Source organism: Furipterus horrens, unplaced genomic scaffold (genome assembly GCF_987537825.1).
Source record: "Furipterus horrens unplaced genomic scaffold, mFurHor1.1.pri manual_scaffold_2, whole genome shotgun sequence".
Lineage (NCBI taxonomy): Eukaryota > Metazoa > Chordata > Mammalia > Chiroptera > Furipteridae > Furipterus > Furipterus horrens.
The window spans coordinates 187129864-187274042 of NW_028327172.1; the positions used below are offsets into that span (position 1 = coordinate 187129864).

Sequence of the window (144179 nt, forward strand, 5' to 3'; positions counted from 1 at the left end):
TGTCTGGGAGAATATTTTCCTGGTTTGATCCTCAGCTTTTGGCACACATTATAATTGAAAGAACCATCTACACCACAATGTAAAACACTGTGCACCTGGATTCTGGATTCTCGTTTGTTAGAAATCTTGTTTTTTACCTCCTCTGTTGCTTTCAAGCTTCTAAAAATCTGAAAGTCTGTATCAGCCTTTCCCGGGTTCACTCGTTCTTATGTGACATTTTCAGTTCCTGACCGTCCCTTGCCAAGTACAAACTCTGTCGCTGGCTTGCTTCCTCCACACACATCTTCGGCTGGGTGGCAGCCGTGGAGGTAGTGAAAACGGTCATTTCGCCTGGCACACAGTGAGCACTCAACTATCAGCTCAGTGTTTGCAAATACACAACATATGGAGGCATATTTTTTTAAGTCACTATTTGGTCCAGAAGTGTCTGCACTGTATCTGGAACTGTCCTAGGTGAAAAGACACCGTGACAACTCAGTGCAGCGCTTATGCCTGGATTAAAAATAAAAGTCACTATCAAATTAGCACAAATGGCGATGTTTTAGTCTAGACCATATATTGGGTAACAGTACTGGATCAATGTTAAATTTCTTGAATGTGATCATTGTACTGTAGTTGTAAGAATGCCCTTGTTTGGAAATACTAGGTATGAAGTCTCGTAATTTATGCTCAGGTGCTCAGAAAAAAATATATCTATAGAGAGAAATACACACACACACACTCAAGAGTGGCGTAGACATGTGGCAAAATGTTAAAAACTGGAAAATCTACCGGATAGGGATATGGATGGTTGTTCGTTAGATTATTCTTCTGCTTTGAAATTTTTCAATGTCAAAAGTTGGGAAGTGAATAAAAAACAAAATACTTTAAAACCACCTTAAGTGGTTTTGGAATAAAAAGACAGAGAAGAATAATTCACAAATCAGTTCTGAAACCAAACACAAATACTTTTTATTTATGGGATATCATTTTACATCAATTCCATTAAAATCTAAACCAGTTTGCTGGACTCAAGTTAGGTGGCATAACAGTATTTGAGTTAAGCTGGGAGTCACAGGACTTGCACACGTTTATGAATGTAATGCAAATATTGACACGAAGCATTCACAGTTATAGGTTAGCTGCTGTTCATTTAACAGTAACCCCCCAAGAGAAATTATTTTATGAAAAAAGCAACCCACGTTTTGGTCTCATTTACAGACACCCAACATTTTAGTTGGTCAATGAATTCTATACATTTATTATACAACATAACATATTAAAGAATAAAAGATAAGGCTTACAGAGGTATTTTAGCAGTTGTAAGAATAAAAACCAAGGGCACAAAAAAACTTACAAAGCTTTCCATATAAACTTCAAAAGCACTGTTAAAATGGAGACTGAGAGGCAACAGAAATCTGTTGTTAAAACAGAAGGTTTGTCTAGAGTTATAAAAAAGTTAATTCAGAGTTCATGCTTCAAAAAAGCTGCATGTAACATTACAGTGGGTGTTTATGGCAAATCAAATAATGAAATTTCTGACCTACTGCAGCAGTAAACATCTAAAAGATGTATTCCGTTACGACGGAGTATTGCAATGTGGAGTTCAAACACAGTGGAAAGAGAGAAAGGATGTAGACTTAGGTAATAAAGGAAAACCAGAAGAAGGCACCCTAATTTATTTAACATTAGCCAGTAAGTAATTAAGTGCTTGATGACTGCTCACTTTTATGAAACTTAGGGACATTTTTAAGAAAAGGTATCTGATTATTATCTGACCCCTTTCCCGCCCCTTAAAAATAACTGCATACAATCAAGAAAACCAAGAGCAGGCACTCTGCAGTCAGAGGGTTATTTTTCAAGGGAGTTGAAAGATTATTTGGAGTTTTCTACATATGCAAGATTATCTCTCTAGAATATTTTCATATTGTATCTCATGAAATGTGTTCCCCCATTATCAAATGTTCCTTGTGGGCAAAATGTAACATCTCCCCTGTAACAGTCTTTTATTTCAGGTTTAACTGTGCTTAGTGTTTAAATGTCTCCAGTCTCTAACAATAACTTAAAATAATTTAAGCTATGATTTATATTTATATATTCATTTCTGATTTATAGTTGACCAAATTTAGAAAGTGTTGACTTTACAGTATGATTTTTTTTTTTAAACATCACAAGATATCTCTGAAAATGAGTCACGTTCTCCACAGATCTGAACCCGTGGCCACGCGCCACCGGACGGCACCGTCGGAACAAAGCCCCTTTCAAAACACTGATCTCAAGAGCTATGCCTGCCATCATCACCTCCTATTCTTTTTAGGAATTATGTGTGCAAACTGGTATGAATTTATAAGATAAAAGTAAGTCTACAGTTCCTAAATGAGGAATGATTAAGTATGCTTAATCACCACAGAGTTTTTCAAACTTCTGGTTTATTTCACAGCAAACCAAAGCTTTCTACTTGGTAGAAAAAGGAGGTAATTCTACCAGACCATGACTTCGTATAGGTGCACACACTGAATATGCATACAAAACTTCTGTTCTTGGTGGTTCGGTTACAGAAAAAAATAATTATGAAAATCTGAACACTGCTTGCAAAGAAACTGTGAAATCGTGGTCAAGAGTAGCGTTGTCTGTGTGCTTTTCTCATTTCATGCCATTTAAAGGTTCATGTTTAATCCAAAAGATTTTTCAGCCAGATTTGGAAATAATCCGAACCTCTTCCAACCATTCCATGTTCAATCATAATCTTGCTCACAACAGTAGCATTCACTTTTTCAAATGCCCCCTGAGCTTCTTACTTGGTTGAAATCAACGGACTTTTGTGTTTTCACAGAACTTCAGGGGCTAAATTAGTTATTCAATAGCACCAGATAGTTGAGGGAAAAACATGTTATCTATACGTTTCCTAAAAACAGTAAGGCAAGGGGAGGGGAAAAAAAAAATAGACACAAAATACAAACCTAAAAATCCCGTCCTTTTTCCTCGTTTCCTCATCCACATAAATAATGGCTATCACTCTGTGTACAAATTACTCAGGTAACCACAAGTGCTCTCCAGGAAAGGTCCTACCACGTGACAGAGCTAGCGCAATGCTGGTGGTTTCGTGTCCACTGCCTGCAATGGACCTCCTGCCAGGAAAAGGCCTAGCGTGAAAGAAACAAAAAGGAAAACAAAACGAAACAAAACACAACACCTCTCACTGATAATGAAGTTCCTTTTTCAAAAAACTAGAAAATTAGATACCATGAAAGCCTAACTAAAAATTCAAGCCGCCACTAAAATTGCTCTGCAATTATAAAATGCCAGCAAACCATTGGGTTTCCATGGAGGAGGCAAAACAAATTTTACTTAGAATGGCGTAGAGAGCATCAGCAGGCCAAACACTGACAAGAAGAATAATGCAAAAGAGAAAGAAAAACCACAAAAGAAAGTTTATAAGAGCTTATAACCATTTCATTTTTTTTTTAAGGTGCAATTTTAGTTTGTTCATTTGTACCTATATTCAAATGACCACAGCTTTTTAACATGAAAAAATAAAAACCTATACCTTGCATGGCGGACACGATAGTGACATGGTCCATGTCTATTCTTTCAGACAATTTTAAGGTTCATCATTTAAAATGCTAATATTTGGGTAAACCAAATTATATTTGGCATATGCCTCTGCAAAGTTATAACTCCCACCCTCTTCCAAAAGTTGGCCTCTTGAACAATAAGGTGAATTCTGGCAACATTTACTTATGGTAACAGTTGTTCTGTCTTATTTTCTGAAATGCTACATTTGAGACCAAATAAAGTATAATCGGTTCATTTGAAAAAAGGGACTAGAAATATGCCACAAAAATTATTTTTACAATACATTTTTGCAGAAATAATCTCTAGGTGAAGCTTTGTCTTTTTATACACATATACAAAATTTAAACAGCAATATACACATAATCACAGTGAGGACGTTGGCAAATTCACCAATCTGTAGTGTAAATACAAACTGCAAAGCAGCCTTCCAAGAGAACAATGCTACACAGCAGGCAGAGCTGGCCCATTCAATAGCAAACACCAAAAACGTCCCTGCACAAGGGAGACAGTGCAAGAAAAGCAGCATGCGCTTGGATACAAACAGCAATTTATGGCTAATGGTTGACGTAACTGTGGTAACAGTGACTCTCGCGCTGCTATGCATCAAGTCCTAGGACATCTGTTTGTCTTTATACCACTCCACAAACTCGTCCAACAACACTGGCCCTGGAGAGAGAGACAGAAAACAACACGGCTCGGAGGCTGTTCGCGGTGAGGAGGCTGCGCAAATGTGCCGCGACGGGGAAGAGGGAGAGGGCGCCCAGCACCGGTACTTACATGCGCCATCTTCGTCATAGTTGCTGAGGTCAAGGTTAATTGTTCTGCTAAACTCTAGCACATTGCACCACTGGTCTTTGTTAATAACTTTATATTTTGATTGCTGATGGGAGGGAAACGTAATAGGAATTAATGACACAATTAACAAATGGGACGGTTTGAATCAACTTGCTGGATGAATCAACTTTAATACAGTTCATAAAGGTTAACTCTTTCCATCTGGTATGTCAGGCACTGGTCTAGGAGAACCGCGCAAGAGAGTAGGGGCAGAACTTAAGATGACAATTTTCACTACAAAAATATTATATTACAGGGGCCCAACACAAAATGATAAGCACAGCTAAGAAACACAACTTTATATCCTAGAAGTGAAATTTCTAAAGTACAAGAACCCTTTTGTATGAAGTGGGGATGATGCCTACTTCAGAGACGTTGCAAGGGTTAAAGTCAATTTAGGTAATTTATGTGAAGTACTTCATTCGTGCTGGACACACAGGAAGGCTAAATAAAAGAGCAGCTCCCAAGGACAAGCCCTGACCTGACCAGGACACTCCGTCACACTGTGGCTGGGGGCCCATGCAGCAGTGGGCCACTCGTGAGGACTTCCTAAGCACTACAGGGGGTCTCAGGCTCGGTGCTCTAGCCAATGAAGAAAGGGCTGTTCTAGTAAATCAAAACTTGAATCTGATCATAAAAGTAATCAGAAGAGCCAGGGAGTAGTTTTCTATGCCTCTTAGACCAGAAGTATGCCGTATGAGTATCTTTATATATAGTATTCTTGTATAAAGATTTGGAAATAAAAGCAAGATCCAATCGCTTTAAATCCTAACAACTAATATCAGAAACACTGGAAAACAAAGCAATCACACAAAAAGCAAAGGGAGTTGAGCCCATGGTTCTGAGGATGCAAACACAAGAGAAGCTGAAAATGAAAGGATCACTGTCACCTTTTAGAAGGAAAGTGCAAACTAATAAGAAAGAGAACAGACTACACGTTTAACTTTCTAAGCCCCTAAAAGCCAAACCCAGTCACTGAAACGGGTGGCGGGGCCCCTGGACTTGTGCAAAGTCAAACTGGCGTATGGAAAGGTCCTTCCCACTCAGGCTCAAATTCTGCTCAACATCTGAGAACAAGAACCTGTTTCTACTCATTTTCCAAATAAAGTTAACATTTCAGGGAGTTGTCGGAGAAATCAGAACAGATCATTTGTAGATGTGAACTGCCATGTAAATAAATATTTCTTATATTAAAACTAGTTTTTATACCTTTCTTGAGGAGTTCAAGTTAGTAATGTTATAAGCAATTTTTAATAATAGTCCTTAAAGAATTATTCCATTGGGAGTTTTTCCAGACAATTACATAAAGTAAATTGTAAGAAAGATGATTTCAAGAGTGAAGCTGGGTTCGGGGCAAGGTTCAGGATTTCCTCAAAGACACAGCACCCTCATCCTTTCAAGCAAAGGACATTTTTTAAAGGGGTTTGGGGCTGGAGAGCAAGAAGGATGCTATCTGTGTGTGCGACCCTAGCAGCTCAGACTCGCGCCTCGGGTGCTTCCAGCTCCTGCAGTATTACACTGCACGCAAACCAGCTCCTCACAGTCAGCAGCTCAACGTGTTTGGTTATTCATACTTAAAGGAAACACACAATGATAGGGTGAAGTGCTGGATTATTTCTAATACAAATGTGAAGGAAATTTAAACTGTAGGATATTTTTGTCAGTTTCCCTAACACTTAGATTGATTCAAGGTCCCCAAGTTACTTGGAGATAAGAGTAAAGACAACTACATTACACATTTCTTTTAAAAAGAAGGCTAATGGCTATTTTTAAATTTTTGCTAATTAAGAGTGGAAAGACACTTACAGCCACAAAGCAAAGTAAATCTTGTTTTACAAAAGGAGAGGAAAGGACAGAATTGTAGCTGCTTCTGATGCATTTGTACTGGGAGTGATGCAGCACAGTATTAAATGCACACACAGACACTGCAGAGAGAACAGATAGTTGCTGATTGACAGCAATTATATCACCATAATTTCTACAGGCAGAAAAGTGTAACAAACAGAAAATTACATAAAACAGTTAAATAAAGTATACTTGGTAGTTCTAAGCAAGCAAAAATACATTCGATAAAGTAACAATTTGGTACCTCTAAGAATTGGTGAAAAACTGGAAAAAGGGGCCAGATTTTTCCTAATAACAGTCCCAACATGCACTTGGCAGTGTTTATGTCTAGGCTGCGCTGGTCCTTTTCCTGTTTAACAAACAAAAACAAGGATGAGCCGGATGCCCCCAAATAATGAATTCCAATAATCCAAATTTTTGTCTCATGTCAACAAGACATTAGTGAACAGCGCATTGATCATTTATCATACACCATAAAAGCCCTGCATCATGAGTAAGTTGGGAGAGGGGAGGTAGTCAAACACAAGGAAAGGCTTGATCGTTCTGGTACTATATAAACACACTGTGAGAAAGATTCATGACAACTGAATGGTCACCCTAATGCAAAATCAATTAGTTATGTAGTAACAGTACATACAATTATTTCATGGGACAAGTAAAAATCCATATCTCAATCCCTTGCTGTTTGACATTTATGATAATTATCAAAATCACAATTGCTCACCTCAAAGCCCATAATTTAACTAAATGGAGTTTAACAGTTTTGATTTCCATGCTTAGGAATCAGGTTTCCTTAAATAAATATCATTTTTCCAAGAACTGTATTCATTGGTAAATGTTTTTCTTGTACCTAAAACTGCTGGAATTAAATTCAGCTCACTATAAATGTTGGGGCTCCGGAGATTCTCTCCAGGTAAGAGGGTGTATTCATCCATCCACTCTGGGAGGAAAACTGTCTGTCTACTACAGTCCTTACCTTGGATTTGCAGGAATGTGAAATCTCTTAGCAGAATACTCCTAACTAGTAACCAAATGAAAAGACAACATTTCACAAAGAAACCAGAAAAAAGGAGCACATAAACCTGAAATGGGCATATTAAACTCATTCCACTCGTACTTGCAATTAAGGATCCTAATTTCTCATTCTCTACTTTCTTACGAACTGTTTCGGAATTGTTAAGTGCGGACTTTCTATGTAAGGGGACAGAGGACCAGGGACCATAAGCGGTAACGTTACGTGGATACAAAGCTAGCCTCCATGTGGTATCCTAACTCCAATGCAAATCTGCAAAAGCACTTCCCTACAAAGTGAGGAAGCTCCTGGTTATCCCATTTGTGGTGGAATCTAAATGTTCACCAAATTAAGGGAGGATGCTGTGACCACCACCGTCAACAACATATCCAGCCATACCTCTCTCCTGATAAAAGACATCATTACCTCAGTGAAGTGCTCGTAGTACACAGAGAATTTCTGGCCTTGACACTGAATCTGAAAGTGAAGGACTTAAAACAATACAGCAAATGTAAGGGCCTCACTCAACAACAGTAAACACAAAGATACACAAAGATATGCGATAGATCTGTCTTTTAGTCCCAGGCACACAACATAATGACCATTCATGAACAGACCGGGTCAGATGGCTCCACATCACCTTTCTCTGTTACAGGCCACACAACTTAAGACAGTAAGCTCATCCCAATTCCACAGTTCAATGCAAACAGGCGAGGCCTCTCTTCCATTGCATTCTCTGCCTGTCTGCTGGCCACACACAGCAACCTGCGGAGGGCCATCAGAGTCCTGATGGAGAGGAGGACAAGAGAAAAGGAGTTCTAGGGACTGTGCATCTTTTGCCAGCTGAGCCTCATTGGTCTGTTGCATTTCAAGGGCTTCTACTTCTGCGATGCACTGTGCAAGAAAATGGAAAACTTCCTCTTACCCTCTCACATGGGAGTGGCAGATGGCAAGAGCACACCATGCTATCAAGCCATCCACAAGAAAAATGAGCCAACTGTTGAAAACACATGTGGCACCACAGGGCTGGGCCCAAGTTCACTTGCTGAACAACAGCCAGGGCAGCACAAGGCCAACAACACTGGTGCCTGGGAAAAGCTTTCCCTTGGAGAAGTTTGTAATCACTCACTAAACCTAAAATCCCTGGCCTTGCCATCACACATACTGTGCCTTCTTCCAACATCATCGATGCCTATGTCCCCATCACAATGGACACACACTAAGGTGACAAAAAGCAAAAAAAAAAAAAAAAAAAAAAAAGATACAAAAGACCTGGACAAGACTCTTTGTAACAATATAATCATCTGACAAACTGATGATCATGACGGATTTCGATGCATGTGTTTGGTCGACAGTGATGCCCAAACAGGGAGGAAAGGCATCAGACTCACAGGACCGGAAGCTGAACAGCACTCACTCACTCCTGCTCTGCAAGGGTGCCAGCCAGCAGCTTGCAATCACTAACACCATCTTCTGCCTAGCAAATAAGAGAAAGATATTATGGATGCACTCAAGATCTGAACAGTGGCATCTCGCTGACAACCAATACTGCCTGTTGGTAAATTTGAGGCTATGTGCAAATGACCATAACTGGAAACACTCAAAATTCCTGGGAACAACACAGTCAAGAGATCCCACAACAAATTATTTACTGAACACCGAAATGGAGACACGCCCGGGGATTCTCCAACAGCAATGATACTAATGGCAATCTCTGCCAAGGGGTTCCCAATTACAAGGGAAGTGAATCTCCCAGGATGCTATAAAGCAGGGCATTTAAAAAAATGATATTCACCTTAACTAATTCAAAGAGTACAGCAACGACATCCAGAAGCTCCTCACAAGAAACTAGAATAGTACACTTATGAACACCGACCCTGGGGCCCCTGCTCATGGAGCAGGGGCAGACTCCTGCACCCCTGGTAAAAATCTAAGCAGAAAGAACCTTGAGGAGGGCCATCAAGGTTAAAGAAGAAATGAAACTTTGCTCCCTGCCCACCTCTTGACCCAAGATGTGCTGGTATTTATTTCATAAATTTTAACTTTCTAAGAAAAGTTTAAAATTTTTTACTTTTCAAATAACAATAACTGAACAGGTTCCATACACCAAAGACACACCAACCCCCTTCAATACACAACTAGATTCTGTCTTGTCTTCTTAATCACAGATTAAGAACAGTAGTTACAAATGAGACCAGGCCTCTTAGTGGTGCAGCTATAAAACCAAAGGATCCTACTCTGAGTATTCTAAGAAGTTATGTTTTGTATATGGAATAAATGCACTCCTCCAGCTAAAGACTAGTAAGAGCTAATGTACAGAATAATGTTTTATTAAGGTCTGATTTGGAGTTCTACTGTGAAAAAAATTACTGCCTTTATTTATGTTAAGACTGTTCCAGTATAAGTCTTTCTATGATATGTGAAAATTAAGCATTTTTTCCTTAAATGGCACAAATAACTTAAAAACAATAACTAAAACAAAGATAATTGTATATACACAAATATAAATATTAAAAATGAATATTCAACCATCTATGCATCCTGATATGCTCTTCAGAGGCTCCCAACTATTTCAGATGACCTATTTCCAATTTTCATAACATTTTGATAGCTTAAAACTTGTATGTTAAATGGAAAACCTTTAATTATTAAAATTATAAAGAAAAAACATCAACAGAAAAAAATATTCCTAAGATTTTCAAGAACTAATTGGACTCCAAAAATAACATATAAGCGACCATGATTCACAAACATAAATGGTCACCATCAAAAGGACTAAAATGAAAAACCTACGACATATACCATAGAATTCCACTTGAGACCACAGGAATTACAAAAATTAAGAGAAAATGCATTCCTACCTAACATAGCTACCTACCTAAGTAAACAAAAACAAAGTAAAAATAGAGCTTTAACTTGAATCTTAAATAATATGACAGTTTATAAAACTGAAAATATAGCAAATCAGTTTTTTGAAAGGAAGTTTTCTTTTTGATACACATTTTTTAAAATGTCATAAAACCCAAGAGTGTCCTTCCACCAGGAAAAATGAATCTAAATAATTGCACTCTTTGAACTTACCCAGCATTATTTTATAGATCACAATGTTTGCAAGGTAATTAAGCTTAACTATTAACATTTCCTTAAAAAAAGAAAAACAATCTGTCAATGGGCACAGTCTCTCCCCTTCATTTTACTTGCTACAGACTCTATTACTAAGTGCTAATCTTAGAAAATAAGGAGGTTTATAGACATTTAAGTTATGTCAATGAATCATAATTCAACAACTATTTCTAATTCAAAAACTACTTCTAATTCAACAACCATTTCTAATTCTGAGACAGGAATTATTCTAAGTGCCTTACAGTTAAATTCATTTAATATACAACAACTCTTTTAAGACAGGTTTTATTACTATCCCCAATTTATAAGTAAGAAAACTGAGGTAAAGGGGGTTAAAATGATAGCCATGAAGTGATATAGCTGGGACTTAAACGGGGAAGTCTGATCCAAACCTGAGCTCTTCACTGAGGACTAATCCCACTTCATGACAAGTAATGAAGGGAAATTTATTTATTATTATTTTTTAATTTTTGATTTATTTATTGTTTTTCTACTACAGTTGTCCCACTTTTTATTTTTTATTTTTTAAACATTTTATCTATTTAGTTTTAGAGAGAGGGGAAGGGAGGAAGAGACGGAAACACTGATGTGAGAGAGAAACAATGACTGACTGCCTCTGGTACTTGCTCCAACGGGGGGCCAAGCCTGCAACCCAGGCATGCACCCTGACCAGGAATCAAACTGGCGACCTCCCACTTTACGGTGCAATGCCCAACCGACAGAGCCACACTGGTCAGGGCAGGAAGAGAGAGAAATATAAAATGACCTACAGTCCAATTAGCTTTACAAGTAACTGCTGAGCAAATCTGTGTCTTTAAAAGTCAGAGTAATTTTTTAAATTGAGGTATAATTGACATACAATATTATATTAGTTTCAGGTGTACAACACAGTGCTGCAACATTTACATACATTATGAACAAAAAGTAATCTTAAAGATAAAACTGACAAGGTTTTCAGGATAAGAGACCTGGGATTAGATGACTACATAATCTTCCCATTCTTGTCTTCACCTTGACCTACCTTCTCTTTCCTTTGTAATTTATAATGAAAATATGAGAAAAAAGTAGAGAAGTGTGTGCGTGGTGTGTCAGGGGTGTTGTATAGGGAGGAAAACAAATATATTGACAAATATAGTAAAGAAGTAAGATACTGACTCAAGTCAGAAGAGGACATGAATCAAAACGGTACCAACAGACTGAGGTTTGAGTCGGGCGGTCTTCTCTGATAAATACAAAACCCAGCAAATTAGCCTTATAAAATGTTATGAGTAACATCCATAATCATTTCTAGTTTAAATGGAAACGACTGAACTATTGTTTAACTTAGAGAAGGAAGATCCATTAACTTTAACACGTGTGACCACTTACATCTTCCAGAAACATGTCCTCAGAGCCGGGGAATAGATGTACTGGTACCTAATGCTGGAAAAGTGAGTGGCAGCAGGGACAGACAGGTTCTGCCTCCAGAAAGCCCTCTGTTGAAACTTCATAAAGCTTTATTTCAAGGAGTGGGAAAGCAAAGATGCCCCCAGCCCAGAGCAGTCTCCCATCTCCTCTCACCCACTGCCATCCCTTCTTCCTCACCTGAAAGCCACTCTTTCTCTCCAGCTAGCAGCTTCTCCCAACTTCACTTCCTTCCTGGTTCCATGGAGACCCATCTCAATCACTCCAGGAGGGCTCCTCTTAACTCCCCTCCGCCCTCCACGCCCACACACTCCTCCCTCTCAATCCATCCCATTATCCTCTCCCTTCTGCAACGAGGCTGGACCACACCATTAGAACAAAACACAAGAGCAGCCATCACTATAAACTCATGGTGTCTATTCCTGGCTGGGCCAAGGTGCTGCCATCAGAGCCTCTCACAGCCCAGCATTTATCCTTCTCAAAATTCCAAGTGTCAACCTGTCCGTGACTTTCAGCACAGTACCTTGCCTCTGACACAGAGAAGGTAGAAAACTCAAACTGAAGTGATATTTAATAACTATTCACAGATCAACAAAAAAAATATTTAGCTTTTTTATCTCATTCTCTTTGCCAATCTTTTTCTCTCTAGGGCCTTTTAAAAACGGAAATCAAGAAAAAAAAATGGCTTCTTTATTTAAAGGAATTCATACAACAATATTTGCTTATATCATAAGTAAAACTTCTACTGGATGCAGAAACATACTGAGACCAGACTGACTTGTATGAGAGAACCGGCCATTTCAGCCTTTGAACTATCCCACCCTCTTCCTCTAACAAGATCGCAAAGGATGGTGACAGCTGAGAGTCAGGGAAGGTGAGGTGACTCTGCAGAGGACACTGGCCTATACCTCAGGGGCAGAGCTCAGGTCCTGTTGTCCTCTCCTCTCTGGCTCTGTTTATTCATCTGCATAATGGCAAGACGAGACCAAATTACTTCTTATGGTTTTTTTCAGCTGTACAGTTTCACGAGTCTTTGATATACGTAACACTATAAATAAGTTCGAGTCCAAGAAAAATTAGGAGAAAAATAATATAACTTGATAGCCAAGTGCCATTTTTAATTGGTTACAAAGATTGAAGGTGAAAAAAGAAACAATCACACTTTAGGACTATAATCTGGGGAGATGTTAAAGGGACCATTTTATCATATTCTGGTATTGTACTAGATAGTTTCTTTCCTGGCATATTAAAGCATATATTTAACATATGCCATTGTTATTTGCAATAGAGAATATTTAGGATATTAAAACTCTCAGAAAATTTAATTTCCATTGAAAGTTTGATTTTAAAACCCCCCTGGCTGGTTTGGCTCAGTGGATTGAGCGTCGGCCTGCGAGCTAAGTGTCGCTGGTTCCATCTTCCAGTCAGGGCACATCAGAGAAGGAAAACTCTGACTCCAAAAAACCTCCGCTGCCTTGCGGCATACCTCCTCAGGGGAAAGGCTAAGGGAGTAAACCCCGACAGAAAATCCGGAGCCGGAGTCCCTAAGGCGGTTTGACGTTGTAGTCAACACCGGCAACTCCTGCGGCGCACCTGAAGCCAAGCTGTATTGACTCCGCCTTTCCCTTGGATCCTTCAGCTGCGAAGAGGGGGGGGGGGTCTGCTGCATGGGCAACAGCTGGCCCTCCATAGCACCCTGCCCAGGCTTTGTAGCTTCACTGGAGAGGACACTCCAGCGTCATCGCAAGATGTCGACTTAACACGGGAGGAGACAGATACCGGTTATAAGCTCATCCGATTGGCGAAGGAAACGAGCGCCAGGGGTCTCCTCTGACCGTGGGAGAGGTCATCGCACCTCACTGGACAGCTACCTCCCGCCTCAAACTGGGCAGCCCCCAGCCAATTAGGTGCCGTCTCGCCATGGCTCGCCTGCCCCACTGGGTGCGTGGGGATCAGAGAGGCGTCTCTCGAAAAGTGGGCCACAAAACACTCGCACCAGGCAATTCCAAGCAAACAACAAGAAAGAAGCCTCCAGCTCTTCGCCTCGCTAGCTGGAACATCAGGACCATGTGTCCCGGACTTACTGCAGACCTTCCGTGGATCAATGGTGCCAGGAAAACCGCCGTCATCGACAGGGAACTGGCACGACTAAACATCGACATTGTGGCTCTACAGGAGACCCGGTTGGCCGACAACGGAACTATCAGAGAAACCAACTACACCTTCTACTGGCAAGGGAAGTCTCCGGACCAACCAAGACAGCACGGTGTTGGGTTCGCTGTGAAGAACACACTTGTTAACTCCATAGAGCCACCCACAGGAGGCACAGAGAGATTACTTACCCTCCGATTGTCAACAACTTTCGGCCCAGTCAGCATTCTTAGCGCGTATGCCCCAACCCTCTGCGCCACCACCGAAGAGAAAGAACAGTTCTACCATGCACTGGACGAAGCGTTATCCAAGATCCCCAGAAGTAACGCTCTCTATCTCCTTGGAGACTTCAACGCAAGAGTAGGAGCCGACCACATGGCCTGGCCCACCTGCCTCGGAAACTTTGGGAGAGGAAAGATCAATGAGAATGGTCAGCGACTGCTTGAGCTTTCGTGTCACCACGGCCTGTGCGTGACAAACACATTCTTCAAGTGCAAAGAGATCCACCAGGTGTCATGGAGGCACCCCCGCTCCCACCACTGGCACCAGCTTGACCTCGTCATCACCAGAAGAACGGATATTGGCAGCACCCTCCTCACCCGCAGCTACCACAGTGCAGACTGCGACACGGACCACGCCCTCGTGGTAAGCAAGGTGCGCATAACGCCGAAGAGGTTGCACCACTCCAAGATGAAGGGTCGCCTACGCATCACCACCAGTTGTGCCAGCAACCCAGTTAAGACCCAGCAATTCATCAACAGGATGGAAGATGCACTCGGCGAGGGAGTGGCGGCAGATGACATTATCAAATCTAATTGGTCACGTCTCCGCGACGCCATATACAACTCCGCCATTATTGCTTACGGGAAGAAAGAGCGGAAGAACGCTGACTGGTACGAGGCTCACTGGGAAGAAATGGAACCCGTGATCGAGGCTAAGAGGAAGGCCCTACTGGCTTACAAGGCCACGCCCACTCCCAGTACACTTCAAGCTCTACGGGCTGCCAGGAACAAAGTCCAGAAGACCGCCCGCCACTGTGCCAACACCTATTGGCTAAACCTGTGCAGAAGCATTCAGGAAGCCGCCGATATAGGCAACGCACGAGGAATGTATGAGGGTATCAAGAAGGCAACAGGCCCAATCCCCTCCAAGATCGCCCCCCTTAAGTCCAAGACAGGTGAGGTCATCACTGACCAGGAACAGCAAATGCGGCGGTGGACCGAGCACTACCTCGAGCTGTACGCGACGAGGAACACCGTAACAGACACTGCTCTTAACGCCATCCCAGACCTACCAGTCATGGAGGAGCTAGACACCCCACCTACTGCGGCAGAGCTCGGCAAAGCCATCGACCACCTCGCTTGCGGGAAAGCACCAGGAAGCAACGGAATCCCTCCAGAAATCCTAAAGAGCGGGAAACCAGTCCTGCTACAGCCGCTCCACCATCTACTCTGTCTCTGCTGGAAGGAGGGTTACATCCCCCAGGATATGAGAGACGCCAACATTATCACCATGTACAAGAACAAAGGAGACCGCAGCGACTGCAACAACTACCGGGGCATCTCTCTCCTCAGAGTCGTCGGCAAAGTATTCGCCCGGGTCGCTCTTGCCCGCCTGCAGACCCTTGCTTCCCGCGTCTACCCAGAGTCCCAGTGTGGCTTCAGAGCTGGCCGATCAACAGTGGACATGATCTTCTCCCTACGCCAGCTGCAGGAGAAGTGTCACGAGCAGCATAAACCACTCTACCTCGCCTTTATTGACCTCACGAAGGCGTTTGATCTGGTCAGTCGAAGCGGACTCTTCAGCTTGCTACGGAAGATTGGCTGTCCACCACATCTGTTTGCTGTGGTCATGTCCTTTCACGACAACATGCACAGCACGGTGTCCTACAACGGCGCAACCTCTGAGGCCTTCCCAGTCAGCAGCGGAGTAAAGCAGGGCTGCGTCCTCGCGCCTACGCTGTTCGGAATCTTCTTCTCCATGCTCCTCCAATACGCCTTTAAGGACTGCAGCGAGGGTGTCTTCATTCACACCAGATCCGATGGCAAGCTCTACAACCTGGCCCGTCTACGAGCCAAGACCAAAGTCAAAGAGGTGCTCATCCGTGAGATGCTCTTCGCCGACGACGCAGCCTTGACATCACACTCCGAAGAGGGACTCCAGCAGCTAGTCACTTGCCTTTCCCACGCATGCAAGGAGTTCGGACTAGCCATCAGCCTGACGAAGACGAACGTTATGGCTCAAGGCACGGGGACTCCCCCATGCATCACCATCGACGGATACACCCTGGAGGTTGTCAACGACTTCACTTACCTCGGGTCCACCATCTCGAGCTCTCTGTCAGTCGACTTGGAGGTCAATCGGAGAATCGCCAGGGCAGCCACAGTTATGGCCAAACTGAACCGGCGAGCGTGGAACAATTCCAGCCTCACTGAGAAAACCAGACTGCGCATCTACCAAGCCTGCGTACTCAGCACTCTCCTCTATGGCAGCGAGACGTGGACCACCTACGCAAGGCACGAAAGGAAACTCAACAGCTTCCACATGAGGTGCCTGCGACGCGTCCTGCATGTCGCCTGGCAGGATAAGGTCCCCAACACCGAGGTGCTGAAGCGAGCCAACATGAGCAGTTTGCATGCAGTTCTTAGTGAGAGACGCCTCAGGTGGCTCGGCCATGTCAAAAGAATGGATGCAGGCCGTATCCCCAAAGACCTCCTCTACGGTGAGCTAGCAGAAGGTCAGAGGATGACAGGGCGCCCAAAACTGCGATTTAAAGACATCTGCAAAAAGGACATGACACAACGCTCCATCAATCTCAACACATGGGAAGTTCAAGCAGACGACCGCCTAGCCTGGAGGCTCGCGGTCAGGCAAGGTACGTCACGCGCGGAGGCTGCGCGCAACGAGGAGGCGGTCCAGAAAAGATCGAGGCGGAAGCAGCGTCAGCAGCAGCAACAACAGCCATCTGCCTTCACCTGTACCAAGTGCGGCAGGGATTGTCACTCCCGAGTCGGACTGCACAGCCATTCTCGGCGGTGCAGATAGACTCTCAAGAAGCTACGCCATCGTCTCTCGAGACGGACGGCTGCCGACGACGACGACGACGACGACTATGTTAATTGTTATGTTATTACCTCTTGGAGTCATTTTTCTAGTAGAAAAAAGAAACTGGAGGGATTAAAAGCTGTTTGAGTTCTGCTGCTAACCAAGATGGAGTTAGAGAAACTAGATTTTTCCTTTTCACATCAAAAAGCCAGAAAACTGGACAAACTATATATGAAATGATGGCGTTCACACACTGGACAGCAGGCAGCACAGGTCTGTGACCCCTGAGAAGAAGGACACATGAGGTAAGCCCCACAGTGATACCAGCTTACGATGTGGAGGTGGCTCCCAGGCCACACAGCACAGGAAGGGAGAACTGACAGAGCCCAGCGGCCTTGCTGAGTTGGAAGACAGAGTCTGAGGAGGCAAAGGTAACTATAATCTGTGGATCAAAATTATAGCAAGGTGGAAGCTGCACGAAAAGAAACCTGGACATCTACAGTATCTCCTTAGTCTGTGGCCGAGGGCTTAACTATGCATATGCGGGGGGGATGGGGGAGCACTGCAAAAAAAGGAAACAAATTCCCAGCCTCACACAAGGCTGGGGACAGTTTGTATTCCCACGAGCCAAAGGGGAAAGAAAGATCTCATAATGCTCAGGGCCTTGTGTAGTAGAATCCTCAAAAGGGTACTGCTTTATGAGTGGGGTTCAATCATCCTTACCCTGAAGGGTGCTCAGGTCCAGCCCTTTCAAAGGACCAAACTGATCCCACTAACTTAACTATGTACCAGAAAAAATTTTAAATCCAACACTATGTAAAGGAATATAAAGACTCAGAAACCACTAACATAAGATTTATTATATCCAGCATCCACTAAGAAAAGAAAAAAAAACTGTAAGAAATGCAAAGAAGCTATAAAATATAATTAATGGCCAAGATAAAAAATTAACCAAGAGAAAGAGACATAGAAATAGCATGGATGGTGGAAACTGAAGACAAAATTGTTAATACACTTGTTATAAATATGTCCTGGATGTTCCAGAAGGTGGAAGAAAATATTATCATGATGAAGAGAGAAATGAAGCATATAAAAAAACTCAAATGAAACTTCTAGAGTTGAAAAATAGTAGTATCTGAAATGAAAAATATACTGACTAGGATTAACAGTAGATTAGACACTGCAGAAAAGATTAATATTAGAAGACATGGTAATCAAAGCTTGTAGGACAATATCAAGCATCTAACATAGGCGTAACCATAGTCCCAGGAGAAATAAAGAAAAAAAATTTTTTTTGAAGAAATAACAGCTGAAAAATTTCCCAATTTAATACAAACTATTAGCCCATAGATCAAAAAACTCAACAAGCCCCAAGCAGAATAAACATAAAGAAAATTATCCCAACACATGTAATAATCAACTTAGGGAAAGCAGTGAAGAGAATAAAAGCAGTCAGAAAACAACACATTATGTTCAAAGGAATAATGAACACCAGAGTTATCATCAGAAGCTGCCCAAGACAGAAGACAATAGGGAGATATCATTAAAGCACTGCAAGAATATTCAATCAACCTAGAATCTTTTATGCAGAGAAGTACCTTTCTAAATGGAAGGCAAAATAAAAGCTTAGAGAATTCATCAACAGAAGATCTGTACTATGAGAAACATTAAAGGAAATTTTGGGGACAGAAGGCAAATGATACCAGATAGAAATCTGCATCTAAACAAAAGAAATGGAGAGCATGCAAATGATATGGTATATTTGGGTAAATATAAAAGACGTTTTTACCAAAATGCTAACGCTATATATACTATGGTCTAAATGTGTGTGTCCCTCCAAAATTCATGTTAAAATCCTAACCCCCAAAGTGATGGTATTAGGAGGCGGGGCCTTGGGGAAGTAGTTAGGCTCCACCCTCATGAATGTGGATTGGTGCTCCTATAACAGAGACCCCACAGTGGTCCTTCCTCCTTCCCTACTTTGTGAGGTCACAGCGGGCAGGCTCTCACCAGACATCTCATCTGTCTAACCTGCTAGTGCCTTAATCTGGGACTCCCCAGCCTCCAGAACTGCGGGAAATAAATTTTTATTGTTTATAAACTACTCAGTCTCTTGTAGTTGTTAAAATAGCCTGCATACACTAATATAATATATTGTGAGATTTACAGTATACATATAAGTAAAATATATGACAACAACAGCAAAAAATATGGGCGGGCAAAAAGAAAGTATACTGTTATAAAGGTTCTTGCATTATACATAAAGTGGTATATTACTATTTGAAGAAAACTTGTGAAAATTTAGATATGTACTGTGAAACTTACAGTCACCACAAGGAAAATGAGAGAGAGAGAGAGAGTGAGCTTACAAGGCAATAATGGAAATAAAAATGAAATCTTAAAAAAACTCAGTCCAAAAGAAGTCATGAAAAGAGGGTAAAAGAAACAAAAAACAGATGGGGACATATGCGGGGGGTGGGGCGGGGGGGGCAATAGGAGTTATAAACTTAACCATACCAATAATTACATTAAATGTAAGTAGTTTAGCCTTGACTGGTATGGCTCAGTAGGTTGGATGTCCTCCTACGAACCCAAAGGTCTCCAGTTCAATTCCCTGTCAAGGCACATGCCTGGGTTGCAGGATAGATCCCCGTCAGGGGGTGTGCAAGAGGCAACCAATTGATGTTCCTCTCCCTCTCTTTCTCTAAAAATAAATAAAATCTTTTTTAAAAAATGTAAACGGTTTATGCATCCCAAGACAGATATTTTCAGACCCAACTACATGCTGTCTATAAGAAACCCACTTTAAATATAAAGACATAAACAGTTTAAAAGCAAAAGGATGGAAAGACATATCTTACAGACTTTAATCTAAAGAAAACTGGAATGGTTATAGACTTCAGAACAAGTAATATTACCGCAGATAGAGACATTTCATAATACTAAGGGTCAATTCTTCAAGAAGATGTAACAATACTAAGTGTGTCTCAACCTAATATCTGAGTTTCAAAATACATGGAACAAAATGATAGAAGTGACAGGAGAAATATTACTACTGTTGGAGAGTTCAACGTTCCTCTCTCAATAATTGATAGAACAAGTAGGCAGAAATCAATAAGGATACAGAAGATTGAAAACACTATCCACCAACTTGACCTAACTGACATTTATGAAACACTCAGTAGAACAGCAGCAGAATATTCCTTTACAGGTTCACATAAAATGTTCATCGCAGCTCCACATTCTGAACTATAAATCAAGCCTCCGTACACTTAAGTGGACTTAAATTATACAGGGTATGCTTTCCAACCACAACAGAATTAAATTGGGTATCAATAATAAGATGATTACTTGGAAAATCACACAAACAACACACTTCTAAATAAACAATGAGTCAAAAAAATAAAATCATGAGCAACTGGAAAATATTTTTAACTGAATGCAAATGAAAATACAGTATCTCAAAGCATGTGGGCAGAGCTAAACAAAACAAAACAAAATAAAAAAAAGGATTCAATAACAAATTTATCTTATAGCATAATTTAGCTGAATGGTGGGGTGGCTGTTATTCATTCATAACATAAAACAGCTTAATTCACTGGTATTTACTGATCATCTCCTTTAAAGCCAAGAACTCTGCTGGCAGATAAAATTAAGGCCTTTACCTAAAGGCAAAAGCCAAGCTAGAGGAGATGGGAACACTGTGTAAGTGAAGGCACAGATCCCTCCAGGATAAGGAGGAGCAGGAGAGGCTGTGTGAGGGTGGAAGTGTGTGGCTGGGGCTTCCAAGCCAAACAATGCAGAGAGCTGTGTGAGTACAAACAGGGCCCTGGCCAGAAGTCCAACATGACAAAAGACAGAAAGCAGAAACGCCAAACAGGCAGGTGGCAGATTCAGCGAACAGCTCATTCAACTTCACTACACAGGTGCTGCAGGCATCACAGGAAAGGAAGCGTGAGACTTGGCTGTAAGGGCCTGGAGTGACCTGCAGACTGGACTTGGAGCCAGAACCTGGGTGTGAATCCTGGGTCTGCTGTTGGTTAACAATGGGACCACTTCTCTGAGGCCCCCGTAGCCCCTCTGTGAAGCAGACTGAGTGCATCCCTGTCTGTCACTCAGAGTTGTGGTGGGAAGCATTGCATAACAGAAAGGCAGAGGGAAGGTCCCAAAGGCCTCTGTCAGCTGGAAGGTGGCGAAGTGAGCCTGGGGCTGAGCGCAGATGAATGGCACCCAACTGGTATGAATGCTGGATGAGCAGACTGTGTAAACAAGGCTCTCGTGGCAGCGCAAGCGAGGAGCAACAAGGGCCTCGGCCAGCGAGGCTACGGTAGGAGCACCAAGGACGAGGCAACCGAAGGAGCACCCATGAGATGGAGCCCAGAGCCTGATGGAGATGGGACGGAAAGCCAGGGAGGAGTAAACAGAACGGGTGTCTAATGCAGTGGGCATGCGGGATAATCTGACCCCCAAATGGGGAAGTAAGTTAGAAAATAAGCCCTATTTTCTAGGTGTAATGCTTCTAACCAAATTTTGACCTATATAATCAGAAACAGCTGACTATGAAAGAAAAATAAAATCTCATGTAATAAAATATTTAATCCTAGAAACTATACAGCTATTCGAAAAGCATCTGGCAAACAACTTCTATATATAATTACAGAAATGCCATTCAGTAAAAACATTATAGCTGAATTTTACCATATAATTTCTAACATCTGTGTATTTTCATGCATGCTGTCATTTTATTTGAAGGTTGCAATAATGTAAAAATTCACAAATAAGGTCACCACAAAAAACTACTAATGTATTATTGTAGATGCACCAAAATTCATCACCGAATAAATTTTTGGTTCTGAACTAGCAGAGCCAAAGAGGGTAAAATGTGAAAAAAATCTGCAGTGCTAAGAAAAAAAAATCATTTGTCACTGGGTTCTCTGATTTAATTAAAAATTCATTTAAAAAATGCAATCAAGAAAGCCTAGCCCCTTGAGTTCATTAAACACACAAACATAACAGAAAATACCATTCTTGAATAAAGTATAACTATATGAGCTGTGGATTGTATGTGAATAATCACAATGCCAACTAGTGCCTCAGAATTCTACCTATAGTTATCAGGCTGAAAAATAAGACCTAATTTCACAATAGAACCACTGTCACATACTTGGGTCTGGTTCACTATGTAACAATATGGTTACTTCTCAAAATGATTAGTTAATTTGAATAATGTTCATTGCAGTTAGGTTAGGTTTGAAATTCAAATGATTTCCAAATACAATATAGCACCCAAAGTCAAAGTAGATTACATCTAATTAGCGTATTCCAGTAAACTCAATGGGTGAAGGTTTGTTGTTTCATGCGAAGAGCTTTTCCAAGCTTATCTAAGAAGAGCTATTTAGAACAGTGTCTATTACATGCCCATTTACAAATTAACACAATAGCCAGAACCACTGAAGGTTTGCCACTACAGCTTTTTGTTGAAATACCACATTTTTCCCAGAATCAGTTAGTATAGAAAGTATACATGGAGAAAGAAAGTCTACCTTGTGTCCTTATTTAACTTCTTTGCTGTCATATGCAAAAACAAACCTTGAAGGCCAATAAAAAGGGGAAGGGAAGAGAGGGAAACATCTGGATAGACTCCAGAGAACTCACCCGTGCAAAGTCAAATGCATATCTGTAAATAAGTTTAAAGTTTGTAGAATCATTTAATAATGATCTTAAGTAATCCAAAGTGTTTCTGAGTTTTTCTGTTGTATCACATCTAGAAAAACAGAAGAAAGGAAAATTATAACCTGAATTTTTGTTCTTAATTGGGGTAGTAATACAAAACATAATACCAAAAGACAAAATAAAAACCCTGGAGCTGGAACACATCCATGATGGCCTATGTTTTCCTACCCTTTTTATTTTAAACAATTTGAAATGTACAGAAAAGTTCAAAGAACAGTCAGTAAGCACCCACATACCCATCCCTTAGGCTCAGAATGAAACACTGTCACACTGGTGCGCTGTCTCACATACATGCACCTTATTCTGTACCATTTGGAAGCAGCTGCTAACATGCTGACACCACGAAACACTTAAAGGCCATCATCACGCTCAATACTCTATCAGTGTTACCTTTCTTAGCTAATATACAACCACATTATCAATTTCCCAGCTGTTCCCCAATTTCCTTTACAGCTGCTCCTTTTTTTCAATCCAGGATCCAATCAAGGCTCGCTCACTGCTGTTAGTTGTCATATCTCCTTAGCCTCTGGAAGGGTGTCCTGCCTTTTTTCTGTCTTCCCTGACAATGTCATTTTTGAAGAGATCAGACTAGCTGTTTTGTAGAATCTCAATTTGTCAGGCAATTTCCCCATGATTATACTCAAGTTAAACATTTACAAGAACACTGTATATGACGTCCTTCTCTGTGCACCCATGAGGAGGCGCATGTCGGTCCATCCCCTTACTGGTGATACTGAGTCGATTCATTTCGTTAAGGTAGTGTCCACTGGGTTCCCCACTTAAAGGTACCTTTCTCCGTCTGAAACAGTATATAATCTGTTACGTACTGAATCGCATTTCTCAATAGTCCTCAGTTGGCGGTTTTGCCATCTACTGCTGATACCTCCCCTGAATTGATTTTAGATTTGAAGATGCAAGATGCTGATTTTTTGACCTCTATCATGCTTTAACACTTACTGGCTGGAGCTCTTCTATAAAAAAGAGTTCTAGTTACCACTTTTCTTATTTTTTGGAGTTAAGGGTTTTTGCTTTTTATTCAGTGTTCTAAGCTATTACTGTCTTTATTCTTGTTGAGGTACAAACTGTCTTCATTGGGCAGTGGCCCCTTCAAGCTGGCTCCCATGTCCTCCTGACATGCCCCTGTCAGTCTTTTAGTATGTCCTCACTGTCTGGCACAAGGAAGTCCAGCTCACTTTGTACTTTTCCTACCTGGGACTTGAAATCAGCTATTTTTCTAGGGAGCCCTGGTGATGATAACCTATTTTTATAGGAAAGTGACACACTGTTTATTTTTCCTAAGGAAGGAGACAAATAATTGGTTATTTTTACAAACCAATTTTCCGTTTGCAATATCTAGCCCTTAAAAATGAGAATGAAGAGTCATCATTTTTACCAGAAATATTAAAGCTTTTCAGCACTCAATGTATTTCCTTACATTTCTCTGTAGAGCTTTTACCTACTAAGTACAGCTAATACATATTATAAATATTACCAATGTAAATACTATTAATACTTTATAAACTAAAATATGACTAATAATAGAACACACTAATCTATTTTTAACAAGATTTGTGAACGCTAACTCAAAAAATGTTCCCATGATCTACTGAGATGAAAATATCTAAAAGCCAAAAAAAAAAAAAAAAGAGTAAATGTCTCATTTGTGAGTCTACAACAATTCAGAATGTCCTTTTATTTCTTCCTGATGTTTGAAAACTAAAAAAAAAAGATTAAAAAATCCAACTATTTTAGAAGTCAGAAATGGCTTCTTTAAGGGACTAACATGTAAATTGAGAGCTGAAAGATAAGAAGAAACTAGATGTTTTTGGAGGCAAGTACTTCTCAGATAAAAGGAGCAGCACATGCAAAGCCTAGTAGTAGAGGGGAACATGGGAAGTCCAAAGACGAGGAGAAAACCACTGTGACTAGGTAACTGGTACAAGATGAGGCTGAAAGGGAGGTGGGACCAGGCCATAAAGAGTATCGGTAGTTCGATGGTTTAGTTTTTAATTGAATCCTAGAACCAATGGAAGCCTCCTCCTACCATGGAAGAGACCACAATCAGGCTGTGTCTTGAAAAGCTGATTATGGATCTCTGTGTGGAAGGGTTGGGTAAGGGAACAAAAAGGGACACTGATAGCCTAGTTAGAGATTTAGCGCCAGCACCCGACTGAGGGCCAATGGAGGACAAAATTATACACAAGGATGCAGTTAGGGAGCAGAGCTTAGTTAGCACTGAGCACTCTACTGTGCAGTTTTATTTATTACCATGTATATAAATAAGTAGTATTTTATTAATAGTATGGGGGAGGGTCAAAGAGGGAATGCTAACTCCAAAACAAAAAAGGCCAAGGTCCCTGCTCTTCACTGGAAAGGAAGGTTAAGGACCAAAGCCACAGGAAATTGTCCACATTTTGGCCAGTGATTTAGTTCAGTCCTGCCCAATGAGAAGAGCAGTTGTTTGTTTCAACAGATTCAAGGACAGGAACCACTCACTTAGATAACCACTGCACAACTAAAAGGACATAAAGAAGCTATGAATCTCTGGGTAGAGCTACGAGGCAAAATGTCAGGTTCTGCAGCATGCCTGGCAGTTAGTCCAGCCACCCAGGCTAAAGATGTCCCTGTGTTTGAAAGAACAGAGATCTTGTCTGGAGTCGTCGGCAGCCGTCCGTCTCGAGAGACAATGGTGTAGCTTCTTAAGAGTCTATCTGCACCGCCGAGAATGGCTGTGCAGTCCGACTCGGGAGTGATACGGTATCTGTCTCCTCCCGTGTTGAATCGACATCTTGCGATGACGTTGGAGTGTCCTCTCCAGTGAAGCTGAAGCTACAGAGCCTGAGCAGGGTGATATGGAGGGTCTGCTGTTGCCCATGCAGCAGACCCCCCCTCTCTTCGCAGCTGAAGGGCCCAAGGGGAAGACGGAGTCAATACCAAGCTGTATTGTCTGGAGTATAAGGTATAAAATGACCAAAGTAACATTTCAATTTCATGCAGCTATTAAGGATGGTTACATGAGTTAGAGGTGATACTGGCAATAAAGAATTTAATTGCTTTAAAGGGAATTTTGGCAGAATCTCTGGACCAACACCCACTAGGGAAGCAGGCCACTGAGTAGCCAGGTCTGAACCATAGGTTGCCACCTAGTGGCCACTCAGTTCTTCCACCCGTGTTGCCCTGCTTTTCTGTGTACCACGCACGAGAGTATAAGAAAACTCACAGAAGTTGTAGAGTGACAGTGCCACACGGAGCATCATTTGCCAAAACAACACACACGCAGAAAGTGGGATCATTTCTTGAATTCTGCTGCCACAACACACATTCAGAATCAACAGAAATCAGGACAATAACCTTTGAGGAAAGGTTATGAAATCAAAGGTAGTTCTCCCCCGTTTCCTGGCAAAGGATTTGCCCCTTCAATCACTCAGTCAGCCCAAAGGTATTTTCCCAGCCCATCATCAGTTCTATGCAAAGTTAGCTGCAACTCATAACACATTTCATTTTGTTTTTAGCTTAAACAACCCTATAAAGCTTAATTTATCAGTGGTAACCTGAAAACCACATGTTGGACAAGACAATAAATGCACGGGCAATTAAAACAAGAGCTGTGCCTTCTCTGACTGAGGATGACCTAGGGAGCTTGGGGACAGATGTTCCCTACCAGCTGCTGTCACTTCTTCCTGGCCGTGGAGAGGCCATACACACAGCTCCTCTACACAGTGTCAAGGAGATGGAGTCAAGACCAATTTCTGAGCGCCCAAGTGCATTCAAGCCACACTTCACCCCTTCATCTTCCTGATTTTAGAAAAGCTACCAGACACCCAAGGAAGCTGTCAAACTAACTCAAAACTATTGGGTTCCAAAGCCCATGGGCTATTTCTAGCACACTTACACTGTACAGTAACAATTTTCTAAAAAACACTTTAATCAAATACACTAGTATGTGTGTATACACACACACACACACATATACACATACATACATACATATATATATGACTATATGTATTTTGTCATACACACACTTTAAAAACCAGTTTGAGTTCAAAACTTTCCATCTTTAGAGCATATAACTGACTGGCCTCTGAGTTTCTTATTTACTGGGTGTGCATACCTAACAAATACAGTACTTATTTAATTTACATAAAGAGAATTGGTCTTACTCCTTTTGGATCTTTTGCCTGAATATTACGCTTCTAAGCCCCAACCAAAAATGGACTTTGTCTTGTTCATGGGTTTTGTTCCCCAGGACCTCGAACACTGTGCCTGGCACATCACTACCATTCAAGTATTTGCCAAACAAATGATAAATCTAGGGAGGCTGGAGCGAGGGTGTTTCTTAAAATTGGTTTATTTTTGAACTACAAAGAATCTTAAAGGTCCTTCTGAGTAATTAAATACCTGCACCTCATTGATGAGAATACTAATCTCAGAGTTTCATATCACAAAAAAAGAAAGCAGATTCCTCAGTGCCTTTAGAGCAAATCAGGCTTGTCACTACACCCTGAATTTTATAGGAACCCACCTGCCACCACGTAGAGTCCCCAATGAAGAACCGGAAAAGCGCCCACCCCCAAACACACATGTAGGCATCTTTCAGGAACTGCCTCTCTTCCCAGGCGGTGAGGCCCTCAAAATACATGGGCAAGGCCTGGCATCATGTAATATTCTCTTGCAAAGGCAAATGTAAAAAAGAATCTAGAATTATGCAAAAATGGGTGTCATCCTCTCTTAAAACCAATTAAAATGTGCCTGAAAAATGGTGACGGAGCCTCCCTGAAGCCTTGCAATAACCTCCTGCTGTGGCCACAGTCCCCCTACGTGAGCACTGCCAGCAGCCCCACATCTGCCCCTTGGTAAGCGGCAGAGAAAGGCAGCGAGGAAAACTATGAAAGGGGGAAAGGCTTCACACCATCAGGAGCTGTGTGCCAACATGAACACACAATTTTAGAGATTTCAGAGACTTAACCCTAAAATCCTAGAGTATTCTGAGAGGAAAGTGTATTTGTAAAAAGGTCATTTTGCTTTTACCTAAAACTCATTTGCCATCAGACAACAGTTAGAGGAAGAATGTGACTTCAGAATCAGAAGTCTTGGGTGTTCTTTCCATCTCTGTCATTTACTTTCACAAATCACATACCCCTTCTGAACCTCAGTTTCCTCATTTGTAAAATGAGCAAGGACCAGGCCTGATCTGTCCAGGAAGTTGGGAGGCTCGAATGGAAAACAGTGATAAGGCTTCATAGACACAATGTAAATAAAACATTATTATCAATAACAAATGGACAACAGTACTAAAAGTTGACAAATTCTAAAATCATTTAAATAAAACCATTTCAACTCCAATTTTAATCTTAATAAAAATTGAAGTCCTATTCCCAATTAAAGTGAAAAGAAAATGAGAAGTCATCCCAAGTACTCTAGATCAAAGTTATTGTGTCAAGAATTAGCACTTCACCTTCCAATACCATTTGAAATGTTTAGTTACCCACCTCTACTGTATCCTTCAATGCATAATAAAGAATAACAATTTATGTTTTCTTGAATGAAACTCTTAGCAAGCACATAGATATATACACAAACACACCACATACATAAGCACAAAGTGATCATGTAAAACCAGGGATTCTTTTCTTATTCTGGGCCAGTAACAGAAACAGAATCTTTACTATTACTATTTTTTAATCACTAAAGTAATGAAGTCCCAATTTTGCCCTAAGCTAAAATAGAATATATAAAATAGAAGATATCAAACATCTGCACTGATAAGTTATACCTTACTTGATTTTTTTTTTCTCACAAATTGTCAAACAGATTCTAATAAGCCTTTCAGTTTTAAGCTCTAACCCTGTGTCGTATGATGCAGTGGCCACTAGACACATGCGGCTGCTGAGCACCGGAAATGCAGCTAATGCAAACCGAGATGAACCAGAAGTGTAAAATACACATCAGATTTTGAAGATTTAAATATGAAAAATGAATGTAAAATAGCTCATTGACTTTTAAAATATTAATTACATGCTGGAATGATAATATTTTGGGTTAAATAAAATATATTAAAATTAATTTTACCAGTTTCTTTTTAACACTTTTTTTAAAGCGACTATTGGAAAATTTTAAATTACATATGTGGCTCACGTACATGAGAAAAGACTGGTCTATTTCTATTGGGCAGAGTTGCTCTAGAAGAATACTAAAATAAATAACATATACTTACATAAAAACTTGAATTGCTAAAATTCAACCATAAAGCCCTGGTCATCATATAAAAACACTGCATGGTCTTTAAACCCACAGCCCCAGCTGAAGTCTGCTGAGATACCTGGCCTTCTTCCAGTCACCCACCCCGGACTCCCTGAGGCCCCAAGGAGGAGGCAACCAGCTTGGGAGAGTAGGGACCCCCGCAATACAGTCTCAGGACTTACTGTAGAGAAGTCATTCCTTTTAACCATTCCTGTAGAGTAAAATAACCCATATTTTGTGCATCCAATTTCCAAGCAAGGACAAGCATAACTACCTGTTTAAAAAAAAAAAAGAAAAAATAAAAAAGACCAGTCAAATCAGAACAAGTGAGCTCAGCAATTAAATACATTAACATCTTGCCAAATGCCTTTGTTCACAGTAGTTTAGTCACTTAAATATAAACAGGTTAACTTCAAAAATGAGTTCTAGTTTGGCATAATTCAGTTTGCAAGATAAAGGTTTGGAGAAACACAAACTCTTTCGATGCATGGTGAAAGTGTAAAGAGATTAAACTTTCCAGAGGGCAATTCTGCAGTACCTAGTAAAATGAAAACCAGTTACTGAGTCTGCAGTTCCACCTACGGAAAGTTATATAAATACCAGCACATACACACAAACATGTACAGTATTCTCTCATTTATCACGGTATTACGTTCTAGACTCCCCCGCAAAGTAGGAACCTTACACTTATTATTCTACACTCTTAAACCTACGTAACTTTAACAACATACGTATACAGTACTGCAAAGTCCCGCGATTTAGCAAAAAATCTGCGATAAATAATTAAATATAATATTTTTAAAAGTCCTGCGATACAGTGAGACCGCGATAAGTGAACCATGATAATAGTGAGGGACTACTGGTATGTTCAACAATAATTGCCACAGTATCATTTGCAGAAGCAAAAGATTGAAAACAAACATTTATAAATAAGGTGGTAGTTATTAAATACTTCTTTGCTAAATATTGGGTTGGCCAAAATGTCCATTTATTTTTTTCTGTAAAAAAGACACATTTTTCATTTTCACCAATAACTTTATTAATTTGGATATTGTGACTATGTCAGCTATCACCCTGTGGTAGAATGTTGTTCTCAATTAATGTCTCGATTTGATTGCTATCAACTTCAACTGGTCTACTCGACCGTGGAGCATTGTCCAGCAAGAAATCTCCAGCACAAAACATCACAAACCACTTCTGACATGTTTGATCAGTCACAGCACCTTCTCCATACACTGTACAAATCTTACTTTGAATTTCAGTTGTGTTTTTATTATTCTTGAAATAATAAAGCATAATATGCCAAAAATGTTGTATATTTTCTTCTATCTTCAATATTAAAATGGCTACACAAAAATTCACCAATTTTGATATATTTTTTAAAATAACGCTAATACGACAACTGTCATAATACAATCTAACAAAATTTTGTTTTGAATGAAGTTAAAGACAACTAAGTGCTTCTAGAGCCATTTACAGAAAAAACCAGACTTTATGGCCAACCTAATACATTCCACACAAAGGAATACTATGCCCCCATTAAGACAAATAAGTCAGCAAATAGGAAACAAACTCCAAGATCTATCAAATGAAAAGAGCAAGGTGCAGAACAAAGTATTAAAAAATAAAAAGGTGGGTGGTGAGACATATACAGTGGGGTTGTATCACAAATACATTAATGTTTGTCAATTCAACTATTTACACTGGGGGGGGGGTGTTATTATTTAAATGTAGCCCGATATTCCATGTAAACAGTGCTGTGCCTGTACTGAGCACAGGAGGAGCATTATGGCCCAATCACTTCCCAGAGGGTGCCACACAAAAATATCAAAATAGCTGTACTATGATGGTAGGATTAAGTGTACTCTTTCTGTTTAAAAATTTCTTTCATCAAATATCAATTACATCAGTACATATCAATTTTTAATGTCACTAGGTATTTTAGATTTTAAAACTAGATTACTAGGTAGACTACAAGGACTGATTAGTAAGCCAATGTTTCTATATTATTACGCACATCATCACAAAATGATTGTTAAATAGGTTAAAAAAATGGTAACTTAAGAGACAAATGGACTACTTAGAAGAATTTCCGAAAAGAAGAAGTTATATGTTCTTCAAAATGTTCACACAGTAGGGGATTTTTCTCATCGTCTCTTGAGCTAATCCACATTTCCTAATTCAAACTTGTTATGTTCTCAATATCTATACTCAATCCTCTACTAGAAAGATTAAAAATTCCACATAAACACTTAAGTAAAAAAAAAAAAAAAAAAAAAAAAAAAAAAAAATGGCGAAGGCACAAGCGCACAGTGCACATGAATGTCTAAACTGCCAAAGCGGATATTCCCAACAGCTATTTACAGAAAATAGATCTTATCTTACGATAGCTAATAAGGAAGCTTATACTTAAATAAAGGATCTTGCTGGTACCTTAGTAAATGAAAGTAGACTTGAATTTGACAACCTGCTTAAATTTCATAAGCTATAAATATCACGCAAGCTGAGAGTTTTAAATACTTTCAAGTGCTTACTCATTGATATAGATAGCCTTTTAAAAACTATTTGCTGCTTGTTTTTCAAATGTTAACATTCCTGATATTGGGATGCATCCCCAATTAACAGCTTATCAGAGTCTATTTAGCAAAATTTTTTTCTTTCTTAATGATGATATAATTTATATAACTTGCTATTAGCGGCATCTTGGAATTGAAGCACAGTAAAAAATAGTTTAAAATAATACTCTAAATTTGGTCTTTTAGACTTCAATGTGCGTGATTCAACATTTCAACACTTTCTACAGAAAGAAAGAGCTAAAGGACTCATAACTGCCCCAAAAGAAGTAATAATAGCAGCTCTCTCTTACTGAGTACTGGTATTTGGGGGTAAGGAACTCTGAAGAGCTGGGGACCCCTCTTTCTCAGTTAGAATCCACATCAGTGCTCCCTCGCACCCCGACAGACCTTTCCACCTCTGGGAGCAAACGCTCACGCCCCACTCACGCCTGCTAACCTCCTCAGCACTGGCCCTGTTGCCCATCTCTCCGATCTGACATGGACTGCGGGCCTCTGGGCAGAATCTCTAGAGCCTCTCTCGAGCCCAGTTCACTGTTCAGAGAACACCCTACCAACCTTGACCCAGCTCTCATCAGGACACATCCTTCTTAAAGTCAGTGAATGTTATTTTCTATGTCTACAAGTAGTCTATGGACCATATCAGGCAAAATACTGTTGACCCAGTTGTACCCAAACCTTTACACCAAGCTGAATAATTCATCTAGATACCTGATCTATATCACATTAAATTTTAAAATACAAGACAAAATTCCATGTAATAAGCTAGGGACATTCCAAAGACTCTTAAGAAAATTTAAAATGTTATTAGGGGAAAGTGGAGGAGAACAGACACACAGAAACGGTAAGGACAAAAAAAAGTTTTAATAAAAAATGTGTGAAGTCTCAATTTCTCATTTTCTTTTAGAGCATGATACATATGCATGGGCATGAGATATCTTGCAAACAGTCTGAATGAAGGGGATGATCTCAAGATCACTTCCAGATCATAAATTCATTTAGGATCTGAGGCATATTTGTTAAATTGGAGGCTAATGTAATATTAAACTGCATAGTTAATGATCCAGGGCATTTGTATAAGCATAATTTTTCACTTTAGCATGAGAGTAATGTGGGAACAGGAAAAAATATTCAACAATAACATGATGATAAGAATTAGGCAGAAATAATTAAGCATATAAAATAACTTCAAAATTTTTTAATCCTCACCCTAGGGCATGCTTATTGATTTTAGAGAGAGGAAGGGAAGGAGAGAGAAGAGGGAGAGAAACATCAATGTGAGAGAGAAACAGCAATTGGTTGCCACTCATGTGTGCCCTGACCAGGGACTGAACCCACAACCTAGGCATGTGCCCTCACTGGGAATCAAACCCTCAACCTTTCTGTTTACAGGACAATGATCCAACTGAGCCACACCAGTAAGGGCCTAATTAAATATTTTAAGGGAAGTACTTAAGGCCTTTACACTAAAAAGCAATCACTTTCTGAGTAAAATTCAAATGGCAGTAAAAAGAGCTGTGAAAAATTCTGGATAATTACAATCTACTCTCAAAACCCTTATGAATAATTATTCGAAGTCCTGGATAAACTCTACTTTAGGCTGGAATGACCACAGAGGGAGACAAATGGACACAATGCTGTGACTCAGGCTCCCAGCGGATCTGTCAATGAATATATGTTGCCCACACCACTTCTTTAAAATCTAGTTTAATTACTTTATTACTGTACCTTTGATACGAGAAATTAAACATGAGAGAAAAAATGACTGTACACCATACCAACTACAACAAAAATATTCACTTACAAATCAAATTAGAATTGAAATTTATTTCTTAGATTGCTTCATAAAAACTAACACTCCATTGCTTTTTTATTATTGCTTTATTTGTCAAGGGACAAAAAAACTTAAGAAAAATAATCAACTGATTCACCTGACTTAGTAAGGTAGACTTACATTTTCTGGTTCAACACCAATGTCTTCACAAAATTTTTCCATACCTTCAGGACCTACAACATCATCAGTACCTGCAGGGAAATGCAATCTTATATAAATTAAATCTAACCATGTACATACACTATTACTACTGTAGTAGTATTATATTGTTAAAGTACTTATTATCCATGTGAACTAAAATCAAGTAACATTTAAGGGCTAGAACTATTTTCTGAAAAAAGAAATCACCAAGTATAAATTGAAAAACATTCTGGCATTTCAGTTATATCTCTAAAGGACTGTACTCCTCGTGATCATTTATGTCAATTTATTGCCATGTTCCTCAACCTATGGACATATGATATACATAACTTATGTCTAAGGATAAGGCTACTTGTGTTCAATTTCTGCTCTTCATTAAAGCAGCTTAAAGCTCTATTCTTATTTTGGTAATAATTTCAATACATACAGTAATTTTTGAAAACAGCAAAGAAACGTATAATATTCTTTATAAAAACTGGGAAATAACACAACTGTTTCTTTTAAACGGAAAATAAAAATCAATAAGACTTTCTGTTCTTGAAAAGGCAATAAAGTCTCTTTCTTTCCACTCTAGCTTTAGCTTTGTTTCTTCCTAAAAGAACCATCCACATGTCCCATCTCTACTGTATCTCCCATTCATTCTTCAACCATATAATGTGGTTTCTGCTCATCTCTCCACTGAAACTCTCCTTGCCAAGGTCACTAATAATCCCCTAATTGCCAAATCTAACAGATGCAGTCCATCTTTATTTTATTTGACCTGTGATACCTGGAAATTTGAAGCACTTCTTTCTTCACAACACTTGATTCCTGCCATGACTTCTGGAAGTCCTCCTCTCATCTAGCTCTCTCCCACCCCTCCTCCACTTTTAGATTCTTTATGGGTTCCTTTGCTTTTCCCAAATTAAGTTTGACGTGCAGAGTTCCATCCGTAAGCCTCTTCTAATTCATTCTATACACTCTCCCTAGAAAACTGCAGCCAGACTTGGAGTTTCAGGTACTACCGAGATCTCTTTCTAGCCTCCCTTTCCCCCTTGCTGTTGGACTGTGTACCTAACCTCCTCTAACTGCCACAACTAAACTCATCCTGTGCCCTAAACACCCCCTCCTGCATTTCACATTTTCCACTACCACCTCACGGGGCCCATCATCTCTGCATGCCAAGCCCACTTACCCTCCAGTCTTCTGTCTCAACTGGTGGCACCACCAGAAATAGAAACTTGGGAGTCATCCTGGATTCCTCCCTTATGCGCTTTCCTCAGCCAATCAATATTCAGGTGTATTGCCAATTTTCCCTTCCAAATATTTCTTAATTGGACCTATCCTTCCCCGACCCATTCAGGCTTGATCCCCTCACTTAGATTACCAGTCTACTCAGGACCTCCCAAGCCCGGAGCCTTGTCCCCCTCTGACCCATCCCGCACAGTCACATGCCTTATAGTCCTTCAATGGCTCCCTACTACCTGGAGATAAAGACCTAAGTATCTGAATATCAAATAAGGTACCCTCTGATCTACTGCCTCTCTCTTTAGCGGCTTATCTTTCAACCTTCAAGTTAAGTTTCCGAGAAATAAATGAATCAATAAATATTGCCGAATGAATAAAAACTGAGCTCTAGAAACACTTATTTACCTGTGGTTTGCTCTGCACGCAAAGCCACCACCTGACACAAAGCCACCACCACACCGCTCCATGGCCTCGCCCCATCTTTCTCTCCCCCATCTTACCTGGCTAACTCCTTCAATCTTTAAAGACTGAACCAGACAGGCAGCCTCCCCCATCTCCCTACCCTCAGCAGAGTCTGAGTCAGTCGGTCCTTTGTGACCCCATGCAATGCTAGGAATAATAAACCACAAGAAATGTGCATGGTGGTTGTTTTGAACAAAGGATGGATATTAAAGTTGCCTGGAGGGCTTGTTGGACGGTCTTATGTTACTTCTCTGCTCTCAAATCCTTGTTTCCCCCTAAACCACAAATGCAGGTCCTTCTCATTATCCGACTGCAGCAAATACTTCTTCTGCATGCTGGTATTTTTACTTTACTAACAAACGAGCTATTTTGATAGAACATGTTTTGTTTTATATTCACATTTGTTACCTTTTTCTGGAATTTATTTTTCTCCTTTTATTTTACATATTTTTCTATATATTCCTAATTTTCTTAACTTGATTATTAGGGGAAAAGTTATTCAAATAAAAGTTTTCCTAATTTTTAATTTGGTTATTTTTGCTACTTTAACACATAAATGTGAGACAAAATTTCACTTAAAAGTAAAAGTCTATTAAAGAGTTCCTTTAAGTACCCTTCCCAAACTAAGCTTCTACATACATGGAATATATACATATTTATTTGCTGTTTCTAAGTTTGTCCAGGCAATTCTCTGGCTTTCCAGGAATACAATAATTTAATCATTTCATCTCCAATAAATAAGCATTTTTGCCTCCTCCTTTCCAATATTTATGCCCTTTCCCTCCTTCTCCTCTCTAACAACACTATCTAATAACTTCCAAAACAATGGCAAATAATAATGAGAGTGGACATACTTATCTCATTCTTGACTCAAATGTGAAAACAGCATTTCACCATTTAATGTGTTGCTAGCTGTAGGTCTGAGAGCCCATATACCCACATGTGTGCATTCATATATTACACAAAGAAGACATTAATATAGTCGCATGGTAAAAAGTTCAAACAGAGACAGTCCAAGTAAAATACAGTAAACAGAAAAAGTCTGCCTTCTCCCTTTCCTTACCAGTTAGGCATGTATCCTCCAGGCTCTTCTGCTATGTATTTATTTTATAAAAATGTGCATATATACAATGAAATGCAGTTTTATTTTTATTTTTCATATTTGTTTTAATCCTTACCCAAAGGGCTTTTTTTTTTCATTGCTTTTAGAGAGAGAAAGGGGGAGAGGAAGGGAGAGAGAGAAACATCAACGTGAGAGAGAAGCAAGACTGGTTGCCTCCCGTACACTCCCTGACCTGGATCGCACGCACCCAGACTAGGGATCAAACCTGTGACCTTTCGGTTACGGGACGACACTCCAATCAACTGAGCCACACCGGCCAGGGCTGAAATGCAGTTTTAAATTTGTTTATCTATACACACAGGTTCATGCTGTACTTATAAATTCTATACCTTGCTTTTTTCACTAAATATGTCTGATAACCTTCCTGTGAGAGTTCCCATGCATTTACTTTGTTCTTGTTAGCTGACACATTTTCCATTTCTCCACTGTATGTGAATGTGTGTGTATGTTCATCATTCCACTACTGTAAAGTATTTAGGCTATGAAATTAAAGAATAATTATTCTCATAAGGAAATAACCAACTGTCCCTATTTTGCTAAGAGGTTTTGTTTTTAGGAAAGATGACATTTTGGTATTTACCAATAGGACTCATTGGAGGTCGTTGCTTAGAGTTAAAAAAAAAGTTACATTATAATTCCTTTTAAATTCATTTATTTGGTTTTTATTCTTCCTCGTTTTATAAAAGTGCCTTCACTGTAACCTATTCTTGAGCGAAGCCAGCCGCCTGCATTTCCTGTGCCTGTGCCCTAGCCTCCTGTCTCCAGGATGCTCTCCCCACCTCACCTGCACCCTCCATTCTGATTACTGCCTCTGCTCTCTGTTAATACGCATTATGAAGACGATGCTTCTCAATTTGCATGTCTATTTGCCACACTAGAAAATGAGCACAGTGCTTCTGTTGATTGCACCCCACAGCCTGGCACACAGCAAACCCCCAAAGAAGGTTTGCTGATGTATACTGTACAGTGGAAATGTTAACTACCCATGTTTCTCCTTTTTTCCGTACTTTATGAACTGCCACTCTCCTATTAATTGTATACACTTAACCTGTGCTTTAAAAGGGCTTTAAAAGTTTTTAACAGTATGATTTGCAATGGTATGACCGCCAAAAGTAATTATTTTATCCTAAAAATATTAAAATATAGCTTGTCAATTAATGTGATTAAAAAGCTACCCATAATCCTGCTCCCTAAAACAACTTTTTCTTTCACTTCACTATCTTTCTATTGCACTTATTTAGAACTATTTGTAATCACACTGTTCATTGGGATTATGGTTATATTTATACTGCATTTATCAATTCCCCTGTAGAACTGAGCAATCTCTTTCTAACAAGTATGCCACTGGCTGACACAAAATGGGTTAGAACTAGGGTTTGAGGAAGATGGTTTTTTTAAACAATTACATCTAAAATAAGCTACAGAATGCCCTGGTTACAAGATGCTGGCAATACATTTGGAAGACAGATATACTCACAATAATTTAGGAAAAAATGATCCTCCCACTTACCCTGTCTTATTGGCCCCTAACTAATTGCATTTAAACTTTTCACGATGGGTGGGAAAGCCTTGCTCATTCTAGGGGGCCTGTGGCCTCCCATCCTGTTCCCATCGACTTACTCTACAGCACAACCTCTAAGTCATCCTTGAATAATACTGACCTATGGTTTTCTTCATGTGGTTGGGATATTAAAAGTGAAACAGGTACCACTTGGGGCCTTTAATAATTCCCAATTTCAAACCATTTTCCCTACAGATAAGACAGAGGTCAAGAAGGAAAAAGGGACAAGTGTAAAAATAGAGCTAGCCACAACCACAGAAACTTCTTGCAGGAATGGACTACCAGCGACCAGTCAGCAGGAATATCAAAGAACCTAAAGAATGTGGCTTAAGCTTTATCCCAAATGTCATCTTTCTGAGTCAGAGAAAAGCAACTAAGAAGGAAAATTGTAGCCTGTTCTCTTTTTAAAGAAAACAGAAGTGTGGCTTATACTAGGGAAAAATTTATGCTCACTTGTAACACAAAAAAATTCAAAATAGCCATGCTAAGGTGGTGGGATTAAGTGTTCTTTTTATGTTTAAATTTTCCTTATTACAATACATTTTGTAACAATAAATGTGAGCCAAGAAGCAAAAGATCTTCACAAAGTGATACAAGTATGAGAAAACTCTTTTCATTCAGCATCCCCCCTGTACCAAACACCTGGAAAAGTGCCACTTTTACTAGGGAAGGCAAAATGTCTTCAAGAGATTCATGTTCTTACAACATAAATGTGAAAACAGATAAATTCTAATACTATGTAAGTGTTTGTACTAGTACCCATTCCCTGCAAACAAAATCCAGCTCAAACTAGTTCAAGTAATGAAGGAGAATTCACTAGAAAGATACTGGGGAGCTCACAAAAATCCAGTGAACTACAGGAATCAGGATCGCATCCTTTCAAGTGCACACCAGAAGGGCAAGATTCTTCTCCCAGCTTATCTGATTGGCCTGGTCTGGATTACCTGTCAGCGCCTGTAGCAATCTCTGAGGTCAAAACGGACAAGACTTAATCAGAAAAAGGGTAGGGTGAGAGGAAAATGGCAAGATGAGGCCACAGGAGGAATCCTCGCCTTGATTCCCAGTAACATGGTATCAGAACAAGTTATAAACAATGTTCCTGGGAAGTACAAAGGCTAGTGAACTAATTAGGGGGCTTTAAAGTTGCATAGCACCATGTCAGACAGAAAATGGAGAAAAGCACTCCAGACAAAGGGAAGGCAGGGAATCAGTTCTTTTACCCTGTAGGTAGCAGCATTTTTAAGTGAGGTGGGATGGGGTGGGGGTGGACTGAGACAGGAACTTTGTGTCTGAAGGATCCTGGGATAGTCAAGTCGATAGGAAACAAGTTAGGGAAGAGGAAAGGCAAAAGAACCTCCAGTTTAAACTTGTCTGAAAACTTTTCTTATTCTCTGCTGGTAACAACCAAACCCTAGATTTCACTATTACACTATCCAACTAATTATAACAAGTTGCAAAAATGGGACTAAATTTAACACATTTAAATGGCGAAACAAACATTTTCTGCCAAATGATCTTTCAAAATACAGACACTTAATATAAGACATTCTGCTGCACTACATAAAGGTTAAAAGCAGCAAAGCTTATTTTAACTTCAATGTATAAACCAAATAATCACCCCATACCCGCGTTTGAAGTAGGTTTCCTAGCAATCCAGAGTATTTCTCCCAAGTGCATTTCATCTTTTCAGTTCACTTCTAGTGTTCTGAATTCTTTGGCTTAGCTGCTGGCTATAAATAGGACATTTGGTGATTTGTTTTGAGGATGTTCTCTCCCTCAAACAGGCACACACAAACATACCCCAAATTTGAAAAGTACACATTGTTTTATTTCCCAGTCTCCTCTAAGGTGGTCCCTACTTTCACAAGGATGGTCTTAGATGATATAGATGATTACCTACCTGCATATTCATAGAACCACTCTAAGCACCTCTTACTTGAAAAAGCTTCTTCTTCAGTCTTTATTCTAGTTGAATCATATTTTCTATACATGCTAGAAATTGAGAAAGCAGTTTTAAGTCAGAGATTCTGAGTTCTTTTAAAGTAGCAGATAGGAGTTTCTTCATTTACCCAAACCACACATCTATTTAGTCAGTATTTCAAGTATATTTTAAATATTTTACTTCCTGTATTTGAAAGCTTCAGCTTTTACAACTACAGTTTTAAACACAGTCACACCCACACAGAACTAAATGGTAAGCACTTAACACTGGTTTTTCTCTGATTAACAAATAATCAGTAAGAACTGAAGAGAACAGGTATTTGATAGACATCCTTCTACCTCACTAGCTAGAACTGACCACAGAATGATAGTGAGATACAGAAAGAAACATCTATGGTATTTTCTTCAATTGATGACCCTAGAACTCACTCATACCTAACATTAAGTTCTCCTGACTTCTGTATCCTATGAGTCAGGTTGGGCACAGAGCACAGTCTAAGGAAGAACCTGTCAATATTAGATAACTCGAGGGAACATTAAGAAAACAGAAGGAAATATCACACTATATTCAAGCCTCCAGGGGCAAAAAGGAGGTATACAGTTGATCCCATTAAGTCCCTTGGATGATTTCTTGATTAGGATAACCTTAAAAACCTCAGCAGAGAAAAGCAGAGAAAAACCCTGGCTTCTGCCATGTAATTCCCCTAGTATTGTGGAAACCCAGCGTAAGCTTAAGAACTGTATTAGGAAGCACAGCAACTTCCTACCTCAACACTGTGACTTTCAGCAGGAATTTCTTATTTCATAATGACCTGGGGCTGAGGACTGAAATATTCCCTACTTGAGGAGGGGAGAGGAGACAGTATCTTTGCAAATAGTGATTTGGATAAAAACATTATGAGTATATACTTTTCTTACCTTTTATTTATATCTAAATAGTTATATACACACATATGAATATAATTTTCATTTACATAGTACATAAAAATCAAATATAATTCTTTTTAAGTGATCATTTATTCATAACCTACACATTTACCAGAGTATCTATATATACCTCTGACTAGAGATTCTGAACTTCAATACCAAAAAAAGAACATGTTTATAAGGTGGTAAGGCACTGAAACTACAAACCACCAGTTTTGTATTTCTTTGATAAAAGGCAGCCATTATACCTGTAAACAAAGGTGGATACAGTCCAAGGGTTCAAACAGATATGACCCTATCCTGGGCCTGAATAATACTATCTCAGCTCAAAGTCTTTAATTGGTCAATAATCTAGAGACCTATATATGACCCTGTAATGTTTGAATTGCTTAAACATGCTCCACTTAAAAAAGAATAGTGGGATACCATTCAGCCAGTATGAGGGGAAAAAAACTGATGTATGCTGTAATGTGGATGAGCCTCAAAAAACATTAAGCTAAGTGACAGAAGCAACACACAAAAAGACTACTTATATAAAATGAGCAGAAAAGGCAAACCTGTAGAGCTAGAAAGTGGATTCAGTTGTCTGAGGCTGGACATGGGAACAGGGAATGAATGTGAACAGCCATCCAGGATCTAGCTGGGGCAATGGCAATCTTCTGAAACTGATCTGTAGTGATGGCTGCATAGTGCTAACAACTCAGCAAAAATCACTGAATTTGTATACTTAAAATGGATGAACATCAGAGTATGTAAAAAAAAAAGTTGTTTAAAAAAAGAAAAGACCGAGGATGAAATTCAGATGATGCTATAGCTCCCTCTTCCTTGGATGACCAGAGAAATGCTATCAATAGGAGTGCCTCACACCCTTCTGAAGCTCAACTACCAGTTTTTAAACTGGCTTTATCATGCTGTATTACACTGGACTGAAATGAAAAATATAAAAGCGCTATATACAGTCACAAAATGCCATGTGATTATTAGAATTTAACAATTCCCCGGGAACAGCATCTACACTGCCAAGGAAGTATAGGCGCCTGGCTTCGTAATGCTGAAAAGCACTGGTCCACACTTTGCTGGTGATTATCTTCTAAATCACTACTATCTTCTTTTAGGTAATATTTTCTACTCATTTGGGATATGAATATGGACATTATTTTCACATTCTCAGAGTCAATCTCCCTACCCCTCCAACTGAGGTGTAGCTTATTAACTATCATAGCAAGAAAGAAACAGAGAAGTCTCATCTAATCTCCTTGATGTATAGATGTAAAAATTCAGGCCCATTAGTGAAGTGACCTACAGAATTAGAGTAAAGGGAGATGGAAAAAGGCAGAAAGAATTAAAATTTTGATGCTTGTTCACTGTTTAAAAAAAAAAAGAGAGAGAAGAAAAAATAACATCAATAATCAGGCTGAAACAATAAATATGTCTAAAATAAACAAGTCTAACAGACCTTTGGAATTACCAAGATGAACAATTCTCTTGTCTGAAAGAGAAGTAGTTTATAAACACTCTAACAAGTTTGTTTCTAATAAATTCTCACTCTTCTGAGCATAAACCTCAGCTCAGCCAATACTCCCAGCAGGCTTAGAGTGGTCAGGACAGGCAGCTCTCTCCAGCCACTCAGCCCAGGTCCCCTGCATAGGCAATTACAGGATTCCTGTGGTGGTATTTTGTGAGAATACCTGCCAACTCTGTGGTCCTCTACAGGCAGACAGCAAGCCCATAAAAGGAAAGAAAGAAACTCTATACTAGTTTCGGTAGATCAATAGATTTAGAGAAAAGTTTCATTTCTAAGAACTCAAATTACCTAATGTGTTTTTGTTTTATAAGCCTACGCATACAATAAGTGGCATGACATAATTATACCCTGAAAGTTTGCTTAGCAGAACCAAAACAGGGTCTCAGTTGGCATTTGTACACTTAGAAGACCCACAATGGATCAGGCAGAAACGTGCCTCTTTTGACATTTATAGCATCAGTTTTGATCTACTGTTTCTGCAACATACCTATCATGTCTACTTTTCTTGGCAGATAAATCATCTCCAGAGGCAGGTCTTCTCTTTTTCCTTGGCGGCATCACTTTACTAAAGCAGTCCGAAGAACTACAAGAATGCAGGCTTCCTACAAAACAAAGAGGCAAAGGGCACAGGATTAAGGTGTGCCACGTCACAGCACTTCCAAGAAATACCCTCACCAAATCAGAAACTTCCATGGCTGGTATTGTAAAGGGTTTAGATAATATCTGTAAATGCTATGAGGTAAGATAAAAAAAAAAAAGGTTTTTAATTCCTGTTTGAGAAAATATTAGTCAAGACTAAACCTAGCAATGCCACAAATAAGTTAACAGACTCCCCCCCAAACCATGCCAGAAAGAGAAGTTATCACATCTTCAATTTACTCTCCAAAAAACACTAATATAAATCATCTCAGCTTTCAGCTCCTATTATATGTCAATGATCCTTCAAAAGACAAGGCCAGTTCAACCAGTCACCTTGAATCAAAATACACACAAGAATATCAGTCCCAACATTCTTAAGCTTCAAGAGATATCTGGTTTGGGGTTTAAATGCAAGAAACAAAAACAGGATTTGGATTTTTGGGAAAGAAGCCTGGCACGATCTTGAGAAAAATTTCCATAATAATTTTTAGTTTGTTTCCACCACCTGAAGAAGAATTTGCCACTTCCGTTCATAGTTTTCAAGAAGCATACCTTTCATTTGGTAAAAAAAAAAATATTAAAATGTAATATCAAAGACAATAACAACATGGAACACTTATTGAGACCTTACTGGTTGCCAGGTATTGTTCTTAACACTTACATGTATTAACCTCTTAACCTCATTAACAAGCTTATGAAAAAAGAGCCACCATTACTGCCTATGAGATGAGAAAATGGAGGCGGAGGGTTAGGTGGGTGGCAAAACTGAGATTCAAACCCTGACAGTCTCACTTCAGACTTTCTTAAACCATTACAAGTTACAAGACAATTATAAGATAATTAAAATAGCCCATCTTGGCACAAGGGCTAGCAGATGTGTTATGTCAATAACCCTGAATGAGAACAGAAGAGAGGTAATTATTTCTACTTGACAGATGGGAAAAACTAAGGCTTAGGCATCTGAGTAACTTTTCAAGGTCTCAGTGGTGTTAAGTGGTGAGTCCTGGACCACAAGTCTTACTCCTTCCACTGGACCCCTGGTAGAGGCCCGGGGCTCTCAGCAACCCAAGAGGACAAGAGCAAAGGGGTGCTGGGGTTGAATGATCTGCATTCAACGAGTGAGTTCCTGTTCCTCACCTAATTGTGTGGCTTGGTCAATCACTGACCTATTCTGGGACTCTGGTGTGTCACTGAAGAAAGATAACTATGAGATCTACCTCTTGGGAGTTTTATGAGGGAAAAAACATCCATTCAATAGGTGCCAAGGACTGTGTATGATAGATGTTGGGACAGGAAGAAACATGTGCTGGGTGGCATAACAGAGGAACGCCACAGTGCTCAGGCTGGACCTCAGTGTTCACTGGATCCTCACAACCCTACCCACCATGTAGGAATTCTCACACCCCCATTTTTACAAATGAAGAAATTGAACCAGAGAGACTAGATGGCAGATGGAAAGCAGTAGGTGAAGTCAGGGATGAAACCCAAGCAGCCCCATAGCAAAGCCCAAGCTCTCTGCCACTACTTACGACTGCCTCCACTAGACCATCAGAGCAGAGGCGGAGACGCAAAGAGAACTAAGGACAGAGCCCTGGGGAGTGTGGGATATCAAGGGGCTGGGAAAAGAAGGTAAAAACCTGTGTAGAAGGAAAACCTAGGGGAGGGTAATGGCCTAGAAGCCAAAGGAAAAGAGCATTTCCAGGAGGGAGGGGCCAGCTGCACCGGAAGTCAGCTCAGAAAGGAGTGAGGCACACCTCGAATTTAGCAATCAAGTCCAGTAGCAACAGGTCAGGTATTGTGCAGGCTAAATTGCTGTGGGCTGAGGAAGGATGTGAAGTGAGGGAGCAAACATACAGAATGTGGGTAACTCTTTCCAGAATGCTGTTCGAAAGGCAGGGAGAGAGTTGTCAGGAGCTAACAGCCACAACCCTGGTGAGAGCAATGGTCAGGACTGGAACCTAAATCCCAGTTTACACTTAGGCTTCCACCACAGTGCTACGTTACCAGGGTAACACACTTCGAAGAAATACCAGCCAAAAGCACTCTTCTGTTATAAAACAAGGCTACAGCCTGAGTGAGGTGTCTGTCCAGTGCCAGGTACTGGACAAAGCATGTGCTCAAGGATTCTCCTTGCTTCTTCAGCACAGAAACAGACCACACACAGGGATAAAAATATGACCCTCAGCCACCTTCCTGGGGGCCCAAACAGGCCCTGGCCTTGCAGGAGGGTGGGACAGGGAGTCAGCGTTCTTCCGAGACACAGGCACTCCCCTATTTCTCTCCCCACCACAGCAGCAAGAACTGGAAGAGAATGGGCCCGGGAAAGTGCTGCCCACCACCAACAAGCATCCCATTCATCTTCCCTCTGAAACGGTGGTCCTGTCTACAAACAGCACCAAAGCATTCCACAGGATCCCAAGAGTTGCAGAGTAACCCAAGCATTCGCAGACTGCCAACATACGAGAAAAAGACTTATTCTTGTCCACTAATGCCTTCGGACGGGGCTTGCAAAATGAAAGAGTACACCCCACAGAGCTGAAAAAGCGCGCAACACTGCCCAGAAACAAGTCAGCCTTAAACCTCAAGGCTTGCTTCTCCTGCCCTGGATGTGTATGTGTGAAGGAAAGACATTCTCTCCCAGAGTGGTCATGGTGTGGGTCTGAGCATCGGCTCTGGCAGTGGCCTCCACCGGCGTTGCAGAACACAGAGGAACTGCATTTATCTCCTCAGCCCATAGGATGATGAACAGTATTTAAAATAATGCCTTCACCATATTCACCAATAAAGGTCAGTCCACTAGTCCACTATCTGCTTCTTCATAGAATCACTGGTATATCGTGAGGCTTTCACTGAATCCTACTTGTCAAAAGTATCATGTTCTTGGTAAACACAAGCATCATGTTAACCAACTTCTCCAACTTTACTTTTTTCCTTATTGACGGATGTTTTTTATTAAAAAGTTTCACAGGAAGAAAAGTTTCACAAAAAAAAAAAAAAAAGTTCCACAAATCACCTTTACTTGTATCTGTGTAAAATATATTCCAATTTGACCCCCAAATTTGGCATTTTATGCTTTCACTTATCCAACATTTTTATCTCTTGGCTAAGAACCATTGCTTTGGTTTAGGTCTCTCCACTCTAATGTTCAGCATCAGTGGCTGTTACAGGGCCACCTTTCACAAAGAAACAGTGTCTGTCCACCTTCCTGATGCCCTTCCCAGCTCAGGCTCCCACTGGCTCACTGGCCCTCTCACCCCACCTCACAGGAAGGATGAGTCAAACTCATACCCGAGGGACGTCACAAAGGACGCAAGCTCCTCATGTAGAACCCTAAAACCCACGATGACCGTGAAAAGTTTCAGGCTACGTAAAAAGCCATTTTTTAATGCTACAGAAAACTAAGTTTACTTAGAGTAATTTGCCAATGTGAACCAAACCAACAAAATACCCAGGTAAAACACATTTCAGGGCCTGTTTTCCCCAAACCCTCCACCCCAACTTGACTCCAAGGATCCTACCTGACCAAGATCAACTACAGTGTGTAAGTGCACATACAAAGGTACACCTTGGTGTGCAGGGCCCACTCAGGTCACCTGTGCATATACAGCAGCTAATATAGTAATAAGATATGCACTGCAAGTCCTGCAGTAGACTCTCAAATGTTTGTTGAACAAATGTGTTCCTAAAAACATATGTAAATCAAATTCTGCTAAAAATATATCTTTTTTATGAATAAATAATACATCATAACTTAAGATTTTGTTTTCCATTTCTCAGTAAAACAAGCACTTTAAGTTTCTTGGCAGGTAGGATTTTTTTAAGACACATATTCTAGAATGTCTGCTTCTTAAAATAACTCTGTGATGTCTTTTTATAATAAAAACACTTGAACCCAGGTAAATGTTTTTACAAATTTGTGTTTATTGGTATAGTTAAATTTAGACTTCATTGACCTAGAACTTTTATCACAATCTACTTTAATTAAACTATCTTTAAACTAAAAAGAAAAGTAAGCTATAATGTAAACAAGAATGTTATGGGATGTTTATCTGCTTCAGAGAATGAGCTATTTTAACCCTTTAAAATATCTGTTTGAGTACAAACAATCTGACATTACAGGCAAAGGCAAAATATTAAGGCTGACGTTTTAAATAAAAGCAACTTTCTAATAAACTTTGACAATCACCAAGGAAAAGCAATGATACGAAAGATTTTAGGAAGCTACCTTAAATCTCATAAATGTTTTGCGGAAACATATAAAAGAGGAAAAAGCCTTTTTATAATACTAATAATAAACAAGGATGAGGAGAAGAATAATCTCAACTAGTAATCCCAAACTGTGATTCAGGCCCCTTAATATTATCTTGATTGATATTCTGGTTTTCAGTCTAAATATTTCTGTACTAGATGAACAGTAGTAAAAACCTTCCCAAATCTCCCATCATTAGCTCCTTCCTCATGCTTTCATATTTATATGATCCTTAGGAAGGTGATAAAAACGGTTCATATTTTTTACCCAAGGGTTATGATTTGAGTTCAGATTCATTTCTTTTTGGCCCAGTGTTCAAAGGGAATAAATTCTTCTATTAACCAATTATATTTTCAAATAACTAAGGTAGTGAATGAATGTAGCCATTCTTCCCACATTAAACAATCAGAAATACTGACAACACTTTTCAACAGATTTACCATAATATTTGATCCCAGAAAATAATTTTAAAGAGCAACTTGAGGCTCTAGCCAGGTAGCTCAGTTGGTTAGAGCGTCGTCCCAATACACCAAAGTGGCAGGTTCAATACTGGGTCAGGACATATCAACAATCAACCAATGAATACATAATCTCTCTGTGTGTGTCTCTCTACCTACTTCCCTCCCTCCCTCCATCCTCACCTTCCTCTCTCTCTCTCTTCAAAACTTTCAAAAATCAATTTAAAAAAATTTTTTTAAAGAGCAACCTGAGTTTACCTGAATCAGACCAAAGGCCCTTTAATATCTATTACCCAGCTGGTTGTTTTGATAACCAGTTAACTAAGCATATTATTCTCAATAAATGCTATCTGAGTAAGTGCTCTATATTTTTAAATCTTTTTGCTTGTGGGCCTCAAGTAAAAAAAAAAAAAAAACTTGTTTAGGATTCATTTTCGATAAGACACATAAAATTGTGTGCTCAATTTCAAGTCATCTCCAAATAAGAGATCTATAAAATCAGAGAATTTTCCTGACTTTTCCAAAATAATATGAATTCATGTTCCAATACAAAAATCTGATTTTTAATTTTAGTGACTTTGTTGCGTCACATAGCCTTGTTTCACTTTATAGTATTTTACATGGTTCATCGCGCCACTTCAACACCTTTTAGATAGCTATTTCAACCTCACTTTTCACTGAACAATGTCACAAAGATATAGTAATTTGAGCTGATAAACAGATTGCACTTTCAAGACCTCTTACTGGTACCTAATATTTTATTTCATTTTTTTGAACAGATCATTGAACTACTTGCTTGCCTGAGCAAAACTATGAGTCTCTAGATGCACAATTTTTATCCCACTATTTAAGGCAAAGAAAATTTCCCTTTCCTTTCCCTCTAAATGATATTGACTTCTAACACCTATCATCTTCCTTCATTTTTTTGTCCTCTCTGGCTTTCTTTTTTTAATCCTCACCCAAGGATATGTTTATTGATTTGGGAAAGAGAGAAACACTGATGTAAGAGAGATGCGCCTGGACTGGGGATCCACCCAGAACCTAGGTATGTGCCCTGACTGGGGATCCTTCCTTCTGGTGTATAGGACAATGCTCCCACCAAGTGAGCCACCCAGGCAGAGCTGTCCTCTTTGGCTTATTTTTTTACTTACTCCCAGTATTTGGGACTACTTCTCCAGTATTAACTCTTCTGTCTCTGTCTCTGTCTCTCTTTTTGGTGGAAGGAAGATTGAAAGCACCAAAGTAAAGTGACAGAGGAGACAGAGCAGAAAGATACCAGCCTTTTGCACTTGTGTGTGGCTCTTCCACAGACGGCTGTTATAACTATTGCTCAAACTACTGTTAGACCAAGAGACCAAGGGAGTCGAGCAGGCGTTACAGTAACTTTCTCAGATTTCCAAACATCAGAGTTTATGTTGTGTAATTTTTAAAGCATCCTCCATCAGGTATGGTAATCACAAGGGATGTTATAACCAGATGGAGAAATGCTAGTGAAATTGACAACGAAGAAATTACTAACACTAATTAACGCTGACAGGCACATAACGAGGTACTAGGCACTGCACCAGCATATCATACACCAAATGTGAGACACATCCACTGTCCCCAGGGGGCAAAAGAGGAGGCATAAGGCTAAATACATTTTCCACTTTCACTTTCCTTTATTGTAACTTACATATTATATTGCCACATTCAGATTAAATATTTAAATGTGAAATTACTATAGTAACCATACTCATTTTAATCTAAAGTTCGAAGTTAGCTATATAATGTACAAGATTCAGAACTTAGAGGTGTTACTACCTTAGCTAAAGGGAAGACAACCTAAAAGATTTACAAATACAAAATTCAATTTTAAATGTCAAAACTTCACTAACTCCTAAGTTTAAAAAAATCCCCAAAGCCTACCAACATACTGATCCAGAACAGGAGAAAAGTGTTCTTTTTTTCTTAACTATTAAAACTGGCCCTGAAATTTTTATTTCATCATTATTGGTAGTAGCTAAAAGTTGAACGTACTTAAATGTGTATCAATAGAAACATATTATGATATATCCATGAATTAGAAAAATTATACATACACTAAAAAATAAAGCAAATGCTTTACAAATGTGCTACTATGAAAAGATCTCCAAGATTCACTCAGTGACAAAAACAAGAGGCACATACAGATGCATACTTGTATTTGGGGGAAAAATATATCATCATCATCATCATCTGGGAAACAAACTGTGTAATACTGGTGGGGATGGGAACTGGGGTAATAAAACGAGACAGAAACCTTCACTTGTTTTATATCTTCTCGACACTTCTTTTAAAACCATGTGTATATGTTGCTTTTAAATTATGAAGGAAACTGCTTTTGACTGTCTTTGAATTGATCCTGTGAAGGAACACTCTGGCTGGACCTTCTAGAACACCCCTAGAAGGAGAGTGTCTGATCTAACTGGTGGTGCAGGCAGAAGGAACTGACCAGAGGGGCCTAGTCCCTTCTGAACTCCCTCTCAGACCCTTCCACTGTCACACGGGGGTTTGGGGAAGGAACAGAGGGTATGCTGGCCCGTGCTTATCTGGTTGTGGCAGTGGTTGAACGTAAGACTATCTAATTCAGGTTTAATACTGAAAGCCTCTGCATTCCTGTAGCACAAATAAGCTTTGTTTTCCAATAAACTTGGTACTTCAATCTCCATCTGGTGCTTGATTTTCAACAGACTCTGAACCAATTTGGAGGAGAGGGTGGGGAAGAGTTCTAAATCCCAACAACCTCCAAGATATACCATTAAATGAAAAAAAAACGATGTTATGCAGTATGTACAGTATGATCTCATCGATGCTAAATTAGTAAAACACTACTCTAAAAATATATGCTCATCTGAATCTAAAAAACAAACTAAGCAAACAACTAGAACAGGATCAGAATCATAGGTATAGAGATCATTTGGAGGGTTATCAGCTGGGAGGGGGAAGGGGAAGCAAAGGGGAAAAAGGTGCAGGGACTAAGAAGCATAATCGGTTGGTACAAAATAGACAGGGGGCTGTTAAGAATAATATAGGAAATGGAGTAGCCAAAGAAATTACATGCATGACGATGGACATAAACTAAGGGGGGGGGTACTGATGAAAGGAGTAGGGGGTACTGGGTTGAAGGGGGCAAAGGGGGATAAACTGGGACAACTATAATAGTATAATCAATAAAATATACTTTAAAAATATATGCATGCGTAAAAATGTCTGAAAAACAAACATTAAACTGGGGAAGGTTGGACTGGGAAACATGAAGGAGAGGACCGTCACTTTTTACTCCTAAATTTACTTTTATGCTATTCAAAATTCTCCAACAAGCACGCATTCATATATTATTGTGGTAACCTTCAAATTTTTTTAAAATATATTTTAATTTGTGCTGGAGGTTTTAGTAACTGTAGATGAAATGCAAGTTTCTAAATTTTATGATTATCTGGGAAGTGGTCCTCAAAGTGTAGTCTCCACACCAGCTGCATCAGCACCATCTGGGAGCCTGTTACACACGCAAACTCGGAGGTTCCACCCTGAACTTACAGGATCAGAAGCGCTGGGGGGGAGCCCAGCTAGCTGTTTTAACAGGCCCGCCCCCAAGTGATTATAATGCTAACTAAAGTTTGAGAACCACAGGGCTAGAGAATCATTTACAATAAAGTTTCAATTTTCCCATTCATAAATCCTCAGGACCTACAGAACACACACACACCCCCATACCTGCCTATCAAATCACTTTTCATCTCAGTTCATCAACATTTACGAAACACCTTTCAAACTGCATTACTGCAACTTTTTAGTATAAACTATAATACTTCAGGAGAGAAATGACATCTTGAAACCACTGAGGAGAATTCCCAGCCCCTTTAAAGGGACGGAAGTATCTGCCATAGCCTGTGCCCAGGACAGACATCCTGGTTGGAAGGGACTGTAACAGGGCTGCCTCATCCACTTGGAAAGACATCCTCAACCAAGTCACAACTTGTTAATAGAATATATTTCAATGTTGGGCATTCTCAGCTAGTATTTATCCTTCTTAACTTTGTATTAGGAAGTTTATTTAAAATGGAGTAGTGTTAGCTTTTATAGATACCTGTTTGGTGATCGTCTTGGCCAACGTCTTCCGTTAGATTCTGCAAGAAATATGTTCATTATTACCAAGAAATCACATACGGTCACAGAAAAGTTTTAAAATTCAGTATTTTATTAAACAGCTGATATCTTAACATCTGTAACCTGATTTTTATCAACTATATTTAAAACAACTATATAAACAGTTGATAGTTTTGTCTTTAAAAGATTGACTTACTAGCTTATTAAGGGTGTGGTAGATCTTATGAATATTTGCCAGTGTTGAGAGATGAGAATTCAGCTGAAAATCTTTAAAAAAGAAAAAGGGGGAAATTCAGTGTCATTTATTTCCCATACTGCAAAGACTATAAAAAAAAAAGAAAGCTCAGGAGTGATGGTAAACAAGTATTTTGACACAACTGAATAATATCTCCATTAACTTGATACTTATTAAATAAAGTACAACATGCAACTATAGACCTATGTCCTAGAAATAGTCTGACAAAGTTAAATTCCCAACCAAATGTTAAAAGTTCATGAAATTTTCATATGAACTGTAAGGTAAAACAAATTACTTCAGTAGTGATAAAAATCCTACCAGCAATAAATATGAATTTAATAGAAAAATATCAATAATGTTAGCAAATTAAAGAAGTTAACACAAACAGAAGACAGATCTCAAATGAAACGCATTCACTTTCTCTTTCCTTACATCCTCCCCAGAATTACTAGTAAAATATCAAGCTCCCAACAAGAAAATAATAGAAAAGCATCTCAACCATTCCGCAGTTCTGACAATGTATTTATTTTGTTGGCTCTAATACAACAGAGAGAGCAAAAGCTCCCCCCCCCTCCCATTAGTCAAACATAGTCAAATCAAAGAATTATCCTGCAAGCTCTGAGTCTGGCTGGCCAAGCCCTGGGACGGAGGCCATGGTTACCTGGACGGCAATATTTAAATGAGCCACAGAACCAGAAACACAGAAGCAGAAATCACACTCTTAGAGAAACATGTCCAAATCAAAGAACGTATCAACTATTGAATCACCTCCAATAGTTGCAGAATTACACACTAAATCATATATACAATAAGAAATAAGTTGCTCCATCTTAGAATCCTATACAACATACAACTTTCATTTAAACTGTTAGGCTTCTGAACTTCTAATTTCAAATGATTTTATAAAGTATGCTTGCATACATATTAGACTATGTAAAAGTGAGTTAAAAGTCAATAATTTCATATCTGAACAAGCATCAACAGATGTATTTTCAAAAAATTATAAAGATTTACACTAGTTGCTTTTATTTACTATCATACGGTTAGAAAAGGTTAGTCCTGAAAGTAACCTTGGAAAGATATTGCAACACTCCAGGTTATGCCATTCTCATTAAAAAAAAAAAAAAAAAAACCTCTTTCACGCAAATATTTGGGACATGTATCAGATGCCAAGAGCAAATCCAAAGAGAAGACTGCAATACCAGTTGTCTGTGCAGGGGAACTGGGCTCTCTGGGAGGCTGCTTTGAATCTGGAAAGCAAGCTGATTTCCCTGCCAGCATTTAGAAAGCTTTACTTTCTTTTCTAAACCATGGAAGGAATCCAGTTCTTGGCTGGCCTACAGGGCAGAGGGGCCAGCAGGCTGCAGAGCCCCGACATTCACACTCCATTGTCAGGAGCAGCAGGCCACACATGTACACGTACACATGTGTTGCTCTGGCCTACCTGGCAGCAGCCAAACACCTGACACCATAGTCACAGCCAATGAGATGGTCCAAAGAATGAAACTTTTTGGCTGAGAGACAACCAGAACGGGGCCTCCGGCTCTATATACGCCTCAAATATAGACAAGTGTTAATTTTTTGGCATCTAAATAGCTGAGCCATACTTAAGACAAATGGTGACATAATGTGGCAGAGAACTTTTTCCATCTTAATTAGTGCACAGCACAGAGAAGTTTTAAAGTATTAGGGGTGTGTAAGTGTATGTATATGTATGTGTGCTTAAATACTTACTTATGTTTATATTTCATAAACATGGATACAGATCTCTAAAGCTAGATGCAACAGCGCTCTCCTGACCTGCAAGAGGCAATGGGGAGCTAAGCCATACACTGCCCCCTCCTGCATCTATTATGGAGCCATAACCCCCCTTTTTGTACTCTCAATTTTAAAACAGGATGACAAATGATACATTCCATTATCATCTTGATAGTAAATCTTGAGTTAAACTCTTGGGCCTTCCTAAAGAACCACCACCACCTCCACCAAAAGAAAAAAAAATATCAGAAAAGTTACAGATCTCAATTCTTTTTTTTAAAAGAGGCCTCACGCCTCACATGAGGAAACAGAGAAGAGACTTGCCGAAGACCATTAAGCAATGTAGCTTCCAGGCCCTCCATGCTGTACTTTTTTCACCACCGTGATGTTAATCCACATAAGAGAATCCAACCAAGTTAAACTGCTAAATCCTTCTACACACTCACACAAATACATTCTCTCTCTCTCTCTCTCTCCCTTCCTGCCCAAATAACATTGTGCTTTACTACCTCTCTGGAGTCTGACAGCTGGTTTGAATCTCAGGTCTACCAGTTATTTAACCTAAATTTCAATGTCTTTATCTTTAAAATGAGATTACTATGCCTCGATATGACAGACAGCCATTACAATGCCAGAACCATAGTAGTGCTCACTAACAGATAGCAATTATCACTATATTCGCTTATACCATTTTCCACACCACACAGCTATCTAAAATAGTCTCTAATTTCCATAGGTCCAGTCAAGCCCCAACTCAGAAACCCCAAATCTGGTGCTCCCTCCCTCTGTGAGGGAGGCACATGGCCAGGTACATCTCCACAGCCTATGCTGGCATTGCTGTCTTCATACTCTGTGATGTTCTTAATGACTGTCAAAGATAATCTCCACACAGTGGAAAAAATATACAGGGGCACTTAAGACCAGGTTCTGTATGAGAAATTTCACTTTACAGGCAAAAGGAGTAACGAGGTTCATGGCAAAATCACATAATATATGTCAGCAATTCTCCATTTCCAAATCCGAGGTCTACTACCTTCACCACCTCATCATCACTTCACACACACACACACACACACACACACACACGTAAAATGAAAAGGAACCAACAACATAAATTTTCTTTAGTTTCACCAAGGTAAGAAGCAACTAAGGAGTAGACACAAATTCAAGGAAAAAACGACCAAAATGGCAAAAAAGATAAATTCACAAAGGTTAACACATTAAATTTATGGTTAATCTATTCAGTGCTCAGGGCAAGTAAGAGGCCTTAAAATCTAAAGCAGATTTCACATGCTTAAGGAATAGATGTTAAGGGTAAAGATCAAATGCTTTACAGAGAATATACTTAGGAAAGCACTAACTGATTCAGAAAAATCTCCGGCTCATGTTTCAGTTCCAAAGGATAAATACTAGGTTAAGTCAACTTTATTCCAACTCTCCACAGTAAAGGAGTGACAGGGTTTGACTCTCCTGTGCGACATGCAGACTCTATATTCTGTATTAAAAGCAACAAATGACTCTAAAACGGCACAGCCTGCCTGATAAATGGCTTGCTTAAATTATCTTCTGGGTATTTTTAAAACTACCAACAAAGGCTGACTGGGCAAAAAGTCTGTCAGTATTTTGTTTTGGGGGTGTTTTTTTTTTTTTTTTTTTTTTCTTGTAATTACCTTTTGCTGTGACCTACATAATATACAAGAAAAAAATGCTTGCCACTGAGAGGTCAAAGTCTATTCCCTGACACTACCCTAGATATAAAGTCTCACAATATGGACAGAGATATAAATATTTAGAATGAAACAATTATGTGTACATTCAGACAATGATCATCAAGCAAAAGAAAAAAAATCAAATTAAAAAATTAACACTCCTAACAGGAGTTTACCTCTGTAAGAGGGTCAGAAACAATTTGAATGCAAAAAAATCGAAACCTTTCCTTTATATCATAATCACTTGTGAAATTCAACTGGGAGGTTATCTCAATTACAACAGCAACAAAAAGCAATGATACATGTAGGAATAAACTTAAATATGCAACATCCAAATGAAGAAACAATGAAAGTTTATGGAAATACATAAATATAGATGAAATGTAAAGACCCAGTATTGTAAAGCAATCATGACTCTAAACTAAACCACAAATTAAATGCAATCAAATTCCTATTATGTATGCCTCCCAGTTCCCCACCTCAAGAAAGAGATAAGAGAAAGAGAGGGAGACAGACAAGCTTGCAGATTGGTTCCAAAGTTCATCTGAAAGAAGAAACATGGTAGATTTGCCAAGTAATTATTGAAAAAGGAGGAGGAAGAATTTGCCCTATCAAATATCAATACATAGCGTAAAGCAGAGGTTGGTAAACTCTCTGTAGAGCATCAGATCATAAATATTTAAGGCTTTGTGGACTATATGATCTCAGTTGCAACTACTTTGCCACTGTAGCTCAGAAGCAACCATAAACAATACAGTAACATGATTGTGGCTGTGTTCCAATAAAACTTTATTTATAAAAGAATAGGTGGTGAGCCAGATTTGGCCAATGGGCTGTAGTTTGCCAGTGCCTGATATAAAGGTACAGTAGTCCTCCTTATCTATGGTTTTGCTTTCTGTGGTTTCAGCTGACCAAAGTCAACCACGGTCTGTAAGTATTAAATGGAAAATTCCAGAAATAAACAATTGGTAAGTTTTAAATTGTGTGCCACACTGAGTCACTGAGTGGCGTAATGAAATCTCACGCCTGCCAGGATGTAAACCATGTCTTTGTCTAGTGTGTCCACACTGTATTAGTACAACGTGTTAGCCACATAATTGCCACCATCTTGTTATCAGATCCAACCACCATGGTATTATAGTGCTCGTACTTAAGTAATCCTTATTTTACCTAATAAAGGCCCCAAAGCACAAGTGTAGTGATGCTAGCAATTCGGGTATGCCAAAGAGAAGCTATAAAGTGCTTCCTTTAAGTGAAAAGGTATGAATGTACAGGAAAAAAAACAAAGTATATATAGGGCTCAGTTCTATCTGCAGTGTAAGGCTTCCACGGAGGGTCATCCACATATCTCCCACAAATAACAGGGGAGTACTATATAGTAACTATAATGGTATGGTATGTGTGCAAGAAAACAAACTAATGTCAGACTTGGTAACATGTATACAAACATGTATGCACATATGTATGTAGAAATACATATGATCAATATATATGATAAAATTGCATTTGAAATCAATGGGGAAGAGGTAATTATTCAGTAAATACAGAAGTAAATAGCTAGCATGTGATTAAAATTAATTCCAACTTCACCCAAAAGTTACAGATGGAAGGGGAAGGTATTCAAGCCATATTCAAGGACTCAGGGCTCTGCACTTTAGGCCTCTACTCATCTATCCAATCTCATGTCCTATTCATCTTCCCCTCACTCACTTTTCTCAGTCAGTGAGCTTCCCGCTGTTCTGTGTACACTCCAAGCACGCTCCTACCACAGGAACTTTGCACGTGCTCTTCTTTTTGCCTTGAGCTCTATTCCCCCTAATATTATTGATTTGCTCTCATACTGCATCTGGCTGCCATTTAAATATCACCTTCTTACAAAACCCTGTCACATCCAACAGGACTCCTTCTCCACTCTTTATCACCTTACCATGCTTTACTTCTCTTTATGGCATTCGTACCACCTGATATTATGTCATATATTTGTCATCTTCTTCTCCCATTAGAATGTATGCTTCATGAAGGACTGCTGTATCCCTACTACATAGAATACTTGGCACATACTAGGTGCTCAATGAATACTCAATGAATAAACGAATGTAGACATAAAGACACCAAGACTTAAATTCAGTGTGCTCAGGGCATTTCAGTGCATCCACACCATTGGATCTTCCAATGTGAGAAACGGCATGATAATAGGGGAGACTCAAAAGGAAAGTGAAGTTCAGTAAGAAAAAAAACAAAAACAGAAACTGAATTCTGCTTCAGAGTTTAATCTCCTAAATATTTCCATCTGGGCCACCAGAGGATAAGCAAATGTTAACAGATAAACATGGCACATTCAAGTAGCATCAATTCTCTTCAATGGTACTTCATATACAAGAGTTTTACGTGAAAACAAAGACAGGATTATAGCCCAAGACTTTGAAGAAATGTCACCACACTGAGCTAGGCTCCCAGGACCCTGGGGGTACCTAACTCACTGAACCTCTGCCATAGCAAAAGGCTGGTGCACAAGTTTGAGAAGCACAGCTCTGAGTCTGCCACGCAAGTTGTTTAAATCAGGAGTTTTTAGGAAGATCATTCTATGGACAATGTGTAGTATAGATGACAGGTGGCCTGCATTTAGAATGGCCTTCCATGAAGGCCACTGGAAGTGACTAAGGTGGGAAATAATTAGGGCCCTAAATTACTGGCAGTAAAAATGGAGAGGAAAATTCCAGAGTGCAGAGGGACTACAGAATATCCTCATTTAACTCACACAAATTCAACTTTATTCACCTGACCCCCACCCCCTAAAAAAAAGGAGAGAGGGAAAGACAGGCAATATGAATCCCGTAGCCAGTTTCCCTGTGCCAATCACATTTTGTGCATCTCACAACACTGTATGAGTCCAGTATTTAAAGATGTATTTTTCATAAAACATGGTCCCTAAACAGAAGCCAGCTGCTTCAGCTGGTGCTCTGCTCCAATGCCGGAGGAAAGAACTGGCTGTGCTGCATTTATCCGAGACAATCTCCGAAGGGGCACCTTCTGAAAGTATTTCCAGAGATATTTCAAATATGGGGTGACTGTCACCTTACATACAGACTTTAGAACTAACTCCTATATAAAATGTCATTGTGTCGGAAGGGAAAACCACTGAGACCGCCTTCAGGAGATGAGAGAGGAGCTGTGTTGCATGTTCTTTTGTCCACTTCTCCTCATTTTATTAGCTCAAGTAGGTCAGACAGCTAAGCCACAGTCAAGCTGGGAGTAAATCACATCTTCTAGCTCTCAATCCAAAGCCCATTCCTCCATGCTAGCTTACTTCTAGTCAGAGAAAACACTGAACTGTTTTCATGCTCCATAAAAGGAAAAAAGCAACAGCATTTTCCACCTAAAGTTGTTAAAAATCAAGCACATAAACTTAGGGTAAATTTGTTTAAGTTACTACAACTGGCTAAATCTAAAACAACCTACTTTTTTTTTTAAGAGAAAAGTTGTGCAGAAAAGATACCACCAGTAACACCAACGTTACTTCTATTCCAAGTACACTTCCTTCTCTGGCCACTAAAGTAAGTCATAATAGTATTGGGTTAGACAAAAAGTTCTTTCGGTTCTTTTTCTTGTAAGATGGCTCTAGTAGCACAATTGTCTTTAACTCCATTTGAAATAATTTTGTTAGATTGTATTGTGACAGCTATCATATCAGCATGCATTTTAAAAAACTTAATTGGTGAATTTTTGTGTACCATTTTAATATTGAAGATGGAAGAAAATACTCAACATTTTCAGCATATTATGCTTTATTATTTCAAGAAAGGTAAAAATGCAATTGAAAAGCAAAAAACTGATTTGTGCAGTGTATGGAGAAGGTTCTATGACTGATCAAACATGCCAAAAGTGGTGTACAAAGTTTTGTGCTGGAGATTTCTTGCTGGACAATGCTCTACGGTCAGGTTGACCAGTTGAAGTCGACAGCAACAAAATTGAGACATTAATTGAGAACGATCAATGTTATACCACACAGGAGATAGCCGACATACTCAAAATATCTAAATCTAGTGCTGAAATAATTTGCACCAGCTTGGTTATGTTAATCGCTTTGATGTTTGGTTTCTACATAAGCAAAAAAAATGTTCTTGACCGCACTACAGCATGAGATTCTCTACTTAAACACAATGAACATGTTCTGTTTTTAAGACAAATGGTGATGGGCAATGAAAAGCAGCTACTTTACAATAATGCGAAAGGGAAGAGATTGTGGGGCAAGTGAAATGAACCACCACCAACCACACCAAAGGCCAGTCTCCATCCAAAGAACGTGATGTGGTGTATATGGTGGGGTTGGAAGGGAGTCCTCTATTATGAGCTCCTTTCGGAAAACCAAATGATTAATTCCAACCAGTCCTGCTCCCAAGAGACCAACTGAACACAGCACTGGACAAAAAGTGTCTGGAATTAGACAACGGAAAATGCATTATCTTCCATCAGGATAATGCAAGGCTGCATGTTCCTTTGATGGGCAGGCCAAAACTGTTAAATCTTGGGTGGAAAGTTCTAATTCATCTGCTGTATTCACTAGACATTGCACCTTCGGATTTCCATTTATTTTGGTCTTTATGAAACTCTCTTAATGGAAAAAATTTCAATTCCCTGAAAGATTGCAAAAGGCACCTGAAACAGTACCTTGCTCAAAAAGATAAAAGTTTGGGGAAGATAGAATTATGAAGTTGCCTGGAAGATGGCAGAAGGTAGTATAGAACAAAACAGTGAATACATTGTTCAATAAAGTTATTGGTGAAAATGAAAAATGTATCTTTTATTTTTACTTAAAAAACGAACAAACTTTTTTAGCAACCCAATATTCTATTATTAGCTAACCCCCAGCTGGCCAATCAGTGAGCAATGCTCTTAGGTTTAACAGTTTTTAATGCAGCACTATGCACAGGTATGTATTTAGTAGTTGATTTTTGATGACAATGAAAATGATGAACTAAATCAGTAAAGGCTTCTACTGGAGTGAGGGAGCCACGGGACACTGGGATAACAACAGAACAGTGATCATGTTGTTATTGCCAAAAAGGTGAAACAGACTTGCACAAAATTAAAGTTTAGCAGGCGATATTGGGCGCACTCAGGGCGGTATGGCCGTAGACTAAACGTCATCAAAGTCAGTACTCATCCTAAGTGTTCTGGGGACAGAACAAAAACACGATCTAGCGGAGCAGGGCTAGGTGTCTGTGACTGGAAAGCTTAGGGGTTCTCTAGGCCATCGGTGACACGGCCCATTCTCCTGAAATGTCCATTTTACTTAGTGATACAAAAAAAGAAAGCAATTTTGTTGTTAAAGCCAAGGGTACAGTGTAGTTGAGAGCCATTGTTTAGGTTTGCCTAGTCTCCTTCCTCCTAGAAAACAGTAGTCTTCTTTCCTATGGGTTTTAGATGAACAGAGGATGAGAATATTAACGATGTCAAGTGAAGACCCCACCAACCTGCAAAAACCCTTTGATTTCAATTGAAGATTTTGGGTTCGTTACTGCAGCATTAATGAAAAGAAATCTAGTCTTCAACCAGTTCTTACAAAGCCCTACGTGACCTAAGTTATCTGAGCTAAGTCATCACTTTCCACCATCCCTGCTCATTCCATTCCAGCCACATTCTTCCATGAATACTCAAGTGAATTCCTACCTCAGGGCCTTTACAATTAATATGCCTACATAACCTCTGAAGTTCAAAAGACCTAACTGGTGACTTCTGTTGAGAAATACCAGTGCAAATGTCACCCTGTCAGAGATCTGCCCTTGAGTTCCCTACCAAAGCAGCACCTCCATCCCCTACCAGATTTAGATTATTACATTGCACTCACCATTTTGATATTTTTAAGTTTTATTGACATATAGTTCACAAAGCAAACAATTCACCCATTTAAAGTGCACAAATCAATGGTTTTTAGTGTATTCACAGAGCTGTGCAACGATCACCACAATCTAACTTTAAAACTTATCATCCCATTAGCAGTCACTCCCCGTTTTTCCCTTCACTCCTTAAGCCCTAAGCCACCATGAACCTACTTTCTGTCTCTATAGATCTGCCTATTCTGGACATTTTACATCAATGAATCATACAATATGAGGTCTTTGTGACCTTGACATTACATTTTATATATATTTACATGCAGACGACCGCCTAGCCTGGAGGCTCGCGGTCAGGCAAGGTACGTCACGGGCAGAGGCTGTGCGCAACGAGGAGGCGGCCCAGAAAAGATCGAGGCGGAAGCAGCGTCAGCAGCAGCAACAACAGCCATCTGCCTTCACCTGTACCAAGTGCGGCAGAGATTGTCACTCCCGAATCGGACTGCACAGCCATTCTCGGCGGTGCAGATAGACTCTCAGGAAGCTACGCCATCGTCTCTCGAGACGGACGGCTGCCGACGACGACATGCTTAACCTTTGTCACTCTCCCTAGAGCAAAAGCTCCATGAGGATGGGATTTCCTTTTTCCACTGTGTCCCAATACAGAGAAGAGCAAAAGCCTAGGACATGACAGGTATCAATAAACAGGGGAATGAATGCCATAAAAGCATGTAGTCACTGGATCTAACAATGTGGAGGGTATTCTGTGACCTTGGTGAATATTTCGAAGCCAGAATGAAGTAGGCTAAGGATCCAGCAAGAGGTGAGGAGTCTATGTCAGACATAAAAATTCTGTTCCAGAAGTTTTACTGTGAAAAGAACAGAAGTGCACATGGGATTGAGGGAGTATTGATTTGGGTTTTATGATGGCAAGACTAGAGCATGTTTAAAATGCTGATAGTAGATTTGCTTAGTATCCTAGAAGCCCAAGAATAAAAAGCAGGTCAGATTACAATTCAGTGCAGATCTACATATGAACTCAAACATGTGATTTTTAAGAAAAGGTGCATGCCTTGACCAGGCGGCTCAGTTAGTTGGAGTGTCCTCCCGTGCACCAAAGGGTTGATCCCTGGTCAGGGCGCATATCAGAGGCAACCATCACCATTTCTCTATCATATCAATGTTTCTCTCTGCCCCCCCCCTCACCCCCACCCCCACCTTCCTCTCCCTCTAAAGTCAATAAACATATCCTCAGGTGGAGATTTTAAAAAAAAGAAAGAAAAGTACAGGCCCTGGCCAAGAAGCTCAGTTGGTTATAGCGTTGCTCAGATATGCCAAGGTTGTGGGTTTGATCTCCAGTCAGAACACAGACAAGAATCAACCAATGAATGCATAAGTGAGAGAAACAACAAGCTGATATTTCTCCTTCTCAATCAATAAAAATTTTAAAGAGTACGAAACGCAATTTTAAGTAAAAAAGAACATTAACAATAAGTTCTACCTCAAAATGACTTAGAATATAAAATCTACTCTGAAGTGAAGTATAGGGTTTTGAGGGGGTTTTCTGACACTATCAAAGGTAGTATTCTAAATGATCCACAATACCAATTTACACCTTTGCACACCAAATAAGTCATTTGGGTATATGAGATGGCATAGGTATGCATCTCATTTGTAGTATCAAACATATTCATAAATCAGGCTAAATTATTAAAACACAAATTTTTGAAATGTTTTCTATATTGCAAAACTAGGAAAATCCAAAAGCTAGGTTTGTGGGTCAGCTTCATTCCATATGCCCTTCGATGCCAGAAGTAGGAATCTCTTTATCTATAAAATGGGTAATAACAGTGCCATCCTCAGTAAGGATTCTGCCAGGATGCAATGAGCTGCTGCGGCAATGCGGCTAGAACAGTGCCTGGCACACGGTAAACAGGTATGGTCTACGCCACCCGCCCCGTGCAGGGCCCAGGAAGAGCGGCTGAAATTTTGAGCCCTCTCCCCCACAGTTCAAACGAGGCGCAGCTTACTAACTAAGCTACTTAAAACTAATCCAGTGACTGCACATCAGAATTATCCCGGGAGCTTGAAAAAAGTGCCAGTGACAGGGCCCCAATCCAGATCAACAAAATAAAAGTGGGGGTGGGGGTGGGCGGCACTGATCGTTCCTCAAGCCGTCCTGGTGATTCTAATGTGCAACCAGAGAGCAGAGTTCTGTCCCCACCCTCGACTCAATCCCCAAACTGCTGGCAGCCAGTCCATTCCTGGAACAACCACAGCAGAAAACACACAGGAATCCAACTCATTCACAGAATGTGGAGAGAAAAAAAAAGGTCAAGACCCAGGGAAAAGATTACAAAGCTGAATGCCAGGCAAAAATGAACACAAACAAAGTAGCAGTGATGAAAGTGTTCACGTCATTCTTATCAATAAATATCTGCTATGTACAAGGCACAAAGCCAAAAAGGTAGCACAGAAGGGGGAAAATCAGTAAGGGGCGGGAAGCAGGTTACCGTAGGTGACTCAGCGTTTTCCCTGAATACAAGATCCAAAGTTAAAGCCATCCAAGCACAGCGATGCCGGCTTTTTCCTAACTCTCGCAGGGCCCATAAACGAGGCTGGGAGGAGAAACCATCTGCTTCCCATCTTCCACCTCATAGCCTGTGCCTGTGGGAGCCATCTCAAAGGAGTCGGCCACTTCAGGACACCCGGTCTGGCTGCACTCCAAATGTGACAAGGTACAAAGGGCCCTAGATTCACTCCCTTCACCCCACTCTCCCACTGAAGAACACAGACCCACTTCATAGTTCAGAGTAAAAAGAAATCATACTTTAACCTCCCTAATGTTACAAGAACCCAGATTTAGGTTAAAGAGTGCAGCTTTGGCATCAGAAAGCCCCGGGTTAGAGTCCCAGCTCTGGGCGGTCTAGCTGAGGGGCCCTGCCCCCAACCCAGCCTCACTGTGTCTGTTTCCTCATCTGTACAGCTGAAAAAACAGGACCCTCTTCACAAGGCATTTAGCACAGTGATGGTCTATTACTAAGCACTAATACAGGTTCATTATTTTAATCCCTATTATTATCAGAATGTGAAAGAGCCTAAAACAGACCGAACCTAGAATATCACTAAGTAAAAACAGGGCAGAAGGGATGGGGTCTTTAAAACTCTGACTTCAACAGCCAGTTGCCTGGACGTGAATATACAGCCATCCTTCTCAGCTTCCTGTTTAATGAAAACAAGTGGTCTGTGGCCTAATTTTGGGAATTCCATTTGTGGAAAGAGACCTTAAAGGGAAAATGATTTAAATTCACCCTCAACTATAAAAAAGAAGAAATATTTCAAAGATATTACAGAAAAACTATATCACAGCTCTACTAAAAGGTTAAGTTTTACATTTTCTGGCTTTTCTGAAATGTTGTTAAATATCTCCTGTATTTTTAAAAATAATATAAAAAGTGTGTGTTTAAAAAGTATTTAATACATGCGTCTAAAATAAAATCTAAGAAGACTAAAAGTGAGTTAAGAAAAAGAATGGAAATATTTTTGCCAAAAATAGCATCCATTTTTAAATACCTCACGTCATGGCAAGTAAGATGACAGAAATGAGAAGAGGAGAGGGAAAGAAGGAATTCGTCCTAGACCCTGATCCTGTTGGGACACATTCCAAGAAGAAAAGAGCCAAAACCAAAAGGGAGATAATCATATCAAGTGGCTCTGCTGTCATCTTTCAGAGGCCAGTGACAAAATATGCAATTCTAATACACAGTATCTGCAGGGTCACCACAGGATTATATGAAAAAGCACAAATAAAATGTTGAGTGTCACTTCATTGGCAGTGGTGGGGCATCCAGAATCTCAATGCACCATTTACAAGCTGTGAAGAGTTGACCTGAGGTTCATTAACCTTCCTGCACCTCAGCTTCTCATCTGTAAAATGGGGATAATAATAGTACACAACCTACTTCAGAGGGTTGCTGCAAAGAATACTCACCAGCCCCCAGCCCCCTTTGTTCCTCCCCTCTCCCCGCACCCGCCTTCTGACTTCCCTCTTTCCCTCTTTCACTTCCTGGCGCCCCTTTGCAGCCCTCCCCCACGCAGCTCCAGCCCACCCCTCCAGCTCCTCTGCCCGTCATCTGGCCCCCCAAACTCCCATTCTGCAGCCACAGCCCTGGGGACTCTCACCCTCCCACCTCACCCCCCAGGTGCATACAGACCCTTTTCTTCCTATAATAAAACTTCAAAAGCTAACCCCCCGTGACAGCTGCTAACCCTTCCCTGAAGTCTAATTTTGATGACTCCGTATTTGTCCGCAGTGCACCCCAGGCACCCGTCTAACCCAGCAGCCGGAACCCCATACTTCAGCTGTCCATTACTTCTCTGCCTCCGCCACTTAACCTCCTGGAAGGAAGCTCCTTAAGTACAGGGCACCGGCCCAGTCATGTTTGTTACAGCAGTGCCTGGCAACAAGAAAAACCTCCAATGTTTGGGGAATGGCTGAGTGAGGAAATGTCTCACCCACTTGGTGGTTCTTAAAACTTTTCCTCTCCGGGCTGTCCTTTCAAAGCCTAAGGGGAAGACTGTCATTGCCCAAGGATCTTTAGCAACAAAAACAGGAAAGTAGCAAGCAGTTCTCTAAGCATTTTGGGTTTTATCTCCTTGAATCCTTGAGATCATTTTTTATCTTTCCTCCTTCTTTCCCCTCAGCCCAACCCCATCCACCCTGAGCACAGGAGCCTCTTCACAGTTCCTTCCATAAAGGCCTGCTCCCCACCCCTCCCAGAGCCTCAACAGGCAGAACACGAATGCCCCCCCTCACCTCCATCAGGTCTCCACTGAAAACCTGCCTGGTGAGGCCTTCCCTGACCATGCTATTGAAATTACATTCTCCACTGTCTCTCCCCTCCCCACTCAGTTATAGCGGTGCCTGTGCTCTTCCCTGTCCCTGCTTTCTTTTTCTCTACAGAACTTATCACCATCTGACATACTACATGATTTACCTGTTTATTATTTGCCTCCTCCCCTACAGCGGAATGAAAACTTCATCAAAGATGAAGAACAGGGCCTGGTATGTAGTAAGTGCTCAATGAACACTTGTTGACTGACCAACACCATACCCTGCAGTAGGTACTTCTTATACACGAGGACTCTGAAGCACATACAGAGTAGTTGAGTACAGTATTCCCTCATTTATCGCGGGTATTACGTTCTAGACCCACCCATGATAGGTGAAAATCCGTGAAGTAGGAACCTTACATTTATTTTAGTATTTATATATATTTTAAGGCTTTATAAACCCCACACACTTATAAACTGTTACCAGTCCCTTATTAACCTTTCCCACTCTCTTGTTAATGTTTTCCACACTTTTACAAACACTACTTATGTTCTTAAACATATTCTACACTCTTAAACCTACAGTACCACAAAATCCTGTGATATAGCAAAAAATCTGCGATAAATAATTAAATATAATATATTTAAAAATCCCATGATATAGTGAGGTCACGATAAGTGAACCACAACATAGAGAGGGACTACTGTAATTTAACCCATGTTCACACAGCTAACAGATGGCAAAGGCAAGGATTTGAACCCAGACAGTATGACTCTTAAGACCCACATTTAACTACTATGCTTTCTTGCCTCCCAACCTGACCTAGATAACAATTAAAAGACATCACATCCATCAAGCAACTTCTAGCACTGTATGTCTCTAGGCCACGGAGAAACAAGAAAACCCATCCACCAGAAAACCTTTCAAGAGAACAAGTCATCATCTAACTCTAGATAGTTTCATGTGGTAAAGTATTAATTAACAGATTTATAATTTATACAACAGTAATCATTTTTCTTTGGATTTAATAGTTTCGGTAAAAAAAAGAAAGATTTATCACAACACTTTATACTACAATATCCCCACAAGCAGCAAAATAACAAATTATCAACTAACATAAAGGACTAAGATGATATATATTAAAAGTTAAAAACTGTAGTGGGAAGTAGAGAAGCACTGACTACAAGGGCGCACAGGGAACTTCTGGGGGGTAATGAAAATGTTCTATAGGGGTTACACCAGTATAGATACTCATTCAAATTTATCAAACTGTATACTCAAAATATGTCCACTTTTACAGCATGTAAATTATACCCAACAAAGTTGACTAAAAAGCAATTAGGACTATCAGATGTGAATTCCAGTTAAACAAACATCCTACCAAAAAGAGCTACAAATATTATTTCCACAGATAATATTCCCAAGTCAGATCCAAAAAGATTCAAGATGCACAAGAAGTTACACATTAGCTCCTGAACAAAACATCCGTTAATTTTGGGGGGTAGGGGGCGGGCAAAAGGTGATTAGGGAAAGACAGCCAGAAAGAATTCCATATGGTGAGATCCAGTGGGGTGGCTGATGTGTGGCGCTGCATCCTGCCTGACAAGCACCAGCAAAGGCAGCCCCCACGAGTGACACCGCCTGTGTGCTCCTTCAGTCCTCTAAGTCACCTGGAGTCAGGATTCCTGGACTCTTAACAGTGCAACCAGGCAGATCACTGCTCTTCTCCACAAAGGCCTCCACCAGGAATTGACCACAACAGGTCTGGATGTTGAATTTGTCAGAAGTCTTAGCTGTGAGCATCAGAAATCAATTAGCTAATTTAAACAGAAGAGTGATTTGTTTTTCAAAGGCTATTAAGACACTTCACAGACTCTCTAGGAAATCCAGAAAACCAAGGGCATCAGCTATACAACCAAAACTACGCCTAAGAGCACACAGCAGAGTGCACCATCCACACAGCCAGGACCAGCCTCCAAAGACTCCAGAAATACTCAGCTGCCACCACTGTCCCTCCTCTCCAAACGGCCTGCAGGCACTCCCTTCTTCCCCATCACCCACATCCAGCTTCAGAGCCACATGGAGGTGGGTGTGTCTGAGTAGTACTAGTACTGCCTGCCCAAGCAGAGGAAGATCCAGTATATTAATTAGTTTCAAAGATTACAAGCCTAGCTCCCTAGACTGAAACAACTCATTAACAACATTTTCTAATTAAAATAACAATTCAAATCTGAAGTAGCAGATAGTTTGTCTGATTGAATACTGAAAATGATATGAAAAATACCCTTAGAACTGAAAGTCATGCTATAATTGCTAAAACACAGGATTCTATTTAAAATGGAGTATTTTGATACCTTCTTCTACTTAAAACATAAGCCACAAATTATAACCTCTTTTATAGGTACAAATATTTTTAAATGTATGTTCTGCTTAAAAGACTAATTCTCAGGAGGTACTTCTAACCTGAATCTCAGAAGAAAAAAGAACAAGCTATGAAAAGCTATTAACACTAATTCAAGCTGACCAATTATAAAAAGATATCAGCATTAACGTCAGATTCTCAGAAAATACACTTCCAAATAAGAACGTTTACTTTCTGTGTAAAGAAAGCCCTTCATCAATCTCAATGTATTGTTAATATTCAGAAATAAAACCTTAGCACTACAGTTGGTCATAAAACACAAAAGGGGGTAAAAGCAGGACCACTCCAAGCCGTAATGCCAGACCTGTGAAGCCCTGCCTCAGCCTTTCCCACACGACCCCTACCCACCAGATCTCAAATGAACACATGCACTTCCCCATGCAGACTCCTGGCTCCTCAGTACATCATTAGCATTTTATTCTCTCTTTGAGAATTTCTCCATGCCATAGACATTCTTCAAAACTGATATATGCATGTATTTTTAAAGAAATATTTAAATTCATTTGTATATGGCTGACTTTGTCAAAAAAACAAACAAACAAAAAAACAGACAAATGAAAGTTTGCACTCCCTGAAGAAAAATCTGAAGGTAATGAAAGACAACTAGAAGCATGCTGGATAGCAAGAGAAAGAATTAAAATTACCCAGATAATTCAAAAGTTGACCAGTTAAGTTCAATTCGACACGTATATGAGGACCTTAAGCAAGACTAAGGAAGACATAGTGCCAGAGCTCAAGGAGATAATCATCTAATTAGGGAGAGGAACAAAAAGTAAACAAGCAGCTATTGTTATATAAGATAAAATTGAGAATAAAAGTAAACAGTACTTTGGAGAGTCAATGGAAGGAGAGAATCTTACTAGAGCAAGGGAATAAGAAACGCAAATAAAGAAAAAGCTCCATCAGAAGTAGCACTGAGGGCAGAGGGCAAGGAGGCAGAAGTTCAAGTGTAAGAAACTGAGCTTAAATAACAGAAGCTGGTTCAACCCCAGATTCAGAGTTCCCGGGAACCCTCAAGGTTTCCGATTAGGAGCATCAAAAAGGACCAAGAAGATTCAACTGCTGATGGAAAAGATAAAGTTACAGGAGGTTGAGCCAGGCGAAAGGATTACTGGTTATTACAATGTAAGAAAGGATGGATCAGGCTTAAGGCCATGGCAATAGATACAGGACAGGACAAGAATGCGAAGAGATGCAACCCCTCTTTTACTACTGACCAGCAAAAGAGGATGAGAAATGTCTAAGCTTCTAGCCTGGGTTATTTAATGAATTGTAGTTTCATCAACCAAATGAATAAGATTAGTTGGTCTTGTTTTCCTCTTTGTTTTGCCTAACAGGAAGCTCAGAGCCAAATATATGGCCTATTTCTAATATATGGCAAGCATTTATGTGCAGCCTGTAAATCTATAGTTCACTTTCCTTCTCTTGGCAGGATTTTAATCTATATTTCATAGGTCACCTCTAATTTTAGAATGAGACAGAAAATAAATAAACACGTAAAAAGTTTGATACCAGGCCAGACGAAGTAGCTGGTTCAGGGATATAACCTGTTGGCTGCCAACGCAAAGCATTGTCCTCACCCTTCTTCCATCCTAGCAAAGGCCACATCCCGTGACAGAAACTGAAAAATGCCACATCTCACTTTTTCAACCTCCCTAACAAGTAGCAGTGGTATGAGATTAATTCTAACTAATTAAACTGAAGAAGTCTCCAAGGTGACCTTCTGGAAAAGACTCCTCTCAGTTAAGAGGAAATTGTTAAGTAAATAAACTCCTTCCCTACCTATCTTTACATTGGCATGATGTCTGATGCTGCAGCAACTACTTTGCAAAAATGAGACAATGCACCTAAGACTTTTGATAAACCAAATACTAAGAACAGGAAGAAAAGGAAGCAAAGAGTATAGATTCTTAAAAGTTAACATTAGGATGCTGCACCAGCCTTAGATACTAGACAAGATAGATAAGAGGTCTTACCTCTAGATTTTTTGTTACTGGAAAAAAATAATAAATAGCTCTATTATTTAAGCCATTTTTAATTGAGTATTGATACTTGCCAAAGGCATCCTAACTGATACAACAGAGCTAATCACAAAGTCAGTTTCTGACTGACTGATTTTTAAGCTGTTGAGTTAACAAGATTATTATTATTGAGATGAGAATAATGCAAACATGTACTATGGTACAGAAGAAAATAGTAAGTTAGTAAAAGCTTCTGCGAGCAGCCAAAGATAAAAACAAAAGATGACAAATAACATTTGAAAAAATGTGGTCATGTGTTAGTAGGGGCACTTCTTGGAGGCAGGAGTAGAGGAAGGAAACAGTACTTGTACAGAAGTGCTCCACGGTGGAGAAAATTAGGGAGACTTTTCTGGCAATGTTATACCCAACGTAACCTAAAAATCCTTGCCAATAAAAAAAGAGTCCAAAAATTCTGGGTAAAGTATAAGAAATGTCTGTTTAAATACATAGCTCAGTTCACAAGAAAATAAAGGACCTCCCCAAAGGCCAAAAATCAAGGAACCTAAACTGTAAGCTGATAATGCAAAGAAACCTAAGGTCTGGAGGGCTAGGGAAGGGGATAGCTTGTATACATGTAAAAGACATGTGCCCTTTGGAACATAATAGAAAAAGAAAAAGGGAAAGAAATGACTAACCACCATCTTGAAGGCAATTACAAAATTCTTGTTTTCAACCTCATAGACTTTTAATTACCCTTTATGAGAGCAAATTCCAGGATTAAATGTACAATTTAAAAATCATGTCCAGCCCTGACCTGTGTGACTCAGTTGGCTGGAGCGTCATCCTGTAAACAAAAAGGTCACAGGTTCAATTCTTGGTCACAGCACACACCTAAGTTGTAGGTTCCATCCCTGGCAACAAGAGGCAACCCATCAAAGTTTCTCTCTTGCATAGATGTTTCTCTCCCTCTCTCTCCTCCCCACTTTCTCTCTCTCTAAATGTAACGAAAAAATGTCCTCAGCTGGGGATTTTTTTTTAAGTCCATATCACATATTTACATATCTTGAAGTTTCCTGGATATTTCACCATAAAATATTAGATAAAAATTATTTCCCCAAAACACTGCACATTGCCCAATTTTTCAGCCATTATGAAAAGAACCATTATTGAATCAAGTATGCAAGTTCAGGATATTTGTAACCACACTAAAAGGTTTCCAAATCTTAGGACTTTTTGGTAACATTTTTATCATTAGGGTCATTATAATAAATATTCTTCTAGTGATTATGCCACCAATAATTTCAAAAACATCACATAAAAATGAAGTAATTTCTGAGCTAATCTTATGGCCCTCTCTACATTACAGATTGTTTTTAATCATTGCATATTAATGGTAAAGGAAAACCGCAAAAGATGTGATGTTTGGGGAGTCCACAAACTAAGGAGATGATCTTTAATATTAAACAGGCAGATAGGAGGAATTATAGCTCACAACAAAAAGAAAAAAGAACATTAAAACTTCTAAAGGTCTTCCACTGAGTTTATTTTCCTCTAGTCTCCTTTGCTTCTCATGCTTCTTTGAAAACACATATTTCCTTTATTCATCTTCAGATTTTCATCTGTTTTTAGGAATGGGACCCTAAATTCTCTTAAGCCTCCTCCATTACTCAAGATTATCTTTTTTCGTCAAGTCCCGTCATCTATGGACATTCCAGACACCCCAAGAAATACAAAAACGTAATTTATATTATCTTCATAAGGGTTACACTGGTCTCCACTGCATTCCCACATTTATGTAAGACAGAGCCTTTTAACCTAGTGTTTACATACAGCAGATACCACAATAAATACACCATCCTAAATGCCGCTTTAGTTTGAATGTCTTCCCCATAATCTATGTGCTATATGGTTCAAGGCTAAGCATCTATTCTACAAATACGACCACCAAATGCAGAGGGAAATAACCAAGTCCGGGATCAAGAACCCAAGTGTGAAAGGACTGCCTTTGGCTTGGCTCTCCCACTCCTGCTGGCAAAGGGAGAAGGTCTAGTGAACCTTTTCCACTCCCAGAGGACAGTAGAGCCTCCCGAGAGCACTCTGGGGTCCGCTGGGAATAAAGCACGAGTTAGCAAAGAAGGCTCCGAGGGGCTCGCGCTGCATTCTGGTACTCGTTTCCCCAGTTACCCACGTGCACCCAACCCAACCGCGGCCAGAACTACAAGTCCCACAATTCATCAGGACAGCCTTTCCCCTTCACACCCGGCAACTGGAGCCAGACCCTAAAGGAAACCCCTAAAGCACTTTCACCCCCTACCCCCACATACCGGGAAGAAGTCGCACCCCACCAAGGCCTACGCGGGGGCCTCTGACCCCGCGCTCCCTTGCAAGGAAGCAGGTCCCGAGGCACCAGCCTCCACACCTGACGACCAAATATAAGAAAACTGCGTCACAGACTGCCAAATCCAGGGACCGCCAAGGACCCCGATAACTCCCCTACGCAAAAACCCTCACCCGGCCTCCAGGGCCCGACACCTCCAGCTCCAGCCGCGGAAAAGCCGCAACCCGTGCCCCTGCCCCGCCTCCCAGTTCTGCAGCCCGAGCCCGCGCCAGCGCTGACCTCGCTTCCCGCTGCTCCAGGGGAATCGCAGCCAGAGCCAACCTCAGGGCACCTCCCCCGCCCCCTCCACCTCAACCCCGCCCCCTCCTCTCCCGCACACCGAAGCTCAGGACTCCCCCTTCCAGAGACCCTGCCTTGATGGGGCGGAGGAGGAAACACCTTCCCCAAACACAAACACCTTACTCCTCCCCCACACCAAAGTCCCTCACAGAATCTGGACTTGACAGTCCACCCCCTGCCCCGGCCCCTCCCAACCTCTCTTTCCTCCAACTAGCTCTTCACCCACACCGCACCTCCTTTACCCCTGGCCCCATCTTGTATCCCAACCCCCCTCCTTCCTCTCTTACTCCTAATTACCCTATGTTCCCAACACCTGCTCCATCCTATTACCCCCAACGTCTACCCCCTCTCACCACTCCTGGTTATCCCATCAGCCTTCCAATGCCTCTCCGCCCGCTGGACTCCCCAACTATCCCATCACACCCCAATCCCTCCCACCATCTCGCTTTCCCGTTACATCAGCCCTCATCTCCTTGACCGCCCTCCTGCCCCGTTCGGCCGCTACCCCCATTCCCCCACCCCATTGTTCCCCCCCCCCCCCCCCCCCGCCTTCTCCAACCAGCCCTTCTTCCCATTGTCCCCGCCCCCGCGCTCCCCCTGGTACTCACCCGCCTTTCACACCAAGCCACCCGCAACGCTCAGCCCCTAGGAAAAATCCTCACCCCTGTGCCCCGCTTACTCCCTCTCCCCCTCCGATGTCACCCCGCTGCCCTGCCTGCTAGCGCCTGCCACCACTTCCACCTCCATTCACCCAAGACACTCTGGTCCCGGCCCCTCATCGCATGTCCCGCCCCCCCCTTCCCCCAACACTGAAACAGAGCCAGTCCCCACCCCCCTCACCTCCGCCCTCCCCTAGCAGGCCGGCCCCTTCCCCTCCACACCCGCCCCCACCCCGCACCGCCCAAGGCGTCACAGCCTGCCCACCCCCAGGAGGGGAAGGGGTGGCTCCTAGGCAGGGGCTCCTGGCGCCTTTCGGGACGGGAGGCACAGGCGCACGGACTGCGAGACCCGAGTGGAGAGTGTTGGCAGCCGCCTGGCCCCGACCGGCTCTCTCTCTCTCAGTTACTCACTGACAGTGGCAGCATCTGAGTGCATTTTCGAACAGCTCACACCCCGCTAGCCACCCAGGATCCCGCGCTCGCCTCGCGGTATCCCCACCGGCTAGCCGCACCTCGGTTGGGAGCTGAGGACCCGCCGCCAGACACTCCAGACCCGCCCACCTCGCCTCCTCCATTGGCTAAACCTTGTCTGAGGAACCGCCCCTCCACGTCTCTCATTTGACAAAAGGAGTGCAGAGCGCAGTCCTGGAGCAGTCAAAGAGGCCCCGCCCCCTGAAGTCCTATGCGATTGGTCTTGATACCTCATCCCTGTAACGCCCCTGGAGGAGACCACGCTCTGGAGTATCAGGTTGGACCCAGCTTCTGTCACTCATCCCCAGGGGTCCAAAAGCGCGTGTAGGGGCGAGGTTGGGGAATTGGTCCACCTTGACCCTGAAGCTCCGCCTTGTCATGGGCGGGATTGGTGGAGCTGCAGACCAACCAAGAAAGATGGGTCGGCGTCTGAAACAAAGCACAAGAAGTGTTCCCAGAAAAACCTAGAAGGGGAGGCACAATCGGGGTAGTTTGTATCTCACAGCACCTAGTAGGAGAAGGAGTCCGTCCCTCGAACCTGGCGCAACACAGCTGGTCTCCTACTTGTCTCGCACGCCTCACAGTGGTTCTTTGCAGGAACCTAGCCCACCCCGAACTTGGACTGGGATTTCTCTTGCCATTTGCTACAGCCAGAAACTGGATAAAAAATTGCAGTGTCTTCGTTCCCAGCAAACCTGGTTAGGAGCAAATTCCCTTTTTTTTTTAGTACAACAGTGCATCCTCACTCCATTTTCGAAATGCACTTCTTTTCCAGAGTTAACACATTTCTTCACCTTCGTCACGAATGGGCTGTTCTAAAGGCTTCTAATGTTACAGGCATTGTCCATCATACACACACCTCCAAGCTTCAGACTGCATACAGGAAATGCAGAGCCACACTCTGAGCTTTGGGCTCAGTCTGGCACATGGGCAGGTCACCAGCCCTCAAAGGACAACTAGTTTAAGCCGAGACAACCTAAGTCATGGACGCTGGGAGAAGGTCCAGAAAGCAAAATTGGCTGTAACTTGGCAGAGGACGACATTAGTTCAGGTGAATTCTGACCACTGAGTTGTTGAAATCAAGAATTGGCACCATTTTCCTGAGTTCTGATCAGTTTTTTCAATATTTTCAAACTAACTCATTACCCTCATCACATCACTGTAGTAATACTGAGGTATTAATGGAAAATCGCTCCCTCTTATCCCAACCACAGCACACTTACATCACCTCCCTGAATCCCACAGCCCTGCCCCCTGGCACCAGACCGATATTCCGCTGGTCCCAAATCAGAGAATGGATGACACCACAAACAATTGGAAACAACATCAGTCATTTGGGTTTTAGGTCTCTACAGCCAAGGCTTTTCTGAGTCTCATGGTTCTGAAATTTAGGTTTCAAATCAGGGCATAATGTTATACCAAACACAAGATATTTGAAAGAATCAAACCAGTTCCCCTGTCCCACACCACTGGCATTGTAATATATTCCAACCCACTTAATCCCTAATGTCTCATTAATAAATTACATCCTTACAATTTATAAAGTATAATCTATGATATTTCTATCATTTAAACATTTTTTAATTACTTCATCTAGTCCTAGAATCTCAGAATTGAATTTATCCACTTCAGGTTCCTTCTCAAGACAAGAATATCATCCATATTGGTGACCTTTAACCTGACAGAGTGTCAGCTGGGCCCCACAGAGACACTAGTTACCTCTGCACTCTGAGATAGGACATCCTTGTACGGTAGATTTAATTACAAGAATGTCTGTCTTAACTCTTAGCAGAAAAGCTGCTCCTTCATTCTTTATCCCATTTATGTTTTCAACCTATTCTACATCAAGGAAATAATAAATTATATATAATTTACACAAGTTCATAATATTTTGTATATGTAATGTTCATATGGTCTTATACTGCTCTGCATCATACTTCAATGGCTGAGACACAGATGTTATTTTGCACAGAAATGGGCTTGCTTCTTGACACCTCTAAAATTTAAGTAAGTCCACAATTAATTTGTTCTAGGTAGCCATTTGCTATATGGATTGATTTTCAGCAAACTTGGTAATAATGTATGTAACAACGATTAAGCTACATGAGGGACCTGCTAGTTCCTTTGCCCCTAACACCCAGCCCTCTTCTGGCACAGAATGTCCCTAAAAATGTACAGAATGTATAGCCTTTGTTATTTCTTCAAGTTGAGTCAGTATGATTGTTTTCAAATAAAAAAGAGGCTTAAAGAGTAGTTTACACAGTCTTTGTAGTGGGTCAGCTACAGCCTAAAGATTGAGAGGCAAAATTCATTCTTAGTCTGCTAAACCTGACTACCCAATGTTTTATGAATAATGAAACAGGGGTAATTAAGTAATTACATAATATTTTGCAAATATTATGCCATCATTTTAATCCATAAGATTATAAACCTTTGAGAATAAGAAACTTGTTATATTTAATTTTATGTCACTAGTACCTAGTATAGTGCTTTCAAATAGTAGGTACTAGTTATCTGTTCCTTAAAGTCAATTAAATGTCGACTGTAATATGAAATTTTAGATCTTGAAAGAACCTTGGAGAGATTATCAAATCCAGCTTCCTCATTTAAAAAATATGAGACTTGAGGTCCAAGTCACTCAGCTAGTTAATAACAACGCATTGATTCAACTCGTTTCCTAACTCCTAGACCAGGTATTTCCCCCTGCACCACACTGTCCAATATCAAAGTTTCAAATTCCGAAGATGGGTAAATTACTCTCCCTTCCCATTTGAAAATTATTACATCAATCTATTACAAATTCTACACTTCAGAGATGGAATATTGCCTTTTTAAATGAAATTCAGTAAGGATTTTTTTCATCTTACATTTCAATTTTTTTCCTCATTGGTAGCATTCCCAAATAACTTCATCCCTTCGGGGATGTTTACTGAGATAATAGAGTTACGTTTCTGTGTGTTTATATGCAAATCCTTGGAGAAAAAAAATAACAATTGTCTTGGGACAGATATTGTTTTGGTAGAGATATTTAGAGATGCAGTCTCTCTGCCATTTTGTTTCACCTGGCTACCCCTTTAAGGTAACTTCACAGCAAGTTACCCTGTATCAACTGATACCTAATTTAATTATATTTTTCTATTTTATTATTTGTACACTATTAATTTTAATCAGATATATTTTTAAATATCCTTTATGCCTAGATTAAATTTGAAATGGAAAAATCTAGTGAGAGAAAGAACAGTAGAGCTTGTAATCAAATTTCAAAACTTTTTCCCAAATTCTACAAACCCCATGATAGCATGGTTTTCCTGCAGATGTTAGGGCTGGGTGTATAGGATAAGGAATGGCATAATCCTCAACATCGAAATAACATTGGGCCTGCTCAGACTAACAGATAAATGTGCCGCAGTAAGATCTGAAGAAATGAAAAGGAACATATACCAAGGAGGAAGTAAATATAGTTGACCCTTGAACAATGCAGGATTGAGAGGTGCTGACCCCACTCACAATCAAAAATCCACATATAACTTTTGACTCCCCCCAAATTAATGACTAATAGCCTACTGTTGACTGGAAGCCTTAATGATAACAAATAGACAACACATATTTTGTACATTATATGTATTTTATACTGTATTCCTACAATAAAGTAAGCTGGAGAAAGGAAAATATTAAAGAAATCATATGGAAAACACATTTACAGTATTTATTGAAAAGAAATCCATGTATAAGTAGACCCATACAATTCAAACTCGTGTTTTTCAAGGTTCCACTTACATCCATAGAGGTCAGTGTAGCTTATTTCTCTAAACTCATAACCAACTGACAGTTGGCCAACCCAAATAATACCTTTTTAAGGGTTTCCGATGTGATAGGCACTACTCTTATAGTGCTTTGCTTGTAAATTATTATAGCACCCCAATGGGGTACTAATATTACCCCGAATTTATAGGTAAGTTAACTGAGGCTTAGGGACCTTCAGTAACTTGCCACTCAGCTGATAAATAACAGTGTCCCTAAATAGCCAGACTCCCTGTGTTATAATGTTCCCATGATGGGCTTCAGTTACCTCTCTTTTTATTAATATATGCCCTACATACTGAGAGACTTGTTTATAAGGTTACAATAATATGGATGTGAATATGCTTTCAAAAGATGGTGAGATCTGCCCTGGCTGGTGTGGTTCAATGGATTGAGCACTGACCTGTGAACTGAAATATTGCCAGTACAGTTCCTAGTCAGGGCACATGCCTGGGTTGTGGGCCAGGTACCCAGTTGGGGGCATGCAAGAGGCAACCAATCAGTCTCTCTTTCACACATCCATCTTTCTCTTCTTCTCTTTCTCCCTCCTTTCCCCTCTAAAAATAAATAAATAAAATCTAAAAAAAAAAAAAAAAGATGATGAGCTCTTCCCTCTTTCTTGAATTGAATATCTAACCACTCAGGCTGCCTTTGTAGATGTATTTTAGGAAAAATACCAGTCAGATTAGTTCCAGGTTACTACATCTTTCTTACGTGCTTTATCCTTTTGACCTTATTTCAACAGCAGCTATCTACTTTATGGTGTATTATTAATAAGATTATTTATCCAGAGTCTCTAATGAAGCTCTGCTGAGTGTAATTCTCTACTCTGAAAAATAATCAGTGAGAGGGAGTAGCCTCTTCAGGCTACTGGAATTCACGTTCTAACCACTGAGGCCACTTTCAGGTCTTAAGCTTTTAATTGCACAGATTGTCATTGTAACGTATGTTGCTTTTCCCATAAATACAAGAAAAGTTTTGCTAATAGCCACTTGCCAGATGCTACTAGAGTAATAAAAATGTTGGTGCAATTTTTCAAAACCTGCATACATAAGGCCTTAATTATCAGGTTAGTGGGAAAAACACAGGAGTAGGCATTTAGCTCATTGTCACCAAGGAGGACAGCCTCTCCTCACAACTGGTCATGACTGACAACTTGTAAAGATGGCACCATTTTCCCTCCATCTTTCTTCACTACACTTTCTCTTTTATCAGCTTCCTTTTCCCCTGCCTATCTTACACTAGAGGTCAGACACTGACAAGCAACCTCATTATAATCACTACAACTTACTTCATAGAATTGATATGTTCCTGTCATGTGGACTTATAATGCACATTCAAGAGATTTCCATTTTTTCATCACCCTCCATTGGGGCTATGATATGTCTCCCAATATAGAAACACCTCAACCAATTCACACTTGGCATTTTAGCCTTGGAAGCACTTTTGTCACATTTTTATGAAGCAGAGCTTAGGCTTTCTAGAACCAGATGGTCTGGATCAAAATCCCATCAACTCCGCCACTTAAGAAAACAGATTACTTCACACTGCTGTGTCTTGGTTTCCTCATCTGTAAAACAGTGAAAATAATAGGATGTACCTCATAGGAATGTTATGAGGATTAAATGAATGAAAAAATTCAAGTAAAGCAATTGAAAGTACCTGGCATGTGGTAGTGCTAAATAAATGCCTAGGGGCTGTTATCATTATGACACTTGCCAGTATTCCTCACATTCTTGTATACACTCTTCCTCCTCACTTCCGACCAGTCATCCCAAATCTATCTTTTCCTCTAAGCTAGTCCCTGCCTCCACAGTCACTGTTTTATTGACTTGGCTTCCTTCCTCCCTTCTAGAGTTAATGGTGAATATTGAGTTAGCATACAAAAGAACCCATCCCCAGGACATGCCACTAATGGGGAATTTGTCTAGTTTGGAACTGAAATGTGAGACTTGACAGAGTAAAGCAAAAAATGAGTACCCATTATAAGCTCTGGGTCATTCAAACTCTTCCAAACTAGCTTAATAAAACACTGATTGATACTAGAAGTTAAATGGATATAGGGAATTCCTGTGGCTATACAAAGACAGCATTCCTACCAAGTAAACAGACTGAAATAAATTACAGGAGATTCTACATGAATAGAGACACTTGTGTTCCCAGAATGAATACTTTCTCTTCCTTGTACTTTGAAATAATGTTACCTTCCCTAAAAGCCACAGTTACTGGTATAAAAGATTTTGAATCTCCTATACCAGAGACAAAGGCAAAGTATCTTTAAGTATTAACCTTGAGCCAGCCTGAATTAAGACTCAAGCCCTATCACTTAACCCCCTGAGCAGACATTAAACTTGTCTGGGGCCTCAGTTCCTTCATCTATAAAAATGGAAGTGATACCTTCAAGGAAAAAATAGGAACTAAATAAGATAAAATATGTAAAAGCATTTATAAAAGTAGGAGAGGGAAGCAGAAATGAATGCATGAGCACCAATTATGTGATGCTATCACATGTTTCTGTGTGAACTTAGTGTGATCTTGTGTAGTGAGGTTGGCTAATTATTATGCTTGGGACTATTTCAAGTAAAAATGAGTTTGTATTTTTAAATTTCTAGAAAATCATTCTTTCTGAAACAGCCATCTTAAGGATCTCTCAGAAAAGCTTAGAATTTTCCAATTCCACCGAGATTTGATGTGTTTCAATTTCATTTAGAAATGAATTTTTTGCCTCCCCTATTTACAGAGAAAATTTTCTTTATTTTTAAAACTGTTTCTAACTTCCAATATTTAACACATGACTATTGGGATAGCATTAATAAGGCTTTTTTTTTTTTTCCTAATCTTTTTCTCCAGCACAAGTACAGGGCACTTAAACTAACACTTTTCTTTCCTACCCAGGGCCTTTATTTTACAAAAATCACCCCTGACTATGGCTCTAACATCATATTTGAATAAAAATGTATTTATTCATTACCACATGTTCTTCCCTGAATTGGGTATTTTCACCTTATTTGCACTGAACTAATCAAGTCCTAACGATGTCACATTAAATTGATCTCAGAAGGTATAATTTTCCAATTGAATCTAAACAATACATGACCTTTATAGTGACTTTCAGAAACATTACATTGCTTCGGTTACTCCAGCTAACAGGGAATAGACAAAAAGAATAACATTTTACTTGGACAATGGCTTCTGTGTGTTGTCAGGCTCTTCATTTCTCCTCGCCTTTGCTAGCCTGCTTCCATGAACACAATGTCTTTTAACATCCCTCTCAGGGCAGTACAGGAGGCCCCATCCATCTCCAGACATTGGTGCTGCACAGCAGCCGAGCATCTCATTATGGCAAAGTGAAGCATTCTGGGAGAGTGGATGGAGCTGCACACAGCAATAGGAAATGGGGGAGGGAAGAAGAGGCCAGGAGCTGGGGAAAATATATGCTCACTTCCTGGGTGATGATACCGTATTATGGAAGTAAGAACTTTCTCTTTTAGAGAGGAAGAGGATGTAAGATATCAAAAACCTGTGACTAAGTAGATTCTACAGCGAAGCCTCTACAATCTGGTTGCACATGCCTCAGCTACCCCATGCCCCCTGATACTAACACCTGAACCCCCAGTTGAAGAAACCACAAGGAACCATGTTGGTGGGAGGAAAACAATGAATCCAAACATCTAAGAAAAATATCTATGGTTCCAAATGGAAAAAGAAAAGAACTTGGACACACACATGCACATATGTGGGCACACACACACAAACCACTAACTTATGGAATTGAAAACTATCTTCTTCCAACTAACCTGGATGCTTGCAGTTTACTTTGTTGCACTGCCTGAGCCAAAATAGCAAATACCCTTAAAATTTTAAGTCACAAGTCACTTTAAGAATCACTGAAAAGGATGACTCTGTCAAGGACCTGAAACCTGCCTGTTCCTACCCATCACTCTGTAAATTAAGAATTCCTAGATTAGATATTCACTTGCACTTACAAGTATTTTCTTTTTATAATCCAGGCACTTTCAGGACTAGTCAGTGTCTATTAGTAATTTGGTTGGTGAGAGATGAGTTCTACTCTGTTAGTTTTGCTCCCAAGTAGGGCTGCTGTCTGAGCCTACACACAAATCATGGGAATTTTGTTAGGAAACTTGGGGGTGGGGGTGAGGTGAACAATTTCAGGCTCTGGAGCAGTGAGTGGAAGAGGGAAGGCTTGGCTCTGGGGGCAGCATTTTTAAGCCAGAATGGAAGTATTGGATATAGAGCAAGAGAGAAGTGCTCTCTGGAGAGGAGATGCCAAATTTAAACTTCATCTCTTTCCACATTTTGCTCACCTCTGGTTCCAAACTGGGTTACAGTCAAAACTGCTTTTTCTGCAGCCACCCACACCCAGACTCTGGGTCCAACCCTGCCCACAGTCACCCTTTGCCTTCTCATCTGATTGTTTCATCCCCTCACCCCTGACCCCAGGCCCTAATCAGCTCCCACTGCACTCTAGGCCCCCAGCCCCCTCTGCCCCCACCCCCATGGCCCAGTCCGTTTATCCTGAAAGTCCCACCGACAATAGATTAGGGAATACAGATACATATTTACCAACACTGAAGTTCCATTGCTTGGCACCAGGTACCATTCTAGTGCTCAGATTAATTTATTTAACCCTCCCAATAATCCCAAGAGATAGGAAGTCTTATTAAACCCATTTAACAGGTGAGGAGACCGAGGCACAAATGGGTAAAGTAGCTTACCTGAAGTCATACTACTAGTAAGTGGCAGGACTGGGAGAATTAAAGCCAAGCAGACTAGCTACAGATCTGTATTTTTTCTTACTGTGCTATATTGCTGCTTTGTATAGTACTTTACAGAGGGCTGCTTGCTCGCTCTACTCCCCCTCTCCCAACACACACTCCAAGTCTATTAATCTGGAAGCTGTACCTATTCTTCTAGCACCAGTAGGCAGTCACACCAAGCCTAGTTCTAAGGCCCATGGCAAGTGCCCAGCGTTCTCTCTGCCCATCATTATAGCAGCAAGAAACACAGTTTCCCCAGTTCCAGAATATGAAAATTTATTCTCTTCTGTGTTAAACAGATTTGAGGATCTAGCAACAGGACTACATGTTGGCGTATGTAAGAGGCTGCAAAGTAGTGGAGTGTTGTTATAGGCAGTTAAGCTCTAAAGAATAGCCATTGTGTGAGGTTGGAACTGAACTACTTGGGCCCTGCTCCTGCTTCCCCTTTGTGAACCTCCACTCCCTCTTCCAGCTCCCCTTCCAGGTGCCCAGGCTCCCACTATAGTGCCCAGCAGACAGACTGCTTCCATTTTCAGGATGAGGTCCATCCTTAGCAAGTGAATCTGGTTTCCAGTAGGAAAAAGATTGAGGAAGACTGAAATAAACTTAAACTACATCCTTGAGGAAAGCCACGAAGGGGTCCCCTGAAGAACTGGAAGGGGAACAGACAGGTGTTATTGTACTTAATGATCATGGGGAGGGTTTAGACTCAATTGTGTAAGGGTTTAGGGACACTTTCTCTCCACCCTGCCTCCCTGAGTCCCTCTCCTTCATTGGATTAAATCTCTCTCCTCCCTCTCCCCATCTCCTTCCACAGGTAAAGTGTATACAGACCCCAGGGTGATCCACCTAAATGCTACACCTAGAGATGCTTGTAGTCAGGACCTATTTTTATTAACGCTTACCTGTCCAATGTCTCATTCCCTCAGAGCTTTGTGGATGACCGGCTTGCTGTTCTCAAATAAGCTAAGTCAGAGGAAAATACAGATGAGTTAACATGGTACCCCTTACAGAGATATTGCAGTTTAAAAAGAACCCTAATAAACAAATGGCATCACACCAATACCTAACATACTTCTCCCAGCCAGCCACTCACCCTGAAAAGTCTCTCCCCTTCTTCCTCTCTCCATATACAACTGCTCAGCCTTCCTGACTCAGCTTAAAACTCACCTCCATGAAGACCTCCTTGACTGAGCCTGCACACAGGCATGTCTTTTTCCACTAACACCTGTAGCACTAGAACAGAATTTGGCAGGGGAAAACAGAACCAGAAGCAGAACCAGAACAAAAGCGAATAGAACACTGGGCCAGATGATCTCAGAGGTGAGCTCAGCACTTTCCACCATGGCAGGTCAAAGGCAGGTCAATGGCAGGTCAACGACAGGTCAATGGCAGGTCAATGGTAGTGTGGGGGGATCTGGAGTTGTTTCTACCTAGCCCTCTCCTCTTTCACTAGGAAAAGCCCTTGCTTCTTTTGGGGAACTGCTCACCCAAGCATTCATTAAACAGAGCTTTGAAATGAGGTACCAATCTGGGTGCCTCCCACTCCCAATAAGGAAGCGGTCTAGTCAGCTATTAGTATCTTTCCCTGGACTTTTCAAAATTAGAATTAAGGAGCAGCACCCTACTTAGTCTGTGGACTCATAAGCTGCAAACTCACCTCATAGAAAAAGCCAGTTCAAGAGAAATAAAGAAACAAACACTCATATGCTTGCTCATTCATTTATTCATGAACCAACCATCATTTATCAGGGATCCTCTGTGTGTCAGGCACAGCTGGGCTCTAGGAATAGCATGCTGAGCAAAAACAGAACCAGTTGCTGCCCTCATGGGACTTACAAGCTCACAGGAGAGAAATTCCTTAAAAATCATACAAGCTAAATAAAACTCCACTTGGACGAGTAGTAAGGATAAAAAGTACACAATCTTCTGAGAGGATCCAGTAGGGGTTCTGACTCAGCTGCTTTTAGCGTTGTACAGCTTGTGCACTGCACAACGAAGCACAGCCAAGAGGGCAAGTCAGCGGAAATCCCACTTCGCAGTCTGCTCACCCAGCCGTGGGGCCTGGTGTGAAACTATATTTGCCCAGAGGAAGGGGCCCCCTTTTCTTCACACACTGGCACTGTCTACCCAAAGGGGTCACCTTTTTCTTATTTGCCCCAAAGCCTTGACTAGATCAGCCAGGACTCTGTGTCATACAGTTAGGCAAAGGGGGGCGGGGAGGAGGAGGCTCCCCTGAGGAGTTGCCTGGAGGCACATGAATAATGAGCAGTAGATACACTAAGTGGCAGGGAAAAGCTTTCCAGACTCAGGGACCAGCCTATGCAATGGCTTTGTCTTGATGGCTATCTATTCCTTGGTTCCAGTCACTTCTGACAGCCTAGCTGATCCCTTTCCCTTGCAGGGGATTGGTGTCATGACAATACATTTTCTCTTCATAATTCTAATTAGGTTCAGTCACTTGCAACCAGGGAAGTCCTGGATCATAAAAACTAACACAGTGCAACTCTTCTTATCCCAAGTCCAGTGAGCCTCCCCACTGTGCTAGGCCCATTCTTTCCATGTTAGAAATCTTCAGAGGACTTCTGGACAAGATGGAGGCATAGTAGACATGCTTTGCCTCCTTCCATAACCATAAGAAGGATTACAACTACTTCAAAACAAAAATAATCATAACTACCAGAAAATCAAACGGCATGGGAGTCCAACAAACAAAGATATAAAAAACTAATACTCATCCAGACAGGTAGGATGGGCAGAGTTGAGGATACGGTGTGGAAGCATTGGCAGCAAAGCAGGGGCTGTGGCCAGCTGGCAGAAAGAGCAATCACACATTATAAAAGTCAGAAGGGACACCTGAGGAGTGATCCCACCCACAGGCCAGAAGAAAATAAAGCCTCATTGCTTCTGGCTGTGAAAACAAGTGGGGGTTGGGGCTGTGGAAGGAATTGCCAGTCTCTCAGCAGAGTCTGTTTAGAGCACCTCCACAGTCCTACAATGTACACAAATCTACCCACTCTGGGAACCATCACTAGGACAAGAACTATAGGGGTGCCAATCGCATATGGGAAGCAGGTGAAGTGACTGGAAAGCGGCAAGTGTCAAGCAAGTGGCATTGTTCCCTCTCAGCGCCCCCCCCCATATGGCGCCACAAGGTGGTGAAACAGGTCGCCCAGCACTGACAAATACTTAAGGCTCTGCCCCTTACAATGTAACAGTTGCGACAGCTTTATCTAAGACACAGAGGCAAATGCAGGAGCTTGTCAAGTTGAGGAGACAAAGAAATATGGCCCAAAAGAGGGAGCAGATCAAGGCTCCAGAGGGAGAACTAAGCTACGAAGAGCTAGCCAACCTAACAGATGCAGAATTCAAAACACTGGTGATAATGATGTTCACAGACATGACTGAGTATGGCAAATGAATAAGGGAAGAAGTGAAGGCTATACTAAGTGAAATGAAGAAAAGTCCACCCAAAACCAATGGTGAAGGGAAAGAAGCTGGGGTTCAAATCAATGATTTGGAACATAAAGAAAAATAAACAGTTAACCAGTACAGAATGAAGAAACAAGAATTGAAAAAAAAAAAAATGAAGAAAGGTTTAGGAACCTCTGGGACAACTTTAAACATGCAAACATCCAAATCATAGAGGTGCCAGAAGGAGAAGAGGAAGAGCAAGAAATTGGAAACTTACTTGAAAAAATAATGAAGGGAAACTCCCCAAATTTGGTGAAGGAAATAGACATACAAGTTCAGGAAGCACAGAGAGTCCCAAACAAGCTATATCCAAAAAGGACCACACTAAGACACATCATAATTAAAATGCCAAAGGTTAAAGAGAAAGAGAGAATCTTAAAAGTATCAAGAGAAAAGAAGAGTTACCTACAAAGGGGTGCCTATAAGACTATATGCTGATTTCTCAAAAGAAACTTTGCAGGCAAAAAGGGACTGGCAAGAAGTATTCAATGTGATGAAAAGCAAGGACCTACAACCAAGATTATTGTATCCAACAAAGCTATCATTTAGAATGGAAGGGCAGAGAAAGTGCTTCCCAGACAAGGTAAAGCTAAAGGAGTTCATTATCAGCAGGCCTTTATTATATGAAATGTTAAAGGGACACATTTAAGAAAAAGAAGATCAAAGCTATAAACAGTAAAGTGACAACAAACAAAACTATCAACAAATGAATCTAAAAAACAACAATAAACAACTAGAACAGGAACAGAACCATAGATATGGAGATCATATGGAGGGTTATCAGCTGGAAGGGGAAAGAGGGGAAAATGGGGAAATGGTGCAGGGATCAAGAAGCATAACTGATAGGTACAAAACAAACAGGGGGATATTAACAATAGTATAGGAAATGGAGAAGCCAAAGAACTTATATGCATGACCCATGAACATGAACTAAAGCAGGGGAGATTGCTGGAGGGAAGGGGTTACCGGGCAGAGAGGGGACAAAGGAGAAAAAACTAGGACAACTATCAATAATCAATAAAATGTACTTTGAAAAAAAATCTTCAGAGCAGGAGCTCTCTCTTTGATGATGTAGCACTGTCTTCAGCATGTAACAAGAATTCAATAGACATTTCATGCATCAAGAGTTGATTAACTCTCTACTGGTGATCATTTTGTCCCCCATGACTAAAAGAAGTGGTGAAGGACAACGGGGGCTTTTCTGTACTTCTCCCATCACTCACCAAGTTCATCCAGGGTTTGTACAGGTCTTGAGCATATGCACTCCCCGGCCTACCCTTATGTTAATACATGACTGATATGTCCAGAGTTAGGCTGTGGAGAGCTAGTGAAAATAATTTCATAAGAAAGTGTCAGTGGCTTTTATTCTGTCCCTGCACACTGAGTGCCAGTGGGGCCCAGAAATGTGCCGATTTTACAAGCCTTCCATATAATTCTCATGAACACTAATGGTTAAGAGCGCTTCACAGGTCTCCTAAGGAAAAGCTTTGGCCACCACTTTTCTCTGTCTCCCACGAACTAACTCAGGTGTGTCTGGCCATCAGGCAAAATGAAGCATGCTCAGCTCGAATCAGAGCTACTTGCTCTATCAGGATAAGCAGACATGGCTTTTACTAGCTGTTCCTCACGACAGTGATATTGAACCGCTCTACACTACAGCTTCACCGACACTGCTATTCTTTGCAGCTTAGAATTTCAATGGAAAATTACATGCAACTCTTGGAGAGGGAAAATATGTTGAATAAACTCATTCATTACCCTCTCCATCTGCCTTCATTGTCAAGGCCTCACCAAGTGTAATACACCAGGTTATAACCTATAGACGATAAGAGATTGGCATTGGCGGGGGGGCTTCCATACATATAACATACTGAGGTGTTTGAGAACCAATATATTGGTCCTAGCAGGCAGAAGTACCTCCTTAACCTGCTGATGCTGTGGGGTTCACAACTATCTGGGGAAAAGAAGAACCAAGCATCTACTTTGTGCTCAAGGTTCACGGTGTGCTCTGGTATACACGAGGTCATTTAACTCTCATAACAGTCGTGTGAGATGGGAACATCTCACTTTATTCTCATTTTCCACAGTGATTAAATGACTTGCTTAAGCTCGCCCAGGAAGAGGAAGAGGCTAAATGACTCCCCGCCCCCTGCCAGATTTAATAGCTAATGGGACAAAAAGGAAAGAGAAGAATATGTGGTTCTTGAGTCAACAGGTTTCCATCACAGCATCATCTTCAAACTTTTTTGTTTGAGCATCCCATCAGGAAAGACTTCTGGGTGCATCTCCCACATGTGTGTATTTATCTATAAACATAATATCCATTACAAACCAGTTTGTTCTTTAGCTTTTAATGGGTATCAGAATCACCTGGAGAGCTTGCTCAAGCATAGGTTATCAGGTAGGCACGCACACACACACACACACACACACACACACACACACCTCCCTGAGCATCAGAGATTCAGTAGGTTTGAGATGGGACCCAGGGTTTACGTTTCTAACAGGTTCCCAGGTGATCCCAATCCTCCCTGGGGTGGAACCCACTTTCATCACTTTCATTGCTATACAAACATAACCCAAAATAGAAATTTAAAACAAGAAAATACATGGAGTAAAATAGTGATTCTAATTAGTATCTTCCCCTGCAACCCAGATAATTGTCTTATGCCACTTCAGGAGTCAAAGGCTGGAGTTTGGAAACCACTGCACTCAACTGAGCCACATTGGCTTTTCTTGCTAGAGAGGCAAGCTTGGTGGCAGGCACTGCATAAAACAAAGAAGTTTCCCAAGCCTAGACATTGTGAATAAAGGAGATAATAAAGGGACACAGCAGATGGGCACAGCTCACAGTCCCACTAATATTCCCCTGTAGTGCTCAAGCACTCTGCCTTTCATTTTCAGCTAACTCTACTCCTACCATCTTTCCTCTGCTTTAATTCTATTTCCCTTTGTGATTACAGCTCCCATCACTTGTAGGTATTGCAATCTAGCACTCCTGTTGTTCCTTTTATGGAAATCTTAGCCACTGCAAGGACACATGGTACTTGATATTCACAAAGTAAAAATGTTCCGAGTGAACGATGCTATGATTGAACTTCAATTCTGCTGTGACTTTGAAGATCTGGCTCTGGGTAAGGGATATGCTGGTCAGCGTGTTGCCATTCAGAAGCACTTGGAAGGGGAATTTTCCCTGCTCACATGTGATGTAGATTTCCAAGGTGCTTTTGTAGATTTCCTCAGTGCTTTTGCTGTTTGGTGAAAAATGAGTCAGATTTAAATGCAGTAAATAAAACTGTTTTATTCACTAATGTTTGCAAAGACTTGGCACATAAATTTAAATCTAAAGGATAGTACAGTAGTAGGCTATAACAGCAATAGCAATATAATAATACAAATAAAACAATATATCATTAATATATTATAATTATAATATAATACTATATAATATAGCAATAGGCTTCATCATAATAAGAAAAAAGGAAAGGCTGAGTATAGCCATTGCTTCACTAGAAGACAAAAGAGGCATCTTTTGATATTTTTGAAATAAAGGAAAGTAGAAATATAGCTTATTAGTAAAGACAAAGTGCCTGAGATAACCCCAGGATTTCCGGTGACCAAATCTGAGCAATAGAGCAAAGGTCATGTACTAGGAGGTGCTTTTCAAAAAGCCATTTGTACTGGACAGAAAAACTGCTGTGAAACATGCTCTGGCTTTTGTTGAATAATGCCTCGGTTTAAAACCAGATTCCAAAGCACTGATTCATATCGGTCAACAAAATGGCTCAGGCTTATTTCTTCACCCACAGCTATTTATTTCCTGACTAGTCCCCCCCACCAATAATCTCAAATAAATGTGCTTCTTCCATGGGTTAAGGCCTTTGCTTGCTCAGAACTCAAGATAATGTTAACCCAGCAGCATACACTAAGGGCAGCAGCTGGTGCCAAGAGAGTCCTACTGACCCCCAATTCATACAGAAAGTCTTCCACCCCTCCCCTCCTGCGGCTGACCTCACATCTGCTTAGGGAAGGATTTAGGTCAAATGGAAAAAGACAGGCAATGGAACCCTGTACCAATAGAAATACAGACAGCTAAGGACCCATCTGGGCCCTCAAATGCCCTGCACTCTCCCCCAATAGCTTTTAAAAGAACAGGAGATAAAAAGAAGCTGTTTTAGCATATTATGTTCTTCAGAAAATGTTCAAATCCAGCAAGGTATCCAGGAATATATTATACTAGCCTTGGGCTCAGCCATCCTGGGGCAGTGCCTCACCCTCCCCACTTACTAGATGTGCCGCTTGGGGCAAGCCCTCTGGTAGCCTGAGTATTAGTTTCCTCGTCTAGAAAATGTAAATAACACCTCCTGAAATCTAGCCGTGACAGAGTAAAGATGGCCACATACTTTTTGACACTGTCATGTGAGTAAAGCTAGCTTGGACCCTCTGGTCCAGCTCAGCTACCATCCACATGCTAACAAATGACCCCAGTCAATGCCACAGGGAACAGAAGAATTGCCCAGCCAAGCTCTGCCCAAACCTCTAAATCATGCGGTCATAAGACACAGTTTATTACACAAGTATAGATCATCAGAACATTAGCTAAAAAGAAGATTGTGAGAATCAAAAACAAATTATAAATGGAAAAGAATTTATAGACTACAAAGCAACATGTTTTGTCCATATTATATAAAAGGACAAATATAGGCTCTGGCCATGGGAATTTACAATTATTAATTTTTGTGACATTTGCCATTACTGGTTAGGGATGCAAAGTCAATTGCCATCAAATGGCAGCAGTGGAGATGAAGAGAAATACATTCCAATTCTTGTTCTTGACTTTGATGAGGGCCAGGGTTTTGTGAGTCAGAGATACTAACACCAACTATAGCTGAGAAAAGGATATGCCATCAGGCTTTAACTTATTTATTTCATTAAGAAATTTGGAACCATGATTTCTTTTCTTTTCTTATGACCGTATTCACCTTAGAGTATTTTGAAATAATAATCTCAATTTACCAGAATATTCAAAGAACATGGTACTCCTATTATCTTAAAATTCTATCAAGGCTTCTTGTTGAAAATATTTTCCAAAATGCTGTAATGACAGATTATACCAGTTTACTAATCATATCAAGTTCAGCTACATTATCAAAGTCTCCAACGCAGACCCCGGTTCCCAGAATGGCAGTCATCCCTCCCCCACAGTTTACCACAGGCCCTAGCCTGCTCCTCCACGGCAGTCCAATGGGTCTGCTCAGAAAGACCCAGCCATCAGAAAAGCTGTGGTCAGCCACACCCTCACTCCACCCAAAACATCAGGGCTTTTATTCTACCTCAGGAGTCAGCAACAGAAAATGTGTGGCAGGCTGGGAAGGTTAGAGGTGCTGTGAATTACTATGCTTGTGCTGGAATAATAATCACCAGGTTAAAGGAGTTACCTCAGACCTGTGCTCCGTGTACTTTCTGTTAAAACTAGTAAAATGTGCATAGTGTGACTTGCACAAATAACACTACTATATGAAGGCATAGCAGGATTATTAAGTGCGTCTATTTCTATGTTACAAGGATAGTGTCTTTGCAAATATTTAAAAGGTGCATTTGAATTTTTCCCCTCATCCTTATTTCCTGGGAGCCTTCCATTTCTACAGCTCAGTTTCTTTTGGCCTCTCTTCCAGTTCTATTTGGCTATTCTGATGTTAAATAGTTTTTACTGAAATCTTAATTTCAGTGACAGAATTTTTGAGAATTCTAGAGTTTTTCTTTATTTTTCAAAACTGCTGTCATTTTTTATAGTTTTTAGTTTTCTGACAGAATGTTCAAGCTTGGTTTTTATGTCCTTGGACCCAGGAAGCATAGTTATTTAAGTCTGTATCTACCAACTTTCACACTTGAAGTCTTAGTATGTCTGTTCCCCTTGTCTGTTGTTTGTACTAATCATGGTGTCTTATTCCTTGTGTGCTCAGTAATCTTTGATTGTGTGTTGGACATTGTATATGAAAAGATTACTTGTAGAAATAAGTTGAGATCTATTAACTTCCTCCTGGGAGAATTGCTTATGGTATTTTATTATATTTACTTGTTTTGCCAAGTATCTAGTAACGTTCAGAATCACCTGAATTGCACAATTCAGGGCTTGAGATTTTTGATCTGCCAAGACCAGGACCTCTTAAACTGATATCACCTGTGTGTGAATCTTAAAGTGCAAATTCTGATTTAGTAGACCTGAGGCAAGACTTGAGCCTCCACATTTTTAACAAGCCCCAAGGTGATTTTAGTGCTTGTGATGGTAAATTTTATGTCTCAACGTGACTGGCTACAGGGTGTCCAAATTAAACATTATTTCTGGGAATGTCTATTAGGGTGTTTCGGGATAAAATTAGTGTTTGAATCTGTAGACTCAGCAGACTGCCTTCCTCAGTATGGATGAGCATTATACAATCTATTGAGGTCCTGAGAGCTTGATGAATAAGAAACAGACTGAGTCAAAGAGATAGTTAATCTGATTTGCATTAGGAATTAACAGAAATGTGGGGGAGATAGGGGAAACAAGAAAAGATAAGGAAATCCCTAAAGCACAGGATGCGGAGGAGACAAAAGGTTTGTAAAACAGGGAATATCTAATTATTCTAGATGGAGACAATTGAGTTTTTATAATGTAAAGCCCCTCTCTTTACAGATTTTCAGTAAAATATGCTACCCGCTGAAGCACATGGCGGGAGTGTTCTGTTTGACTTTATTTTGAGAAAGTTGAGGAAAGAACTGAGTTCGTTGTGTGCTTGGCATAGTACGGAGGTAGTACTAGCTGTCTGTGTGTGGATCTGCTTCCCCAGAACTTCGGAAAATATTGAGCAACCGCTGAGTGCCAGGCACTTCTAAGTGCATTAAATTTATTTGCCCCTTGCATTGACCTTGCCCCATAGCATAATGCAATTTAGAAATGCAAAAGTGAGGCCATCTATGAACTGAAACATGACCGTGGGAGGAGATCAGGGAGAGGTAGCCATAAAAATGTGAACTACTAGACTTCTAGCTAAACTAGAAGGCCGAGCTTAGGTCTCTCATGAGTTGCAGTCAAGATGCCGAATGGGGCTGAAGTATAACTTAAACTTGGCTGACTCACTCACATGGTTGTTGGCAAGAAGTCTCCGTTCCTTTCCACCTTTCCACAGGACCGCTCATGACATGGCAGCTGGTTTCTCTCAGATCCAAGACTGAGACTAAGGCAGGAGCCACAATATCTTTTATCACCTAAGCTTGGAGGGCACATGCCTTCTCTTCCACTTTATTTTCCTCATCTGAAGGGAGTCACTAAGTCTAGTCCACATTCAGAGAGGCAAATTAGGTTCCACCTACTGAAGGAAGCACCAGATCATTTGTGGACATGTTTTAAAACCACCACTGGGACACAATGTTTTGCATATGGCTGTGTGCTCAATATGACGTTTATTAAATTGATACAAGGGATCACCTTAGATTGTGACATAAACCCTTGGGAAATTCTCTCTCTTGTAATTTTTATCTCTGCCCCACAAAGATAAAACAACATTCAGAGCCCCTTCCAGTTCTAAGATGTTATGTGCTTTCCTGAAGAGCATTCAAATCACTGTTCCTATGGAGACGCTGCTCTTGGGCTGAATTCTCCCATCACCTACCTGCTTAATTCTAGGGAAGAAAATTCACTCTGTGGGCCCTCTCTGTGCATTGAGGTGTGCTCTCTTACAGCTGGCTGATTGGAAGCATAACCAAAGTGTGTCATGTACAGCCCTGGGGTGGTATAAACATGGAAGAACAGACAGATGATTCTATCATAGGTCACAGAAGGGATGGGAAGAGGCACGCCACTACTGCTGAGTCAGCATTAGCTATAGGGACATGTTACTCTTCTCACAAGGAAACTTACTCTGTTAACGCTTCTCCCCTGCTTTATCCCAAGAAAGATTTAAGACTGCTTGATTTTTTTAAGTAGTTCTTCCAGCTCCTCAACAAATCAATTTCTTGTTTTAAAGCATTACACAGGTAAGACATTGTAATGATTTTATCTCTAGTAGTAAAACTTTTCTTATACTACCCCACATTCTATTTTTTATCAAAAATTTAAAGAAAAACAATTTGGAGAGATGCTTTTATTAAGCAATATATTTTACACATTGATAGACTTTCCCACTGCATAGATATCGTACATTTTCAAAATTGAGGTTCTTTGTGTGTAGTTTCCCACTTGCATTCCTCTTTTCTTTTTATCTTTCGTACTTCTGTTTTCCTTAGACTTGCTTGATGAATTTGTGTTTTAAAGAGTTCATAAAAAGTATTTTGGTGTGCTCATATGAAAATGATGGTTGTTCTCATAATTGTGTCCTTCTTTGTAGGATCCAAATCTTAAAAAAAAAAGTAATCAACATGTAAAATCATTCAGAAAGGTATGTTCTTATGTAAAATTTCAGCCATGACCTATTGTGATTTTACTTATCTATCATAACCAGGATATGTGTGATCAATTTGTAAACAGCAAATAAAGAAATAAGAAAGGATTCATGTATATGCACGTGGCAGACTAATATTTTAACCTTCACAGTCTTCTTCCCATGGTTATGGATCATTCCAAAAGCATAACTGTTTAAGAATTATTGGCTGATTACGTCAGTGAAAATTAAATCTGAATTTTCTCTCTAGTCCTCAGCTTTAATAATATCCATTTTACAGGTGAAGGGGTCATGAAATATGAAATGTTATTCATGTTACAGTTATGCATGCATGAAATCTGTTCTGGCACAAGTGCTGCAGCGTAACTATCTACTGATGAAAACTAATTTATTACATAGCTCTAGTTGGTATGATGAAATACAAAAGGCAATGGAAAGGAGGCTAAGACCTGAGAAAATGAGGCCCTTGACTTTTTTTTCTTCATTGGCAAATAACCTTGATAGTGTAGGATATCGGAGATCTGTTTACATTGTCATCTCAAAACAATAATGATAAGAACTATTAAAATTTTGCCCAACTTTTGACCTGCTGTTTCACATCTAGAACGGAGTCCTAAGGCAGTAATCAAGGATATGTCTAAAGACACAAGAAGTCCCTGAGAGAATTTTTATGGTAATGAAAAAATAAATGTGTAAAAACAATTAAATTGATTAGCTAAAGTTCGATACATCCGTACAATGGAACATCATGCAATCATTATAAAAATATTTTCAGAGGAACACTTTATTATGGGGAGAAGTTCATAATATATTATTTAGATGAAAAAATAGGTTGCCATGCCTGGTGTGGTTCACTGGATTGAGTGCCAGCCTGTGAATCAGAAGGTCACAGGTACGATTCCCTGTGAAGGCACATGCCTGGATTGCAGGACAGGTCCCCAGATGGGAGCGTGTGAGAGGTGACTGATCAATGTTTCTCTTACATGTTTCTCTCCCTCTCTTTCTCCCTCCCTTCCCCTCTTAAAATAAATAAACAAAATATTTAAAAATAGGTTAATAAATAGAACAAGTACAAATATATATACACATATATGTGTATCCCTGGCTGGTTTGGCTCAGTGGATTGAGCGTCGGCCTGCGAGCTAAGTGTCGCTGGTTCGATCTTCCAGTCAGGGCACATCAGAGAAGGAAAACTCTGACTCCAAAAAACCTCCGCTGCCTTGCGGCATACCTCTTCAGGGGAAAGGCTAAGGGAGTAAACCCCGACAGAAAATCCGGAGCTGGAGTCCCTAAGGCGGTTTGACGTTGTAGTCAACACCGGCAACTCCTGCGGCGCACCTGAAGCCAAGCTGTATTGACTCCGTCTTTCCCTTGGACCCTTCAGCTGCGAAGAGAGGGGGGGTCTGCTCCATGGGCAACAGCAGACCCTCCATATCACCCTGCCCAGGCTCTGTAGCTTCAGCTTCACTAGAGAGGACACTCCAGCGTCATCACAAGATGTCGATTCAACACGGGAGGAGACAGATACCGTGTCACTCCCAAGTTGGACTGCACAGCCATTCTCGGCGGTGCAGATAGACTCTTAAGAAGCTACACCATCGTCTCTCGAGATGGACAGCTGCCGACGATATGTGTATGTTTCATACATTTAAAAAATGGGGATAATTGTGTGATACATAGATATATATGCATATAAGTAGCAAAAATATATCCAAATCTTTTACCAGTGATAACCTTTGGATTGCTTATCTCCCCACCAGAACACAAGCTTTATAGGACAAAGCCTTGGTCTTGTTCACCCCTCTGTCCTCAGCATCTAGCACAAGGCCTAGCAGGTGCTGGCATCATGGTACTCATTGACTATTTTGTTGAATTAAAGAATGGGATTTTCGGCAAATTTAGTATTCTTTGATTATTTTTATTTTATAAGGTGTCAAATGTATATACTTTTGATAAGAAATTTTTAAATTAAATCAGGCCTTCTAGTTATGCTTCCATTATTTTTATAATTAAACTTAGGGGAATTTAGCTCTCTTTACAGTTGGTTTGGAGCAATCCGCAGTTGTGATTAGCCAAAAATATTTTACTTGAACTTTTCCACACTCCTGGTGTGAACAATAAGGAAATAGTAATACCTTTTTCTTACCAGATCTTCTAACTTTCATTTTAGAAGTCATCTCAGTCAGGAAAAGGAGAGAAAATTTCTATGCATTTTACTTCTACCGTTACTATAACAAATACTACTGTTGCTATTGCAGCTACTGGCTATTGAGCATTCATCATGAACTATCCATTCGAACCTTGAATAACCTTAGAGGTAGGTACTGCCATGTCCCCCATTCTGCAGATGAGGCTTGGAGGGGTTAAGCAACTCGCCCCCAGGTACACAGCTGTTCAGTGGCAAGACTGAGGATCTGAACTGGGCAGCTTGACCCCAGAGCCCATGTTCTTCACAATCACATTACACTTACAGAGGAAATATCAAATAAAGTAAGGGGAGCAAATCAAGACTTGGTTACAGCTCTCCTTACATGCATGGTCTACACATTGGTCCAGTTCTTTTCTGGTTGTAAGGAGAGACAAGGAAGAAAAAGGAAAAGAATAAATGTCCTTTCTTCCCCCCAAACAAAATGAGGTCTGAGAAATTTCTATAGCTATTAGTTGGTAAAACTAGTAGAAATGTCAAGTAAAATAATGTACATGATGTGTTCTGGGCTTGGTTTTATTGCAGACGTTTCTTCTCATTATCCAGTTGTGGGAGGATACTCCAAATCACATCTTTCATTGCAAACAGATTTCTCAGATAACCTCCATTTAAAACTAAACAAAATCCAATGTATTTCACATGGCAGAAGATCTGTAATGGAAATGAACAATCCACTCTCCATAGTCTCAATCCTACTGCACATTAGAATAACTTGGAAAGATGTTTTAAAATCCAAAGCCCAGACCATCAAGAGGTCCTGATGACCTGGTCTGGGGGTGGCACCTAGGCAGTAGCAGTTCTTAGAAGCTCTCCAGGAGAGCCTAATGTGCAGCCAACACTGAAATCACAGCAACCAACAACATTGACAGGCTTCCTTCGCACTGCTTAGCTCTGTCGCTGACTAGCCCTGTAACCCTAGTGAAATTATTTCCTGTTGCTCTGCCTGAGCTCCCTTACATGTAAAATGGGGATAACAAAAGTGCCAACTCAGTGGGGATTAATTGAGCTAACACACACACAAAGCATTTAGCTCAGGGTCTGGGACATAGGAACACTCCGTGTCAGCTATTATAGTGTTAATGGTGGTGATAGTGATGATGATGCCAATGTGATTTTTTTTACCTGAAGTTGGGACCACAACACGCTTCTCTATCCCAGAAGGCAAGGACCATAACTTCAACCCAAAGCAAGATTTTATCATCTTTACCATGAACTCCCTTACCACAATGAACCTCTAGAACCAAATATAATTTGTAGCTCCTTGTGGGGTAATATTTAGGGACGCTGTGTCTCATAACTGTAGGCTACGACACGAAGGAGCTCACTCACCTGGGATTGAAATGAATTTTCTTGGGAACTTCCCTGTGGTCTGTGACCACTTTCTGGTTGTCTCTATAATTAATGGGGTCATCAGGGATCCTAAATTTCGCCATCTGAATTTCAGAGTCACTCAGTTCAGCGTGGGAGATTCTTGCATAACCCAATCTGTGGCACAAATAGAGATGGTTTGTAAAGATGTTATCATCATACAGAAATCTGACAAGATCTAGTAGATAATACTTTCATTATTAAGCCAATTTCCCATTTCTAATATATTACTTTTATGATATAAGTGAATAAAGAACATATATATAGATTTAATTAACTAAACATAATTGGCTACCTTACTCTACTTTTTTACACTAAAGAATATTCTGTCTATACAAATTGCCTCTCACACAATATATTTTTGAATATACAGAAAGCATTCACTTTTTGACATGGGATGACCTTTTTTTAAAGCTATAACTTACCTAGAGACCTCACCACAATATAGTTGTGGCTCTAACAAGTTAGTCAACTTACCCAATATTATATGATTAGAAGATGGCAAAGCTGGAATTCAAGCCCAGGGCTTTCTTAGTCCATGGCCCATGCTGTTTCCACCATGCCACACAGTCAAAAACAGTGCCATTCTTAACATGTGTTGACAGTAACATACTGTTTAACATAATCGGTTACAGAGTTTCCTCTTTGTATAACTAAGCTCAATTTGCTTAGCCATGTATTCTTAAATCATTAGGCTGTGACTTGGGAAAAAAAGTTAAACTGCACAGCTAGCCAAATCAATGTTTATAAAAAGTAACAAAATTAATTAACTGCTTCCATAAAGTGTTTCTCTCCAGAAAAGATCCCAAAAAATCACAGTAATAATAGATTTCTTTTTTAAATCAAACACCTATGCTCACCTGATCAGCCCTCGATACATGATGTATTCACACCATCTGTCTTGATCTGTGCTATCAATATCCTAATAAACAGAGAAGACAATGTTTAAAGCATTAAAACAATGCTCTAGTCTGAACTGTTAAGAAAATGTGGGAGCTACAGTAATAAAATATGCCTTTATATATGCTGTTTTTTCTGCCTGGCTCCTACTGATCCTTTAAGGTCCAAATTATTCATTCTGCAGATATTTCTGGAGTACCTGCTCTATGCTGGGACTAGATGCTGGGAAAACAAGGATGAACATGATCTAAAGACACAGTTACGCAGAGAAACCAACTATTATAACCCAGTTCCCAGCTCCCCGCAGCTTTCCAAGTCGCTCACCCCAAGCAGAATTCACAGAACCTTCATCGGTCCTCCTATGTAGGCCCACCAGCTATACTGTTCTGTACGGTCACTTGTTTCCATGTCTCCACCCACCCCCGCCCCCGCCCCCCACCCCTTCCTGGGCAGAGGAACTCTTAATCACGTTGGCTCTTTGGCACTTAGCAAGAAACCTAGCGCTTGGCAGGTACTCAATCTGTGTTTGTTAAATTGAATCACTGGAAATAAACACCTTTTGGGAGCAATCATGAGTCTTTCGAATGTTGAAAGCTTGAGTTCAGGGTTATTTTTCATCAGAAAAGCAGAAAACACACATTTTTTTTTTCTATAGTGTGTTGGGAAAACTCTAAATATATAGCTTTTATAGTGAAGAAAGTTCTATTTTCTTCTTTTAAAAAATCCTATAAATAAAAAAATGCCTGTTTTTATCATTTCTCAATTTTACTATTAAATTTAAATTAAAAACACATTTTTAAATTGCTAAAAAAACACAACACAATTTATTGTCTATTTCTTAATTTATAAAATAAGCTTGGTGGTGGACATATGGATGCTTGTTAATCTTTACTATGTTATATCACACATATATACATATATATGCCTTCAGTATACATAAACATTGTTCAATTTTAAACAAAATTTTAGTGATTAAAAAAGCAAATAAAAAAGGATTGTTCTGGTTTGCCTTGGGAAGAGATAATAATTTACTCATTCAGCTATATATACTGGAAATAATAAACTGTAAATATGCTTAACTATCATTTTATTATAAGATGCTGTCAAGTTTTAAGACTACAGAATTTATATACTCATTTATTAAAGAGAAAAATCCGTTCATCCAAGCATTTATGACCCAAACTCTCTGCATTAATAAACTCGCTGATAGAAAAAAGCTATACAAGAATCCACTGCCAATCTTGACACAGCTTCTGACTGTTAATAGCAGAAACCAATGGAGGATTGAATAAAAATCAAAATTCCTCTTCCCTAACTTTACCCATATGCCTTACACACACAATTCCATCTCTTATTAAGATGCAATTTTTTCTTAGACTTGCCAAATATCACATTTTCTAACATTCTTTTGTGCTTCATGGGCCATGTACTTACACTTTTATCTTATTTGATTTTCTACATAGAGCCAGATATACCTAATACATATATGTGGCTACACTTATTGCGTGCCTCTTACAAATGAGACTGAGAGCTTTGCAGACATTTGCTTATAACAACTTCATAATAACAACCCTATGATACAATAAATACCGCTACCATCACTTCATAGATACAGACAGGTTAGAATGGTTAAGTAACTTGCCCCAAGGTCACACACAACCGGTAAATGCAGCACCAGCTAGGCGAATGAATGATGAGAGACCATAGGAGAGAGAGGCCCATCCAACAGTCAGCAGCAAGGCCCCAGAGTGGGCCCACCTTAGAACCCCCAGCTACAGCCAAGCCACCAGTCAACTGCAGGAGCAAATCCAGAAACAAACAAATGAACAAACAAACAACAACAACAAAACAGAAAATTACCAAGTCAACCCACAAAATTATAAGCCTAGTAAACCACTAGGTTTGAGGTGGTTTGTTACCTAGTGATAAATAACTGGTGCAGCCTCTCTCACTCCACACTCTCTATGTTTACCTTTTACTCTCTGGCCTCTCCTTAATCTCTTTTCTGGATAATCTCCCTTCTCTTCCCTCCCCCATCACGTGATGGCCACGTTAAATGGGGGGGGGGGGGGTATCCTTGTTCTTCCTTTTGCACTTCTCTAATTCCATAAGCAATACCATCCACTTCCAAGGTTTCAACGGTCACCAAGAGGGTGGCGACTCCTTAATCTTTATCTCTAATCCTGATCCCCTTTCTCAAGTCCAGATTTATATATCCAGCTGCCTATTGGGAAGCTCTATTATAATGTCTCACAGATGCCTCAACTCAGCCTAAAGCTGAACTTGTCATCTTCCTTGCAAAACTCTTCTTTCTTATTATTCTCTACAATAATAAATGTCACCATCATAAACCCTCTGACTGAAGCCAAAATCAGGAGTCCATCTTGCCTCCACTTTCTGCCTAACCATTATGCCAGAAATAAACTCATCTCCCCAATAATTGCCTTGCTCTTCTGTGTGTCAGTTCCCTAAAGCATGATTATACATGGGTACACTGACAAACTCAAGTGTTTTAGACCTTAACAGTAAAGACCAATTTAGTGTCACTTAGTGAGGTCCCATCTGGCTGATCAGCCAGCCCCTCTGTTTGCCATTTCATTTTATTTTTACTCTCAACATCATAATTAACGTTCACAATGGGCAGACTGTATTTCTGAAATATGGCTACAATAACTCACTTTTTATGCAGTATTGTTATAATGTGATGTCGATACTCCTCAATGGGGTTTATGAGTCTTATACTTGAACGTGAGCATGCTGTGACAATGGCAGAAGTCACACTATATGACTTGTAAGGCTTGGTCATACAAGGCAGTACAGCTTCTTTCTGGTTCTCCTGAGAGACTTATTCTTAGAACCCAGCCATCATGCAGAGAGGAAACTCAAGTATTCCATGGAGGGGAACCGGGACCCCCAAGCCCAAAGCCCCAGTTGAGCCTCTAGTCAGTTGGACCAGCACCTCCTTGCCACTTATAATCCACCTGCACTGTGAACCCCCCAGGCCCCAGCGGAGCTCCTAGCTGTGTTGAGCAGAGATGAGCTACCCTCAGGGCCCTGCCCAAGCTTCAGATTCATGAGCAAACATATGATGGCTGTTGTTTAAAGCCAGTGCTTTTTTAGGTGGTTTTCTATGCAGCAGTAGATAATCAGAATACACATTCAATTGTTGAGTTAGTTTATTTTTACATGAAGAACAAACATATTACTTAATAAATCAAATCCCGTTAAGATAGTGTTACCTTCACATTGCCGTGTTCAATGAGCTGTTGATAATCTCTAGAACCAGGTGCTGAAGTGATGTATCCCAGAAATACCACCTGATCAGAGCTACTTTCCAGTAGTTTTGAAACAGCGATAGCCTGAAGTTTCCTGTCAAGGTCATCTCTAAAAATAAACAAAAAAAGGTAATTTTTGGTTTTTTTTGTATTTGCAAAACAATTTTTAAACATCTTAGGTACCTAATCCCCATAAAAATGTCTTCAAGTAGAGCACAAAACCCAGAGTAATTCCTACTTAGGCAAATGTCTTAATGTTATGGAAATGAACAAGACCAAGATACAGTGTTTCAACTGACTAGGCTGACAAAGTTTTGATGAAGAACAACATGATCTTTCCCCACAAATCATTTGGAGTCAAGTTGATTTAAATATCTATTTCCAAAATAGCATTTTTTTTCCATCAGAAAAAAAAATATGTCCATAATCATCTGAGACCTGGTAATCAGTATTAGGGCTAAAGACTGGTAGTAAAAAAAAAATTTTTTTAAAGCATCAGCAGCAGCAGCCCTGGTAAGACAGAGAATCCTAACATTACATTCACAGGACACACCAGACTTATGTAACTTACTCAGCTCCCTCGCCTGAACACCTTCTAAAAGTGGCTAAATACGATACTTTCATTATGCAAAGCACTGTTAGTGTATAACTGAAATAAATAGGCAAGGACATCAAGCTTTTGGGTGATTTACAATCTATTTGGGGGAAAATAGGGACATCATATTTGACATTTCCAACCAGGACAACTGAAACCATTCAAATAAAGTGAATTTAATATTGGGAACTGGTTACCTAGGTGATGGGAAACCAAACAGCAGTCAGTGAGGCAACTGGAGTTTTGCAACAAGGAGAAACCAGTACCACCCCGAGAGCCAGAGACACAACAGGAGGAGCCCCAGCAGCCAGCAGCCAGCCCTAACTGGTGGGAGATGGTGCTGCGGAGGGGGCTGCCCAAAAGGAGCAGGAGTCCTCTAAGGAGGAACTGGAGCCACAGAGGACACTTACTTGCTGCCAGAAAACTAGAGAAAGCAGAGAAAGTGGATGAGAAACACCTGGCCTCTCCGCTCCTCCTGACGGCCAGCCTTCAGCCTACCTCCCATTGGCTACTCAGCAGCCAGAAGGCAACAGACAGGAAATGTGGTTCCCTACAATGTGGAGCCAAGAGGCAAAGAAGGCAGGAATGGATCCAGGAGCAAATAGGCAACAGAACAACACAGACATTTACAGAGAAAGATAGCTAATATATGATTAAGAAAAAAACAATGGCAAAGGAAGGTAGAGGGATATCACCGAGGACCAAGAAGATTGGAAACATCTCATTAAGGTAGGATTTGAAGACGGGACTAAGCTTAGATAAGTATGTGTGGACAGCTGAGTACTATTAAAAGATGTCTCAGAAAACAAAACAGTGAAAAGAATGGCCATTTGTCTAACACCTTTTTGATACTGGATTCTTATAATAACTGAGAAGCAGGCATTAGCTCTATTTTTAAATGATGCTAACTAGTAACACGTCTACGGCTATTTTGCATCTCCCCTGCCCAGATCCATTCTTGGCCCTTCTCTACGCCCTGGGAAGCTGACCCCTGCAGATTTCATCTCCTGGGCTCCCTGTCTGCTGGCTTCCAGTGATGTTTCACCAGTGCGAGGCACCAGCAGGAGATAAGAAGGTAAGAGGAGAGAGAAGCTAGGGTATTTCTTCCCCAGTTCATGGGGCAGTAGCTGCATTCTTCATGCCTGGCACCTAGATTCCAGGTCTCACTCTCAGAACACTCAGCATGCTAATGACCCCCAATGTTACTAGTGTCTCAGGCCTTAGCATCTCTTATCTGTGCCTTTGACCCTTCTAACATAATCCATTAAGTCAGCAGTGAATTTTGTTCCTTCCAACACATGGCACCAGGATTCAAATCCAGCTTTAGAAAATTCTGAAGTCACTGTAGCACAGACAGCACTTTTGTACACATATATTTTAGCAATATATTATTGGGAAATAATCCATGAATTTGGTTTTACATTTTCTCAGGAGACAAATGTTACCCAATGATAATAATAACAACAGAAAGCCTATGTGAAGATATAAGGCAAGGAGAGAGAAATAACATATACATGTTTTCTGATTTGTTAATATTTGTTTAGCCCGATAACATTTTATCCAATTTTCAGTGACAAGTGATCTGAAACTCACTAAGGTTATGTTTCTCTGGGACCAAAACTAGAACACAGGTCTTCAGACAACAGGTTCTGTGCTAGTTCCTGTTTGTACATTTATGCACGTTATAAATGAGAGAAAAAACCAATGGTGATTAACTGGTGACTTAGTTAATAACCTAAAATTTAACATTTAAAAATGGCATGTACCTAAATGACTTGTAAGAAATGCTGCTATTTCCTATGTATTGGTTGTAAAAAGATATTTGCATAGTCAGTAATCTTAAAAATCTTGTTGAATCAGCTAATAACATGCACAAGCATTCTGTATTTTATTCCTAATATGATTTCATGTTTGTATGCCATAATCACTAGAATATGAAATCTCTAAATATTTATTCACAGTAAGAGTCCTGTATTTAGTACTGTAGAAAACAAAGACAAACAAAAATATGTAACGATGGCTTCACAAATTATATGAAGCATGACATTTCTCATGTCCCTTGTTGGGTGGCTACAGTGTTTATGGACAGGGCTTCTAAGGAAGGACACAGGCTTTGCTCTAAGGACAGAGACTGTATGGCAGATACCTGATTTCTGTTTGATAAGTGAATTCTTTTTAAGCTGCCCAATGTACTTTATATTTAGGGTTGTCTAACTGGGTTTAATAATAATGGGCAGCATTAATCAAGCACTTACTGTATTCATGTACTTTGCATGAGATAATACAGCTCATTTAATTCTCACAAGAACCCCATGCAATAGGCAGGATTATTGCCCCTGATTTACAGATGCGAAGCTAGTTAAATAACTTGGTGAAGGATATACCATGAGTTAGTATTCAAACCAGATGGTCTGATTCTAGGCTCTGGAATTCCATGCTCTTGACCATTAAATTACACTGCCTCCTCCCTTGAGTTACATCTCCTCAGTAAAGGTTAGCTATTATTGTTATTGCTGTTGTTGTCATTATTATTAAATCAAGTAAGATAGCAAGTAAAGGATATGGTGTTACAGTATTCCCTCACTTATCGTGGGTATTACATTCTAGACCCCCCAGCAATAGGTGAAAATCCGTGAAGTAGGAACCTTACATTTATTTTAGTATTTATATATATTTTAAGGCTTTATAAACCCTTCCCACACACTTATAAACCATTCCCAGTCCCTTATTAACATTTTCCACACTTTTATAAACACTACATATGTTCTTAAACATATTTGACACTCCTAAACCTACGTAACTTTAACAACATACGTATACAGTACCGCAAAATCCCGTGATATAGGGAAAAATCACTGGTAAGTAATTAAATATAATATTTTTAAAAATCCCACAATACAGTGAGGCCACGATAACTGAACCGCAATATAGAGAGGGACTACTGTATTCAGAGAGCTTTAAAGATGTGGTTGATAGAAAGTTAGACAAGGCTATTCTTCCAACACAGTCTGAGCTGTCTTTCAGTCTTGCCTTCCCTTTCAAGTCTTGTTCTTTACATTGCAGAGGAGCCTGGAGGGAGTGGAAGAGGGGGGGTGGGGGGAGCCAAAGAGAAAAGAGGGAGAAGAGGAGATTTAGCTATTTCTTAGGTTAAAACCTTGTAGCTTTTTTTTTTTTAAACACAAAAGTGCCTTAAAAAAAAAAAAAAAGATAAACTCAATTCCAGTGCTACTTAAGGTTGGTGGGATAATTTCTGAAGGCCTGTACTTGATACATGAAAAGTACTGGGAGAAACAGAAGATGACCCTTCAAACAGCTTTTTAAAGAGATATGGACCATCTATATCACCCATCTTCCAAACGCCCTTCTTATTTCTAAGGAGGCAAGCGAGAGTATGATTAGTGACTAGATCTCATGATTTGTTTATATTGCTTATGCTCTGACTTATTTCAGAAAATATGCAAACATGCTTTCACAGATCTCCATAATACTGTGAGAAAAAGTGAGGTAACCAGGAAAATAAGGGTAGCAGATCCATTAGTTTTGTTTACGTAAAACTCAGTACAAGAATACTGTTTTTCTAATGTTCTGTATATCACTTTAAAGCTCTGTGGCCTTATGTTATTAATGTGAACAGAACCTGTATGCCCTATTTTATAGCACTTAGCACTTTACAGCAGTGTTTTCTATTATTATTACAGAATGTTTACTATGGTAGAGTATCAAGTATATATGTTTCTCTTTGCCTTTATAATATATTCTTGGCATTAGTCACGATTTATTCAGAACTGAGTCACTGGTTGTGAATGTTATTTTGGGGGAATGAAACTCATTCCCCACTCTTCATGTCTCCTTGTAGAGGGACTTTCTTAGAAAACCATCTCTGGCCTCTCTCTCTCCACTCTTTTCTTTTGGGGAGGACTTCTATTATTAATGAAGTTTAGAAGAATTAACTGAGCAGGCTTGTCCCAAATCCTTCTTCTCTCTTCTTGAAAACTGCTAGTTTACAAACAGGGTGTTTTCTGGTTTATTCTCTCCACCTAGGTGAGAGCTTGTCAGGGCAGACTCTGTCCCTGCTGGGTATGCCTGCTATTTGGGGGGAGGGGGTTAGTTTCATGTATTGCTGGGAGCTGTATTAGCAGGTGCATATGGACGCCCTTAAGTAATGTTGTCCAAATAGGCTTATCAAAATCAAAAGTGATATTTTGATCTCCCTGGCAGATTCCTCTGCCTATCTATCAATGAATTGTGAAAACATGAGGGAAAAACCAATGTCATTCAGTATTCTCAAATCCTAACAGTACTTCCAATCGTAGTAACACTGTGGGAAAAGGGAATTTCCTTTTCCTTTTTTCCACAGCCCGGTGTACCCTGTGATTCCACATACTTACCGGCTCTGAGTTGGGTCTACCTCATTCCTAGTTGTGTGACCTTGGTTGGACAAGTCATGTAACCTCTCTCAGCCTATCTTATTTATTATAACATGGGACTATACTAGTATTTACTTCACACAGAGTGAAAATTAAATACATTAATGCACTTAGCACAGCACCTGCTCAGTCACTGCTGTCTCATGCAAGCGTTAACTGCTGCCTTGAACCCTCACTACCGACTGCCTACATCTCAAATGTATCTACACCTGAGTTTTAAAAGCAATTGCACAGGGAAAAGTCTGTGAGAGAAAAAAAGAAGAAAGCAAGAGAATTCATTGCACAGAAATCAAAGTCATGTACTAATAATGTTTCTTGGCATTAGAGAGACCAAAGAAACCCACTCGTGATTCCCAAAGTGTGTCACCACAAAGTCCACCAGTTTGTCCGCGATGTTTACGGTCAGAGTTATGGCTGGTGCAATCTCGCCCTCTGGTGACGGAAGGAGGTGATGCTCCGATTTCACAATAGGGTATCTTGACAAAGCCATAATCCTGTACGCGAATGAAAAGAAACGTCACCATTGGTCCAGCCATATCCTGCAGATAGGACTACGCGAATGTGTTAAAAAGGGGTGTGTCACACCCCAAGCTTCCCACAGGGGCATTCAGAGCAATATCGTGGCGGAGACGTATGTGGCAGTCTGCTTATCCATTCATTGTATCTCTGCTATTTAGCATTTCTCACTGTCAATAATAAACTGATACAACAGTTTTATCAACTGTTTTAGTAAATGCTATGGAAACACGAAAAGGGAAGAATTAGTAATACACAAAGTCCATTTCACTTGCATTGTTACTTTGGCAACATATTTGCATAAGCAATTCTAGTATTAATTAGCACACCTGGAAATGTATGCTCTTGCCAACAAGGACACGAAGTAACAATTTACAAAATTAAAAATTAAAACCTGTCCAATAAAGATGTGCAAGTCTGTTCTACTTTAGTCTCAGTCAAAGAACTACAAAAAGGAGGAGCTACACTCAGGCCCAGCTGGCTTCTCGTGTCTTGCTGCACGCACTATCTCCCTGACCCCTCACGGGACCCCTCCGACGGGAGACCCTCTCCAATGATGATAACTGAATTCCCATGTCCAGCCTGTCCTGTCCTACTCAGCTCTCCAGGCCACACACAGGTGCTTACTGAATGTCACTTTTCAGTCCAGGGGCATCTCAAACTTAGCACGATCCTGCTGCTCTCCTGGCCACACCAATGCCATTCAACGGCATCACCTCCTGTCAGGGATTCAGGTCAAAAACCTACACGTTGCCCTTGACTCTTCACTTCTGGGCGCCTGACACCCAAACCATCACTAAGTCCTGTCAGCTGTGTTCCACAACTGTTCCTGAATGTGCCCTCTTCTCCCCATCTCCACAGCACTCCCTGTCATCCCTCACCCACTACTGCATCTACCTCATCACCTGTCTCATGCTCTACTCTTGCCCCTGACATTCTGGTCTTCCCAGAACAGCTGGGAGGAGCTTTTAAAAATGTAAATCAGATCTGTTTGCTCTCATGTTTTAAGTCCTCCAGTGGCTTCCCATTACAAGCTCTCTAAGATCAGGTGCCCACCCTTGACCTCATTTTTCATCAGTTCTCCCTCAGTCCCTATGCTTCGGGACACCACACTGGATACAACCCCAGATCATCATGCTGGTGGTTCCCTCCACTCTTCCCATGCCTACATCCTCTGTTCTTCCCACCATGAGGTTGTAGAGCAACCTTCCTGACCATCCTGCCTGTATTAGCATCCCTGCCTACCCAGTCACTTCGTCTCTCGAGAGCTTGTTTCCTTTCCTACGTAATGTGTAATCACTGTCTCAAACGATCTTATTGATTTATTCATGTACATGTTTATTTTCTGTCTCTTCACACTAGAATGTAAGTTCCACGAGGACCATGTCCAGGTCAGATATGCCCATTGTGGTAACCTCAGCTCCTGTACTGAATGGTTTATAATGGTAAATTGAAAAGGTCCAGGACAGGGAAACCATTAAAACAATGATGGAATATGCATATCTGCAGCCCCTCCTCATCCCCCAAGAAGAATCACTGGGGCACAGTCATAGAACTAAGTAAGGTATGACAATCTCCACTTCCCACTCTGGGTCTGTGCTGCCTAGTTTTTCAGTTATGTTCAGGATTAGTTTCCAAGGTACACTCACCCCCAAGTGTGATCCCTTGTGCTTGGACCAAAATCAGTATAGAAACCCAACTCCTCTCCTAACCACATAGTTAAGTCATTGTTCCCAATAAAGGGCTTAGAAGCATCACTCTCCAAAATTGTTATGAAATCTGCACCTGTTAAGGGAAAAAAGGCACATTGTGATTAACCGCAGTCGGTTGGCAGCCGTCCGTCTCGAGAGACGATGGTGTAGCTTCTTAAGAGTCTATCTGCACCGCCGAGAATGGTTGTGCAGTCCAACTCGGGAGTGACACAGTATCTGTCTCCTCCCGTGTTGAATCGACATCTTGTGATGACGCTGGAGTGTCCTCTCCAGCGAAGCTGAAGCTACAGAGCCTGGGCAGGGTGATATGGAGGGTCTGCTGTTGCCCATGCAGCAGACCCCCCCTCTCTTCGCAGCTGAAGGGTCCAAGGGAAAGACGGAGTCAATACAGCTTGGCTTCAGGTGCGCCGCAGGAGTTGCTGGTGTTGACTAAAACGTCGAACCGCCTTAGGGACTCCGGCTCCGGATTTTCTGTCGGGGTTTACTCCCTTAGCCTTTCCCCTGAAGAGGTATGCTGCAAGGCAGCGGAGGTTTTTTGGAGTCAGAGTTTTCCTTCTCTGATGTACCCTGACTGGAAGATCGAACCAGCGACACTTAGCTCGCAGGCCGACGCTCAATCCACTGAGCCAAACCAGCCAGGGACGATTAACCGCAGTAATGCAAAAATAATTAGTAAAACTTTGTTCTTGAACCCTTTGCCTTCACTCATAAATCAAAACCAAATTCCTAATGAGACACAAAGGTGAAGAAGACCAACTGAGCTGTAAGGGAATTTCCCCATATTTAGAATGTAATTAGTACATGGGGCACCTTAAGCAAATGCAAGAAAGGATAAAGACATAACTTTTCTAAATTTTTAAACATGACTAACATAATCTCCCAATCTCAAATAAGCTTAATGCCTTTCTTAGATTCCAAATTTATGTTCAGAAACAAGAGACTGGTGCACAATAGTGTTTTATTCTTGGGTAAGCACCTCCTTGATATTGACATGGAAGTAAGTGTACTGTATTGTGTTTTCCAGACTTTGGCCAGACATGACTTGGAGGCCAGTAATTGGGACTAAAGGACCCTCAGCAACATCCCAGGACACATGCTTATCATTAGGAATAACCAGAACTATTCAGCCCTTTATATACCTTGCTCCACCCTCCATACAGTTGATCTATGAACCACATATTTTCAAGGATGCTCATACAAAGATGAGTTCCTTCAAACACGGAAACTTAAAACTTGCCCCTTAGGCTCTTGAAACCAATTTGCTTCACAAATGAGCATCACCCTGACCCACGCTGACTTTATTACGACTGTTTTCTGGTCCCCAAAGTCAGTCCCCAAGTGACAGAAGCCTCCAGCAGGGGCACCTCTAAGAGCAAAGGCATGACAAGAATCCCCTGTAGATACCCAGTATGAGGCTTTGTTCAGAATCAATGGCTCTCAGCCTTTTAAAGAGATTAGTTTATAACCCAGCAAACCCTCCTCTGGTTACTTATGATCTTGCTCAAAATAAAACCAACAACTGTAGTTTCTCAAAACTTAGAACCAATTCCAGGAAGACTTACCTGTTTGGTTAAGCAGCTGAGCTGATCTTTCTAGACTAGACCATCCTTCATTGTCGTAGCCAAACCTGAAAGGCCAGATGGCGGCAGAGACCTCTGTGGTTGGTGCCTGAGGATGTTTTAATGGTGACTTAGGATAACTATAAACAATAGTAGGATTAATGACCCAGTTTGCTTCACCTCTGTCTACTTAAGCAAAGGGATTTTTTTAGACATTTGCCCACATTTAATTCATAAAAATAAGGAGACATTTGCTATATGGTATTCTCATAACCTTCTGTGAACGTCTAGCTTAAGCTTAGAAATTAGAAGGAATGTTTGGAAAGTGAGCATTTGCAATAAAGCATTGTTTTTAATAGCAAAAATTTAGAAACAATCTGGCTATTGTTTCAACAGGAAAATGAGTACGGAAATTGCATCGCATGCATATAATGGAACACTACACAGTGGTAATAAGTGAGTTGAGGCTATAAAGATAATTTTAAGTAAAAAAGTAAGTTGCAAAATGTATATGACATATGTCATTTAGATAAAGTTAAAAACAAAAAGCAATATTGTCTAGGGACATATCATCTCTCATAACAATATAAAGAAATGCATGAAAATAAATACCATGTTCAGGAGGGAGGTTTCCCTAGCACTGGAGAAGAATGAGCTCACAGAGGGACATACAAAGTCCTTTAACATATTTGTAAAGTGATGTGCTGATTCTAGCCAAGTTATAAATGGTGTTACTCCCCTATTGCCCTGGCCAGGCCAAGGTTCAGGAGCACAACCCCTTTGAGAGTTCCTCTTTTGGGTCCATGGGCTCAGAGACTATACTGCCCAACCCTAACCACCCATCTCAGACTAATACCTTCTGATCTGCAGCAGGGATCCTATGAAAGCGGTTGGCTAGATTAAAACAAATCCATCACCACAACTGAAAAACAACTCAGAGTGAAGCATACAAGCTCAGACTGGAAGAAGAATAAGTAGCAACCTCTAGACATAGGAGGGCCATTACTCAACATAAACAGCTCAATCTTCCACCAGTAGTGAGAGGGATATTTCATCTTTACATAAGAAAAAGTATTCACTTTAGTGAACATCATATAAAAAGAATGGAACCATCAGCAGAGATTTCAAGAGGCATGATAATATTTGTCAAGCTATCCCTCTTCATACAACTATATAATTAACTCTGGATTTTATCACTCCAAAACCTGGTATTCCCTCATTCTTCCAATCTCAGTAAATGCTACCTCCCTCTATCCAGTTGCTCAAGCAAAAAAAAACAGAAGTCATCCTTGATTCCTTATTTGTTCCTGTGAATATTGTCTTTCTCTCCTGCTAGAATGTAAACTTTATGAGAGCAGGCATATTGTCCAACTTGTTTACCTCCAAATCTCTGTCACCAGGAAAAAAAAGAAACATTCAATAAATATTTGTCAAGTGAATAAATGAGCGAATGAACAAAACAACAGGTACTAAATCCTACTGAAATGACTCCTTTTGAAAAGTCCCTGACATTAGGTATCCTATTCTGACTGACATTATTTGCAGTAATAATGACAAATGAATACAGGGAAAAAGAAAGAGAACATCCAAGGAGTTATTTACTTATTTAAGAAATGGTTACTGAGTTCCGAACATGTGCCAAGCACTCCATGAGGTGCTAGAGGTAAACAAGAGAAGCACAGCCTGCATCTTCAGTATAGCTTTATATTTAATATGAAAAATTTGTCGGGCAATGCAGATTGTTAAAATCTAAAGTTAATCTGTAAATTCTGTTTTACCCAAAACTGTAACTCTAACTGCATTACAAAACACATCAAACATTTTATTAGAGCAGATAGAAAGCATAACATTAGAATGACTTACTCTTGGCCACCTTTCTAGCAGAGAAAGGGACAATAACATATATACAATTGTAGAGAGCAAGACAGAAAAGAGACAAGAAAATTTCCACAATTCATCAATACACAAGTTACCTTAAATTTGCAAAATCAAGAATTATCTGTAAGTTCTTTTTTTAAATCAAAGAATATCACATTATTGCCTTCGGCAACATCTACCAGGCAGCAAAAGAAGCCCACTATAAAATAGTTCTTTGTTCTATAATTTAAATGTTAACTCATGAGCTGACAAAAATAACTTCATATAATAAAATCATGAGCAGTTTCCCTCTACTATATGTGTCTATACTATTTCAAGAACCAACCCAACTTCATAAAATAATTCTACTATGTTATCATCAGTCTCTGACCTAATGGTTAAGGAGAGATACGGGGCCCTTAAGTCATTAGATTCATGCCTCGAGTTCAGTCATAATGGTGAAGCATACAAATGTATGTATATACATATATGTCATGTAAATCTATATTAAGATTGTTAATTACTTACCCTTTTGCTCAATTTCTTCTGATAGGCTTTATGCCGTAGTCCTAATCCCAATAACCCCACACCAACAAGCAGCCACAAAACTAAAAAGAAATTAAAAATGCTTGTTTAAAAGAAATTAAGTTTGCTTAAAATAATTTTCATGAAATTATTGAACCTATTAATCAAGGATTTTGTGCAAAGGGGAAATGTCTAATTCCTGGATTAATTTTCATGTATGACATGCATACTTATCCCATACATTAAAAGTAGGTTTCAAAAAATCTTCCCTAAAATAATCCAATAACCATGAGTTTAAAGTAAAAATAAGTCATAAATAGATACAGGAATTAATATATGAGAAAACAACTCTCCGTGAGTAGGAACCAGCAGCAGGAAAAAACATCTTGAAGAATGAAGCCCACAAATACTTTAGATATTGAACTTAAAGAATCAGAATGTAAACTGAGATGCTTAACATATTTAGAAAAAATAAAAGAGGGCATTCAAAGTATGATGAGGAACATGAAACTAAATCAATGATCAGGAAAAGTTGTAAAGAAAACAGGCTTCTGGAAATAAAATTATATAATAACTATAATTGAAAGTAGAAACTCAATAGGCAAGATAAGCAGCAGATTAGATGAAGCTGAATGGAGAATTAGTGCAAGGGATAGCTTGAAAACAAAGGTAAAAAATGTGAAGAGGTTAAGAAACATGGCGAAGAGAATAAGAAGGTCTAACACATACCTAATTAGAGTCAAAAAGGAAAGAAGAGAAAGGATGTCAGGAATCAAAACAAGAGAAAAAATGAGAAAGAGGCAATATTTGTAGACACAATGCTGAGAATTTTCCAGAATAGATAAAAAACATAACCCTTAGCTTCAGAAAGCCCCAAAAGCTCCCAGGCAAGCTGGGTGGTGGGTGGGGTATGGGAATAAGGATTTACATCTAGAAATATCACAAGAAAACTGCAGAACATCAAAGAGAGAATCTTAATAGCTGCCAAAGATAAAAGACAGATTATCTTCAAAGGAACAAAGATTAGCTCTGGCTGGCATGGCTTGGTGAATTGAGAGCTGGCCTGAGAACCTAAAGGTCACAGGTTCAATTCCCAGTTAGGGCACATGCCTAGGTTACAGTCTACGTCCCCATTTAGGGGCATATGAGAGGCAACCAATCAATGTTTTTCTCACACATCGATGTTTCTCTTCCTCTGTCTCCCTCCCTTCTGCTCTCTCTAAAAATAAATAAAATCTAAAAATAATTATTTTTTAAAAAAGAGCAAAGATTACACTGACAGCTGACTTCTCAACAGCAAAAATAAAAGTCAGATGACAGGAGAATATCTTTAAGTGCTGAGAAAAAAAAAAAAACTAATAAAAGAAGAGAAATTAAAGGTATAATCTCCAAACTAGAAAAAGAAGGGAAGAAGTATGGGATAAATTCAAAAACCCACTCAATGCAAAAGAAAGCAGGAAGATAAACAAGGAGAAATACACCTAGAGAAAGTAGAAAAAGAAAAGGAAAAGGAAGATGATAGCAGTAACTCATAATACATAAGAATTACAATTAAAAGAGATTAAACTTTGAAATTAAAAGACAAAGGCTGACATTCTAGAAAAGGCAAGACAATTTAGACAGTGGGTGCAAGGAGTTTGGAGGAGAGAGGGGAGGATGAATAGGTGGAGCACAAGGAATGTTTATGCAGCAGAACTGTTCTGTATGAGACTATAATGGGAGATACATGTCATGACACATTTGTCCAAACCCATGGAAGCTACAACATCAAGGGGAGCCCTAATGGAAACTATGGACTCTGGGTGACAGTGGCGCATCTGTGTACAGTCATCAGTAGTAATAAATAGACCACTCCAGTCGGGGGTGTTGATAGTGGGGGAGGCTGTGTGTCTGCGAGGTCACAGGGTATATGGGAAAGCACTGTACTTTCTGCTCAGTTTTGAACCTAAAATGAATTATGAACCTAAAATGGCTCTCAAATATAAAGCATATTTTTAAAAATCACATAAAACTATCTAAACAACTTTGTAAGTAAACTGTTCCAAATGCCTCAATTTAATGGATCAAGTAAAGAATTATGGTCCTTAGTAATAATAAATTTTTTTTTAAAGACAAAGACTATCAGGATTAAAAACAAATAAGCAAACACTGCCAGACCCGGTTTTCATGGGACACAACTAAAACTTAAGAACACACAAAAAACTGAATTTTAAAAATTCCCCTTAAATTTTAAAATCTTTTTACATTATTGTAGGACACATACTCAGGTTTTTATATAATGGTCGTACTGCCTTATAACACTTTTAAAAAATAAATAAATTGAAAAATTGAAAAAATATATTGAAATTTTATTTAGCTTCTCAATTGTTTTCTATCTCTTTACACTATAATATTTTGGCTTCTTTAGTAAAGTATCAACTCATTGAGGATGAAAACCAGTTTTCACATGTCTTTAAATCCTACGCAACACTATGCAGTTATGAAATTTATTGTGTCCTAATAGGCTACCTGCAAATTTTATACATTCAGTAAATATTTATTTAATCCAGTTCATTTGAAATGAATCATGTCTAATAGTAAACTCATTTCATGTCTGAGTTTCTAGTTCATCAATATTCCAAAAGTTCACATATTTAATCTCCTAAAAAGAAGAACAAGAAATAAAATAAATAGCCTCGACTATTAAAACAAAGCATTTTGGAAATTTTACCTGTTAAATCATCTTATTTACATTAGAAGTGAAACAAAACAAACTAACACAGAGTATTTAGAGTTGAAATGACATGATATTAGAGATCTGCTTTAAAGCATTTCACCAAAAACTGTAGGGAAGGTAAGTGTTAATAGCATTGGAAAATTGTTAACAATTGTTGGAACTGAGTGAAGGGTATATGAGGATTCATTATACTCTAATTTCATACGTGTTTGAAGATTTATATTTTTAATAAATACTTTTTAAAAAGAAAGCAAAACTATACTTACAAAGTTTCACGTATTCTTTACTCTTCCTGAAAAGCACTTTAGGGCTGTTTTTTGTTTGAAGAAGAAAGTCAAGTCTTTTCTTAGGACCAAATAGCATATTCAGCCCAATAATTAGCATCACTGTTCCTATCAAAAGACAAAAAATATATTAATCCATATTACATTTAATCTAAAAATTCTTCCAATGATAAATTCCAGGAGCCAAGTTTTCAATTAAATGGGCACACCCTGAAAATTCAGTTATTAAGTGAATTTATCTTGGTACCTAAGCAGGTATTCTAGTAGTGTACTTCTGATCATTGTGATGACCATGAGCAATCAGCTCGGTAGGACCCCGATGGATTTCTTTGAATTTCCTGAGTGTTTTCTTGATGTTAGATTGCTGAGAATGTGCATTGTTCTTGTTTGAGCAAAGGAGGGTGGAGCTCAAGAGAAGGGAGCTTTCTGCACAGACTCAACCTTCTCCACTGAAGAGCTTTGGGAACACACGAGTCTACATAGGTTCTCAGCATGGGAATGTGTTTGTGGCAATAATACTGGCCTGGGATGTGGGTACTCTGAGCACAGGCTCCTCACAGTGGGTGCATACCAGAACACTCCCTGTGCCAATAAGGTGGGTCAGTAAAGTTCAGCTCAATTAGAAACTACATTTCAGTGTAAGACTGGATATAATAAGCATGGAAACAGAGGTATAACTGAACAATATATAAATTAAAAAATGTTAAGTAAAAGTTAATTTTAGGTGGAGGGCTAGCCAGAAAACAATATATGTGCAATTTTCAGAACACAGCAGAAAAAACCCAGGCAATAAATTTATAACTAGTTTCTGATTTCATACATATTCTTTTCTATTGTATTAAAGTTACTGTGAACATTACCAACATTTTTTAATTTTATGGGTTTCTCAATATAATGCCACTCTTACTAAAAATAAAATTGGTTGAGAAGACACTCAAAAGCACATCATTCATAACACTCTAATGAAATAAACTTATGCTTAGAATGGCTCTTACTTTCCTTCGTTTTCTCCACATGGCAGACCCCTAAGCAAGCTGGAATAAGGAAAAGGCAGGGCATTGGACAGGAAGACAGAGCAGGACAGAGCACATACACCTGAAAGAAACCAGAAGAAATAAAAGTTCGCAAAGCCAAGGTTATCGCAGAGGAAACACAGCAATGGGTTTCTCAAATTAGATGAGAGCTTAGGTATTTGCCAGAAATATCAAATTCTCAAAAGTCATGTTAATATTTCATATAACTTAAAAATGTATCTTCCAAATAAGCCTGTCCTGACAAATGTCTAGCTTGTGAAACAGAAGAATTGATGTGAAAATGTACAGAGTAGTTGGATGTATACCCAGCGCACGAGGGGGACTGCAAAGAAACTCGGCTAGATGCCTAGACTCAGGTGCAGCACTCACCCCAACAGTAATTCCACGAGTATCTGTCTAATTTCATGTATGGTGTTTCCCCCACTAAACTGAAGCTTCAGGTGGACAAGGACACTATGTCTCTTAAATCTCCAGCACCTGGCACTGTGCCTGGAACACAGGAGGTGTGCAAGAATTTTTTTTTAATGAGTAAATGAACAAATGGAAAAATGAATGCATGAACCAACAAGAACTGAATCCTCTACCAACATGTTGTGGCTCCTTACTTTTCAAAGGTTTTATCCTGGAAGCATCTGACATGTTTTACTAAAACTAAAATGATAAGCAACGTTTGATGTGTATATTATACATCAGTAATTTCATTATTGCCAGGAGGCAAGTTTTAAAGTATTAAACCAAGATGAGTTTATAAAACTTTAATTTTGGTACATAAGTTCATAACCACTAAAATGAACAATGTGTTTATTTCTATGAGTTGGAAATTTATCATTTCTACTAAGATTCATATATGCAATATATATTTTGTAGGTAAAAATATAGTAAATAAAAATCATAGCTAAAATTCAGGAGATCCCCAAAAAATCACAATTCATATATATATATATGTATATATATATATATATATATTTACAAGCCTACCATTGAAATAGCCATGTGAACATCATTATCACATGCTTTCCCAACATATCATATAATACAAGTGTTACATAGTACCTCTTTTATACTTTATTATGAATTAAACTTGTTTTCTACAACTAATTTACTTAAAAGGACTTTTAGTAATATATACTACTGAAATTCAGATGAGTAAAGAAATTTGTTTTTAAGTAGTAACTTAGATCTTTTCCAGTTTTTTTTAATGACTAAACTTCATTTTAATGAGAAATGCAAGATCATCCTATTTACTTCCACTCATCATGTAAAATGCTAAATCCCAGTCTTGAAGGGTATTTTCTAGCAGTTATTACTTTAATCCAGACCTCTCAAATGTACTCACCCAAAAGCACATCAGATTTTTCTCTGGCGTAGACTCCTCCTGGGACAAATTTAAAAGCTGTGCACCACGCACAGAAAAATATGTCTAGAATATAAAACATCATGGCAACAGTCATGGCTTTCCCAGGGCTTGGCCCTGAGCTAATGAGGTGTCCGAGCACTTGAGGCCACATGGACGCTGTGAAGAGGGCGAGTACACAGCCAGAAACAGCAGCTGCCCACGTGGGCAAGTAAAGAAGTCCAGCAGCTGAAGCCGCTCCTATTTTTGAGAGAAAAAGAAAAAAATCAGACACAAAAGCAGTAATGGTCTCTTCTACTTTCTCAAAAAAAGAGGGAGGAGTAATAAGCTTACAGGATGACTGATAATGTATGCTATTTAGAGCCAGAAGGGACCTCAGGGGCATACTGGTCCAGTCCTCACACTAATGAGAAAATGAGGTCTAGGAAGTTGACATGACTTGCTGGAGGTCACACAGTTGATGACGCTCACAGGTGGCAAAGGAATGTGAGTCTAGTGACTCTCAGTCCAGTGTTATTTCTTCAGGAATGGTGGGTGGAGGGAAGAAGGCATTTTGGATTGTTTGTGTTAAGATCCTAAGAGCAATAAAAACTGAAAAAAGTGACCTTACCTGTAATACCAAAAACATGTCTATTCAACTAGTCAGATCCAGGACATTAGAAAACATGTAGAGTGGGTGTGGTTTCTAGAATGTTTTTGCTAAGGACCTTCCTAAAGGCATTTCCATCCATTCAAATACTTATCCTTGTCCTACGAGAAGATGTGACTGTGATAGTATTGTAGACATATTGCTTTAGCAAGTCTACAGTCAGTTCATCCTTCATTCAACAGCCTCATGGGTGTGGGCGCTGTGCAATCTGCCTGGTCCACAGCAGGCGCTTAGTAAATGCTGGCTAATTTGTTGAGCCAATTTTGAGAAATATAATAACTCTCCCAATTCCTTTAAAATAAGCTTTGAGAAAGCATATCAGGGTCTTAGAGCACCCCATTTTGGAGCCATCCATATAACACTTTTCCATAGAATACGACATTTTCTAGACTTTTTAATCAATGTTGCATCATTGTGATCCACCCTTCAAGGGTGTCTGCAGCAGACTCCTCACTGCTCTGGGCAAGAACTCCAGAAAAGCGAGCTTCTTCATGCCCCATGGTTCATACCCGTCAATAAGTTCTGCCTACATCATCACAGGACAAGGCCACGTGACTATCTGTTTCCCCCACTTCAAAAGACCACAAGTCAGATAAACATGAGAACCAGGCTCCAGGGCCCTCTCCAACTCAACGGACTTGAACTCCACAGTGAGGCCATACAATGCTTATATTCAACAATGGTTATTTTAATAACAGAAAGCATTTTTTCATTCTGAAATAAAACAAATGTAATGCCTATTCACTGTGCACATTTTAAAAATACAGAACTGTAAGAAAGCAAGTAAGAATTGCCTCAGACTAAGATAACCAAGACAAATACTCCAATGTATTTCTCTTAATCTTTTTCTATATTGAAGTATTTTTATGTAAATGAAATAATACCATATATTAAGGATTATGTTCTGCTTATGCGACATTATATCAAGAACTTTCTCATATTATCAATTTTTTGCCTAAAACAATTTATGCACATATTCTGTTCCACTAGATAAATACACTACAATATAAGCACTCATTTTCCTATCATTGGCCATGTATGAAGCTTCTGATACTGTGAGGAACATCTTTCTTTGTCAATTGATATCTTACTACAGCTCTGATTATTTCCTAAAAACATTCTTAGAAGTATACAGTATTCCCTCACTTATCATAGGTATTACGTTCTAGAACCCCCCGCGATAGGTGAAAACCTGTAAAGTAGGAACCTTACATTTATTTTAGTATTTATTTTAAGGCTTTATAAACCCTTCCCACACACTTATAAACCATTCCCAGTCCTTTATTAACCTTTCCTACTCCCTTATTAACCTTTTCCACACTTTTATAAACACTACTTATGTTCTTAAACATATTCTACACTCTTAAACCTATGTAACTTTAACAACATACGTATACAGTACCGCAAAATCCCGCGATATAGCAAAAAATCCATGATAAATAATTAAATATAATATATTTAAAAATCCCATGATACAGTGAGGGCACGATAAGTGAACTGCGATATAAAGAGGGACTACTATAATTACTGTGTCAAGGGGTAGAAGCATTTTGAACAGTCATAATCTGTGGTCAACTGCCTTCCTGAAAGGTTATACCAGTGCTCTCTTCCTCCAGAAACCTCACCAAAAGTCTCACCTTTTGAGCCCTGCCAAAATCCTTTTTCCTAAAAATCTGCCAAATTAATGATGAAAATAGTATTACATTCTCAATTATATGTATTGGGTTGGCAAAAAAGTTCATTTAGTTTTTCTGTAAAATAAAAGACACATTTTTCATTTTCACCAATAGCTTTATTGATTTGGATATTTTGAGTACATTGGCTATCTCCCATGTGGGTATAATGTTGCTTGTTCTCAGTCAATGTCTCAATTTGATCACTATCAACTTCAACTGGTCTACTCAACTGTGAAGCATTGTCCAGTGAGAAATCTCCAGCATGAAACTTTGCATGCCACTTTTGACACATTCAATCAGTCACAGCACCCTCTCCATACACTGCACAAATCTTTTCTCATGTTTCAGTTGCATCTTTACCTTTCTTGAAATAATAAAGCATAGTATGCTGAAAATGTTGTGCATTTTCTTCCATCTTCAATATTAAAATGGCTATATAAAAATTCACCAATTTTGATGCCTTTTTTAAACACATGCTGATATGACAGCTATTACAATACAATTTAACAAAATTGTTTTGAATGAAGTTAAAGACAACTAAGTACTACTAGGCCATCTTATGGGGGGAAAAAAGAACTTTTTGTCCAACCCAATATTTATTACTGAGATTAAATGTTTTCTGTTTACTAGCTTATAATGACTCAGTTTTAAAAGAATGAGTCCTGATTTGATAATCTAATCTAAAGATATCAGAATGACTTTGTTTCTTCTGTCTTACCCCAGAGAACTATCTAGAGAGAAAGAAAACACATCTTCATTCCCTTGACTGTTATTGTCTTTATTTTTAATTTACTTTACATTTTTTACATAGCCTATATATTTTTTAATCCACTACAATTGTAGTTTTCTAAAAGGCTATCTGTTCAAAAATCCAAAATTCAAAAGGTAGAAAAAAGTCCTCTGACCATCATCACCCACTAGTTCCCCTTAGTGAAGGCAACCAGTGTAAGCATTTTCTGCATCCTTCCAGAGACCCCTACGCATAGAAAGAAATATACATGCAGGCATGTTTCTCTTTTTGTACACCAGTGGTGTCATATGAAACACACTTTGTCACTTTGACTTTTTCACTTAATTGTATACCTTAACTGATTTTTGTTTGAGACTGAGTCTACCGAGTAATTTCCTCCAAATCTTTTATAACACTTAAGACACCAAACAGAATTAACAGTAATTGAGCATTCCAATAATATTTATGTCTAACATGTTTATTTTCAAAAGATCAAATTTTTCATACAACAAAATTATAGGCACACTGTATGGTTCACTGGGGTCCTATGAATGTGTTTAGTACATTCTGTTAAATAGAACTTTGAGTTTACTAATTCAATGATCATCAAGATTTCAAGCTCTTTGCGTTTATGAAATTCTATTGGTCATTGCCATAATTAATTTCATGCTGAGATGCAGTTGGGATTTCCAACTTAAACTATACAATGAAAAATATAATTTTTTTTTCTGCCCTCTGCTTTTTAATGTGATTTCCAGGGATGAATCAGTGGAAGGTGGGCACCATCTCTAGATAATTAAGTGTGAACTCCAACTTATTTCAGATGAGTAGGTGATCAGAGAGGGAAATGAAGCTCATGAATTATGGCCCAGCTTTCCTGTCTACAGCAAAGAGCCTTTTAGAAGTCTTAAATGTGTTTGCCCCAAGAGTCTTTTAAACTATCATTTAATACCCCAGAGAGACCACAATACTAGATTCGATTTGACTCTCATGGATATGACCTTGCTTATCTGGGGAAGTAAGTATAAGAATTCTAACACCGTAAATCACAGCTTTTCTGTTCTTTAAACAGTTGATATGTCTGTGGACCTCATCTCTCCCATGTTGAAAAGGAAGCTGCTGATGATCTGCCCCATATGCATTTTACTTCTATTCCATGAGCAAAGGCATGATATGAATGCTTAACCAACTTTCACTTGTTCTCCATGTTTCTTTTTCTATTTGCATACAGATTAAGAAGCCAGATATGCTCGTTGCAAGCAGCATTAGCCAAGTTGTCTGGTCCTGATCCTGAAGAATCTCATGAGGCATCTCTCTGATGAGAGAAGAAAGGTTACCCCAATATTCTTACACACTTCCTCAAACCCTAAAGAGAATGCCTACCAGAAAACACACAAGGAGGAAAAACAGCTCAATATGACTGCGACATTTCGCGCTCACTACTCCAGGAGGATGAGGACTTGGCCATCGTTAACTGAGCAACCTATTTGGACTACATGGACATCTCCCTGGCACTTAGGGTGTGAAATTTACTTATGTATTCAACCCACATCTATTACTGATACACACATTCTCATGTATCCACACAGCCTCTAATGCAACACTCTGACTTCCCTGCTTAATTAACATGTAAAACAACATCTCCCAGAAATCAAATATAGTATTGGTTCTGTCATGGAGTGGGGAACTTTTTTATTTAACACTAAAACTGACTCTAACCATGTCTGCTTCTAAAAATATTTTTAAATTTATTTTTAGAGAGAGGGAAAGGAGGGAGAAAGAGAGGGAGAGAAACATCACTGTGTGGTTGCCTCTCACATGCCCCCAACTGGGGACCTGACCAGCAACCCAGGCAAGTGCCCTGACTGGGAATCGAACCAGCAACTCCTTTGTTTGCAGACCAGCACTCAATCCACTGAGCCACACCAGCCAGGACCCATGTCTGCTTTTTAAGGGAAGGGAGAAAAGTGGCCTAATTCAGTCATAGGAAGATAAATAGAATGTTCCTGAAGTATCATAGCTTCACCACTATTCTATGATTCTGAAGGGAGGAGATGGTCCAAGCCTCTAAATAAGCCAACAGGAACCCCAAAGCTGGGTAGAGGGGTGAGGAATTAAACTGTCACATGTGAAAGAGATAGGGACATTGAGCTTCATTATGGAGTCCCAAAGGAGGGCATTCCTGAAAACCAGAGAAGCGAGCAATCCTGGAGAGCAGAGGAGGTCTGGCAGCAGGGCAGTGTCCAGCCCTCCACCTCCTCAGACCTTCAGTAAATCTGAAGGCACCTAACACACGTCTTAGATGAGTCATTTGGGAGATGAAGGAGTTCTGTCAGCTCAGTCAGAACAGCATTAGACAACTACAGGAGGAGAGGGGATTTGACACAAGAGGAAGTGAAATCCAGAGCCAGCTGTCATTGGCAATCACAGTGACCTCTGGGTCATTACGGGCGGCAGCTGGTTCTACGTAATAGCCCACTTGGCAACAGCACACGTTTGTACGGCTGTCTCACTCATCTACTTCCAGTCTAGGTGCACGTGCTTGCAAGTGTAATAAACTGGACAACCAAGCTGAACAACTGGCATACCTGCAGGTAAACTCTACATACCTGTAACCCACCAGATTAAACTGGTGCCCAGGAACCACGAACAAGTCGAAAGCATCAATCCACTCACCAAACCCAGCAGAACTGCACCTCTGTGAAAAAAGGACATGCCGTAAGACTTCTGACATTATTAATATATCCTTGTCCCATATAAGAAAAAGAAAAGTATCTCTTACTTCTAGGTACACCCAAGAGATAGTATGAGTGTGAAAACAACCAGTGAGATATTGAGAGCCCATGGGAACCAATATTATATTCATATACATTCGGTAACAGCAAGTCTGACTTGAAATAAGCCTGCAGTCTCTTATGCTCAATGTAAACAAAGTAATTGTGTCTTCTCAGACTATCAAATCATAGTCCACTCTGGCCATGTGATTCATTTTAAATGACTCTGCCAAAGACAAAAGTAAAAAGTCATTTGGAATAGTTTCTATTTGATTTGCCTCTTCTCTTTCTTTTCTGTCTTTATCAACAGCCTCTGCCTCCCTGGGACCTGCAACAGTTTGAAAAGTAATTGGTAGTTATATGTTTTTCAAACACCTACACACTATTTTATTCTTTCACTACTTTGGCAAAAACTTGTAGGAGGAGGGAAAAAAAGAATTTAACTGAACTTTCATGAGGAAATCCAGCAGCAATAATAGCAAGGACATTGCACTCAATCAAGTAGCTATAATATAAATTAAGCTAAAAAGCATAGCGTTTAGTGATTTCAGCCCATGCATTAAATAGGAAACAATAACAAATGTGTAGAATTCATATTTTTCTAAGGGGAACTTAAAAACTGCTGCTACGTATTATGTACATAACTGGTATATGCAACATGAACAGAATCACACGTTTAGTTTTGGTACTTTTGTTCTTCTTTGTGTTCAGTTGTATAGTACTTTCAAATTCAAAGTGAGAAGAAAAGTTCTTCTGTATCAAATCATCTAAGTAATAAATGTTATATTTTTAAAATGACAAAAAAAAAAAAAAACAACAACATAGCACTTACTATCTAGTAGGCACTGTTCTCAGATTTGTACATTTAATTACACTAGTTCATTTAATCCTCATGAGTCTGTAAGGTAAATGCCATTATTATCCCCATTTTGCAGAGGACACTGAGGGAAAGAGCAGTTAACTAACTGGCCTGAGGCCATACATGGCAGTGCACATAAAAATGAGAATCCTAAAAACGTGCTCAGGCTCTGGAATGGGGCTCCTGCCCACTATCCCGCCTGCCCCACATTCTAAGGTTAAGGATCATCCTGTGTCCACCAAAGACCAGATGTGACAAAAGGCCAAGGAGGACATTGTTGATCTTTTTCTATCCCCAATTCAACAACAAATGTTTATGAGGACCTACTATGTGCCAGGCTCTCTTCAAGAGGCACAGGACACTTCAGTAAACAAAGATCTCTTTCTTCCATAGGGCTCACATTCCAGTGGGGGGAGAGGACAGACAATAAACACAATTAACTAACAGTGCAGATATCAGAAGGTGGAAAGCACTACAGCAGAGTAATGGGGCGAGGAGGCCCAGGGTGAAACAGGTCGCCCTGTACTGACGAATCCCTAAGGCTCCACCCCTTACAACATAACAGGTAGGTGACAGCTCTACCTAGGACACAGAGGCAAACAAACACAGGAGTTTGTCAGAATGAGGATACAGAGAAGTATGGCCCAAAAGGGGGAATGGATCAAGTTTCCAGTGGGAGAACTAAGTGACAAGGAGATAGCCAAACTAACAGATGAGGAAATAGACAACCTAACAGATGCAGAATTCAAAACACTGGTGATAAAGATGCTCACAGGCTTGACAGATATGCTTGAGTACAGCAAATGCATAAGAGAAGAAGTGAAGACTATGCTAAGTGAAACAAAGGAAAGTCCACACAAAACCAATGGTGAAGGGAAGGAAACCAAGGTTCAAATCAATGATTTGGAACATAAGGGAGAAAAAAACAGTCAACTAGTATAGAATGAGGAAGCAAGAATTGGAAAAAATGAGGAACACTTCCCAAAATTTGCAAAGGAGATGAACATACAGGTCCAGGAAGCATGGAGGGTCCCAGGTGAACTAGACCCAGAGGGGACCACACCAGGATGCATCATGATTGAGATGCCAAAGGTGAAAGATATAAAGAGAGTCCTGGGGGTAGCAAGAGAGAGGCAGAGAGTTGCCCACAGGAGGGTGCCTATAGGACTATCAGCTGATTTCTCAGAGAACACTTTGCAGGCAGGAAGGGACTGGTAAGCAGTGTTCAATGTGATGAAAAGCAACCTGCAACCAGGATTACTCTATCCAGCAAGGCTATTATTTGGAGTGAAAGGGTAGATGAAGTGCTTCCCAGACAAGGTAAAGCTAAAGGAGTTCATCATCACCAAGCCATTATTATATGGAATGTCAAAGGGACTTAAGAAAAAGAAGATCGAAGAAAAAAACTAAGGACCGGCCAAGATGGAGGCTTAGACAGACACGCTAGGTCTCCCTCTACAACTAGAGAGCAATACAACTACTTCAAAACAAAGGATAACTAGAAATTCCAGAAAATAAAACTACACGGAAGCCCAACATATGAAGTTATAAACCAGCGGTGCCATTTGGGCAGGTAAGAGTTAAAGAGGGCAGTGCTGTTTGCGGTCGCACCTGGGACAGCGGCGGGGCGGCAAAAAATCCCGGCTGCAGTCAAGCCCCTGGCAGTGCGCGAGCCCAGCGCTGGGGAAAGCAGCCACCGCATCGCCTTGAACAGTGAGGCCCAGGGGGGTGGGAGGACGGATCCCGGTCTCCTAGCTGAATAACTGTGTGAATCCATCTTGGACCCCCGCCCCCAAAGAAAGCACCACAGGGCTGCGAAATAGGTCGCGGACAGGCGCCGGTCGCTGAATTGTGATGCGTACACAGGCACTGCCCCCTACAGCCGGCCCAAGAAAACAAAACGCATCTGTCAAAATGAGGCAGACAACTATAGAAATCCCGGTGGCACAGCTCACCAGGCAACAGATGGAGAACCTGACAGATGAACAGATAAGAAACCTGTCAGAGGCTCAGTTCTGGGCCATTGTTATCAGGTGGCTTACAGAATTCACAAAAGAGCAGGAAAAAGATAAGAAAGAAGCGAAAAACATTCATAACGAAAGGAACAAAACCACATACGAGACAGATGGTGAGGAAAAAAAATCCAGAGTTCATTTCAACAAACTGGAATATGGAGAAGGAACAAGCAGTCAACCAATGCAGCGAGAGGAAATGGGAAGCAACAATCAGAGGATCAGAAACCTCTGGGACAGCTATAAAAGGCCCAACATAAGAATCATTGGTTTGCCAGAGAGTGAGGAAGATGAACTAGAACTTGAAAAATTGAGTGAAAATATAATAAAGGAGAACTTCCCAGACTTGGGGAAGGGAATAGACTTGCAGGTCCAGGAAGCAAGGAGAGTTCCCAAGAGACTGGACCCAGGGAGAACCACTCCAAGACACATTATAATCAAAATGTCAAAAATTAAAGATAAAGAGAGAATCTTAAAAGCAGCAAGAGAGAAGAAAAGAATTATGTACAAAGGGGTCCCAATTAGACTATCAGCTGACTTCTCAAGGGAGACCCTACAGGCAAGAAGGGACTGGCAAGAAATATTCAAAGTAATGAAAATCCAAAACCTACAACCACGAGTACTCTATCCAGCGAAATTGTCATTCAGAATAGAAGGACAGAGAAAGTGTTTCCAGGACAAAATAAAACTGAAAGAGTTCATTAGATCCAAACCACTGTTATATGAGATGTTAAAGGGACTGGTTTAAAAAACAGAAGCTAGGGAGATGAAACAAAGGCAAACTAAACAGGCAACGAGAGTGGAAAAGGAACTGTGGGTACGGGAAGCATATTGGGGGGAGGTCAACAGGGAGGGGGAGTGGGGAGAGGGAGGGAGATGATATAGGAATTGGGGATCATGATAGGAGGGAATGGAATAGACGGAGAGAGGTTGGGAGGAACTGTATGCACAACTAATGGACATAATCTAAAAGGGGGGGACAACTGGAGGGAGGGGGGCCACCGGGTGGAGGGGAGCAGAGGGAAGGGAAATTGGCACAAATGTAATATTTTAATCAATAAAACACATTAAATCTGAAAAAAAAAAAAGAAAAAAAGAAAAAGAAGATCAAAACTACGAACACTAAAATGACAACAAACTCACAACTATCAACAACTTAATCTAAAAAATAAAAACAAAATCCAACTAAGCAAACAGAATAGGAACAGAATAATAGGTATGGGGATCATTTGGAGGGTTATCAGTTGGGAGGGGGGAGGGGGAGAAATGGGGATATGGCACAGGGGTTAAGAAGCATAATTGGTTGGTACAAAATAGACAGGGGGATGTTAAGAATAATATAGAAAGGGTGAAGCCAAAGAACTTATATGCATGACCCATGGACATGAGCTAAGGGGGGTGGGATTGCTGGAGGGAAGGGGGATACTGGGCAGAGGGGAGCAAAGGGGAAGGGAAATTAGAAATACTGTAACAACATAATCAATAAAATATACTTAAATAATTTTTTTTAAAAAGATCTCATATTATGGTGCTAGTCACACAAAAAACTGAAAATAGCTATCTGAACACCATTAAAACAGAAAATTTGTTTTCGTTAAAAAAAAAAAAGTTCCTGTTCTCATTTCCTACCCGCAAAGAGGATGATGTCTAGAAAGGAATAAAGACAACAAATTGTAATACAGAATAATAATAAAAGATGTGGGGGCAGAGATTCAGGTGGTATATGCCATAAAGGAATCCTGGGGATAATCAGAGAAGAGTTCATAGAGGAGATGTTTGAGCTGGGTTTTGAAGGGTGCATAGAGCTTGCCAGGATATCAAGGCAGAGAAGGCAGCCCAGACAGACGGAAGAGCACATACATTTAGGAGAAAGACTGGACCTGTCCGGTACATCTCAGGACCTGAAAGTGATGTCAGACCAGGTAAGCACAGGGATAAGGTAGGAAGCATTTGTATAAGTAAAGGTGTTGGCTGGAGGGGGAGGGATGTGCGGATCCTGTCTCATGTGACCTGGCATGGGAAGGGAAAAACCCTTCAGGTTTTAAGCAAGGGAATGATGGAGTCAGGTTTGCATTTGAGAGAGATCACGCTGGGGCTGTGTGGAGAAGCCACGCTGAAGAGACCCTTAGAAGACAATAGCAAAGCCTGAGTGAAAGATGATGAGGACTCCACTAAGGGAACTATGGTTGCAGATAGGGAAGAAGCGGTAGGTTCTTTCAGAGAAGTAGTGGAATTGACTGGACTTAATGCCCAATTAGATGCAGGAAATGAGGAAGACACGGAAGTCTAGGATGACCTAGCAGAGTGAACAAGGCTGAGCTTGAGACAATATGACCAGATGTTTGCTGGGGAAAGATCCAGCAGACAGTTACATGCATCCAAGTGTGGGAATTTTGGCACTTTTAGAGAAAGCAGATATCTGAGGCAGATGTTTTAAAGGTCCCTCCAATCTTTTAACATGAATAGCTGGACCTCGCCACTGGAGAAAGGTGTTAGGAAAAGCAGAGCGAGGGTTAATGAGGACCAAGCACATGCACCAGCCCTTAAACACAAGACTGCTAACTCCTTGGGTGCCTCATGGTTGGAGCATGTCTCAGAGTTCCTGAGGATGCAGAAATCTCCCAGAGTTTCTGTCCATTTGCAGAGAATGAAGATCAATGCCCAAGCTGCTGACCCAGTCCCTCACAAGGGCACTCTGGTTTCGTCCTACCAAGTTCCCACAACTGTAATGGGGCGAGGGTGAGGGTCTGGAGAAAATGGCCAGGCAGTGCCATGATTTCCCTGGCACTGAGAATAGTCTTCTATGTGGGGATGCCTCAGAGTCTCAGGATGCCCCAGAGTCTCAGGATGCTTATGCAGGAGTGCCCAGAACCTCTTACTTAGCTGTACTCAGTCCTTGGTCCTCCCTCAGTTACCCTGCGTCAATCCTTCGGTACCAGGACACATACCCTTTTGGCTCTCCCACCTCCAAAGCACACAATCAGCTCATGCAATGTTCCTGATATCTAAAGAAAGTAGCCTAGGAAATATATCTGGCTGGCACAGATCTAGCTGTTCCACAAACAAGATATCTTTCTTCAACCATAACAGCTGCTCCAAACCCAAACTCACCCAAATGGGTTAGGATCTGGCCCTGGATGAGGATGCCCACTCACTGCCCATCTGGAAACAAGAGAGACTTCTCCAAAAATCCAGTGGGTGAGGAACACAAGACTGCCAAAGGCAGCCCCTGCCAACAGCCAGTGGGGCCTACAGGCTGTCCCCCTGGCTGCCTCGCTGCCCTTCTTTCCCTCGGGTTTACTGCAGTCACCATCTAGAATGAAAAACAGAAAAAGGTCAGTTCCATGGATATGTACCCTCTCCATTTAACAGACTTCTAGCGAGTAAGACGTGGTATCTGGCTTCAAGGAGAAGGCGGATGAGACATGCAACTACAATGCCACGCAGAATCTGCAGAGAGCTAGTCCGTGGGAGAAATGATTCTGGGAAGGCTGGACCAGGGATGGTTTAAGGAGGATACGTGAAAACACTGCAAGTTATTGACTTCATAGGAAGTTAACAGTAGGAGCAAAAAGAGAGGTAGAAGTGAATGGTATGTTCAGGGAGCCAATGCAGCTCTGGGATCAAACAAGTGGACTATTTCCAGTGCACAAGGCTGCTTCTCCCCGAAAGGACAGGGCTCCCATCTAACCCTGTGGACCCAGAGTAATTACAGTGCATTGGCTGGGCAGTAACTGTATGCCAAGCCCTGTTCCAAGCCCTTTTTTGAGCTCATTTAAGCTTCACAGCAACATCATGAAATTGGCTCTATTGCTAATTCAATTTTACAGATTAGAAAACTGAAACCTAAAGAGAGAACAAGTGACTTGTCCAAGAAAAGAGAAACTAGGATCAGAACTTCGGCTCTCTAGCTCCAGTGCCTGTGTACTTAACTAGACTATGTTTCTGGGACTATTTAACCAAGAGGCCTCAACTCATTGCATAAGTGACTTACCCTACAAAAATGGAACCAGGGGAGAAAATGCTGGCAGAATGTCTTTGCAGTAGCAGAGAGCCTGTTGGGCAGATGCTTTATGGCACTGTGAAGCTCTCTGCAAGACAGAAGGACTCCCTAGGGGCTGGCAGCCCAGTTTCACAAGAAGAAAGCCATTCTGCCAACAAAGGAGCCAGAGGAAGGAGGAGCAGAGCTGAAAGCTATGAGGACAAAGGAGAGGATGGTGAAGACAGAGGGTAGGTTGAGGCCTGGAGGCTAAGCAGACAGTCTTTGGAGAAGACAAATACCTAAGCTGAATGTGCTGAGTAATATATGCTGTGTATTTTGGTGGGTGAGCCTTTCCCCAGGACCCAGCAAATTGTCAATAAAACTACAAAAAATGCCTGGTATGATCAGCTATCCCGGGAAATTGGGGAGGAGTCAGGAGTTATATAAATGTGAGCACAGGGGAAAGAGCAGGGAGGGACCCACAACTGGGTCACATCAATTCAAAAGAGAGGCCAGAAAGAAGAAAACACAAGTCAGGAAATGTAAAGGATACCCTGAAGTTCAGATTTTTATCAGGCTGTACCTGTGAAATTTACTACCTGCGTTTTCACTTTTAGATGTTAGTGTTTTATAAAATGCAAAACATGTATTAGGGCACTAAGCCAAGTTCTAAATATTAATATTCCAACTAATATTAAGGTCACTTGATCAATTTGCCTGTATGATGTTCCTCTATTCTCACTAACCCCAACTCATGCCAAAATCAAGGCCGAAGGGGGATTATACAAGCACTTTGTTCATGGTGAGCCAAAATCCTCTAAACTTCCATGAATCTGTGAGATTTCTCCTTGTATTTACAAAGGAACAGTGACTCATTGAGAGTTACACAAAAAGCCAGGAGCAAATTAATTAGAATCTAGTAACACTTCTCCCTTCTTTTCAGAAGGGTGTCAAGTTAGCATATGAAGCACACATCCAAGGTGGGTATATGTCTATCCTGCAGAGAGTCAGTTCCAGAGAGAAACAGGTGATCTGAATGGTGGTGTGAATGAACATTTCCTTTCTTTTCGAGTTTCAGCTTTAGAGTTTAAGAATCTTCAGACTCCTGGAAATTAAAAAGCGCAGATGGTTCCCAGAACCCTAGCTCTTTTTTCAATTGAATTTATTGTGGTGATATTGGTTCACAAAACTATATGGGTCTCAAGTGTATAACACAATAAAACGTCACCTGCACACTGCATCGTGTGCCCATCATCCCAAGCAAAGTTTCTTTCCATTATGTGAGAGATATACTGGGGTCAGAGGAAGAGGGAAGAAGGATCCAATCCTGGAAAGCTCTGTCCAGGGGGAAGAAAAAGACAAAGGCTGATATCCTGCTGGGAGCATGGGACCTTGTCTAACCTCTCTCTCCACAGTGATAGAAGCCAGAGACGGCTTTTTATTTTCACCTCCTGTACCAGCAAGGGAAAGGTGCCTTCTTCTTAGATAACAGTGTACAGTAGTCCCGCTCTATATTGCAGTTCACTTATCGCGGCCTCACTGTATCGCAGGATCTTTAAAAATATTATATTTAATTATTTATCGTGGATTTTTTGTTATATCACAGGATTTTGCGGTACTGTATACGTATGTTGTTAAAGTTACGTAGGTTTAAGAGTGTAGAATAAATGTAAGGTTCCTACTTTGCGGGGGGGGGGGGGTCTAGAATGTAATTCCCATGATAAGTGAGGGACTACTGTACTGACTGCACTTTGTTAGTATTTCAGGGGGAGAAAAAGTTGAAATAGAGAAATAGTGCAGAAGAACTATTTTTGTCTTTCAAAGATATGTTACATTCAGATCAGAAATATAAACTACGCAAGAGAGAAAATCCCTAAATCAATTGGGCATACACGTACCTGTGGAAATGCGATCAAATGTGGCTATGGTACTTAATGTGAGTATCACGTTGTTGGATATCTGATAACTCCAGATTGGGTTTAGTGAAGTGTACCATATGCGGAGAACAACAAGAAGAATCTGTCCTAAAATGAATCCCCAGATTCGGAGGTACCTGTAAGTGCAAAAGTATTTTTTTACAGCTTGCTAAGTGGTTTTAATGAACTATATCCATCATGAATTTCCTAGTTTCATAGAATGAGTGTATGAAATAGTCTGCTCGGTAATTTGCAGCAATAAACATGACTTAGCCTTTACGTAGCCCATTACCTAGGGAACTTGTCAAAATTCCTTCATTCTCAAAACAATAAGACTGACGGCAAGTATTCATGTCTGGATTTCCTGAAAAGAATAAAAGGAGACTCTACAAGGCCAGATGGAAGGTAAATATACTATAAGCTGGAACTCTTGGTCCCAACTTCCCTTTGGTAATTGATCACTACACTTATTTATCTACAGGTGCATAGGATGTGAACATACCTTTGCAAACCACTTCCTGTCCACCATGTCACGGCTTGCACTATCAGCGAGGAAGACACACCAAGCGCAAGGATCACTAGCCGGAGTTTGGCATTTGGAGCCTGGAAGGAGGCTATGCTGCCTGTAGACAAATTAAGAACTAAATATCTCTGGCAATCAAGCATTGATACTCAGTCTTCTGCATTTCCTAAGTATTGTGTCTGATATCATTTTTATACACAGGAAGATAGAGTTGATATATAATTATGTGTATATATAATACTTTTTAAATTTTTATTGAGGTATCATTCATGCCATAAAATTTACCATGTCAATGTGTACAATTTCATGGTTTTTAACATATTCAAAAAGTTATGTTACTATTACCACTATCTAATTCCAGAATATTTTCATCACCCCAAGAAGAAACCCATACCTATTATCACTCACCCCTTTTTCTTTTTTTTTTAAGATCTTATTTATTTATTTTTAGAGAGGGGAAGGAAGGGAGAAAGAGAGGGAGAGAAACATTGATATGCTAGAGAAACATTGATCAGTTGGCTCTCGCACACCCTCAACCCAGGCACGTGCCCCAGCTGGGAATCAAACCAGGGACCTTCTGGTTCACAGGCTGGTGCTCACTCCATTGAGCCACACCAGCCAGGGTTCATTCATTTCTTTTTCTTTCTCCCACCCCCTAGCAATCACTCATCTACTTCCTGTCTATCTGAATTTTTTCTATTTTGGAAATTTCATATATGTAAATGAATCATATATTATGTAGCCTTCTGTCACTGGCTTCTTTCACTTAGTATGTTTTCAAGGTCCATCCATGTTGTAGCATGTCTCAGTATTTCATTCCTTTTTATGGCTAAATAATATTTCATTGCATGAATATACTGCATTTTGTTTATACACTATCAGTTGATGGTCATTTGGGTTGTTTCCATTGGCTGTTATAAATAATGCTGCTACGGACATTTGTGTGCAAGGTCTTTTGTGAACATATGTTTTCATTTTTCTTGGTTATATACCAAGGAATGGAGTTGATGGGTCATATGACAACCTTGTAAAGAACTGCCATACTATTTTCCAAAGCAACAGCACCACTTTACACTCCCACCAACAATGTGTGAGTGTTCCAATTTCTTCACATCCTTGCCAACACCTGTTATTGTCTATCTTTTTTATTACAGCCATTCTACATGGTCATGATCTTTAAGATCAAAAATAACCTAAATCAGTAGGAGTATGAACTAATTTAATAGTTAACTTCACAGTAATTAACCTTAAATATCTGAGGTTCCAGGCATAAGACAGCACGTGACACTCAGTTCTTCTCTGTAGTTACGTAAGAATATCTTAGGACTCTTTAATGAAGTGGTTTCATTTCCTTAAGAAGCATCTAAAGAGAGTTTTAAGACAAATCCTGGCTTGCTTCAGCTCTGTGTAGCATCAGCAAAGCTCACTGATTACCTGGAAGAGTATCTGGCAGAAACTGGCCTCTTCACCCTCAACCCTGAGTCTCTGCTCCACCTTCTCAAATATAATTCTACCTCTACCCAAGGTGGTGAATTTCACAGAGGAAGGAGGTGAAAGAGGAACAATAGGAAGCATCCCGAATACCACCCCACCCCAAAATTATTAAATATCACATCTCTTATAGCCACCAGAAGTTCCTGGGCCAGAATTGAATTGAAATAATAAAAAACTGTCCCAGTACCTGCTCAGACGGTGGCCTTGTAGGTAAGGGGCATTGAGCAAAGGCAACAAAAAGGTGCCAGTGATGAGACCACCCCAGTGGAAGCCAACCAGGGAGTGAGATGAGAAAATAAAACTTGCACAGCTTAGGGAATGTAGTCAATAATAGTGTAATAAGTACATATTATGTCAGGCGGGTGCAAGACTTAATGGGGGAATCACTCTGTAAATTATGTAAATGTCTAACCCTATGCTGTACACCTGAAACTAATACAATATTGAATGCTATCTGTAATTGAAAAGTAGTTTTTTAAATTATATTAATTTTTAAAATCTTACAGGAAATTTAAGTATGGGAGAAAATAAGAAAAAATTTGCAATATGCAGGCCATAATAATTCACAGAAGGACATGGTAAGCCAATGGAAGTTGAATTCAGTTACTATATACTCAATTTAGGATAGAAAACTGCATTATTATTTCTGGGACAGAAAATTTCATGATCATTTGACGTGTCCTTCCATTCCTATGGCAGCATCTTTGGAAAGGGTGCATTTTTCAGTGGTCTTTACCACTGTTCTTTCTGAGCCCAAGCTCTTTAAAAACCAGAATTCTAAACCTTGGTGGATAGCCCTACACCTCGCTGCACTGTGTTCTGCCTTCGTCAGGGACTGACGCACAAAAAAGCAGAAGGCAATTTTCTAGTGATCCTATCAGTATTGCTGAAAATAAGTCAACTGACTGTTTCCAGACAGAAGAAATACATGGCATAGTTTATAAACAAATGCCCCTGGGAAAACTCAGAGAAATCAACTGTATTCTAGCAATGGGGCAAGACATTCAGAGTTTGCAGCTACACATTCAACCAGACTGGAGTTTGGTGGGGTTTTTTTAAACCTTTTCTCTGTGATCTCACCTTCTTACTTTTTCACTACCACTATTTCATCAAGGTCTCTCAATATTTACTAATATCAATATATTCAATTCTTAGTGATAGAATACATTTAAAGTTTTTTTTTTTAATTGCCAGTTTTTGGCAATGTAACATTCTTAAATTCAGAATTCAGAAAGTAAAAGAGGTGCGAAGCTTCCCTTTCATACTTGTCTCTATATACCATGTTTTTCATCCTGGAAGCAGCTAAAATGCTATCAGATTTTAAAAAATCTTTCTAAAGCTATTTAATGCATGTTCAATTAAATACTAAATATATTTTCATCTAACAATTTTTAACACAAATATTAGTATTCTGCATGCCCTGTAGTGTTTCCTTTTTTCCATTTACTGTAGTTTGAAGAACATTCTATTCATTACATAAATAATAGTTCTTATTCTTTCTTATAGATGCAAAGTACTCCATAATTGTCCAAGTTTCATAACCAGAACTTATTTAATTTATCCCATATAGATGACATTTAGTTTATTTCCAATCTTGCTATTAAAATATTGGTACAATGATTAAATAACCTTGCATTTTTGTCATTTTACACATATGTGAGTATAACTGTAAGATATATTCCTAGAAGTGGAATTGTTGGATGAAAGAGTATGTACACATCCGCAATTTTGATAAGTACAGTACTACTAAATTATCTTCCTCAGAGGTTTGCCAGCTTATGTTCCCACCAGCAATGGATGAGGTCTACTTTCCATCCTTACAATGCAGTGTTCTCACACGTTGTTTTTGCCAATCCAATAGGTAAAACTAAGTATAAATATATTGTGAGTATAATTTGTATTCTACACATGTGAGTGTATTTTTAAGAACCAGTTATATTTCTTTTCCAGGAAACTAATGGTTTACTTTGCCCCCTTTTCTATTGAGTTGTTGGTCCTTTTTCTTATTGATTTGTGAAAACACATATATTAGTGAAATTAGCCCTTTGACTAAAAGAGCTGCAAATATTTTTCCCAGCTTGCTGTTTGACTTTGCTTACTATGGTTTTCACCGTGCACAATTTTCATGTTTTTATGCAGTATCATTTAACAGTTTTAATGGTTTCTGAGTTTTGTGTCATATTTGGGAAAAAAGAATACAGTTCGTTCAAGACCTGACCTGTTTACCAAGATTTCTTTCCCCTCCTCATTTCAATGACTTTTAGGCTTTTCCAATCTGATAGAAAAGTTAGAAATTTAAAATATATTGGCTTTTGGTCTATTCTTCCAATTTTACTAAAACTTCTAAGATAGTGGTAAGAGAGAGAAGTCTTTTTTTTTTTAATTTAAGCATTTAGAATTCAAAAAACACTCTACATATTTTCACTTGAATTTTAACTTTAAAAAAAGAACTGAAAGAATATTTTTCAATCTTACCAACAGTAATTATCCGCAGCAGGGCTAGCATCCACCTCTTGTTCACCAATTTCCAGAAAGAAGTAATTGTTAGGAAAATCGGAGAAAGAAATGCTATGCCAAAACCTTCAAGCCCAGTGAGTTCTAGTGTTTGCAGAGGAAAGTAATAAATCATTGGAGCCAGGTCATGCCAGAGAGACCAAGAAACATACCCTAGAAAAAAGAAAATTTTTTTTCTTTAAGATTTTTCAGAGAAAGGCAAAGTGTCACTTTGTCGTTGTAACCTTGCCCCTCCATTGCAGCCGCTGCAGCTGGCTGGCCTCCAGCACAGCTCAGGCCTTAACCGGCTTCCGGTGAGAAGATCCCTCCCTGCTGCTCTGAGTCCCTGGGCATCATCCCTCCGTTGGTTCCTTTAACCTTCTTCACACCCCCATAGGTCATCCCTTTAGTAAAGCCTCTTCATTTGGAACATTGGGGTTGACTCTGGTTTCCCGTCATGACCTTGATAACATTTCCTTAACTACGTTGACTTCTAGAATGAGAAATATGAAGACTAACAAGAGCAACAAGCAGCCGACTCCCCCCTCCTACTCCAGACTACACGCAAAGGCAGGTCGGTTAGTTAACAATCATTTCCTTGAGAGCAGACTACTTTACACCCAAACTTAGGAAACAGTATGCGGTAGTGGAATACCCAGATCTGAAGTCAGTTTCATCTCTGCCAACTTAATCAGCAAAATAGCACTTTTAACCACCTAGGAGTTGTTCGGATTAAGTGAGATCAAGTACAAGGAGTACCTAGCACCCTAGGTGCTTATTATCAATAGCTTTATGAGATACAGGCTGAGCCAGAAAAATGGGCCCTCTGAGCATTACCAGCTCCCAGAAAGTAAGTTCTCAGGAAGGCACCCCCCTCTGCCGACCCAGCCAGCCAGAGGAATGCTTGTTTCTTAATGAACAGCAAGAATCCAGCAGTCTTCCAAACATTTATCTAGAATTCTGATTTTAATCACACAGCTCCCACGGAATTACACCAAAATCGTTCCTGGGATTTTTCTAAAGCTCCTAATTGAGCACACGGGACTCGAGGTCCATGCTTTTCGCGAAATGCCCAAATGTGCAGCCTCTGCCAGCAGCAGCTACTGGCCTGTGTGCTCACCCACAGCCGCCGGAGAAAATGGGTGCACCTTTCCTTCTGAAAATTAAAGTTCGATACTGAATTTTATTAAGTTAAACCTAAAGGTTACGGGTGGGGGGCTGGGGGGCGGTACCAGCCGCGTGACTTCAAGGCTGACACGTGGAGAATTCGCGCACTTTGGGAGCAATCCCGGGGCAGCGTGGGAACTCGGGAGGCACGGTCTCCGGCAGGCGCCTCAGCTTTGGAACCTCAATCTAGGTCTTTCCCCCACCCCACTCCCTGCAGTAGCAGAAGTTCCCAGGGGACGATAAGCATCTCTATTCTGGGCACGGAGCGCGCTTTTCTTCCTAGAGGAGCTCAGCCAACCCAGCCGAGCGCTGCGACTTAGGGTTAGGGCAGGGGGGCGGGCACCCGCCAGAGCGCGGCCAGCGCGGGCCTCAGCTTACCCAGAAGGGTCTCCAGGAGGATTTCTCTCCACAGGGAGCGCATGGCCGCGGAGTTGAGTGCAGCGGTCTAAGAAAGCAGTAGCGCGGGCCAGCCTGGCAGCGCACACCCTGCGCCCCCGACTACCGCCACGTCCTTCGGGGCGCTGCGTCAGCGCCCCACGTCCCCTCGCGGAGTCCTCTGCCGCCGCCCGCCCTAGTAGCGAGCCCAGGCTTGGGTGGGGCAGCAGCCTCCGCCCTGCCCCACCCAGCCCAGCCCGCAGGACCTGGCTCCGCCTGTGCGCTCTCAGCTGCCACCACTTCGGACACCTCACCTCCCCGCTCTGCCTCCGCCCGCTGCTTCACTGCCAACCCGACTGCACACTGCGGGGTACGTGCTTCCGAGCGTGCGGACCTGGGAAACCCCGCCGTCGGGCAAAACCCAGGTAATCCGAAGGGCTCCCTGTGCAACCCCGGGACGGCGCGCTGCCAGCGCACAGGAGCCCCGGAACGAGTGCCACTAAGACCTGGTTTAAATTAAATAAGGCCCACGGGGCTGCCTTGGGATGAGGCAGCAAAGGGGAAGGCTGGGGACTTAGAAGGGGCAGCTTGTAAAACGGGCTCTGGAGCTTTTGGCGAGCTAGTGTAAACAGGACCTTGGCGTTCTTAAGGCTTAGGCGACGCTCCGGAGGCAAGCGGGCTCCTGCGAGAGCCACATGGCTGCACTACTCCTTTTCAGCTTGTGTAGTGAACAAATTGCATTCTGGAAAGGTGTCAAAAAAAATTCTAGAAGCTACAGGATTTTCAGTGGCTTTTAGAGACGTCGCAGCACTTGCTCAGGAGAGAGAAAACAGGTGCGAGTGGACACTTCCCTCCTCAACTTGATGAATAATGCTTTGTGAGTGCCCATTCCTCAGGAGAAAGTGAGAGCCAGTTCTAATTAACAGTGGAGCTAGTGAACGAGACAGTTATTTCTCGCTCAGATATTACCACACCCCAGGATGTCTTCGCTGTTTTTAGAACCTTCTCAAAGCATTTTGTTTTTATTTGCTTTAAATTTGGGGGAAAGAGTTTATCACTTCTGAAAAGTTTTCTCTGAAATGAAACAATGATGGATTGCCTAAAAGCGTAAGAATCACATGAGAGCAATTATTGCCCAAGTCCGGAGCAGTTTTGAGCAAAGAGTTCCAAATAACTTAATTACTTACTAGTATTTTGTCACAAGATAAAGTTATGGGTCAATGGAATAGAATTGAGAATCCAAAAAAAATAAACCCTCTCATTTAGGGTCAAATGATTTTCAACAAGTTTCCCAAACAGGACAATTACATGAAGAAAAGGAGTCTTTTCAACAAATGGCTCTATGACAATACCCACATGAAAAAGAATAGAGTAGGACCCTTATCTGACATCATATATAAAGATTAACTCAAAATGAATCAAAGACCTAAATATGAAAGAGAAAACTATAAAACCGTTAGAAGAAAACATAGGAGTAAATCTTCGTGATCTTCAATTGGCAATGAATTCTTAGATACAACACCAAAACCACAAATAACAAAAGATAATGGATACATTGGACTTCATCAAGTTAAAAGCTTTTGTGCTTCAAAGGACCCCATCAAGAAAGTGAAAAGATAATGCACAGAATGGAAGAAAATATTTTTAAGTCATACATCTGGTAAAGAACTTATATCCAGAATATGCAAATACACACACACTCACACAAAATTACAACTCAATAACTAAAAGACAAATAACCAAATTTAAAGATTAACAAAAGATTTGATAGAACTTTGTCCTAAGAACACATACAAGTAGCTAATAAGCACAGGAAAAGATATTCAGTGTCATTTCATTAGGGGACTGCAAATCAAAACACAATGAGAAACCGCTTCGCACTAAGATGGCTATAATCAAAAAGGTAGATAGTAACAAGAATTGACAAAGATGTGAAGAAAGTGAACCCTTCAACATTGCTAGTGGGAATGTAAAATAGTGTTGCCACTTTGGAAAACAGTATAGTAGTTTTCTCAAATGATAAAAAAGTTACCATGTGACCTAACAATTCTACTCATAGGTATATATACCCAAGAGAAATGAAAACATACATAATTTGTGCACAACTGTTTATAGAAGCATTATTCATAATAGCCAAAAAATGAAAACAACCCAAATGTGCAACAATTGATGAATGGATAAAGAAATTATGGTATAGCCATATAATAGAATACTATTTAGCAATAAAAAGGATTGAAGTACTGACATATGTTACAACGTGGATGAACCCTGTAAACACTGTGCTAAATGAAAGAAGATAGTCACAAAATAAATCGCATATTGTATGATTCCATTAATACAAAATGTAAGCAAATTTACAGTGGCCTAGGGTACATTAGTGATTGCTTAGGGCCAGGGAACAGGTGGTAAGAGAAAGGGAATTAGTAGGTGTGTAGTTTCTTTCAAGGAGGGAATAAAAGTATAAAATTATATTGTAGTAATGGTTGCACAACTCTGTGCATATATTTAAGAAACATTGCAGTATTCATGTTAAATTTTATGGTGTCTGAATTATATCTCAATAAGGCAATTTTAAATGCAACTCATTCTAGTTATATTTTATAAAAATATTTTTGCTGGGTTATTGTCATTTAGTATCAGGCATTCTTCAATAAGAGAAGGACTTTATTGACTGAAAGCCTGAGACTCTACATTTCCTTCCTCTTTGCCACATACATTTATTTTCTGTGGGCCCATATAAAAAAAGGATCTCTTTCATTGTGTGTGCCTCGTAGGTGCTCTGTAAAGTTTGTCCTTTTCAAAGCTAAGTGCTAGGAAAAGCATTACTTCTACTAAGGAGGCAGTGTGTTTTCTCTTCCACTGAGAGCCCAGTTTTTAGTCATAGTGTTTTCTTTTTCTTCTCTTGTACAGATAGCTCACAGCTAACTTCAGGGAAGTCTAGAAAAATCTAATCTAGTTGTGATCCCAGAAAGAAAAGAACCCAAGTTGTAGTGAGCAGCTGTCTGTCTTTGCTATAAAAATCTAGTTTATACATAGTGTCATTTTGAGGTTTAAGTAGATAAAGTACTGAGGCACTGAGCACATCACCTATGGTATTCACAAGTATTCAGTAAATAGTAACTTGTATTATCATCTGTATACCCCTCATAATGTTTGGCCTTGGGCTAAGCATTTGGTAGGTAAGCACATTTGGCAATTACATCAATAGCCTCTCCATCCTGAGATTATTTTAATTGCTTTCTCTGATTCATTTTTTTTCCAACTGTAGAGACAAGAACATCACTTAATATGGCAGGGGGGATTGCATTAGTTTTTTTTTTCCCCCGTCTACAAAGGGATAATAAATGTTTCAATAATGCTTGCATTTTTTTTCTTTTTTTTACTGTTTTGTTCCTCCATGGCACATTGTGGGAAAACTTATCATGATTCCTGATCTTTTCCTATATACAATAGCTTGTTAAGTTTGAATTATTGTTCTGCTAGCCAGTTAATTATGAAGTTGCTTTTAATTTCATTGTCAAATATCGTAAGTCAAATAGAACGTCCATTTGAATTTGTTTTTATAAATTTTATTTTTATTTTTTATTTTAGAGAGAGGGGAAGGGAGGGAGGAGAGGTAGAGAAACATTGATGTGAGAGAGAAACATCAATTGTCTGCCTTCTGTATGCTCCCAACTCGAGACTGAACCTGCAACCCAGGCATGTGCCTTGACTGGGAATAGAACCAGTGAACTATCAATAGCAGAACAAAGCTCAACCAACCAACTGAACCACACCAGATGGGGCTCATTTGAACTTTTAATTATCTTGCTCTCTGTTCAATGTCATTGCTATTTAACCACTGGCACTGTATAATTTTTACTCATTACACACAGGATATGAGTTACTGTATAACTGATAACAGCGTACTTCAGTTTGACCTGCTCTGTGAATGGATCTATCCATTATATGTAAATTCACTGCTGCTACATAGATGTTAATAGTTGCAATTTGTCTGGTTTTAATTTAATTTCAAAGGGCATGGTCTTCTCATTTTTGTCAGAATTGTTCCTTTGACTCAAGCTGCCATTTGCATTCTTCTTTTACATGGAAATAAGTGGAGCCCATTATGGCACTGCCCACAGCTTCTTTCTTCCTCCTCTTGTTCTTGGGGCATGAACAACACATCAAGTTCAGTCAGAACATGCTGAGACTATTTTTCATTTTATCAAAAGATCAGAATCTCTAATATGAGATAATACTTTTGTGGTATAATAAAGTTCTTCTGGCCTAGTGAAACAACAGAAATGGTTTTCTTTGAGAAGCTAAAATAAAAAGAAACACTTCATGTCACTTCACGCTATCGGTGATGCTTATTAATTCTTTTTAAAAGCACCTGTACTACTGTAGGTAAGCCAAGTTCACATTTTCAGATCCATTTCTCACCCACATG

General features: G+C 40.1%; 2 protein-coding genes and 1 long non-coding RNA gene across 6 annotated transcripts; 1 reads left to right on the plus strand and 2 right to left on the minus strand.

Annotated features, from left to right (window-relative positions):
- Nucleotides 1-926: 926 nt before the first annotated feature.
- DCUN1D4 (defective in cullin neddylation 1 domain containing 4) lies at nt 927-74364 on the minus strand. Of its 3 annotated transcripts, XR_016509111.1 has the most exons (12): nt 74237-74364; nt 51930-52000; nt 51714-51753; nt 42747-42861; nt 39767-39858; nt 33473-33543; nt 29128-29219; nt 22625-22733; nt 6479-6583; nt 4333-4435; nt 2940-4221; nt 927-2823 (listed from the first exon to the last, which is right to left on the minus strand). XR_016509111.1 is itself a non-coding variant. In XM_090266896.1 (11 exons), exons 1-11 carry the CDS (start codon nt 74259-74261, stop codon nt 4166-4168), a joined length of 879 nt encoding a protein of 292 aa, XP_090123022.1. In that variant the 5' UTR covers nt 74262-74364; the 3' UTR covers nt 927-4165. The 3 variants fall into 3 exon arrangements, 2 of the variants coding, with proteins under 2 accessions (XP_090123022.1, XP_090123023.1); XM_090266896.1 differs by having other exon boundaries at nt 927-4221; XM_090266897.1 differs by lacking the exon at nt 6479-6583 and having other exon boundaries at nt 927-4221.
- Nucleotides 74365-94457: 20093 nt separating this feature from the next.
- Nucleotides 94458-139940, minus strand: CWH43 (cell wall biogenesis 43 C-terminal homolog). Of its 2 annotated transcripts, none has more exons than XM_090266899.1 (16): nt 139751-139940; nt 138188-138379; nt 134198-134318; nt 133678-133832; nt 130909-131110; nt 124762-124850; nt 119080-119337; nt 116692-116811; nt 113713-113792; nt 111331-111436; nt 109706-109841; nt 107885-108034; nt 102483-102627; nt 99204-99265; nt 98305-98460; nt 94458-94724 (listed from the first exon to the last, which is right to left on the minus strand). In XM_090266899.1, exons 1-16 carry the CDS (start codon nt 139791-139793, stop codon nt 94646-94648), a joined length of 2094 nt encoding a protein of 697 aa, XP_090123025.1. In that variant the 5' UTR covers nt 139794-139940; the 3' UTR covers nt 94458-94645. The 2 variants fall into 2 exon arrangements, with proteins under 2 accessions (XP_090123025.1, XP_090123024.1); XM_090266898.1 differs by having other exon boundaries at nt 116692-116817; nt 139751-139939.
- Nucleotides 103420-125155, plus strand: LOC150020148 (uncharacterized). The gene is made up of 3 exons (XR_016509113.1): nt 103420-103842; nt 104064-104188; nt 123384-125155. It is a non-coding gene; the product is annotated as an uncharacterized LOC150020148 (long non-coding RNA).
- Nucleotides 139941-144179: the final 4239 nt, after the last annotated feature.

Coding starts and splice junctions, on each gene's coding strand:
- DCUN1D4 (XM_090266896.1), bottom strand. CDS start 74,261: ATGCACTCAGATGCTGCCACTGTCA. Junction 29,220..33,472: donor TTGGTGTTGAACCAGAAAAT/GTAAGTCTACCT, acceptor TTTTTTAAACAG/GTAGTTATGCTTGTCCTTGC. Junction 4,222..4,332: donor CTATGACGAAGATGGCGCAT/GTAAGTACCGGT, acceptor CTCTCTCTCCAG/GGCCAGTGTTGTTGGACGAG.
- CWH43 (XM_090266898.1), bottom strand. CDS start 139,793: ATGCGCTCCCTGTGGAGAGAAATCCTCCTGGAGACCCTTCTGG. Junction 119,338..124,761: donor TTTAATCTGGTGGGTTACAG/GTATGTAGAGTT, acceptor TCTCAAAAATAG/GAGCGGCTTCAGCTGCTGGA. Junction 102,628..107,884: donor ACACACTTTGGGAATCACGA/GTGGGTTTCTTT, acceptor GTTTATTTTTAG/AGATGACCTTGACAGGAAAC.